At 38.7% G+C, this 144,179-nt stretch overlaps 5 protein-coding genes across 5 annotated transcripts; 2 read left to right on the forward strand and 3 right to left on the reverse strand.

Annotated features, from left to right (window-relative positions):
- Positions 1-5,859: 5,859 nt before the first annotated feature.
- On the forward strand, positions 5,860-10,950 carry LOC135463438 (uncharacterized; the record flags this gene model as incomplete). The annotated part of the gene is made up of 4 exons (XM_064740701.1): positions 5,860-6,133; positions 6,439-6,647; positions 7,300-7,657; positions 9,255-10,950. Coding segments are annotated over 4 exons (1,083 nt in total), but the record flags the coding sequence as incomplete, so codon positions are not given.
- A 9,036-nt stretch (positions 10,951-19,986) lies between these two features.
- LOC135481837 (isobutyryl-CoA dehydrogenase, mitochondrial-like) lies at positions 19,987-32,353 on the reverse strand. The gene is made up of 11 exons (XM_064761562.1): positions 32,228-32,353; positions 30,202-30,302; positions 29,264-29,433; positions 27,759-27,868; positions 26,927-27,003; positions 25,648-25,785; positions 24,555-24,690; positions 23,948-24,045; positions 22,558-22,710; positions 21,378-21,480; positions 19,987-21,131 (listed from the first exon to the last, which is right to left on the reverse strand). Exons 1-11 carry the CDS (start codon positions 32,340-32,342, stop codon positions 21,079-21,081), a joined length of 1,254 nt encoding a protein of 417 aa, XP_064617632.1. The 5' UTR covers positions 32,343-32,353; the 3' UTR covers positions 19,987-21,078.
- Positions 32,354-42,137: 9,784 nt separating this feature from the next.
- LOC135462144 (uncharacterized) lies at positions 42,138-44,326 on the reverse strand. Its single transcript, XM_064739515.1, has 3 exons — positions 44,218-44,326; positions 43,334-43,425; positions 42,138-42,870 (listed from the first exon to the last, which is right to left on the reverse strand). The coding sequence occupies exons 1-3, from the start codon at positions 44,272-44,274 to the stop codon at positions 42,642-42,644; spliced, it is 378 nt and encodes a 125-aa protein (XP_064595585.1). The 5' UTR covers positions 44,275-44,326; the 3' UTR covers positions 42,138-42,641.
- A 25-nt stretch (positions 44,327-44,351) lies between these two features.
- LOC135463449 (leucine-rich repeat-containing protein 74B-like) lies at positions 44,352-51,748 on the reverse strand. Its single transcript, XM_064740712.1, has 10 exons — positions 51,586-51,748; positions 48,995-49,176; positions 48,070-48,177; positions 47,588-47,681; positions 47,302-47,351; positions 46,925-47,006; positions 46,315-46,400; positions 45,746-45,940; positions 45,374-45,466; positions 44,352-44,372 (listed from the first exon to the last, which is right to left on the reverse strand). The coding sequence occupies exons 1-10, from the start codon at positions 51,746-51,748 to the stop codon at positions 44,352-44,354; spliced, it is 1,074 nt and encodes a 357-aa protein (XP_064596782.1).
- A 6,107-nt stretch (positions 51,749-57,855) lies between these two features.
- On the forward strand, positions 57,856-98,240 carry LOC135478692 (alpha-mannosidase 2C1-like). The gene is made up of 30 exons (XM_064758643.1): positions 57,856-57,968; positions 59,219-59,344; positions 60,056-60,179; positions 60,646-60,713; positions 61,571-61,745; positions 62,793-62,887; positions 63,347-63,438; positions 64,382-64,488; positions 65,048-65,158; positions 66,615-66,707; positions 67,107-67,223; positions 67,625-67,720; positions 68,698-68,789; positions 71,867-71,920; positions 73,353-73,479; positions 75,383-75,565; positions 76,327-76,357; positions 77,096-77,157; positions 78,302-78,458; positions 79,913-79,992; positions 80,840-80,931; positions 82,176-82,280; positions 83,866-83,935; positions 86,846-86,932; positions 87,257-87,400; positions 88,007-88,116; positions 88,966-89,045; positions 89,224-89,378; positions 92,105-92,208; positions 97,533-98,240. The coding sequence occupies exons 1-30, from the start codon at positions 57,865-57,867 to the stop codon at positions 97,651-97,653; spliced, it is 3,162 nt and encodes a 1,053-aa protein (XP_064614713.1). The 5' UTR covers positions 57,856-57,864; the 3' UTR covers positions 97,654-98,240.
- Positions 98,241-144,179: the final 45,939 nt, after the last annotated feature.

Here is a 144,179-nt window from a genome sequence, read left to right on the forward strand (position 1 = left end):
TGAATTAAACGGAATGGACAGTAAATAAACGCCCGTGGAAAGGTACAATACTAACCTACTGATTTAAAGTCACAGCCAAACAAGCCAGAGCTGGGTTCGAACCTGTGACCTCATTGCCCAGGGGACGATCGGCTGTGGAACTTGGTATGTATAGTGCACACTCCTGGAGTCATTAAACCTATTAGGAATCTTGATGCTTTTAAAACAATCTCTGATTTTAACTTAGCCACTCTAAACAACACGGTTTATTGATACTTTGAATGGGGCGTTCCAATTCCAAAGTAAGATGTGGAAAGTCAGTTCTAGAATTCATCGGGTTGAGCACTTGATTATAGGCGTTTCCTGATACTTTATTCTCATGCACGCCTTGGGAGAGTCTTAACCGCCTTAGTAAACACCACGGGCGAAATCTTATATCGTTAAGTACGTTGCAAAGAAGAGTTTTAACAGTGTCTTCAAGGGAATGTCAAACTGTGAATTTCTCCTTCTTTTTGCCACTCTTGGCCCACTCTTTTTTTATGGATTGTGCTAAATAGTCCATGAAGGGGTAGAAATATTGTGTGTCTCTTACTCATTCTAGTCTCCGGGTACATACGTATTCCACCTCACCGTCTGGCAGTTTTTTGTAGATCAATATACGTAAATACGGGAGCGTGCCACGAGTACCTTTCTGCAGAAATATAATGAGAGCCAAGCCGATTAGTCTCAAATTAGCGGCTTCGCGGCCACTCATAGCCAATAGACGAAAACCAGTGACAAGCTATCCATCAATAGGACCTGGCATTTAAACCGTATAGGAATTGGTAAGCAAAGTATAAAGAGAGACCAAAAAAAGTCCAGTTGAGAATGTATGGACTGCGGGTGGAAAACAGTGGTTTGGTACATTTGCTCTTTTTATGGCGCGAAGTTGCTATGTGGCTGCAAAACACTATTGATCTTCACTACAATGAGGTGCATGTTCCTCTCCCGGCGCAATGGCAACTCGGGCCAAAGCCAGACTGACCACTGTCCTCTTGCAATACCTGAGTATTGTGTTACCAGCTTGCCCACAAATCCTCATTGCAAAGGTGGGAGTGAACAATAGACTACACAGTTTGGACCCGAGTTACTCTAGGCGGGGAATATTTCCCATTCAGCAGATCAAACATGTTGGCACGAGTTAACGGTTGGAAGTCCGGGGCCCAGTTGTTCAAATTGTTTTAGCACTTAAGCAGAAAAAAAATACTGGTATTAAAATTGAAGCCTGACTTAACTTTTTATAAACTTTTGAAAAACTGGCCCCAGAAGCATATATGCACGCAACTTAGCTTTACAAATACTACATTTTTGTCACCGTGATACTAGAATGCTCCCCACTTTGACTATTGATAAATGATGCTTGACAGCTTTGTATAATACTAGATAGCATTAAGTGTAAAGCCTTCCCCAGAAACGACCACCTTCAGAGACTGGGCTCCTATGTGGCAGACAATAACGTGATAAGTTTTTCGCTGTTACATGCTAATTAACAGGTAATGGTAAAATTGATTTCGTCAAATAAATTCTTATGCTGATGCATAAACAATTACACAGACGAATAATCAGCCGTGGTTTTATCCTCGTTAATTGAAAACCATACGGTGTAACGGTTTCTCATCACTCATTGGCCTTCCATTACTGCTGATTAAAAAGCAATAAGCAAGACGAATTGCTCTGGGCTGCTGCCGTCATTATGCCTGAACTATGACATATCGTTGGCGGATAAAAAAATTGCTCAATACGGACTCACGTACTCTGGTTGATTTGACTGCTAAACAAACATGACTATTGCTGCTGCGGTAATGCGTCGACACAGACTTCTTCAACTGGGCACTCAGAATATTGATCTGTTAACTTTTCCCGAAAGTCTGTTGTCTGAGTGATTTTAGAATGTATACTGCAATTACACCAGATTATTTTGTAAAATGTAACACATATATTCTATTCATTTAACATAAAGATTCTAATGCACTCACAGGATATTATGTTGAATATGACACTGTGTTATATTATAGTAAGAGAATCACTCGGACAATAGTGTGCGTGTGCAAATGCATGGAACACAGGGAACACCATGCTTGATGCATTGGCTATAGTGCAATCCTGACCAGTTTCCATGCAGTCACCAAGGGTCTGGAAACAAGTAGTTTGCTATAAACCCCTCGTTAGAGTTCTATAAATCACCAGTCTACTTGAGATAGCCTACTGGCCTCGTTGATCAGGTCAGGGTGACCTAAGCTTCTGTTGCAGGTACAAATTTGCTTTTTTTGACATATTATCTTGCTAAACGTCGGTGATTATACATTATGAGAACTGTTTAAAATCTGGGGCATGTTAATATATGTGGAAGGAAGTACAATGTATTTTACCACGTCGAAGAAAAACATTAGCTGATGTATATGTCACACTATCATTGATTGTCCAAGAAACTATTTTGTATAAAATTTCCTATAACTTTTTCAACAGTATAAAATACTGTAATAAATTGTGGCCAATAACATTGTATTTTTACCACTTAACACTTCTAGGCATCTAGGAATGCACTAGCCGAATGGACCATGTTTATCTGTTTCAAGGATACGGGTGTGGCGTCATTGATTCCTGCTAGATCCCAACCGACCCAGTCTCAGTCTTATGCTTTAGAGGCATTTTACCATGTTTGAAAATTCTAAAAAAATAAGAAACATATAAATTGAACTCTTTTCCTGGTCATTATTTAATAGATTTTCATCTGACATCTAATTCATCTTTGTGCGATTTGTTTTGGCCTTGCTTGTTGCTTGTCACACTTACTACAGTCTTAATAACGATACAAAACACAGGGACAGTAGCCTACATAATCCGTTAACCCTGTTGTTAACCCTAACAGACTGACCAATGTGTCAATCAGTTTTATCGTATATTTAGAAAAACGCTAAAGCTCCCCGATTCGAAGAAAGTAGACTTTCCAACAACACAAACCCAGACCTCATATTTTACTAGCGAAATCGCATTGTTCAGACAACGTTGTTAAAACAACTTCTAATCTCCTTAATACGAAAAAACACTCACATTACTTTCTAAACTAACCTCAAATCTCAGTATTCTCGTTTTCCCTCAGCACGAAATATATGCTATTATAAGTTTTTAACTAAATTTCTTTGAACCGTTTCATTTCTATTTTTGTAATGAAAAACGATTGGCTCTGGCGCTCTTAGTGTTTGTGTAAGTATGAATCTTTTCAAATAGTTGCTGTTTAAACATTCCAACGTGGACAGCACTAGCACGTTGCAATTTTAGCCCGACTACTTTCAGTCTTCGTGAACTGGATGAAAACGGAAAGCTTCCATGTAATTTCGAAAGTGTGGAACAATGAAAAGTGCTTTTTGTCCAACTGACTGTCAGTTCTGAGCAGAGGCTCTGTTTCTGGGAAAAACGGTCGATTTATTTCATGACTTGCCCTCGATAATTCCTGTGAGTGTCCTTAGGGCTGAAATGTCGGCCTCTTTAAATTATTAAGTACGGACTTGACGTCAGATCATTTTGAGAAAAATGTGAAAGGATCAGTATGAGAGAGTCTCCGGATTCAGTTCGCTTCCACCAAGGGAAAAGAAAAACACTCCAAGACATAGCTCTTAATCAAAAGGAAAAAATCAACTGTTACACGTCCTTATATTCACCTTTCTTAGGAAATCCTTTAGGGAGATCTTTTTGCATGGACATAGAAGCCCCAAACGTTATACCCTTTTATCTTTACCTTTGACAAGTTGCATTTTTTGTGCATGTACACTCGGAAATCGATGGCGTTATTCACAGAAACTGCACTGTAACAGCACAGTGCCGTGTGTGTGTGTTCAGCTTGACACCGGCGTGATTTGGCGCGAGGAATGTTCCATTGAAAGGTTTTGTTGGACCGAATCACGCACAACTTGATTGAAAAGTGTAAAATAAACCCAGTGTTCTACTGGTATGAATTTGGTAAACACTTACACACAGCTGCTGATAAAAGTGCACTGTACACTCAATGTTCCAACAATATTTGATGATAAAAGTGCATTATATACGCAATGTGGCACTAACATGAATGTGCTAAAAATCTGTACAGGGCTGCTAAGTGTATCGTGCACTCAGTGTCCCACTGGTATGAACTTGATGATAAAAGTGTATCGTAAACTCAGTGCTGCAGTGGCATGAATTTGCTGTACATTTTTACAGAGCTGCTGAAAAAAGTATAATGCAATATTCCAGCATTCTGGTCATGACGGTCAGTTAGAAACATCAATCTTTTACTGTCTATATTATCAAATGGTCTTGCAAATTTCCTGTTTTATTCCCTAGTTGTTCATCGCTGCACTGCACTGTTGGAATACCTAGTTGTCCCAGCTGAAAATGTAATTTGGAAAGTCTGTTTCTCAGCACATATTATTTATTCTTTAAATTTTACGAAGTACAGCTTATTTTATCATTTCGTTAAGTACATCGAGACTTAGGTATCCGATTTTACTCACTTGTTGAAATCATGGACATGTAAATTATTGCGTCTTGTGTGAAGAAATCCTGGGAGCAGGAACGGCATACTGAGTGTGTTTTATTGGTTGTTAAATAATCCATTAAGCGGGTGTCGTATTTCTTTCATTCTCGGTCTTTCACTCCCTCTGGCGACGCCTATGGATCAATAAGCGTAAATGTAGAAGTGTAAATGTCACAGCATTATCACCATTGTACCGATTAGTCTCAGGTTTGCAGGCACAAGGCCAATAACGGGAAAAACGTATTTGTATTTAAAATTGTTCCAGGCTTCCTGGAACAAATTGTCGTATCACTAGAAGAAACAGCTTTAAAAGCCTTCAGAAAAAAGGGAGAAAGAACCTGAATTACGTCTTACGAGAGTTTCCGGAAATACCAGTGCGTGAGACAATGCGAGTTAAACAACTATTTTGACTGAATGTGAAACAGTTTCAAAAGCGCTTTTGTCAAATGCATGCAGGAGCTTTTAAGAACGTAAAACCTGTAAGCTTTAAACATATACCGTATAAACTCCGATAACGACATTTAATAACGAAGTATTAACTAAAGATAACTTTTCTTTCAAGTTGTGATTTGCTATTAAGCCAAATGGCGAAAATTTCGTCAGTTAAATAACATCACTTTCCATTAAAACATCGTCTTGTGTGGACCTCACTTTTATACCTGGTCATTGGATTCGGGTACTGAGACTTCCCGCTTCTATAAACCTGACTACCGTGAATCAAAATTCCTTAAGAACTTATAAGCACATGTTTTTGTGAAGCATTTTGTGAAAATTCTCTTAGCAACATTATATATGTTGTTACTCCTGTGGCTTTCTTCTCACTTTGCATGGCATATGGCCTCAGATCCCTTTTAATTTTCCATGAGCGACAATGTTAATGTTTAGTACTGTAACTCACTCCCCCTACACTCTGTGGCCAATAAGTTTTGGTGCATACCTGGCCAAGCCATTGAGAAAGCAACCATAAAAAAATCTGACGTAGGTTGACCGTCAAAGCCTGGACCTTGCTATGCCAGCAGCTGGGAGGAGTGTTTGGCAACGCCAAGGGAACATCACTCGCAGCCTCATCACCACCAGTCTCAACGTTCATCATTTAAGCTCATCCTGAACATTTTCTATCATTTTGCTACCAAGCATGCACCTGTGCACCAGAAATGGCTGACTGGTACCGAAAAAAGATTTTACACCCTAAAATACCAAGGTGCTAGGTGGTTATTGATTTCTGTAGCTTATATATATGATTGTTTATATCTTTTTCCAGGTGTTTGCTGGCCCTGATTGGAGCTTACACGCTTGTCTCATGGAGCGCCGAGGTGTTCTTCTCTCGGGACTCTGACACATGCATGTCCGAAACTCCAGACACGTGTCCTTGGAAACACGTGTTCTCCGACATCTCCAATCGTCTTCAGATGCTGGAAATGGCGTTCAAAGAGCAGGTCATCGCTCGAGAAGTTATGGAGAAAGAAGTACTGAATCAGTCTGACGTGAATGGAATGCTGGTGGAGAAGCTCTCTGCCATTCTCCGCAAACTGGACTCTCTTCACGAACAGTACCGAATTATGAGAATGTCGCTGACTTCAGTAGAGAACAGGGTCCAAAGTGATGGTAAATACCAGGGAAATATCACAACAAAAACGCAGCAAAAGATCAAAAACTAATCATTTAGCGATTCGTTAAACACTATATAAAGTCTATCACAAAGAATTAACGTTGATATGTATTGTTCGAGGGGGTTCGTTGATGATTCAGTCAAAAAATAAAGCTAAGACCTCTCCAATTTCTATATTATCAGTGATGCGTATGAAAAGTATGGCTACATTTCAGGAAAATGGAATCGAAACATCGCTAATCCTTGTAACAACTTCTTCTTCTATAGTTCTCAAGACATCTATTCTCCTCTCTTTTTGCAGAGGTGATGGGTGCGGGGATGGTACTGGTGATCGTTTTCGAACTCCTGCTTATCCTCGTTCCTCAGAAGTATCTCTCTGCTTTGTACCTCCGACCGGTTAGGGCCGGGGTCGTTGAGAAGACCACACTGGAAAGAGAACCTCGTCCGGCTGTAGCAACAGGCTGTACTAACGGAGCCACCCTTGTGAACAGCAATAACACTCAGACTAAAGTACCTACTAACCCTAATAACGTGTACCTTATCATATAATTACATGTAGTTTCAACATCACACCGAAATGTTTCGCCTTTCATGAAATAATTTCAGAAATGTCCCGTTCTCTCCCTTCCTACCACACATTTCTCATACCTTCTAGGTCTGGAATAAACTTTTATTGTTTCAGTTTTTTAACATACTATTATTGTCTTTTGTCACCAGTTTTATGATTGTCTGACGATTGCCATAGTAATCCGAACAGTCTTTGGGGTAGTAAGTTACAAGCCTTTTATGGACGTTGTGTTTATTTTGGTTTTAACACCAGATGTTACAGGAAGACCCCTTGCATAAAGCCTAGCCATAATCCCCATTCCACAGGAATAATTGTTTGAACTATGACAGTGTGCATGGATTTTTAAAGAGGTTCTTTATTGTTTACTGGAATCCAATTTTGAGACATTGTTTAAAATTTATTCTTTATTGTCTGTAAGACATTTTGTCTTACAGCATGTTATATTTTCTTTTATTTCTTACATTTCGTAAGTTGAAATAACAAGACTTCCTGTCAGGCTGGGATGATTTGCATACAGACATTTCTATAAACTCACAGTAGTTGAAGCCATCCGATTTCTATCTTCATGTCTGAAATATTCTCTGCTTCTTTCAGAATGGGGTGTTGTCGTATTCTCCTAAACACGGGGTCTCCTTGAAGAACGAGATCTGTATCGTGGTCCTAAACAAGGACAACGGTTTCCTGGTGCAGACACTCACGGACACTTTACTCCGCGGACTCGATGGCGTCAGAGTGGCCATCAAACCACACATTTTGATTCAGAGCCAGGACGAGGTTCGCTGTCTCCCTCGGGTCAAGCTCTTCATGGTTTTTGTCGACTGTGACAAAGGAGGCACATCGACGTCCAGCCTCCTGGGACCTGGATCAGGGTCCCCTGCCTCGGGAAGCCGTCCCAGCGCTGCCGGTGTGGAGCTTACCGTATCGACTATAAGATATGTCCAGTCAATCACAGGTGAGACCGGTTTGCTTTGGTTATATTTTGGTGACTTAAGGTAAGTTTCAACGTTATTTTTGCAATGTTTTCCTGTCGCGAGCAGGACAGGAAACGACATATTAATGGTGCTCCCTCACTGGAATGCCATGCCAAAAGAAAGCGTAAATAGTGTACATGTACTGACATTTGTCTGGCTTGCCAGGAAAGAAAATTGCCAGTTATTAAGTTTAGGATATCAAACTTACACAATACTGAATTCCAGGACTCCTGTGTACAAGACTGGCTCCAGGGATAGTATATTTCTGCATAGTTCTTCGGTGGGTTGTGGTAAACGTTTTTGGGGAATTGGCCTTCTGATTATTAAACTGGAACGTCTATATTGGTGGGCTCCGCCGTTGGATTGCAGCCAGGTTGCAGCCAGGCTTGGTAGGTACATCCGAGGTCGTTATTAGAATGTTTCCGTCATATGAAAAAGGCCTTAGTAACATCTGAAGTCAAGTAATACAACCAAACACTTTGTAGAATTTGATACTGGAAGATGCATAACGAAGCAATTAAGGATTGGTGTTGAAGAACCTGGTACTCCAGACCAGTGTCATGGCGTTCGTAATATGTGGCGCCAGTAGAATTCTTGGAAATCTTTCCTGTACGTGTGATATCGCGATTTTTGAAAAGCGTCATAATAATGCATACTTGATGACATCTGACGCACAAGGACGTAACCACGAGAAAAGGGGCGTTCAAACCAAATCAAACATAAAACCAAAATCAGTCTTCATTCTTCCTTTGTCTGTCAGTTGATTATATACGCTTGATTAATCGAAACTTTACTTGCACTTCATATTGCATAAACAAAAGGATTAATCATTTTCCATCAATGTTTATTTATTTTATTAGAATTGTTGAACCCAGTACTTAAGAACGTTTCACTTATACGACGGCAGTGTGATTTATAGGTAAAGAAATCCAGAGTGTCCTTAATAAAACATCCCCTTTCGGGAGATACTTAACAAACCCCGTGACTTAAAACGCCAGGCCAATAAACGTGTGTTTGAATCGAACCTGTAACCGGACTGAGTCGGCCTATCGGCTGCGGTGGAAACACAGCTTTGAAGACTAGACATAACATCGATGGCACAGGCAATTCTGTGAATCTTTAATTAGACGCCTCTTGCTACAAGTCAAAAAATACTCTTCCAAAAATATTTTTAATACATTTATCCCGGAAAACACATGTTTAATTTAGGTTAGTATTCAAATTAACGATATCATGCTGTTCAATGAAATGTGTTCATCGTTGGCTTTTGTCACACTGAGACAACCTCTCCGACCTCGTTCAATTAAGATCCGATGGTGAATCTGTGTAATCTGTTCAAGTAATTTTTTGAGAGGCCTACACCTCTTTTTTTTTCTTTCTCTCTCTTTTTCTTGATTAAACAGCAGCATGCTAAAGGCTGTGTCCATATTGACAAGTCATACATAATGCAATTCCAAATTCATCTAGGAACTAATCTCCATTGAACGTGAGAAGACGCACCAATGGAGTTTTATTTTTCATTGTTTCCACTTTTTAACTTAATCTGTGCAAATACCTTTTTTTCCGTCCTATTTTCAGGTCAGTTAATCATCACATTTACCAACGATGAAGGCTCGCGTCGCCTTACGGCCAACGCTATGTATAATTCGAATCTGAAACCCGTGCATTCCCACGAGATTTTACGAGACTTTGCTGCTAAGGGACGTCTGTTCACGATGTACAGGGATATGACGTCACATCAAATTAGTCACATGAGGAAGTTGATAATGACAGCTCTTAGTTTCAGAACTGGGCTTGTTCCAAGCAGGGAAGACAGATGAAGCAGTGTATGTGTAATTAATTGGTTTTGAATCCCTGAAGAAAAGCTCACCGTGATCGTGGCTTCCAAGTATTTGCTTTGGCGATTTTGATGTGTGTCTATGCCTACCGTGAACGTTGTAAGCTAATGTGTGTCCAAAGTTAGACAGTGTCTCCACTTTTTCTTTTGGCGACGAAGGTTGGCCTTGCAAAGCTGCGGGTATTAACGCGTGTGACTGAGGAAATGAAGTTTTTGCAGATTTAAATGACGCAAGTCAGTATTGCGTGTCTAACGTATTTATCTTGTTAGGGTTTATAGTACGGCCTGTAATACAGCGTGAGACGGCTGTATTTCACATAGAACGGAGGCAGGGTTCCATCAAGATAATACATCAGATCCGGCCATCAAAATGTAACCTCGTTCCTTTTTTTTAAGTGTAGAGATGTTTTCCATAATACCATTTCCTCTCCGTAGGCATCGTAAGCAAATCGGAAAATATCCACGAGCACTTGAAGGGTTTGTGCCGTGTATAAAAAAATCGACTTCGCCAGGACCATCGCCAGACATGGAGGCAAACAGCTGGAGGTTCTTGTTTGGATCAACACTGTGCATGCTCTTATTCTTAATGTCGGACTTCACAGCTTGTTGCAAAATGAAGCTGTTGGAATATTTTTCAAGACCAGATGGATTTATGCAGCGGTTTATGATTTATGTTTAATTTTTACGAGAAATAAACTTCTGCTTTCAAATCACTTTCCAAAGTCGATTCAAATGACCAAAAGTTGGCCTGCTGGTGTAATTAGCATAGCGTGTTGACTTCCCAAAAGACTGGCACTGGAGAGTACGTACAAAATTCACATTTTAACCACGTTTACTGACTATTTATTCAGACACTGTATTATTTCATTACTTTCTAAATATATGTATCAGAATAAGTTCTACATCCGTACAACGAAATGTCCAATGGCATAACACTCTTTTATTATATACAGTAAAAAACCGTTAGACATAAATTTTATCCTAGAGCTTTGGTTCTTAAAAGAACCTTCAGTCTTATTTATTTATCTAACTTCTTCCTGAGGAAATTTTGTTTAAAGAGACAGATTGATATATGTCCATTGTATTCTGTCTTCAAAAAAAGTGATTGAAGTAATTAGATTGCTTTCAAATCTGATTGTTTTAAGCAGTACATCTGCTGGCTTAATGAGAAAAGCACTAATTTATCCGCTTAACAGGTTTTCTTAAGATGTTAATGTTAACAAGTGCTTTGTTTTTTCCCTTGAGATATGCTATTGAAAGGCAATTATTTTGTCAGGGAAAGTTGCTATATAGAGAACACAGCGAAATCAAACTGAAATGTCAAGAAACGCCATATGGAAATAAATGTCATGAGTTGTTGAAAAAAAAATTGGTGAAAATGTGACAGTGTAATAGTGTTTGTTTGGTACTGTTTTTGTTTTATCTTTGTTAATATACCTGGAGCTCAGTATGCTTCTTTCTAATCTCAAACCCATATGATTTACTTGTTTTGGATGCTTGGAGTTTTAACTTCGATTCAGTATTGCTACATCTGCAAGTACTTCACAAGGGCGCCTGATGATGCCAAACTGGAACATCGTGTTGAAGATCATACGTGACATCCAAGCACACACACACACACACACCAACCCCCAATCACCAACACACGCATCCACCCCACCGCGATATCGCAATGTCCCAGTCACAATGTATCTTGACATTGGGCCGATCAAGGACAAGTATCAAGAATGCGGATTTTACCGTTATTATGAAGTGACGCTGATGTGAAGTAGACATTAAGCAGAATTTGAAAAGATCCAGGCCTAAAATTCAGGACGACATTAGGAATTACCATACTGTACTGTTATCATAAATTATTTAAAAAATATCACTAAATGGGGCCGGGTAAGGTTGGTTGATAAAGCTCATAACATAATATGTTTTCAATTTGGGTATACAGGTATGTAAAAATATCAGTGTTTTAGCCTTAATTAAGAAGCTTTGGAAAAAGCCGCTTGCTGTACTTGCCTAATGTGATAAATTTTCGAGATTTTTAAAACAGAAAGATTAATGCGGTAGGTTGGATGGGTGAGCTTGACAGAGTGCGCCATAAACCTAAAGATAATGCGGCTTTAGTTATTTTACTTAAAGGCTAACTGGTGCCAGTCTTACAAATTGCTCCATAAATGTCGTTTGAGATACCTTTCTAACTGACATATATGGCGTTATAGGCAATTTGAACCTTGGATTATCACTAAAACAATTCTACAGTATCTGACATTCACAATACACAGGAATTATTTGCACTCGTTAAAGTAACGGTAAAGTAAAAATGCCCTGAAAATGTTCGCAGTACTCGGTTGATCAACGGCGAATGAATACTTTACGTGGTTGGGAGAACATATAATCAATGTGGCCGAGTAGGACACATAGATCTATAACGATCTGAAGTGACAGACATTAAAGCACGAAAATCCACAAGGCCCTGGTGAATGAGAAATCAACCGTTATTTAAACATGTCGAAAGGTCAGCGCTGACAGAAAACTTGTGGAAACAAACGGCACATTGTACATGGAGGCGATGATTAAGGGTTAAGGTAGCGACTACAGAAAACCTATCACCAAGGTCACGCATAGATGACAAGGGCGGGGGGTCCTTTCTCATGTCCATTGGTCAATTAGAGATTCTTATCACTGGTTACAGAATACAGCATTCAGGTTCCTACTATTAGTGGCTCTGGAATGTCTATCCATTATGCATGGGTATCGGCAAATGACGACAACATTCCGATAGAAAATTTAGAGTTGGAGTTATCCTTGAGAATTCGATCCACAGACTCAATGTACACATGGCCTTCGCTGGCTAAGCGCTGGATCTCGGCGACTCGCCAGTTCGACTGCCACTTTAAATTAGGTGGTTTGTAAGGTACACGAGCCTGACAAAGGTCAGTATGTTACACCGAGCAATCTGGGTGCCTCTGTTACATAAGTGGACAGTTCTTGAGTATTCGGGTTAAACACTATGTGATCAATCAGTTGATTAAATAAATAAATAAATGTGTACACCGATGTAAGTCCAGGGATGTAGATAAGAACGAGCCTGACAAAACACAGTCGCCGGGAGGTTAAATAGTCTACCTTACAAGCTGTAGTCCGTTCCCTAGTCGTGATATGCCGATTTAAGGCGTTGAGATGTTCTTATGCTGTCTGTGAATACGCGTTATACGCCTACTTGTATACCTGGTGCACGGATTGTGATTGAGGGAGGCGTCATGTCTGGGGTCTTCAATAGGCCGAGACTCTAGATATCACGAGGCTGAGATTTGAGCAGCTTTACACTAACATGATGCATATGACCGAAATGATGCTGAAGGTCAAGTTAACCCCTTAGCAAAGGAGCAAATACATTCGCCATAAACACTGCTTGACAATTCGCTGCAAAGTGAGAAAGGTAGGAATCTATGCGTCGAAACACTCATATGCCAGCCTTTTCTATATGGCTAAAAGAATGATTTAACTCAGGCACATTTAACACTTAGTTAATAATTTTTTTATAATTTTTTTCTTGTTTAGTTTGCCCCTAACGCTGTTAAAAGAATTATATGTCGACAGCTGTCATGCTTAAAGGTGGAGTAAATCAGGGTAGCCACAGTAAGCCACTGCCCTTCGCCAGGCACCTGACAAGTTCCCTTAATAAATAAATCTACATCAGAACCTGAGTTCACTTTAGTTTCCTCCCCTACTTTCTACAGTAATATTTAAACAAATTTGCGACACCAAACGTCGAACTCTGGATCTTTAATGTGTTAAAGCAATGGACATTTACATCTTCATACTCTGTATTAAACCTAGGCCTATATTCCATGGTATATTTCTCAAACTATAGTGTATATCATGCGTGATGTACACAGTCAAGATTAAAGCCGTCCTTTCGAATTAGCCTGCCGGGCTTGATTGATCACTTATGCAAACAGATTTGGGAATTGAATAATAGCATTTGTCTGAGCTGACACTGTCTGCTCTTTGGGAACAAAAACGGTCTTACCACTGCAGAGAACCAAGATTGATTTGTGCATATTGACAGGTCACGTCTTTTTATTTGACAATGACAGATCGATCATACAGCTAAGTCACGTAAGGGAAAGTGAACAACAGAACTACGGTTTTCCTGCCCTGTATGATTTCGACCTCTTGAAGCGTGTTGCGTTTATAGTAAAAAAAAAAAGATGGAGCAGATTTATTTTTTTTTTGCCGTTCAAATTTAAACACTTATCGTCTTTATAGTTAAGCATTTTTTTGTTTAAACGCTCTTTGTATTTCCGCATTTATTTACTCGCAAGATACATTAAAAATAATCTGTCAATTTTTATCCGAAAATTTGTTGTTATTTTTGAGTGATGCTAGAGTGAGTCTGCTATAACATAACACTGTGTCATACTAGTATTCAACACAATACCCTATTTATCTAATACTGTCTTTAGTTTGAATTAACAGAATATGTGTACTGTATTTCACGGAATAATCTGCCACAGTAACAAAATAAATTCTAGCATCACTCCAACAAAAGACTTTCTGTTAAAATTAACCGATTCACTTTTTGAGAGACCTAAGTAATCGATATCTCCAAACCAAACAACAGTTCAAAACCGAGACACATGTAACGTATCTTATTCCATTTTTTGTAACAGTCAGCATCCAGGTTAAATAAATGTACGCCTTGGTGTTCAACTGTTCAAGTAAATGTATAACCTTCACTTCAGCTGAGAACATTGATCATTGCATTCAGAAAATTGAGAGCATTTGATCAGTCCATTTGAACATAGATCATGGCATTGAGAACATTGATCGTGCATTTAGAACATTGATCAGCGCATTTGGAACATTGAGAACATTAATCAGTCAATTTAGAACATTGAGAACATTGATCAGTGTATTTAGAACATTGAGAATACTGTTATGTTGCATTTGGAACATTGAGATTGATCGGTGCCCTAGTCCGCTGATTGGCCATCTGAAATCCCATCTCATTCTTACTTCATCCGGGACTGTTGTGGCTGACCTACTCCAAAACAATCCAATTCTTAAAAGATCCACACCATCAGAATATTGGGTAGAGGTAACCGAGCAAAACAGGGAGAAAACACTTTGTCATTATGTGGTGCCAGACATTAAAAGGGTGTTATAGCCAATATTGAACCATGTATGTCATGAGAGCCTCCTTCTAGGAAACAACATTGCTGTGCCGATCGGTCAGCGCGAGTGACGCTTTATATAAATAAGCCAACAAGAACCCTTTCTCCAGGATAACGAAGCTGCCATGGGCTTTGGTCAGGTTTACTATTAAGGCTTAAGTAAGTATATAAATGAAAATGTTTTTATCTCTAAACTGTTTTGAATTGACTAAGGCTGACTTCTATGAAAGCTTCCAAGTCCTGTGCTGAAAAGAAGTGACAAAGTATGTCATATTACAACGTAAATAATAAAAAAAAACTGGAGCGAGATCCGATCAACTTTATGTGTAGGTAATTTGACGTTGTCTTTCAAGAAAACGACAGGGTTTTCACAGTTGTGTGCAGATTATACAGTCAAAGTAGAAATAGAAATTGTTTGGGGTTATAATTTATTAGTTTCCTTGTGGATAAACATGAATATGTGAATATGATAACAACTGATATATGATTACTACCAGCTTTGTTTCCCAACAGCGAATGATCATTCCTGGCGTCTTGAAGACCTAGATAGCCAATCCCTAGAGTTAAATCCTCTGTGTTTTTTCTCTCTAGACGATTACATGTGACAGTGTGGATTCCTTATCGTTGTCAGCCATTCAGGCCTCAATTTGAATCTGTCACGAAGAACGTATTTAGGATCACCCCAAACGCTCATCTCTGGAGTGGACTCTGCGAGATAAGCTCCAGACTGTCAGTTTACGTAGCCAAATAGCAGCATCACTGGACAGCTCGTCAGTTACGTTTACCGCTTCTTAGTAGATTCCAGGGCTGTCGTCAGATAACTGTCTTTCTGTTAAGTTTAATTTCTCAGTCATGTACAGGGAAATTTTGGATGGAGTTCATTGACGAGGAGATATACATGTGTGGCATGACGTTATTAGATTTTCGGAGTTCATTGACGAGGAGATATACACGTGTGGCATGACGTTATTTAAAAACACAGTACGAAATAATATGATCCTGTGGACCTCGTCGGAGGACTGCTTAAAACTTGAGGGACCCAGCTTTGCGTATGGTAGTATAATATAAAATGAACTGCGAACAATTATGTGGCGCCTTCCTCGAGGCAAATGTCCCTTCACAAACCCTGCAAAGTAATCTTTGTAAATCTAAGTAAATTGGCAAAAAGTATTTTCGTCTTCCATGTACGGATAGCTACGTTTTAAAGAAGAGACTGGATTCATTTAACAAAAGCATGCAGCTAATGTTAGACGCAGATAACTACCATGACAGCTGTGTTATATTTATTTGTTTAACCACATCCTCAAGAATATTTCTCTTATACCAAGACGGTGATCTCCGTGGCCGAGTAATTAGGGTGCTACCACAGCGGAAGCCAATCAATGCAGTCGCTTTGAGTTCAAGTCCAACCCATGTTGGCTTTCTCCCTGGTCATGCATGGGAAGGTCTTCCAACGTCCTGCAAGATGGCCACGGGCTTCTCCCGCGCCCAGCTCTGTTTCGTCCCGCCATAATTCTGATCGCTGTCGTAAAGAGTAAAACACCAATCAAATAAATAAATAAATAAATAAATAAATAATGGAGGCCGGCGAAATATCCTTGAGTACGTCGTAAAACACCAAACATGTGAAGATATCATGGCGGTCGATCAGGTTTACTATGTTCAGATCCAGCAATCCACCTGCAATCACTAATCTGAAATGGCAATCGAACCACCTCGAATTGCATTCAAACACACAACCTCATTAACTGAAAACCGATTGTTTGGGAACTACGCTTATACAAATTTACAAATGAGTCAGAGGGATACGTTTTTTTTCTCTAGTTCATTACTTCTAGCCCAGATTCTTGATGTAACTTGTCGAACTGCACGAAAGTCTTTGTAGTATGAAAGAAGCGGTGATGTATATATATATATATATATATATATATATATATATATATATATATATATATATATATATATATATATATATATATATATATATATATATATATATATATGATCTCTAAACTCTTGGTGCCACGCTTCTAACAATCTATAGAGCCTACACGTAAATACATTATCGGCATGGTTTGCCAGCTGTGACGCTCTGAAAACTTGGCAGCCTTGACTAAAATTGTACCAAAACGGTCCTTTGAAATCCAATATGTCTTCTTCTCTACTGAGAAAACCGGTAGCTTATTATAGAAAAACACATAATGTTTTCGCAAGTGCCAAATATCAGTTTCTGTGAGATAAAATCCTGTGCTGATGATTTGATTTTTATTGATGCTAGCGAACAAAGACAACAAGGACAGTCAGTATGGAAATTGTTGAGCCAGATGTCCTATGGCTTTAGAGTAGAGTTGTATTGCACAAATTCAGTTCCATTCCACATAGCTTTAGAGTCCCTATAGATTTAATACTGTGACTTGGCCAAACCATTGTTTATTTAAAACAGTCGAATATCTGACATTTTCTGAGATCTACCGTGAGAAACAGCATATCGAATCATACGACCTGACTGACTGATACCGAGTAATCTGCAGAATTGTGCGATCAACGTACCATACATTTGGTCTGGTAGACGTTACGTTAAAACTCTGGGCACGAGGGAAGGTCTGCCAGCAATCTGCGGATGGTAGTGGGTTTCCCTCGGGCTCTGCCCGGTTTCCTCCTGCCATCATGCTGGCCGCCGTCGTATAAGTGAAATATCCTTGAGTGCGGCGTAAAACACCAATCAAATAAATCAATCAATCAAATAATACAACTCTGTAGGACACTTCCTGGCTGGATGAACTACTAATGGATTTCTAACGGTAAAGGCAGGAGGTTTTCTCATCTAATGAATTGCTATTAACAACACTGCATTTGCCACACTGTGCGGCCAACCGCCACACTGTCATCGCTGCTCTGGTTTTATCCTCTAAACCTTGTTTCCAAAGATTCTATACGAGATTAGTGAGTATGAGAAGGCGACCCTATGTGTACAGGTGTTTTTATTATACGGCAGGAAGACTTGTGCATAACAAATGAATTAATACACAGATATCAATGGCGTATATGTTACGGTTTTGTGCAGGAGATATTATTCACTGTTCTTGCCAAGGCATTTGCAAACATTAACAACCAACAAAATAGAACTAGACACTCACACACACACAATTATTTAGTATAAGTTCATATTCCCAAATCCGATGATTTAATCCGGTCGTTAAATCTTTGATGGCATTCATTATCTACATATAACAATTAAGGAGGGAATCTCTGTATGTAGGCTATGTATTTTTTCGATTTCCTCCATCACCGTTCATCCAATCGACTTTTACGCTTGCCTGGTGAATTGTTGATGACCCAAGGAGGGGCTGCTCATATAAATTAGGCGATGATGACGGTGCAAATCTTTACAAGCATGCTTTTCGTAGTTGTCGATAGAATTCTAAGCAAAGTTTACACCGTGTGACAGATATGAATAACAAAGGCCACTGAATTAGTATATTAAGGTCCAATTAACGAGATATATATGTATAAAGCACACCATTACGCCGTGGGCGGTTCGCGCGTCCTTCTGAACGAAACAATCTGGAGTCCGGGATTGCTGCGTAAACTGTCCAATGTACTAGACTGTGGGATCACGGAAAGGCGTCTGCCAAACGTTCCTCTGGGATGGAATCCTTCTTTTGCCTTCCTCAACCCTTCCTCCTTTTCCTGCTGAGGTAAAACATAATTATTACACCGTATAGCTGGAGTTGATTGACACACCTCCGTTTTGGAATACATCCTTCCAGTCATTGGCGTTAACTTTGCTTGTGCAGGATTGGGATATCTTTTAGACAAGGACTGTCTTAGCCGCGGGCTATGCTCAGAAAACACCGGTACTGGAATCGTAACTTCGCGAGAACTCTCAGGGACTCTGCCAATATGTGCCCGTTTTTCGAGCCGCAAAAGATCGGCTTTGCTGGTCTGTATCTTTATCAGGCTCTTCCTGAATTTCTCCAACCTGTCCAGCATTTCCACCCTCTCCCGTTTGAGCCTCACGAGGTCTAGGTGTTGCATAAAGTCGATGTGTTTCTTTGTGTTACGTAGCCTCACCTCGGCACATCTATTGGCACGTTCTGCAGCGCTGACGGCGATGGCGTTGTACGCTTTTCCCCGCACGGCCACCATGGCTTGGTTGTGGACGTCTGATATGGCATTTTGGTGAGGAAATGTGCTAGGCGTACGCTGTCGCGGATTTTCCTGCTTGCGACTTACCTTGTACATGTCCACCTTATCCATTGCAAAATACACTGGACATGGAAGACAAAGAATTCCTCCACAATCCTTCGAATGCAAAATGTGTATGCCTTGTCTTCCACTCTCTGCATTTCCATACCTTATGTGGTCCCCAATGTCATTGTTTATTGGATCCATGACAATTGGCTAACTGGTATATACTAAGTAAGAGTGTCTGCCCAGTCTGACACCACGCGTGCGCCACCGAAACACATATATACAAGCGAAAGACAAACGTGTGACCAGCAACAACCCAGAACTATTCATACGCCCTTCCAGACTTCACAGTTTGTACGCTCCTGAATTAACCACGTCGCCAAAATGACAAGCCTGACTCTCGCTAATACTGTCAGGAAACTCATAATGTGTGAAGAGCGATCACTTCCCAACTTAAGTGTGACAACCAAGCTGTCAAAAGTATCCTTGAAAATGTTTATAATGATCAAGTTGCTTTATAAACGAATAACTTTCTCGTTTTGACTCGTACTGCACCAACCAGAGCCTTTTCAGTGGAGCAAGCGGCAGATGGATTTAAACACGTGGCTTGAGTGTTTTTATCTATTTGATTGTTGTTTAACAGTACACTCAAGAATTTTTCACTTATTATACGATTGCATTTATTGTGGGAAAAAATAAAAGTGGTCTTTAACGAATGTTAGATGACGCAAACGTCCACACGATCAGCTTATCGTGACCAAGGCCCCACGAACAGTGAAGGCGGAAACATACAAATTCCCTCTCCAATGCCAGGTTTGAACCCTCACCTTGTGTGCCCCGTTGATTTCAACCTAACCTTTAGCACGCCACCATGTAGTTAAATTATTTCCCTATAACCATTTAATCTTATCAGATCACACAGTGCAGGATAGGAAACACTTTGAAGACTGTTTGTAGCAATCTTAGGAAAATTTATAATTCACGCTGTTAGCAAACTAAGCATCAGTTTTGTATACTTTAGCCCCTTTCATTTATGTTTAACTACACCCATTGCATCTGTCTTCCACATCAGTTTCAAAAAAAAGACCAGAGATACGGATATAGGGATTCATTTGTAATGATATGTTTATTTCTTTTAAAGAGTCTGTACAATATCTAAATTTTATTAAAAAGACATAGAAAGGGCAATAATTCCAAGGATACTTCAAAATACATGTATTGTCTGACAAATTAGCAATGTTCACAGACTGTCATCTCCAGAAGGGGTCTCTCACCAATGTGAGTTCAGGTCCAGCTTCCTCTCCAGTCGTACATGGGATGCTCTGCTTTCCCCAGGTCTCTGTTCAGTTTCTGCTCACCACAATGCTGACTGTGGCCTTATAGATGTACATCTAAGAAAAAAATTCTTAAGGCATAAAACACCAATCAAATAAATAACCTCCAGATGAAAAAATTACAACCTGATATATGTGTAAACAGACAATAACATGTACATAAGAATTCACAAAAGGTTTTCAGACCAATCTAAATGAACAGAGGTAATACTAGATTACCTGCACATCTTCAAATGTATACCTTTTTTGATAATCATATGCCCTGTATTTTGCCACATGCACGTATTACATGTATATACACTTGAAGTATGACATTTTATAAAAGTTTTATTCAATGTCACAATTTTACTTTTCAACTTTTACTTTTTCTGTCATGGCACAATAATCCAAACCTATGAGCTATTTCGTACACAAAATATGTTTCTCACACCTCTTTTTGGATTGAGGTCATCTGTCATTTTATAACAAATAAACAAATACAGTTTTCACTCATAACTACAAGTAAATGTACATGAACAAAGTAACACTTGGATGGACGAAATCTACATAATTTTTCACAATTGTCCACAATGCATGTACACCTTATCATCGGTTTTTATCAACAAACAACTAAACTTCACATTCAACAATTCTCTAGCTTTAAGTCTCTGAACTGGTAGTCCTTGATGAGTATTAAAAGTTTGCTTCAGCTCAGATCATTTCCTACGATTATTTCACATAAATAAAATTACACGTGTGTAACTTTTTTCCAATTCCTGGCTTCAGCTGTTGTTTCTATGATTTACATTATTTAAACATCTCATTTGACCTCTGAGGTTGAATGTACCCTGAGAGTAAAGTCCACAGAACACTGAACTCATCAGAGCTCATTCCATCAGCAGATTTCTCGACACCAACAACCTCATCATCTCATTAGTACCTGTAATTAAAATAAACTTAAATAATTCTTCCTCAGCATTAAAATGCTCAATGGCTTTCACATTCACAAAAATATTCACGTTTCAACGGCATCCACAATTAACAAGGACAACAACATGCAACAACAACATCAAGAACAATACCAATGCCGTCCTCCTGTAGATCTGCTTGTTGCAGCTAAAAATGTAACAGTACCAGTGTTTAGTAATAATGTAGTTGAGAACAGCTCAGAAAATTGAGCACAAACCTTCAAGAATCTGATGTACACGTGAATCCCTCATATATTGTTGTACTGGATAGTCCTTCAGGTAGCCATAGCCTCCGTGTAGCTGTATGGCATCGTTACAGATCTGTAAATCCAAATATAGAACTCTGAGATGGCAGAACCCCGCAGGCAAGTCTGTTACCACAGAAACCATGAAAATAATGAAATTTTATTAGGAAACAAACCTTACAGTGGCAGAACTATGTTTAAAATAAAGGGGAACTCATAAAACTCCTTCCCACATGTATCAAGACTGTCCAAATCTGTGAACTCATTTGTTCTTTCCTTTATTGCCTCAAAATTACCCGTGTACATGAGCTCAAGAAACATATATAAAGTACAAATGCACTGCAATGACACAGAAGAAAAGAATGCGTTCTAATGTCATTTGGTCCATCTAAGTATCTTGTCCTCCTGTCTCTCACACCAGCCTTTTTTTTTTTGGCAAAACACGTCTTTAACAAGTGCTGCATAACAGTTGCACAAGACCCATGTGGAACAGGCCCACAGCAGCTATACATGTAGGTACAGGTACCTGTGAAACGTACACTGCGGCCCACATAGTGACATCTGTTTTGTACTAAAAATTTACACCTTTCTGTGGGATGAATAGGACAGGTTTGCTTGAGGAGGAAAGGAGAAGCCCTTTGTCAAGCAACTCTACTAAACAAATCTCCTAACGTAATGCTGCAGCCCAAACAGCCGCAACTTGCACTTCTATCAAAGAAATATATACGTACCTTTAAGTTGTACCCTTACGGGCTCTATCAAACAGGAGACTATATATCCGTGTACATTAGAACTTCAAGGTAAACAACAATAGTTTGAGCATGTTCTGAAGTTAGTTGGTCTTACCTTTGCTAATGTAAATTCAAAATGTCTACGAATCAGTAAATAAAATAACTTACTTTTTTATGTTGGCCATTGGCCATGCTGAAAGCCAAGTGTGGGTGTATGTATATATATGTATTTTCTCCCGGGCTCTGTTTCCTCACACCATAATGCTGACCACCGTTGTACAAGTGAAATATTCTTGAGTATGGCATAAAACTTCAATCAAATAAATAAATAAAAATGTATTTCAAACATTTGCTGTTTACCATATAAATCAAATATATATCAAATATATGTTTATTAAAGTACATGTACATAACAAACAGACCTTGAAGCAATTATCTGTGGCAAACAGCTTAGCCATGGAGCAGAGCGCTACACAATCAGGTGACCTGTTGTCCAAGGCTGACGCTGCCTTCCTCACCAGTAATCTGGAGGCCACAAGCAAGGTCGCCATCTCTGCCAGGCGGAACTGCAGATACTGCACATGAAAAAACAATACTGCATGTAAATAGAATACCAGACAGAACAGTAAATACTGCACGCAAAAAACAATACCAGACAGAATTGTAAATACTGTACGTAAAAAGAATACCAGATAGAACTGTAAATACTGTGTGCAAAAAGAATACCAGATAGAACTGTAAATACTGTATGTAAAAAGAATACCAGATAGAACTGCAAATACTGTGTGCAAAAAGAATACCAGATAGAACTGTAAATACTGTATGTAAAAAGAATACCAGATAGAACTGTAAATACTGTGTGTAAAAAGAATACCAGATAGAACTGTAAATACTGTGCGCAAAAAAAATACCAGATAGAACTGTAAATACTGTGTGCAAAAAGAATACCAGATAGAACAGTAAATACTGTATGTAAAAAGAATACCAGATAGAACTGTAAATACTGTACACAAAAAGAATACCAGATAGAACTGTAAATACTGTACATAAAAAGAATACCAGACAGAACCGTAAATACTGTGTGCAAAAAGAATACCAGATAGAATTGTAAATACTGTGTACAAAAAGAATACCAGATAGAACTGTAAATACTGTGCGCAAACAGAATACCAGATAGAACTGTAAATACTGTGCGCAAAAAGAATACCACATCGAACTGTAAATACTGTATGTAAAAAGAATACCAGACAGAACTGTAAATACTGTACGCAAAAAGATTATGGGGAATCACCAGTTTTGCCTGTCTCGCTTAGCCAATCATGTGAGATTATTTGCCATTATTGTTACCTGATTGGTTCTTCTGGGATCCACATGTGTTTCCACTTACATGTAAACGACCTAATGTTTGGCATACATTAAAGCTTAAGAAAACCTGACTCCAACTCAACTTTTGTGTAAGTTTTTTTTGTGTAACTCAAACACTTGTGTATGCAAAATAACGACACAAGACGTTGTGTGTATGCTAGTGAAGATGGTGGTTAGTTTTATAGGTGGAAGAAACATGAAAGGTCCCGGGGTGAATCATCTACCTTTGGTTATTTACTGACAAACATTGTAATGTGTGACATACATGTACAAACATGTTCACAATTTTGGAAAACAACTGGTCTTCAATGAATGTTGCACTGCACAAATGACCACATTAGTGTTGTTTGCCATAGAAGCAGGAACCCCAAAATTCCCTGTCCAAGGCAGGATTTGAACTCACTCCTTGTTGTTCCTGACCACAGAATTCAAGAGTAAATTACTTACCTGAAATTTGTCCAAGGTCTGCCCAAATTGTGACCTAACTTTAAGATGGTCCCGAGCCATTGTTAAACTAGCATGGGCTGCTCCTAGAGAACTGGATGCTATCAACAAAAACAGAGGGGCAAATCACTTCACATATTTGTACAAAACTCTATAGGATTGCAAAATCTACATTGCTTTAGGTTTCATGAGCCTACAGTAATTCTTCAACCTTTTCACATGTTTACATCATGTTTATTTAAGCATATTCTGAGGGTATTATTAAGTGCAGACTGCTACAAATATACTTATTGTGAAGCCCTGAAACTGACCAACCCAACCAATGTAGTTTTACAATAGTTGTCTCCCTTCATTGTGATCGGATTTCATAGAGTGTTATCTCCTATGAATCTTCGGATACACATTTAAGAAAAGAGGTGAATGATTTCATACAGTCTGGAGCTATGAAATTCCGTCTTTGCATTCTATGCTATATTTTAAGGTATAAGTAAAATTAATAACTGTAAGACACAATATCCAAAACAAATGAGTTATGGCCAAGATTAGGTTTCTTTATTTAGAATGACACAGTACAATTTTACAATGTGTATAATTCTCAAACTGCACTCACCTACACTTAGTCTCCCTCCATTCAACCCCTCCATGGCAATATTAAACCCCTGGCCTTCAGAACCAATCAGATTCTTAGCGGGAACTTCACAATCCTCAAAAATAACAGCTCTCGTAGGCTGAGAATTCCAGCCAACCTGCAACATGGCAAATATAACGAGAACTGGTTTTATAGCTGCGGTCATAATGTAGTATACTGCTAAAATGAAAAACAGTAATGAAATACAAACGGTAGGATGTGGTCTATTAGTTTCTCATTAGTTTATTCAGGGCCAATGAAGTTTCTTTGTCCAGTGAATTTTTTGTAAATTTCCGAATATATCCCAGCATCTTTTTTAATATGGTCATTTTCACCAAGAGAACCTTTGAGATGTTGAGAAAAAGTGAAAATGTTATCAACTAAAGAATGAAAATCACCAGTTTTGTATTTATTTCATTGTAATTAAATACCTTTTTCAAGAATTTTTTACTTCGTAGATGGATAGAATGGCAGTTTATTGTTTAGAAAGGCGAATGACCCCAGAGTTGAACAACCAACCTTTGATAAGTCACTGACAAACTTTCCCACGTGAGGTACAGATTTGCATACCATATTGAAGGACGACAATTTGTCTTTAACCATGTCAAAGAACAGAAGGCTGCACTTAGCCCCACAAGCATCCTCAATCACTTATTGTGACAAGCGCATATTAACACCAGTCAATTTACTCCAATGATCACAGCTAAATCTTTACGCCTTCGGGGGCCTCCGTGGGCATCCGTAGCTTAGTTGGTTAGCACGCTGGCGCAGCGTAATGACCCAGGAGCCTCTCACCAATGCAGTCGCTCAGAGTTCAAGTCCAGCTCATGCTGGTTTCCTCTCCAGCCGTAAGTGGGGAGGTCTGGTTGTGGGTTTCCTCCCACCATAATGCTGGCCGCTGTTGTATAAGTGAAATATTCTCGAGTACAGCATAAAACACCAAAGAAATAAATAAATAAATTTACGCCTTCAAACATGTGCTTTAATACTCAGAGCTTTCAGTAATGTGCTTGCAACATTACAAGAACATCTTAGTATTTTTAATAAATCTATGAAATTCTTGTATTGAGATAACCTTTTTCTCTTTTTTGCCAAAGGCTAAGCCTGGACTGCCTTTCTCTACTGCAATACAGGAGATTCCCTTGGCACCAGGCTGCCCTGTCCTACACATGACCACATACAGGTTAGACTCTCCTCCACCACTGATAAATGCCTGCAACACCAAACAATACCATATCACAAAAATACATCGTAAACACTACAATATAAAAATGAATTGAATTCCATGAATGTCCTCGTATTCTTTGGAATGAATGTACTATGATGAACACTGTAGTCCTGTTTTAGATATAACTGTGCCTTGTAAGTTCTTCACAGGTCATTCAGGTTGATCACTACAGGCACATATGCCTACATGTACTCCAATGCAGACAGTATTAAGTCTACATTTACATTTACACAAAGCACATTTCTCATAATCTGGTGTGTATGTGCATACTAAACTTTACACAGAAGTGTGTGTTATACAGAGAAGACAAAAAATGATATAACCCCAGTTATTTAGGATGAGGGTTGGAAACAGACCAAAGTGGCCAGGCATTTTTTCTGATGTGCCTGGTAACTCTATAAATCAACTTTAATCAGGAAATCAAACGCGAGCAATTAGAGCAACCAGAAACAAGCTGCGGCATCACTTGTCCCTTGTACATATGATTACAAGGCAAAATAGGCTGAAATAAGCAAAAACAGTGAGTCCTCTGGTTAAAAAAATGACTCACACATGATTGGTTAAAACTGATAACAATTTGGCACTTTTGACTGCCTCAATGTGTTTGATTTTGCTTAGTTTAACAGCAAATCTCTGATGTCCAACATCACCAAAATAAAAAAGTTACGTCTCCTGTGAGATGTTTTACCAATACATACAGTACATACATTTAATCTAGAGTTGTCTTTTCCTTTTAAAGCAAGTTTTACCTGATATATGAAACACAAGAAGTGAACTGTGGTGCAAGAACAAAGTTTAAACATCGATCAGTCATGTCAACACACAGGCACAGCTGTACCTGTACGTGTATGTTACATGTATGTGCATAAAAACCTACATATGCCATGCAAAGGCTGTTGAACAATAAAAGAATGACAAAACCTTTTAGTTTTAACCTCCACATGAATAAACAAACATGTTCAAGATTTTAATACATGCAGCAATCTTTGTGCATGAAATTTAAAAAAAAAATGCTCATATGCACAGACAAAAGGAAACTTTTCATACAACAAAGTTGATCACAAGAGACTACATGTATAAGTATTTCTTAAATTGTGCATTTTTGTGCCATTTATAGAGAGATTACCTTTGATCCATTGAGTATATAATGATCTCCCTTCCTGACAGCTGAGGTACTTAAGGATGCTGCATCACTGCCTGAACCTGCCATGGGTTAAAGGGTGCATGAATCACTTGGTTTTTTGTTTAATTCCTAATATGGACATTCCTAACATATATTGTACATAAGTGCAAAAAAGCTTCTCTGCTTTCTTCTTAGGGTGTAAAAATCGCTTTAAACTACAGTTGTTTTTTTTTTTTACAGAAAATATAAGGAGTCTGAATGTCTGGAGCCTTGCTGGTAGTAACTTCATCAATGGCGTCATTTACAACAATTTCTGACCAATGACAAAAAATATGCATAAAACACAGGGGATATTTTATTTATTTATTAGATTGGTGTTGACTAAATACTCCAAAATATTCCACTTATATGAAGGCAGCCAGCATTATGTTGCGAAGATATCGGACAGAGACAAAGGGGAGCTACAGGTTGCTATATGGCCTTCCCCCATGCCACCAGAGGAGGGCATATAAAGACTGATAAAGATATGCCTCAACATGAAATTGCTCTGGCTTTATTCATTTCCCTTAAAATAATACAAAGTAACTCTTCTTGTATCCTTTCAATATGCTATTAATACAAACTCTAGTAACTTGGAACATTGCTAAATGTTACATTTCTTCATATACCAAAACTGCATAGAAGAAAGGACAATTAAAATTGCATTAAAATGACTTCGGCAATGAAATGTTCATTCATAAATGATAGTTCTCAAAAATCCATTTCTTGATCTGGCATGACACATTTCTTGAGTGTCAAATGACAAGAGATGAGGAGTGACTGACATAATTCTTACCTGGCTCTGTTAGACAATAAGATGCAAAGTACTCCATTGAAGCCAACTTGGGTATCCATTCTTGTTTTTGTTCTTCGTTGCCATACTGATTTATCATCCAAGCACACATACTATCAAAAGAATTCAACACAGATTTTGGTTTTAACCAAGTTTAGTTCTTAAAAGTACAGGATACTGCACTGATTATTAGACTTGCAGATTTAGACCCACAACAAGAAATGAAAATTAAATTGACTCATAGTACGACTGATTGCGTTTAACGTTGTACTAAAAATGTGACACTGACAAGATGGCAGGTCATTTTCATAGGTGGATGAAACTAGCCAGCCCTGGGTATATCACCAGCCTTGCGTAAGTAACTGGTGAACTTTTTCTGCTGATTTTAACCTAAAAAGGGAGCTTTCTGTGGATGGCAAGTATATGTTCGTGTAATTTCAAGTTCAACCACCTAAATGGTCCTAAAGAGTGTTCACCACATTACGACATTGGAATTGAACCCACATCCAGCTGAATATCGTCAACCACTTTATACTGTCACCAATACCCCATAGGCAACGAAAAAGGAAGGAATGAGGCGAGTGGGTTAATCTACAAAGATCCAGTCCAAGTCCGGGTTTGAACCCACACCTGTGTCCAAGCGTTTGAAAGGCCTTTAACCACTAGGCCACGACCTGCTTCCCTGTGTGATTGAAAGACAAGTATCTTATGCTGCCTCAGCCCACTGCCAATGTCAGGCTCAAGTATTCTACATGCCTTGTTTGTCCTAAATCAGACAAAACACATTGAACAACAGTCATGTAGGGTACAGATTATTCTCGAATAGTGCAGACAATGTCAAATGTGTCTGCTGAGTAGATTATCTCCCTTTGTTGGGCTTGTGAATACAATGGTCGCACCGCTGAAACAATTCACCTATACACAGATCTTCTGCACTGAATTAATCTGTGTTTGCAGGATAAATTCATTACATGGTTACTTATTTATAGGACACGAAAATATATGGTGTCAATAATCCTCATACTGGGCTTTACTGACACCATATATTTGCATATCCTATCAATAACCATGTAACTAATAGTATAATGAGCAATGGTATGCTTGATCATACTTCTATAATGGGGGCCTCTGTGGCCTAGTGGTTCATGTGCTAGCGCAGCGTAATGACCCAGGAGCCTCTCACTAATATGGTCACCCTGGTTCAAGTCCAGCTCATGCTGGCTTCCTCTCCTGTCATAGGTGGGAATGTCTTCCAGTAACCTGTGGACGATTATGGGTTACCCCGGAGCTCTGCCCGGTTTCCTCTCACCATAATACTGGCCGCCGTCGTATAAACGAAATATTCTTGGGTGCAGAGTAAAACACCAATAAAATAAATATGTAAATACTTGTCTACACTGATATAAGACTGATCTTACTTGTGAATGGTGATATAAGACTGTTCTCATTTGTGAATGATGATATAAGACTGATCTTACTTGTGAATGGTGATACAAGACTGTTCTTACTTGTGAATGGTGATATAAGCCGTTGTGCTGGTACAGCCTTGGGCCAGAGCCTCAAATATAATGGAGGAGTCCAGCCTAGTGAGTCCTGACCCACCATACTTCTCATCACAGACCACAGCACCAAAGCCCAGCGCTGCTGCCTTCCTCATCGCCTCCACTGGAAACTCTTCCTGTCAGCACAAACACCCGTGTGGTGAGCAATTCTAACTAGATGAGGAGTTGCATGTTGCTTGTTGGGGTTAACTATACCTACCCAATCAAAACCCACACTACTCAAAGATAATATTTTAGCATTTTAGTTTTTCAGTTTTTTTTTCCCCATTTACATTTTCCATTTGAAGCTTGCTGCAGTTAGGAATAATCCTGGGTTCTGACAAGTTTCCTCCCACCATACTGCTGGCCACTGCTGAAACATTCTTAAGTAAGGTGTATAAAAACACCAATCATATAAATAAATCAATCCAGTCAGGAAATTATTCAACAAAAACATATCAGCATTAAAAAACTTGAAAATTAATTTGTAGGCTAAATGAGGTATTAATTCTTTTGTAAATAATTTTTATACAAGTTTTCTCATGTAATACCAATAAAATCCATTCTTCAGAATAAACAAAAAAAAAAAAAAAATAGACGAAAACCTGAAGACCAAAATCAATTCAGCAGATTACCAAAAACAACTGTTTTAGTTTGACTTTGCCACTGTGGATATCAAGCAACACTTAAGCCCTAGCTTAAGCAACTTAGCCTGACTAATCACCAAATCAACATTAGCCTTCTAAAAGCATCAATGTCTCTAATGCCATAAATAAAATTAAATATTAACTTCAAACAAGAGCTAAAGTCAGAGAATTCTTTGTGTATGGTTCATACATGTATGTGCCATCAAAATTATTGTTACTAAGTCAACAAGTCACTGTAGAACTGATATACATATACACCTCTTGATCCCATTTTGCCATATTTGGGAAGAATTCATTCTGGGCAAATGTGTAAGCCAGTTCTTGTATCTGTCTCTGGTCATCGGTCAAGCCAGATGAAGCTGAAATCAGACAAATTCAAACTGGAATAAATTTCGCAACTGAAGATGCATTAAATTACTCTTAACAAACTGTAGAAACTAGAAAATGGTCTGATGTTCCACCATTCCATCGCATGTTTATTTACATTGGGTTAAATGTCACATTATTTCGGTTTTATAATATGCCTCCTCACCTGGGAGCACACCAATGATGCTATGCCTGCAGCCAAGACAATGTTAAACATGTCCCCGGCAAAACACCCAGTCACAACACAATGACATACGGTCCAACCAGTTTTTATAAGCTGAGAAGATTGCAAAGTTTATTCATCTGATTGGTGTTTAACACTTCACTCCAGAATGTTTCACTCATACTGCAGCAGTCAGGTTTATGGGTAAAGGAAACCAGAATGCTTAGAGAAAAAAAAATTATTATCTAATTATTGCCCTTCTCAAGGTGTCCAAAAAATCTTCTTACTTATGCAAAATTTAAAAGCCTGTATACTTGCACATGACCTGACATGGAATTGAATGCAGTTTCTCTCGCTTATGAGGTAAATGTAAACCACTCAGTGAAATAACAGGAAGTTTCTTACACCTATATGGGCAAAGAGATGAAGGAACTGGGTAACAAGAATTTATTCTGAATACATGCTATTGTACAGAAAAGAGCTCAGACATTAAGTTTGGAAAAATTTTGTTCAGCCAAGGCTGGCCTCAAACCCATGTTAGAGCGAGCTCCCTTTAAAAACCTGGTACTGTTACCTGCCCTTGTCAAAGAAATAAGTGATCAATGTCATGCTTGTGTTAAGTCAACAGACATGAAGATAAGGAAAAAAAGTGTCTGCAAACATCAGACTGAGTTTTAAATGGAGCTTGCTATCATGTTGTACTGGAGCCATAGTGACTGAATAGTCCAGGTGGCTACTTCAACTCCTTTATACTGAGATGGAAGGTACCTTAGCCACAGGGGCAACCAATGGTAAACCATACACAGATTCACACCATGTCTGATAAGTCTTTCTCAACAATTGCTGCGGTCGAAAACTGGTGTCAACTTTGGCAGGTATATTTCATTCAATAAGGAAATACGAGACCCAAATTCACCTCCCAGTCATCACTAAAGCAGCAGCCATTTTGCCTTCCCCACAGTTATGGGTGTTGAAAAACTTATCCTTCCTACGTGGGGTGTTAAAGCAGAAAAGACATGAATAATGGACGCCTTGTTTACAAATGGTTTGCCATTTCAAGGATACAGGGCTGGTGTTCCATTATCAAATGGAATGTAACTGAAATGTTGTGTGTGCAGGGGAGCTAAGCGGTAAGAGTCAAAGTAAGAGTCATGTTTTGGACTGCTGCCATTGTTTACAAAGGATTTATCAGACATGGTGTGAATCGGTACACGGTTTACCATTGGTTGCTCCTCAGGCTATGATAACTGCCAGCCCGGTATAAAGAGAGGAGTTGACGTAGTCACCTGGGGCTGTTGGCTGAACAGAATCTGGTGAAACGTATCTTCAGAGCAATTTCGGATCCCCTGTCTATAATGTCAGGAAATGTTAACAATCCACTGTTTCAAATCAGAATTAGGGAACATAAAAAGTCACATTTCCCAGTACCACCAATAGAAATAAACAATAAGATAACACACTACCCATGCGTCTCAAGCAGTGCTTTGGCAGCAGTGGTGACTCGACAAGTGTTTTTTCTAATAAAATATCATGTTGACAAAACAGTATCGGATATAAAAATGTTTTGGGTGAGGGTGGGAAAGAGGTCCACTCTCCATGAACCTTCTGAGTGTTTAGCACCGTTGCTGTTAGTGGTTTGAAAGTGTGTCTCGGAATCTGGGCATCACATAAAGGCAGACAGCTGATTTGGTTGCCTTGCCCAGGTGGTGATTTTCCAAATGCAAAGAAATAATGGGGCATACGAATGATACATACGATTGATGCAGCTTGCTGCAGAAAAGCATCTCCTCACAGACCACGTAACAGGTTGCTTCAGTGACTTGTACCGAACATGATGGGCTGCCCGAACAGCGAGGTTGAAAACAGACATCTTAATGTCAAACGAACGTTTCTTACCTCCAAACATTAGAGACTTCCTCTTCGGACTCCTCGAACGTGTAAGCCTACCTTTTTGTTCAGCTCTCGGTAGGCCTACTACACAGCCTTATAGGCCTACCCCGTCCCAGGTGAAACAATGTTGCAAATCTGAGCTGATGGCATATCCTTGGGATTTGGTTTATCATATTTTCTTATGAGTTAATCAACTCATCGACAAAGGAAGAAGCAATCGGTCAGTTAGCCCTGGATGATAACGCGATGCCGCTAGTAGGGTAGGGCGGGGCAAGAAGCCCAGGCGAGGCAAAAAGCCCACCCCACATTTGGAAGTAATGACGTCATCCTCCAGCCCGCGAACTGCTCAGGTCAAGTGAGGTCGTCAAGGCTGAAAGTCTCATGGAGCGGCAGGTTTGAAGGCGGCGTAGTTTTCCTTCGTCACGGTGAGTGTGAAAATTGACACATTTTTTGTAAAAACATAGCATGATATATTACGAGATACAGACTGAAGGAAAAGTCCAATTAACAAGACACTTGGTGTGCAATAAACCCTTGTAATTATGCTTCGTACGCAGCTGCTCCACAGCAAGAAATATCTGACTGGCCTTGCGCAATTGAAAAAAATGTTGAACCACGTCGCTGGGGCAAAACGCCCATGCGTGTCTGGGGCTAAAACGCCCACTGTGTGCGTTTTACCCCAGTGCATGTGCGTTTTGCCCCATCAACAGTATTCCCAGTTTAATAAGTTTTTAACGTTAGCGCAAATAATATGTGTAGTAAATACCAGTAGTTTGTAATGTATAACCACTACCTAGGGATATACATCTATGTACATATTTACAAATTTCTAAGGTTGGATGACATTTGTGATAAAACGGGGCAGCTAGTTTGCGAGGATTGGTAAAAAAGCCTAAACTGTTTTGAATTTGATGAAATGGTATCAAAGGCATCTTTTCCGTCTAATAAAATCTATCTATGGTATACGTGTATATATATAACATATATTTTGGGATGTGTGATACGGCTTATAATGGGAAAATATTTTCTCACGCTTGTTTCAGATTTCACTATGGTGAGGAAATACAAACGTAAATCCACTAGGGGACAATACGGGAACCAACAACTTACTTTGGCTTTGAAGCAGTGAAAGGGGGTATGCCACTCCTGCGAGCGTCGAAGGAATTTGATATTCCCCGTAGGACCATAAGACGCCACAGGGATCGACTGGTGGCCAATCCGGGTGTTTCACGTCTTGGTAGACATCGTGTTATCCTCACAGAAAATCTCGAGAAAGAATTAAATGACCACATTCAGTATATGGAAAAGTCTCTCTACGGACTGACCACACAAGACGTTAGAAGACTCGCCTACGAGCTGGCTGAGGCAGTTGGATTGCAACACCCATTCAGTCATGATCGCAAAATGGCTGGGAAGGACTGGCTTTCAGGATTTCTCACTCGCCATCAAAATTTGAGCATTAGAGAACCTCAAGGAACTAATCTCTCCAGGGCGGTTGGGTTCAACAGTTTTTCGGTGTGTACAAGGAGTTGCTTCAATCTGAGGAATTTACACCTGCCCGTGTTTGGAATATGGATGAGACTGGGATAACAAGCGTACATAAGCCAGGGAAAATTCTTGCCACCAAGGGCGTGAAACAGGTGAGCCGGATGACAAGTGGAGAGCGTGGCAAGACGGTGACTGTGATTTGTGGAATGAATGCTGCAGGCATGTATGTACCCCCTATGCTTATTTTCCCCCGAAAGAGGATGGTCGATGCGTTGATGGCCGGCACACCTCCGCAAGCAGTCGGTTATGCAAGCCCAAATGGGTGGACTGACGCAGAACTTTTTCTCAGGTGGTTGGAGCATTTTGTGAACTTTACAAATGCTTCAAAAGATGTTAAGCAAATAATTATTCTTGATGGTCACCACAGTCACAAAACACTGGCGGCAGTTACCTACGCACGGGAGCATGGCTTGCATCTTCTAACTCTGCCACCCCACAGTACACACAAGATGCAGCCGTTAGACAGGACGTACTTCAAATCCCTCAAGAGTGGGTATAATGCAGCATGTGACTCGTGGATGGTTGCCAACCCTGGGAAGCGAATTTCATTCTTCGAAATGGCTGCTATATTTGGCAAGGCTTACCTGAAGTCGGCAACACCTGAAAAGGCTGTTGGGGGGTTCGCATGTTGCGGAATATGGCCTTTTGATGAGAACATATTTCCAGATAGTGAGTTCGCCGCAGCTGCAGTGACAGATGAATCTGAACCCCAGAGAGAGACAGCTAATGGACAGGATACACCCATTACAGAATTGACAGGGACTGTCCGTTCTACCGAAAAACAGCCGAGCGCGGCCATCGGCGAGGAAGAAACTTCTGGTTCTTCGAGTGAAGAAGCTACACAGTTACCACCACCATCTGTACCAGGCCCCAGCACTCAAGATGTACCTGGTAATTAACCTCTATGACAGCGTATTTTGTACTAAGTGTGTAGGCCTGCTAAATGACTGTGTTTTGCAACATACAGGGAGTCTTCTATTCTAAACTATACTTAATTTGTCTGGTACATATTGTTGAAAGTTATATTGTTGTCTTGAGAGTGAATGGGCGCCTTTGTTTATTTCAGGCTCAACAGCACTGCAGAACTTAATTCGAAGCTTGTCACCGACTCCAAAGCTAGCAACCTCGCGAGCAAGGAAGAGGAAAGCTGAAGGTGCGGCACTGTTAACCTCATCTCCGTACAAGGCAATGCTGGAAGAGAAACAATCTTCAAAAGATGGCAAGGGTAAGAGGGGTAGGAGAGCTGCCGTCAATAGCTCAGGAAAGAAGAATGGCAAGGGAAATGTGAAGGGAAAAGGGACTGTGGAAAAGACAAAGGACGCCTGTGAAGACAGCAGCGACGAAGACGAAGTATGGCCTTGTTTGATTTGTGGGGAGCCTTTCTCCAATTCCAAATCAAGGGAAATTTGGGTGAGGTGTGTAACATGTCTGCAATGTGCACATGAAGAATGTACAAACGGGGAAAAGGTGTTTTTATGTCCGAACTGTGAATCTGACCAGGATTCAGAAGATTCAAGTGATTAAACGAGATTCAGCCAATTTAACCAGAATGTTTTCAGTCGATTCAACAAGTTTTTGGGGTTTTTTTGGATGAACTGAATGTATTTTTTGTTTTGTCATTACAAGACCGCCATTAGATACAATTTCCTGTAATGCCTGAGGATTTCTGAATAAAGCAAAAATACTGGTATTGTATCCGACAAGAGTGGTATGCTTATGATGAATGATTATTCCAGTCTGGGGTGTTGAAGGGTAAAACGCCCACCGTGGGCATTTTGCCCCAGCTTGTGGGCGTTTTTGCCTCAACACCTGAGGCAAAACGCCCACTTTGTGTTGATAATGTTCAGGTCTCTATACCGCCTAAAGAAAGGCTATTACCTATATGCCATTGGGCACGTACAGGACACGCTATAGGCTATCTCTGTGTGGAATGGTTTTTCATTTAGCAGAGATGTTGTGGATACAGAGCCATTTGCGCTTAGGGTGTGCGTCTTGCCCCACCCTACCCTAACCTTGTCATCCAGGGTTATCGGTCAGTCATGCACCTTCTTTTAGATTAGGCCCACGTGTCTTCACTTGTGTACCAGTCCATGTATAGTCTATGTCTGGAGATAAATACTAAATGTACACTTTGTGTTACCTGGAAAGGTCTGCCAGCTACGGGTTTAGCCAGGGCACTGTCTGGTTTTATCCAACCGCAGGTCACCCACCGAATTTCACACTTTCACCAGAGCGCTTTCTAAATCAAATTTATACTGACTCTTTTTGTAAATGCACCATCGAACTGGGATATGACAGCGCTATGATGGCGCCAAAAGGCGATCCTCACTGCATGGCTCGCTACCACTCAGACTCTCAAGCTCTTTTCGTTTAACCAGTGACGTCGCGTGTTCGAGTCCAGCTCTCGCCTTTTCTGCTGTATGCGGCCTTGAGTCAGGACTGATGTGTGGCATGAAACGGGGTGAAGGGCAGTGGCTTGTTCCGGTTGTCCCATCCCGGCGGGAGACACCAATCAAATACTGGTCTATAAATAATTTCATTCCAAATAAGCCTAAATAGAAACATATCTGCATGTAGCTTGTTGTTGGCATTATATGACATTGCCAAGCCCCTGTCAAGATTCTCCCTTTGGGTCTCTTCAATATTTATTTATTTACTTATTTGACTGGTGGTTTTCGCCATTCTGCAGGTTGCTGGCTGACCACCCCAAGTTCGGCTAGAGTGGAAGCTAGTATGAGCTGGAATTGACTCACGGCGATCTCACTGGTCATTGGCTCCTGTCATTGCGCCGCGCTGCTTCGCTAACCACCTTGTAGACGGAGGCCCCTGCTGTAATATTTAATACAATGCACTGACTATATCAGCATACAGGCCTACAAATGTATGTGCATGTATGCTGTTGGGATGTAAGTGAATTTCAGAGGTGGGCTGAGCTGTTATTGTTTGAAATGCACTGTGCCGATACTTTCCGTTTATGTATATTTACATGTTTCATATTTCATGTTTTGAAAAAAAAATGTAGATTCAATAACTGATTTAGATCGATAAAGATTTCAGCTGTTAGTAAAACTCCACCAAACTCTATATTTGTAATAGGAATCCTCTGTCTGTGTTTTACAAGTGTCTGTAAATTGTTACACCTTGGCCCTGTTGGCTGCTGATTTTCATAATCATAGGGACAGCTAGATTTCAGAAAGCCATTTTTTAATACTAAATTAAGCAAAACAAAATATTTAAAACTGGATGCTCAAACATAGACGAAATTATACCATCACAACGTATAATTTCATCGATTTGATGCACACAGTATAGGCTGTTAAAGAGTTTAATTTGGATTAAGATTTTAGGCTGAAGCCCGAAATCGCTTTGAGAAACAGACTACTGTGAAGTATTACAGATTTGGAAAATAATATCAAATACAAACCATAGTGTGAACTGGTACTCTTACACTTACTGCAGCTTTCAAAGCGCAATTATCTTATGCATACACACACATATATATATATAATACCTGGGATGTGTTTTCAAGGCAAAATCGGTTTGATCTCTTATATTATCTGCATGCATTATTTTTCTCAAAGGCTATGACGATCCAAGATTGAAATGGGCTCATGGGCCGAATGGGTTAAGCCTATCCACTATCACATGTACATGTACGTGTAGTGTCGTCACGCGTAAAATATTTAAAAGACAACATCGTTCATTTTACTGTAATCGTTAGCAGCAGGAGCTTTATATGTCTAGTTGCCATAGTTCTTAATATATGGAACAACGTCCGCCTATATTAATTCTAGATGTGTTGATCATTCCTGGCTTTGATATGGCATTCTATAGGTAAATTGATACCGTAGAAGACCATGTACTCATGTACTGCGAGAGCAAATTGTCAATTCAACTTTGACCCAAATCACCTTGATGCGGGAAAAGGTTTTGACCGTTAGACTTTTGTCAAAGGCGGAAATTATACAGTTTAATGAATGAAACCAACTTCATTGCTTGCATTTTGTATATAATGATGCAATGATTTGAAAGACACTCACAAGAACATTGTAACTAAGAGCTATTTAGTGAATTCATCTGATAGTTGTATGTACCAGTACACTTGCGGTGTGGTGAGTCAGTATGGCACTCGCTTGGTAGTACACGAAACAGAGCTTTGGGTATTGGTTCTTCAATAATACTTTAATTGTCATGACCTGTGACGTTTATTTTTTGTAAATGATGCCCAAAAGAAAGAACTGCCGTGTTCGTAAACTACACATTAGGTAACGTACACCTTTGTCCTTGTTTGCAAAAACGTGTTCGCTTTAAACTACTAAAGCTATACAAGCTGTGCACAAAGTTGGGCTTACAAGTGATAAAGGAAAACACATCCACATTAGGTCGTTCTAGGTGTGAATTAATAGGCCATAACGCCACATTGGCAATATTTCAGCCATATGATGGTGAAGCTCGCTCTTGGGCCAATCGTCAGAGTTCCATGACGTCATAGACGACCTCCTATGACCTCCAAATAAAAAGTAATGTACTTGCGAATATACATTTATCTAAGTTTAGATGCCATACACTCACATGAAATTTGATCGTGATGTTATACATGTATATGCCCCCTCGGTTATTAATCTTTTCACATTTTAGCTGTAATATTTACTCTGTCCATAATCAGTTATTAGACCCACGTCAGTACATAAAATATAGCAACGGTTATCGTTTACTGCATGCGAATAGCTCCCATTCCACTGCCTAAAGAATTCTTAATTATCCTTCACCATGGACTATATGCCCATATCAGGTCTCAAAGGTAAAGAGAGTGTAGTAGGCCACATGTGACCATCCATGTTGCGGACGTGTGTCCATATATATCAAGTTTTTTTCCATCAGGCAAAGGCCAGCCACGTACAATACATCGATGAAGCTATCTTGGATTTCAGACAAAACCGGTTTTCCTTCACAACTGTGCAGCTGTAGGATGCTGATAATCACGGTTTATTGGCATTTTTCGTTCCAGTTTGGGAAACCAGTAATTACATTACATATGAGGCCTATCGTGCACATGAACTGTTTTCATACTGTAGAATCCCACATTGGGCGATGGATTGCAGTACCAGGCTGGTCATAATCTAGTAAAGAGCCGTGTAATCTTCGCTAACCAATACAGTACCATTGGCTAACCATACCTTCAAAACTAGACGTCTTAACACTTCACTGGGTTAGCGCTCATCATATTAAGAGAGTCCAGTACTGGACCCCGCTTCAGTAAACCGTGACCAACCAGCAGTCATGTCTGGGGTCCTCGTCACGATGTTTGAGTGAGGCAACACTTAATTAGGCAAATAATTATGTTGGCTCTGGGTCAGGAATTTTATACAATTAAGGAGATGTCGTAGGAGTATGTAGATCGAGACGTTTCACCAAAAGCCAGAATTATGGATGGATTAACGGAAGTGCCTAGAGTAAACCGACCTTCGAGAAATACATGACAAATATTCCAACAACGCCGCAGCCAACCCAACCGGAGCTGGATGCAACGCCATTGACTATTGACTGAAAGGCTGAAGGCGAGAATTGCACTTTGTGTGAGCCTGCATGCAAAGAAAACCCTTTTAGAACAAAGCGTTGAAGATTCAAATGCACAAATATATTCACATCTTGAGACTTAGGTAACAAATGTCACTCCAACCTGGACACTGACCATTCTACAGTTATATGTGGACTTTTTCAGCTCTTAGGGTCCTAAGCATTTGGACAAAATAAGCACATATACATCTAGAATAATTACACGTGCCGTGGATATATATTCTGTGCCTAACAAAACGTGAACATAGTAACAAGAATATTGATTTCAGTTCAACACAGCATCTGTATAAAATACGTTTTTTTGTTTAGTGCCATTATATCTACATGTATATAGCGCTCGACACATGGATATATAACGGTCCCAGAACCGACACCAGACAATACTCTAAAGAAGAAAACTTGATATCGACATCAATATCATTCACAAAAAATCTTTTTTTTTACCATCAAGTAATTTTTAAACAAGCGCATGTTCGCAGTAGCTGAGACATCTCGCAAATGGTCAATGGCATCTAGAATTCAGGCCTTCCGTTATGTGAATGCATGACCCATGTTAAGAGCTGATGTACAAAATCTACCTGAAGGACCCGCCGACCAAGCGCCTTGAAGAGCGCGCAGATTAACGATTTGCATGCAATATTATTCAAATTTAAATATGGTTTGTAGCTCAGAAAAATTTAATATACGTTGTCATAAGTGAAATCCTACGTACTCATAGCTATTTATCATGTTCTACGATATCCTCGTTATTTTCTTTGCCATTGTCCTCGCTGTCGTCAGCGTTATCCTTGTCGTCATTATCATTACTGTTACTGAAAATGTCATCATTTTTATCACTCTCGCAGTCATCAGCCACATTGCTATCCAAAGATTCACCAGTGGGATCAATTTCTGCTGCTGTCATCTCATTGTCATTACCGTCGAGTGCTTCCGTAATGACACTTGGTGCTTTGGTTACAGTCGTGGATCCGACTGGACTTGTACGAGAAACTTCTGTTGGGGAATGTTGACTTGCGTTAATGGAATGGAGTATCGAAGATGAGAAAACACCATTTAACAGGCTGGGCAGGGTGCTCTTTTCTATGGGCTGACTGTGGTTGATGTCAGTATTCTCGGTGGTTGACGGGATATTGATGTGAACCTGGGCATAACAACAAGAACAAAATTCAACACATCTTATTTTACAAATGTAGAAACTATTTTGGTGTCCAGATGGGTTTTATAGTAAAATAAAAGCAGACCTGATCCATACAGCTATAATGATAAACGGAAAGTGAAGTCTTGGTTGATAACATGCCCTATATACGCCTGGCTTACGTCTTAGAACTTCCTCAGAATTCTAGTGACGCCCAACACTGCTTTCTAAATTTAAAGGTTTCCCACTGCAATTTAATGGAGTACTGCATTTGATCAGCTCGATAATATTGAAATGGAGACCTAAACATTGCAAGTTTAATGGATGTTTTCATTGTCATCAATAAGAAGTTTCTATCGCTCTGTTTATGTCAACTGTTAAATTTTGTCGGAAAAACTGTACAGATCATGTCGTTCTTATGAGACCTTCAGCATTTTCTTGAAACCAAGTTAGTCCATTGAGAAGACTTTTTTTGAACCCCTTCTTACAGAAGCTTCGTGTACACTCTTTTCCTCCAAACAAATAACAAAGTCCTAAGATCATAACAGTACGTGTTTGGCTTATAGAATGATGTATACTTTTTCATGGAGACTGGTTCACTCTCCATTCGACATTTGTCTTACCACAGCATTTACCAAAGTCGCCAAAAATGATATTCCCAAGATAGCCGAGGACAGAGCTGTTATATTGTTAGCTGACACCACAGATAGGAAGTTCAGAAATGGTATTGCTATTAGCCACCTGGGTTTAATATTTATTTTCTTATTTGATTGGTGTTTTACGCCGTACTCAGGAATATTTTATATGGTGGGAGGAAAACAGTCAGAGCCTGCGAGAAACCCACGACCCTCCGCATATTGCTGACAGACTTTAATTCCCACCCACTTGTAGTGGACTTTAACCTAGAGACGGCATTGGTGAGAGGCTCCTGGCGTGCTATCCACCTCGGTCATGGAGGCAGCTTTAATTTATACATATAGATATATGTACTCACCTTGTCAAAACAGTAACAAGCATCACTGAGTTCTTCATCCTGACTAAATATGTCCATACGACAGACTGGGAATGATTTCAGGCAAATAAAGAACCTCTTGCACATGAAGTCTTTGTTGCACTGAACGCCACACGTCAGTACACAGTCCATCAACGAGTCACTCAACTCGATAAGCTGGGCATTCGGTAACATTGAACTTTTAACTCCACGACATTGGCGAAATTCCTGCTGTCTGGTTACAACGCCCTGTGCTGCTAATCCGACACCTCCGGATATCGTGATAATCCCGACAAACACGACGGCAAATGACTTCATTTTATTGCAGACCCATCACGAGTTTACAACCAAAAGAATCACAGCTACTCAGCCACAGTGACATGTTCGACAACCTCAATCTTCATGGATCCGTATACATCAAGATAATTGTTGGCAAAAAGCTTAAGTGTTTGTTAATAATGTAAGGAAATCAATAACGGCTGATGGCGTTCTGACGGCGGACGTACCTGACATATTGGGAAACAAGACATTCTAAAATTGGAAGTTGGCTCAAATTACGACGCATGTTTGTTTTAATGGGTAACTAGGTTGTAATGCAATGTCCGCACCTTTCTGTGCATGGAGAAGAAAACATCGAGATGTTCCATAAGAAAAACCCTTTAATTTTGACTTATTTTACTTGAGCACAGTTCATTTTCTAAGAGCAATTTTACGAATAGATAAGAATGAATTTGTATAACAGGTAGTATGTGATTGTGGTCTTTCGCATAGATGAAGTCCAGTCCAAATCATCAAAGTTAATTACTGTACATCTGGCTTATAAGTTTTAATTACAATAACAATATAAGCGCCTATAACATTGTAGTTACAATCAACTGATCACCAAGGCTTTGTGATTACTATGTAACCTTTGCTCATTCATCGACTTGCAGCCTTAAGTGTTCCATGCTGTTCTGGGATCGACAACCGTACTCGCAATTAAATAATGCCATTTACAGAAATGTTTAAATGTCGTTTGCGAAATGTCATCAGTCAGTTGTCTTAACATCAGCGGTAGCTTTATTTAATTTAGGTAATGTCTTCCTCGAATTCTTCTTCCGTTTTGAGTGTGCTTCAGTTCTTGACTGGATGTTTGCTAAGCGTAAATGCTGCCATCTTTCATTTCTCGCAAGTTCTGTACAGCGCTTAACCTCAGCACACTGAGGTTTCTTAGACCTCTGCCGCAAGATGTGATCAGCCATTGATCTCACTAATTTTCTATAAAAAAGGACAAAGAGCAGTTAATTTTTACCCAAAGAGCAACCTGACATGGCTCTTCATAAGACTGAAAAGATAAACGACTTGGATGAGGATTAAATTTACACTGACACGCATGTATCATTCATGAATCATTTATTGTAGCACTGAAAATTGTTGACCGCTTTTATTGACATGACTCCGTCGTAATTTCTCACTTTACATGTTCTTTGGTTGGTTGTACTGAAAACTATTTTGGAAGTTGATCAGCCGACTATTGATCTTTAACATCTACATTATGCTTAATGATTGCTTATCACCCTGAGATATATCTTGACAAAAGACGTCGTTTAAGAACCCGAATGAACAAGACACTTTGAGAAGAGTTTATTTTATATTTGTAAAAAAAAATTGTTTGCATTTATTAAAACTACCTTTAATTTAAATCTGTATATATTATGTAAAGATACATGTAAATACTCACGGATAAGTCACGGTTGATTTATCTTCACCTAATCCGGCTATGGCTTTCGTCAGCTTTCTGATCTCGCGTTCATACAAAGGTAGACCAAACCTCTGAAAAAAAAATCACAGTATATAAAAAATCACTGTATGCCAACTGACTATACCACAACTGTCTATACAGCCCTGTGTCTTCTGTTTAAATCGTTTACTTGATGAATGATCGATTTTTTACGCCGTTAGTAAGAATATTTCGCTTATACGACGCCGGGTAGCATCATGGTGATAGGAAACATAGTCTACAGGAACCCCACGACCATCTGCAGGCTGACTCTTCCAGAGAGAGTTTCCTGAATTAAAAAAAATCCTCAAAATTTACTGAGCGTCAAGGATACTTGTTCTAATCTACTAATGTGTGCTATTGGAATAGCCTATCTATAAAATATTCTAAAAAATTACACTTAAGTGGCCAGCCCCTTGCAGCAAGGTTTAATAACCACTGCCAATGCACACAGGCAAATAAATATGTAACTATATACCTTTCTGATGAGAATTAAATAAGTGGCTATAGCTGCAAAATTGTTAGATTTAGTTGAACACTTTATTTAATTATACATTTGTGTCGATTTTAAACCTACAGCAACTTGAAAGACACACCAGGGTTCTTAACTGACATATACAATCAATAATCAATCAACTTATAGTAAAATACTTGAAATACGTGGGAAGTTCTGTCAGCAACCTGCGGATGGTCGTAATGAGTTTCCCCAGGGCTCCGTTCGGTTTCCTCCCACAATAATGCTGACCGTCATTGTATATGTAAACTATTCTTCAGTACGAAGTAAAACTCCAATCAAATAAATCAGTAAATAAAAAATATGTTTCAAAGTATAATAAATAATATACCTTGAGTCTACTGGCGAATACTTCATCTGTCATGTGTAACAATACAGACTTGTCCATGCTTCGGAACAGCTCCAGCAACCGAATTTGTTTCTGACGGAGGAACTCGAGGACAATCTGCATAGGATGCTTTCTTGCTATGTCAGATCCACCTGCAACTGTAATCAAAGAAATGCCGAAGATTACCACGGAGATACTTTAAGAAGTGGGCCCCTGATGAGTTAAAAATATAGACTAGGAAGTCGAAAATTCCTTGCGTAGAGACTATAGGCTCACCTGTAACTGTATAGTCATAGAATCGCTGAAGTGATCAGGGATACACTTTACGAAATGGGTTCATGATTAGATAACAAATTAGACAACCTGAATTTTGTTACATCTATCATCAATAATTCAGCAATAATTACCTAGGTATTCAATTCGAAAATTCCTTGCTTCAAGACAATATACGTCCCTATAGTTTTCCGTTCCAACTCACCCGTTCCAAGAACTTGACGTCCTAAGTAATCATGACTGTTCACTATAGTTCCATGGATGAACTGGAAGGGACGCGTCCGTTGAATGGCAGTGCCGAGCATTGGAAATTCGGCTACAACTGGGACGCCCTATAGAGGGAAGAGCAGAAAAGCCGTAAATAATATTGTTTCACCGTAGGAATGTGGACAGGAAATAAGAAAAAGGATATTAATATTGTGTTACAACAAGAAAAATGACTTGTGTATATACCTATCGCTTTATCCGGGAAAAATCCTTTTATTACTTGGGAAACAATGTTGCAACAAAATAAATCGACGCATCGATGTATTAATTTTAGTTTGCAAGGTGCCAAGATTGTCCGATTAGCTACAAAAGGATGTATTAGATGTAATCAGATAAAACTACAAGGACAAAACTTGCGAAACGTGACTAGCATTAATTTTCTTCGTATTTTGATGTGTCTCAAATAGCAAAGAGAACTAAAACTGGCATGCTATTCAGTGTAATTCGGTTATATTTTCAGTCAAATTTTAGGGCGTTTTTCACATTTCTTACTTTTAGGGATAATATTGTCCCCTGTAGTTGTACCCAGTGGCTGTATGTGACACCTTAAATAAATATGAACGTGAGTGATCATACACCTCAATGCTTTCAAAATTAACATTAGACTGTCACACTGTACCGTTATGTCCAACAACTCAAGTGAACACGTGTCTTCTCCAATGCCTTCCAGGAGAGTCATGGACCCCGTGGTGGTCAAAGGATTACCCCCTAGCTAAAAACAAAGAAATACATCCATAAACAAATGAAGAAAAAAATAATAAACTTCTAACTTGATAAATCCATCTGCGTCAATAATTGAACTTTTAAAATCTCTTTAACTATGTGCATGTTAGGTATTCAAGAAATTATGCTCACAATTCTAAGGGCCGCTCAGCCCAATTATTGTAACAGGGCATACAATCTTTAATCTCATTAGGTATACATGTATTTATGGTTGTTTTATATCCTAATAATTAATAGGAAATAAATTAAATTTCAGCAATACTCTTACCTTTAACACTTTCAAGACGTCGTTGTTTCGGATGCCCCAGGCCAGACTTTGCGTGTTTTGCCACATAATTCTCGTATTGCTCATATCTATGTACTCCAGGGTCCGGTTTTTACGGAGCAGTTTAGACAATGAGGCTCCCCCATCATATCCTATGCCATTCCAGGATAAATCCAACAGTTTCAGGCATGTGTTGTTCTGAAGTTTCCATGGAATTTGATTCAAGAATACAATAATTTCTCTCCTTGAAAAGACATATTTGTAGTGCTGAAGCTAGAAATTGCATTTCTCAAACTCCTTTAGGTACAGTGATTAAATGGATATGTTGTCCCATTAGATTAGAACTAACAATGTGAGGAAAGATACATTTTGTATTCCTGCTACAATTAAATGCGTAGATGCCCCTAATATGACGACATTTAGGGTATGTGAAGAATTGCATGGACCTTCTAGAAAGAAATATATACGAAATACAATTATGGGTCTACTTTATACACTACAAAAGACAAAGCGGTTTATCGGATCATGGGTAATGGGCTCTGTAATTAGAATTTCATAAATAACGCCAGCACCTGTAGTCCAGCAAAGAGACGGACAGCAGCTTGCCCAGTAAAACTGTTCCAGCTTAGATCCAGGTGTTCCAAACTGTTGTTCCCACCTACAGTAAAAAAGGGAATAGAAATATAACACCAATATCGATTTAAGGTGAAACATAACACAATTATAAGGATTCAAATAAAAAACGGATAATAAATCGAACAAGATTTAATGTAATCGTAATATGTGTGATGCCAGGAAAGGGTAAAATGTATAACTATTAAGCAAATATGCTGCTCAGCTTAATCAGTCTAGCTTGAGATTGCGTGTTGTGACATCATAGGGAGCATGGATGAGGGGGGTAATTGCAGAGGTTAGAAACAAAAATGAAAGATGTGAAGCTTTATTCCTTATACATTATGGCTACGTGTGCACACCAGCTTTATTCATTATACATTATGGCTACGTGTGCACACCAGCTTTATTCATTATACATTAGGGCTACGTGTGCACATCAGCTTTATTCATTATACATTATGGCTACGTGTGCACACCAGCTTTATTCATTATACATTAGGGCTACGTGTGCACATGTATATATTTATACCCAAGATGACCATGGTCAAAACAAGATGGATATCTTACTCAAAGCTTTTCCAAGCTCAACTGCCGACTTCTGTCTCATGCAGTTGTAATTGGCGTGTAAGCGGAGGATGGAGTCGTTCTCCTGTGAAAAGAAGAGTATTGTACATGGCTGGCAATACACACGTATCTCTGTTCCTGAATGCAAGTGGACATGATTGCATACAATCTCGCTTTGATCACATTTACAAGATGCATAGATTTGTAGGAAAAGCAACTTGTACAGGAAATAAGGTTTCTGTGGAAGGGGACTGAGAATGCTGGAAAATGTGCAGCTCTACAAGACCTTAAATTTAGACCTTCTTCACAAACCCATAACTCACTATTATAAACTGTGGCCTTTTACAAACATTGGCTGCAGTGAAAAAGATCATACTTACCGTCAATAAAGTTGATAATGCTTTGCCAAAATTATCTGTGAGTTTATTTCCTAAATGAATAAAAAATCAAAATGTCTAATTCGGGAGGTCAAAAACATTTAAACTGTTTGAAAGGCCTTGGTGTTGTTGGGTAGTTAAAGTTCCGTCTTTTTTATTCGGATGTTAGTCGGGAATAAGGCTGGAAAAACTTGACCTCAATGCCAAAGGAAACAGGCAAACAAAGAAAGCAATAGTCGAAACGACCTTATTCTCCTATGCAGTTTTCTGCATCTTACAACAGCCATACCTGATATGTTGAGATATGAAACAGTGGTGTTGTGACAAAGTGTGTTGGCGATAGCTTCAATGCCGTTGTCTCCAACGTGGTTATTGGCAATGTTCTGTGCAGAACACAATAAAATAACATGAAAGCTGCACGAGAATCAGGAGATCAGATTGTAAATTAACTTAACAGTTTGAAAATTAACATCTTAGATATACATGTATATAGGAGGTGGTAACATATCAGCCTGGAAGAGAGTAATAATGATCAAATACCTACCACTTTTTTTTTTTAAAAAAAAGCTAGATTAAGAATTTTGGATTTTCATTTACCATATCTTATATTTACCTCATGCACGTTGAATGTTGAGAGTGAATCGGCAAGTAGATCCAATGTTAAAGAAATATATATATAATCGAAGATTAATGACTGAATTTATCCACAAGTTTGTTAACGTAATTCATCTACTCTGACCCAGAATGAAGTTATTGTAACATAGAAATTACCAAATGTCTGATCACAAAATTTTCTCTTAGCGCTTCTGCTAAATACAGTGCCCCCTCGTGTCCAATGTCTGTGTCTTCTAGATCAAGGACGGTGACAATTTCATTACACTATAAGTAAAGAAATATCTAATTATTCAGAGCAGCTGTCGCATGGGTATTCCAAATTCCTGTTGTATCAGGTATATATATAACATACTGGTCAAGGACCTGGATTATATAAAACATAGATTTACTTATAAAGTTATTTCACCAAGCTGACAGGACGGTACATGCATTGACGTGTACCCAGAACTAGGTTTTAGCTATCACACCTTCAATTAACATTTCGTTAAGTTTCTTTAATTTTTGGCTCAGAAGTATGTTTATATAGCTATAATAAATGCAGTTGGATACCAACGCGTTGCTGAAAATAGATCTGCCTAAAATAGTTGCATTTTCAGAGGCAAATAAAGATCACAAAATAAAAAATTACTTTTGATGCTGAAACTTACATTTTCCCAGCAAAAATATCACAAAACCTTAAAACACCTTTCTGAGAAGAATGGAACTCTCAGAATCAGAAAGAAATGATCAACTTAGTCATGGGCGAAATTTTAAGTCCAATAAAGTGTTTATATCCAACTTCAACCATATGTCCATTACATGAGTATTGTTTGCAGCAGAATTATATTTCCCATCTATAACAAAGTCACTACTTAACGGTATTGACAAATTTAAAGCCTATCCACATGTGGTCTCAAAGACATGGATACCGGTTGTATTCCATATGTTGATTGGTGCGGGAACAACTTCTCATTATACCTCATCGACTTCTTTATGCTTTAAGCGTTTAAATGATCGATAGTGCTACAACTGTATCACCGTCTTTGTACTAATACAGAATTTCGTCCTGTTATGTAATTATCATCAATCACAAGCAATTTACGATCAAAGCCATGCAGAGTGGTTTCATGGCCTGGCTGCCGATCGATCGGTACCGCAGGACGAGCGTCGGCTGTGACAACCCTGTCACTATGGCAGAGTGTGGTGTCTGGTCATACTCCACGCAGCCCAACTCGTACACATTACGGCTGGGCTGTCTGGGTTTGACTGCAGCTGCGCAGTTCCCTGAAAAAAAAAACAAAGAGCATGGTGAAACTTTACTTAACACGTGCATATTAGGACATACTTACATGCCAAATACATGCCGATAACAAGAAACAACTTCATTCATTAACATTCGCATTCGTTATTGATGTATATGTTCCAGTCGCGACGACACACAAGGTGCAGGTTCAATCCTGGCCTTGAAATTTTTTAATTCCGCCACTCTCAATGTTCGTGGGTCCTTGATGACAATAAGTGGTCAACGACGGTCGATGACCGCGTGCGTAGTTTAACATTTATGTAGTCTCACTTGTACTTCACCAATATAGTGTGCATATCTGTACCTATAGGAAAGTTCTCCTGTGACTCACCAAAACTAAGTGGTTTACACTCTTTGGTATGACCCGACCCGGGTTTGATCCCGGGGTCTCTCGATTTCCCGGGATCCACCGACTTCTAACAATTAGGCCATTAAAGTGGTCCACAAAATCATGAGTATATGGCGTTAAATACATGTACATTGTAGCAATGAAATGAGGTTATATGTGTATATTCCAGAAACACGGGAACTGAACACCATGATAGATGATAAGTAAGCCTACCGGTATTACTTTTTAAAACCAGTTTGTGTTAGGCCTACCTTAAGCCCTGAATGCTTCACCGAAGTCTTCATTCATCTAAGACAATAACTATAATTGGCGCTGCATGTAACAGGCAGACTTCCCTATTAACATTATGTTTAATACCAGTCCCGGTCCTGGACTGAATAGGTCTATCTATCCTCTTTTTTCTCATGCATGATGGCAACACTGATATGGTTCATTGAGTGTCACGATAACGGTACTCGATTAGGTGCCATACATCTCTGGTGTCGCAAAAATGACGTTTCAAGGTCATTTGGTCAGAATGAGGCTAATGCATATGTTACACACTGACAACCCACAAACAATCTGTTTACCTATTTTAACCTCAACCGAGAAGAAAAGGACAAAGGATCGATTTATTTATTTCATTGGTGTTTTACGCCTCAAGGATATTTTCACGACTGCCTGCATTATGGTGGGAGGAAACCGGATAGGGCTCGGGAGAAACCGGGGTTCCATCCGCAGGTTTGCTGACAGACCTTTACACGTACGACCGTAGTGGAAGCCAGCATGAGCGGGACTTGAACTCACAGCGACCGCATTGGTACGAGTCTCCAAAGTCATTGTACTCTAATAGCATGCTCACCACATGGCTACAGATTGCCTGACAGAGAATTTATGTAATGAATATAATGATACAGGTTACAGATGTTATTATCTGATTCTTGTTTAAACAAAGTGCTTAACTGAGCAGTACACCGTGTTTGACAGTCAAATTTATGGTGGCGGGAAAGCGGAGTGTTCGAAGTAAGATATATAATGTTAATAAGTGGAACTGACTTTTGTCGATTGTCGATTTGTCGATTTGAACATCAGGTAATGTTGGCGAAATCCAAATTTCTAAAGCACAGATACCTGTTTATATATTAGCCGTGGAATATTGTTTATATGGTTCTGTCTGGTCAGTTATTTGTTAAAGTTGAGAAACTATATAAATCTGGTCTGGAGAGGCGTATATTACGTTGATCCAACGCTGTAACTTAATTCACCAAAAGTCTTCAACAGTGTCAAAAAATGCAGGTATACCAAACACAAATGCTCGATACAGTTAATGGAAGGGGTATTTGCAATCCAAAGCCTGCCAAAATCATTTTTTTGTGAATTTTGTACATATTGTTTAAATGGCGCTAGCTAAATAAGTATACAGTTCACTAAGAGTAATAAATAGAGAAGGCATACACTAGCCCAGTCAAAAGTGGACTACATGTATAGTTTACCTAGATGAAAGAGCAAAATCACAGTCTTTCATTGATATTTTTCTAGCACGGGTTTCCGTGTGTTATAGAATGTGTGAACCTTAATCTACCGTTATCTCTTAGAGAAGGACGCTGTATAGATGAACATAAATAGTCGCTCTTACCTCCTATCGAAGCATCTCTCTCCGCTTTGTCCTATGGTAAAAGCTACACGCACACACACACACACACACACACACACACACACACACACACACACACACACACACACACATATATATATATATATAATTGTTGGTTTGACACATTTTGCCCTGTGTCGTTCAACATCGATGTAAGGTTAATCGTCAGTCCTACAGTAACATGCACATTAAGTATGAATCATTTGTACCGAGCTAACCGTTTTCAACTTTTTAATGTATTTGACCAAGTGTTTTCAGAGATAGATTGATCGTGGGTTTCCATAGGGCTCTGCCCGGTTTCCTCCCACCATAATGCTGGCCGCCGTCGTTTAAGTGAAATATCTGGCGTAAAACACCAATTAAACGAACAAACCAGAGAAAGGTAGGTGTATGGTTACATATACTTACGTTTAGTGACAACCTTAGGTAAATCCAAGTCCGTGTCGTATTCATCGCTGCTCGAGACCGGATGTTTTACGGAATCGTGCAAGTAACCCAATGTATCATCGCCAACGTATTTGCCATTTCCGTCGGAATATTCTTTGGCACCAGTCGGTAGATTTTCGGACATAATTCCTGTCCGATAGCAGGCAAAACTATATCCTCCCAGCGGGAAATTGGGTGACGGCTCATAGAGTCATGTGTGTGAGTATAGAAACAGACTGGCGTGTTTGCTTCACACCTAAAAACGATCTTCTATATGCATATCTTCAAAGCCTTGCCGGGCGCATAAAATCAATTTTTGTGTTCATTCCAGCGCTTTAACGCAAAGCAAATATCAAAAAGTAGAAAATCCATAGTCGTTTTAGTGAACATCCACCAGGCATTGTATAATCCTTTACAGGTAAACTTTAACCTTTGTTTCTCGCCATTGTTTAGAGGACAGAAGTGTGATATGGCCACGCAAGCTGATACATCGATGGGTAACAAACCACGAAGGACCGATGGTCTATATATTTACTCAAAAAACGGTAACATTTCGCGCGCTTGATTACAGGTACATGGCATGAAATATTGGTGTCAAGCTATCCTGTGCCATCTATCAACTAAGCATAAATAAATGTAAAATGATACTGCAGACAGAAAATATTTATGATAATTTTATAAACTATGCACGAAATTGTTTTCAAAATATCCGTTTATAATGACACCGTGTGAATATCCAAAGGCCTATATACGTGTACATGTGTGTGCCAAAGCCGACACTGCTGTATGTATACACTCCGTTTGTCTTTACCAGCACCCTGGTTAGTATTGATTTATTGATGGTATTTAGTGGGCGTTGCCTCAATTCAATTCACGTCAGTGTAAAAGGGAACAGATTTGTCCCATTTATATATTTCCGATCTAAATTAATCCGCGCCATTAACGTCGACATTGCTGTCCTTCTTGGTCTAACCATGGCGAAGGTGTTTTTATTCCAGCCCACAATAAGCCCTACACTATAACCAGGTCGCTCGTTGAAATATAATTTCTCCACAACATGGCTGATGTATGCCTATGTAGCGTATACCCTTAGCAATTTTTCAGTATTATGAGCCATTAGGTTTGTGTACATATTCTGTGTCTTCCTGTGGCAGGGCGCGCCAAAGTGCTGCTGCCACTGAAGTATCATACTGAAGACACCAGACACGACACCTCACACATTACACTGACACCGGGTCAACCTGTCCTGCTTCCTTGCTCTAACCTCTCCGTGGTGAGCGACAAGCGAGGCAGCGACAAGTATCATTTCAAAGCCTTTGGTATGATTCGACCCGAAGTCTCCCGACTTCGAAGCCAACTCCCAACCTCTAACCATGAGACCACTGAAGCGGTGCGACATAACGTTAAGACATGCATAATTATTTCTTCCTTTAAATCCAGCCTCACTGTGGGGTGCGCACAAACTTAGCATTTTGCCTGTTATTTACCTCTGTGCAATGCCAATCACTGAGATTCTCTAAACTTACATTTTATTTGATATATTTGATTTAGACCTATTTATTTCATTGGTATTTTTATGCCATACTCAAGAATATTTCACTTACACGACGGTGGCCAGCATTATGGTGGGAGGTAACTGGGCAGAGCTTTGGGGAAACCTACGACAATCCGCAAGTTGCTTGAACTCACAGCGACCGCATTGGTTAAAGACTCCTGTATGGGCCATTGCGCCGCACTGGCGGGCTAACCCCCTCGACCATGGAGACGCCTCATGCTGGTCTATGTCATATGTGGGAAAGTTCGTCAGAAGCTTCCCAAAGTTCGGTAGTTTACGCCGGGCACTCTGGTATCCTCCACCAATAAAAATGGCCGTCATCAAGCAGCCAAGCAACAATCGAATACATAAATAATAAATAAACATGCAGGAAATGGTTCCTTCACTTAAGCTAACTTGTCGAAACTTGTCAATTTGCCAACCCATAAACATTGAACAATTTACCAATACATGATTTATATGATGCATTCGAATTCAGTTTATTCTCGTATGATGGGACTTCTCCTGTGTCATTTTCTCCGCCCACAGACGGATGCTGTAATACTATTATATATTCTTGCGTATATGGAGTATAAATACACCCATGAAATAAATAAATAAAATCACAAACCACTACCATCCTTGACGAATACACAGTGCTTACATCTAAACGTGATGTCGGGCCTCCGTGGCTCAGTCGGTTAGCGCGCTAGCGCAGCGTAATGACCCAGGAGCCTCTCACCAATGCAGTCGCTGTGAGTTCAAGTCCAGCTCATGCTGGCTTCCTCCCCGGTCGTAAGTGGGAAGGTACGTCAGCAACCTGCGGATGGTCGTGGGTTTACCCCGGGCTGTGCCCAGTTTCCTCCCACCATAATGTTGGCCTCCGTCGTATAAGTGAAATATTCTTGAGTACGGCGTAAAACATCAATCAAATAAATAAATGATTAAACGTGATGCCTTGTCCCCCTTATGGTTTACAAGCCGTGGACTTCATGTTAAGCTGTTTAACCGTAACCGAATTCAAGTAGTATGGCGATTATAGCTGGTCTGCGACATGATTTTTAAGTGTCACACGCTGCACATGCAGGAAGCTGTAATTATTGATCCATTTTCTGGGCTAATTCTCATCACGTATATTTTCACTGCATGAACACAGCAAAACAAACACAGAATTTGAGCATGTACCAAATGTGAATGTGACATTTTGAAACATCACGCTTTTAACTCTTCTACTCGGGATAGCATCAGTGTTAGCTCATGCAAGATTTCTGATGTTAAACTCGAAGATCTGGGGCTTTGGAAAAACATTATACTGATTAGATCGGTGACCATTCTCTTGTGTATGCCTAATGCTACGTGTACGAGATAGAACTGTCAATTTTCACTCTTTTGTGTATGGTTTGTCTGTTTGTTGAGCTCTCTAACAAATTTGTGGGCTTTTGTGTGGTTATTTTGTGAGGTGAATCAGTATAAACCTTTTATAAACATTCATAGTAAGTAACTGTAAGCCGATAAATACACAGCTATGACTTGTAACAGGAACATTATATCGACAACACATATATAATGCTCTTTGTTGTGACTGAAAAGAAATCTGGTTAATAGTATTTTCATTTTTTTATTGCAGAAGATCGAGGTAGAAATAAAACAATTCTGCTAACAGTACATCACAATAACCTTCTAGAGTGCTGGCCCTGTATATTGTACATGTGCGTACTGTATACAGTGTAGACTACATGTATACCCCTCCAAATCATCTCACTGTACAGCAATAGCATTCTCTTCCAGCATATATATATATATATATATATATATATATATATATATATATATATATATATATATATATATATATATATATATCTATATATATATATATATATATATATATATATGTATATATATATATATATGCGTGTGTGTACTGTACAATGGGTCAGGGATACAAAAGATATAATGCCCTACTATCGAGATAACATTAGTTCTTTTTTGTGTTTTTGTTTACTTTAAAATCGTCGCAACTTTTAGGCCTACTGGTCTGTTTTAACTATACAGGCTTGTATAAACGTAGATACATGTAGGTTGCTCTACATTTTGTCTTGAGGCCTATGGGAGGTCACGCTCTTTTTTTTATTTGACTATTTACTCAGTTTTTTGAGATTCTAGAAGTTCTACACATAACGTTGGTATATATCATTATCAAGTGGAAAACTTCTGGGAGTGGACCTTATTTATAATCGCCAAAACATTAGGTCACGGGTGGGATTAATATAGACGATCATGCGGCTTTGCTTTGCGTGATACCGCCTTAGATTGCGTCCATGTCAGCGTATATTAAGTGTACGTGCATCTGGTATACGTATGTCATTGTATTATACACATAGAGAAGGAGAGAAACAAACAGCTAGTCGTCGTTGGTACAGCAGTGCATGCATACGAAAATAGACCACATATCAGGAGACGTAGGCCTACAGTACCACGCAGGTAACAACTTGTATATGCCCACATGTACTACTATGAACTTGAAGGCCTAAACAGTGCAAATCAGAGGGCGTATTCTACCTGTGGTGGCCTGCTGTAACACATGGGCTTATTTCACACATATTACCGTATAATATATATATATATATATATATATATATATATATATATATATATATATTCCGGTAAATATTTGTGTAAAGTTTGATTTATTTATTTGATGGGTGTTTTACGCCCTACCCGTAAAATCTTCTTATATTTTACTCAAACGAAGATCATCAGCATTATGGGTGGGGGGGGGGGGGGAGATGGGGCAGACACCATCCACAGGTCTCTGCACAATCTCCCACGTGCGACAGGGGTAAAGTCGGACATATAGACTAGCTTATAATCATAATGTAAACTGAATTCATGTATCTGTACACATTTGACGTTTAGGTAAGACTGCTAACATCATTATATACTTCTTTAGACTCATAGTTGTAGGTGGGTTCAATAGTAATAATGTAGTGAAGGCATCACCACGCAAATGTAAAAGGGTTTCACAAGCTTTCGATCAACATACCGGGATAATATCAAGTGACTACCCACATTTACGTGATGATGCCTTGACCTCATTATTACTGACATCTTTATAGTTGGGGTGGTGTTAATGTAAACAGCGCCCTTAAGTAAATTTAATCAGCAGTTAATTGCAAATACATGTATATCTAAGCATAATTTGTTGAAGTCGACTTCACTAAGACTTACACAGTTAATGTTGCAGGAGTAGCCCTATCTGTCAGTTTATTATGGAAACTGAAATAAAAACTGGACCCACTATATGCGCTAGACCACTAGCTACATATATATTGGATGCCCACGAGTGTGAAAGTTCGTCAGTAACTGGCCAAAGGTCGGTGGTCATAACCATTGGCACCCTGCTTTGCTCCACCCGTTACACAGCTATTACATAAACGAAAATGCTTGATTGTGGCAACAAATCATTTATACTACCCTATACATTTATTTCACCAAGCTCCTGCTGACCTGGCTAAATTTGGCACATATAGGGGCCTAGGCCTACTTTGCACAATATACGTGCGCTTTTGTGAATCCATCTCATAGGATATATAAAAAAGCATGTATGTCAGATATTTTATTTTATGATATTCCTGTTTAAAAACTAAAACTACAAATTCAATACTTATTCTTTCCAACTGCAAGTTTGAAAACGACAGGAGCTTCTCTTTTTACACAACCGGTCCGAAGATCCCTTTGGGATGTGAGGTGTAGGGTGTGAGATTTAGATAACGGGTTATCTCCCCTTGGTAAACGACACCCACTGGGAACCGGCAGGGCTTACAAAATCCATCTTCATAGATTTGGTGTGACATGCTATATTAAGTATACATGTCGTTCTAACCTCTCCATAGCACGGGTAGTGATTAACCGATGAGTTCTGAGACAGGACACAAGCCACATGTAGGCCTTTCATGTGTTGCACTGGACCGGCACTGCTGCAATTCGCCTAGGGCGCTGCAGCCGGCTCAGTGCATCCAGTGTCATACGTGTACTTCACGTTTCGGTCTTGATATTCAAAGGCTGCTCTTAATATAAACGGTCACCTATTGCCACTGATAAGCACATATATTGTGCAATACTCGAATGACGAAAGGCGCCAATCACTATATGTCTGGAGGTGCGGTTTTTCACTTTCGCTTTAAACAGATCGACACAGAATGGTTTCCTGTCACTAATTTACATGTAGGCCTACTGACGACAAAAACGTCCCAGTTATAGATTTGGTTTGATCTAAGCTGTCGTGCTCACTACCATCATTATTCCCCTACTGCTCACTTAAAGTTGAGAGAAACATTGTGTAAACGAATCAGTCTATAAGATCTTTTAATTCAACTAAATAAAACGTTGAGGTCTATTTTAACAATTTCTGATATTTGTATATTTGCAGGTAAATATCAGAAATTGTTGAAATTGACGACAACGTTTAATTTAATCGAACTAAAGATCTTTAAGATGGAGTTTTTAAGGTACACTTTCCATGGCGATAAGCAGAATATGTTAATTGTTGCCAAATCAGGCAAATTTGTGAAGGTTACATTATACTGGCATCCATCAAATCGAACATAGGGAGGATTGTTTTGTGCAAGTGACTCGAGCTTTCTGAGGGATGCTAACGAACTAATATTGTTGCTTGTTCTACTCAGGGTGTAGATCTACTTGATGAGAATTCGTGAACAATCAAGATGGACCATGTTGTGCTTAAAAACAGAAGAACAACATTAGAGAGATGTGAGAAGTTTATATCTGATGAATTGTCTTTCTTCAGTGATGTGAGCCTGTACTGGAAGTAAGTATTAAACAAACAAATATAATATCTCTACCAAGACAGGTCAGTGAGGTTTGTTGGCTTGTTTGTTGGTGTTTTTTTGTTTTGTTTTTAAACTTTCTTCACTGAAACACAACACTCAACAGAGTAAAGAAAGTTGATTTTTAATAAAGCAAAGTATTACCTGGCACATGTCAGGGATTAATATAACAGTGTCTTTTGTATTGATTAGTCACAGGTATTACATACTGAATATGGCTGTAGGCCTACATCCTCATAACCGGCTAAACATGTATGCTGAACAATGAAACATACAAAAAATAGCTCTAATGAATGGAAAAAAAAAGAAAAGAAAAAAAAAAGCACTATTTAATAAAGGCCAAAATTGAAATCATATCTGAAGAACTACAGTACAGTGATTAATTTCTCTGTGTCTCAATCTGTGATGTTCTGTATTAGGAAGGACTGGCTCCAAACTGCGGATGGTCATAGGTTTCCTGTGGGCTCTGCCTGGTTTCCTCCCAACATAGTGCTGGCTACTGCCGTATAAGTGAAATATTCTTGAGCACAGGGTAAAACACCAATCAAATAAAATGAGTTACTGGCCAGTAATTAGTATATCAATATACATTTATATTATTTTTGTCTTTTCTAGGCACTGAAAAGGAAACATTTTTTTTTTGGTAATTAAAATCCTAATTAACTATAATGTTATCAAGTGTTTACCTAGATAATGGTTTCTGAAATTGTCTCATGAATAAATCTAGAGGTACCTGTACATGATCCTGTAGTAAACTAATAGAATTCAGATCTGAGTAAATTTGTTTGTACATATAGCTTACAAAGAAAACTTCTTTGAAAAAGTCGATATGAAAAAGGTAAATTTTTTCTGTGAAGAAATCTGTGGTATTCATTCAATAACTTTACCAAGATTTTTTCTAAAGAAATGCTTAAAAGGCTGTATTGATGAAATCCACATCTTACCTGTTCAGATTTGTCTGCACTGAATGTGAAATCAGAAGGAACTAAACTGTCAGAAGCTTTGTGAATACTTACCAGGGATTGTAAGAAATTCAGTATTCAATCAATGTGTATTAATGGTCCACAAATTAATTGTGTTGTATTACCAGATACCAGGCTTCAGTCCTTTTGTAGGGCAGTTTTGGTTGAACATATAACTTGCAGAACCAAAGACACATGCACATATGTTGGATAACCAATTATTTACATGAAGTTGTACATTGTAGACTATTGTACTTCGCTTTATTCAGAATCTACCCAGAGAAGTCCCCACTGAAGTCACTCACACATTATTCAGCTCCTGGGAGAATCACCTATGATGAGGCCCTCAAAGGGGTTTACAAGCCTGCGAAAGTCGGCGAGTCTTTTGGCCCAGCGTATGTATATAGTGTATTTATAAACATACAAGTGGAGTGGAACTGTGAAAATCGTTCCCTTGATATACCACAATCCTGTCAACATCATCCGTTTTATACGAGACATTTTTTTTATTCTTTTAAAATACCTGCAATCCAACCTTGATATGCCCAAACCAGGGAACTTTGAACGCTGGCCAAACGGAACACAGAGGCGAAACTTGGTCTCAGTGTCTGCGGAGCGTGGGTCCCCTCTTTCTAAACCATCTAAATAATAATCCAAGAAACAAATTAGGCTCAAAGTTTCTCTCCCACATCTTCTTCTTGATGCTAAGAATTTGTTTAGTATACCTTCTTGCTTTTTTGGCATTTCATTCCAATTTTCTGTTAAAGTTTGACCGTTACCTGTCAGGTGTTCATACTCCTCTGACACTGAGGGAGGGTGTTGGTTCAATCCCAGTATCAGGAAGATATTTTTTTTAGATTTTGTTGACGTGATCTAGGTTACATATGGAATTTGATGGAGATCATTCCATCAATCTGCCAAAATGTCAAACACAGTTATATCCAGCAGGTTGAGAGAGCTGATAAGTGACTACCCAAAGGCCAGTTATTTAGTTTGGACTGAACCAATTATTAAATCTTGACGTCATTGTTTATTCTTGACATTAAAGTCTAATCAAATAAATCAATAAACAAATTAAACAAGCAAACTGTGTTTCTGTTTTCCAGTTGGTCAACACACTGGTTCAGGGTGCAGATAGAAATCCCGGCTAAATGGGAAGGGAAGGAGGTGCACCTATTGTGGAACAGTCACTCTGAGGCTCTAGTCTGGCAGAAGAGCAAAGCTGTAGCGGTATGTCATTGCTGCAATTGTTATAAATATAACAGACCGCAGTCATGACTCATAAGGTATTTGTGCACTGATAAGCAATTTACAGTGCAGTGTAATTTTTGCTTTTAAGAATGGCCGCGGACATTTCTCAGCAGATTTGTCGACCTGAAGTGGATCGGGACGAATATTTTCCTGTATGTGCATCCATGAGAGTATAAATTTATTCAATATAAAAACTCTATTTTGATTATACGTGAACAGTCAAAACAAAAAACTAAAGTTTCATGAAGAGCATCTCTAAAGCATTTTGTGAACCTTTAAAATGGTCTTAATTGGCCTGTGTGTTTTGGGTGTTAAACCTTTTCGTTCACATTTGATTCTTTAACTTGGCAGGTGCCTTTTTTGCCAAAGCTAATTGTCTCACAGAAATAATGTTGCTTGTCATATGAAAGAGTACTATTCCATACTGGACATTTGCTCTTATCAGGGTTTGAGCGGTGACAAAGATCGGATCAGCTTCACACTCACCAAACATCTCAAGGCCAAGGAGAGAAGGTAAGAAGGACTACTTAACAGTTTTGTGAGCCCAAAGTGTTTTCGAAAGTAGATGTTTTAATCAAGACAGAGCCAGTCAGGGCCTTCCAGAAAACACTAAATATATATGCTCAAGACTCATAGTTGTACCTGGGTTCAGTAGTAATACTAATACTAGTTGAGGCATCACCATATACACGTAAAATGTATCACAGTGTAAATGTAAAATGTATCACAGGCTGTTGATTGACATGGCCGGATCATTATCAGGTGAAGCCTTTTACATTTACCTCAACTTCATTATTATTGAAGCACTAATTGTTAGGATTATGTAATGGTGGAAGGACTTACTCGCTCTGGGATTTGTACTCTGATCTCCATATCTGAAAACCTGCTCTCTACAAACTTAGCGAAATCTCCTAGCTACTGCTGAAAAACATTTCCCTTTAATGCTCTCCTCCCCCATAAAATATTCCTTCTCTAAAGACCCACCTAGCGCAGCTCAATGACCCAGCAGTCTCTTACCAATGCGGTCACTATGAGTTCAAATCCAACTCATGCTGGCTTCCTCTCCGATTGGATGTCAGACGGCCTGAAAGCAACCTGTGGACGGGTTTCCACCAGGCTTTTCTTGGTTTCATCTCACCATAATGCCGGAGGCTGTTGTATAAGTGTAATGTATAAAGCGAGTACAGTGGAAAACAGTAAACAGAGAAAATGAAATCTAAAGACACACCCATGTTCCAATGCATCTTAGTCCACATCCTAGAACCAGTTTGGGTATGTCACTGACTGTGAAACAAATCAGCATGACTTTCCATTGTTTTGTACTTTTGTACTATCTTTTTCGATATTGATCCCTTTTCTCTGTTTTTCAGTCATGAGTTGTACATTGAGATGGCATGTAACACTCTGTTTGGGGCAGGGGACAGTCTAATAGGACCCCCTGACCCTAAGAAACACTTCACCCTGTCCCAGGCTGAGATCGCAGTCAGAGATAACCAGGCCTTCCAACTCTACCTGGACTTTGAGATTATCATTGGCATGGCCAAGGCAAGATTTATTTACCCCATATATACAGGGCACTTGTGTTCTTGTTTAGTCTTAGGGAAATGTTATAATGTGTGAACATTAAAACTGAATATCACTATAGGTGTAATGGGGTGGTACATGTGACCATTGATGCATCTGTGGAGAGAGGGTCAGAAGTTAAAGTTTCATGTGCGAGAGCTGACGTATTGTAATTCTTCAACATTTTTACATGATTGCAAGGTGTTTATTGCGGCATGTTCTGAAGGCTTTATTCTGTGTTAACAGATAATGTTATACTTTTTGGGAAGCCCTGAAACTGGTTAATCCTACCAATGAAGTTTTGTCTCCGCAATCAGATTAAAAATGTGCACTGAGATTTGCTTTTTCATATGTGAAAAGGCTGATGAATTAATGTAATAGGTGCTGTCTTGTAGAGTGTTCTACTGTACTTAGATTTACGGGTGTCCATGCTGCAGTCAGATTTGGATACCTTTGGCGCCCTGTTATAAAGTTTTATTTACTCCACATATATTGTAATAAAATGAACAACAAGTATCACATAAAAAGCTGTAGTTTCTAATTAGATAGTTGGAGATTATTTGGCTGAATTTTTGTACATGTAATGCTGAATCACTCCAGTTTTACAGGTTTTGTGAGGAAGTTGATCAGGTGTTTGGCAAGAAAGAGTTGTCTCCCCCTGATTCCACACTTCCATTCGCCATTAAACTTGACTGTAGCCATTTCATGAGGCGAATTTTATATAAATATAATACATATATTTATATAATTTATTTTATATAAATATAAACTAAATCTGACTTAGCTTCTATTCCGACTCACTGATTTACAGCGACTTCAGTGGCTTAAACACTTGTAGTATCTTATTCTCCAATGTGATTAGGTCTGTCAGCAACCTGCAGATGATCATGGGTTCCCCCGGACTCTGCCCAGTTTCCTCCCACCATAGTGCTGGCTGGTGTTGCATAAGAGAAATATTCTTGAGTACGGTGTAAGACACCAATCAAATAAATAAGTAAATAAACCCAATGTGTTTGTTTTGGTTGACAGCATTTAGGAGAGAACAACGAGCGAGGTAATGAAGCCATGCTGACAGCCAACAGAATGGTGAATCAGGTGGTGGCTAACGGAGGCTCGTATGAGAAGTAAGTACAATGAACTTGGCAGTTTTATGGTGTTTTGCATTCGTGGAATGAATAAGCCTATTATTTAAGGGAATGTCTGTATTCATGCACGTACAGCTGTGGTGAGTTCAAGTCCGGCTAATGTTGGCGAGTAGGACACAAAACATCAATCAAATGAATAAATAAATAAATCCAGCTCATGCTGGCTTCCTTTCCTGTCGTACATATATATGGGATGGTCAGCCAGCGATCTGTGGATGGTTGTGGGTTTCCTTTCCTCCAACCATACTAATGCTGGTCGCTGTCATATAGGTAAAATATTCTTTAATAAAGTACAGTGTAAAACTCCAATCAAAGAAATAAATAAATAGATATATGTTCACGTATATAAGTTGAACTTTCTGCATGTTGTCTCAGTAAACAATATTTCTAAATGGATATTTTCATTTCATATTGTCAATTTTTTATAAAATTTTCCAGTGCTTTGAAAATTAGCAAGGCTTTTCTGACCCAGAAAAATGGAGAGAGTCAACATGTGGTGTATGCCGTGGGACATTGTCACATTGATACTGGTATGGTTAGTTCAGTATATTACATGTAGCTTCAGTGTTTGTCAGCAGTGTGATACAAGCTGCAGCAAACATTGTGTGTGGCGGCTAGAATTTTGATAAGGAGATGGCAGGGAAAGTAAAACTGCGTAAGGAACATTCAAGAATTTATTTATGCACTTTGCTGAAGGCCATCTTAAATATGTCAAGCTAGAGTGCATGCATAAAGTGAGCCACAATGGTCTTCAGCAAAGCCTTCAAAGCTGTTGTTTTCTCCCTCTATATTGTTTTCTGTTGCTTCTACAATCAATTTTTGCATGTCATGGTGTGATACCTACCATGTGTCTTGTAGAGTCACAAGAGAACACAAGAGAATGAAAGTTTGCGTACTTGATAGTTGTGAAGAAATATTGCATGTATTATTGGGTGGATATTATAAAAATCTAAGTGACTGCTTCCCATCACAAGAAAAAAATTTGATTATTTTTTCAGGAAAAAATGTTTCTCCAATCCCTGTAAATGAGGTAAAAAAATCACAAAGACTACTTACTATAGATCATTTGGAACTGCCAAACACTGGGTTGCTGTATGTGGCTGGATTATCAGATTCCTGTGCCTTTTCCTTAAATAGTTGCCAGCATCAGTGTGCAGAAATGTAGTTTTATAGATAATGTGGTTTTAATCTATGAAGAACTTGAATCATTCCAGTATTAAATGAGTAAACAACTGATAACTAAAATTAATTTTTTTCCCCCGCTTCTTTTTAGTAAGTGTGCATGAGTGCATTTTCTTGTACGTTTTCTTCCAGTAAAGTGTGCTAAGTGGTACATGTAAGTCTACCAAGGCTTGGTGTACACGAGGCGTATAGTTGAGGAAAGACATCTTCTACCTCTTTATTACATAAAGTATTCATATACTTGCAAATGCCATACTAAGCTATGTGCATTTCGTCTTATTCTTCACACAGCATGGCTGTGGCCATATGCTGAGACAATACGGAAGTGTGCCCGTAGCTGGTCTACAACACTTACACTGATGAAGGAGTACCCAGACTTCATATTTGCATGTTCTCAGGTAAGCTTCATGTATGCCTGCATGGAAAACATAACCATAAACTATGATATTTATGGATCTTCAGTAGTTATTTTATTCTGTTGGATAAACAGTATTGATTGGGTTGGGTAATATTACGCCTTCACAAAAAGTAGGCTTTTAATGTCAAGACAGAATAAATTCTCCAAAATATGTATATTCGTCGTCATGTGGAAATGTTGAAAATTTACAATATGCTGTACATGTTACTTATTTTGGTTGCACGACAAAAACTTGACAGGCATTTGTGCATGTAGTGTTTTTTGAACCTATGGGTAGTAAATAAAGAATGGGGTGTGCCGAGGCTCTAGCAAAAGAAGCAAGTTTTGTAGCTCCTGGAACAGTATTGCCTCTTACTTACTTAAACAACACCACAGGTGATTATGAATAACAATAAATGTAGCTGGCATTGTTTAACAAGTAGCTAGAAAACTCTGCTGTTTCATTGGTTACATTGTTTATTTTCCCTTTTAGAGGACTGGCATTCCCCACACACGTACAGTATTATGCATGCAAACACACTGTATGGTTTGGTTTGCAGGCACAGCAGTATGAGTGGGTGAAGGAGCACTACCCTGGACTATACACTGAAATCAGCAAGATGGTAAAGACTGGCAGGTTCTTGCCTGTGGGAGGGTGCTGGGTGGAGATGGTAAGCTCATTTATACGGTGTACATATGTGAAATAGTGATAGAAATAGCTGAATAATAATCGTTATCTAGTGTCTTCCATCCATTTAAGGAAAAGGTGGAGAGGCTTGAATTGCTGATGCTGTCGAGAGTTGCCTCCCCTGAATTGATATGTTTACCAAGACACTCACATACACCGCAATTTTAACTTACTCAGATTTACTGAGATTGAGCTGCTCAGTTAATTGTGCTCAGTTTGATTCATTTATTGATTTATTTGATTGGAGGTTTATGACGTACTCAAGAATATATCACTTATATGTAATTCACCAGCATTATGGTGGGAGGAAACCAGGCAGAGCCTTGGGGAAAATTGTACTCTATTTAATAAAAACATGTATATGCACTTAGATGTAATCAGACATTCGTTTGCGTATTTGCACATGATATCATGTCTGCTGAAATTGCTCATGACCAAAATCTCCAAGGATAGAAATGACAGTAGCTGGCAACCTTTTTTTTTTTCAAATGTAACCTAGAAACTACAAAGACACAAGGGTTGTTTTTAAGAAGACTTAAATGTTAACCCTGTTCTGGAAACAAATTTCTGTGTGGATGATGGGGAACAACTTGCGTTTTTCTTTTAAGCAGGCATAATAGATCACAGCTCAAAACAAATTGCGGATGGCTCAAGTGTGCACCATCTTTGCGGAGTTATCTCTCCTTGATGAAATGCCATCCATTTCCATTTCATTTTATGGGCTATTAAGAAGCTTGAAACAGTGAGAAAAAATATTGACTGTGACATGCGTATAATTGGTCATTGAAATGTTGTTATTTTTGTTTCTAATTTTCTTCAAGCATGCTTATTATTTTCAGGTATTAGTTAACCACGATAAGGTCTAGAGGAACTGTTATGTTATGTTAAAGCCAAAGGAGAAGAAAACTTAAAAACATGACACTATAGGCTGAAAAGAGCACATTTTTTCTATCTGGTGGTGCCTGCTGCATAATTTTGCAATTTTTCCTCGCCGTACACGTAAAGCCTGAAAACAGCAAAGCTGGAATAAATCGCTAAGTCCATGGCGTCATCCATCTTTATCACTCTGTAATTTATGCGAGGGGTGTGTTGGCTCTAAGTCAATGAGAGTCGTTAAAACTGCTTGTTCGTGTAAACTTGGAACCTATGTCCAACATTCCAGCTTCCCAATCATCAAGCTGTTCACTGCCTCCTGGGAAGAAGAGTTCTACCGGTAATGTACGAACTGCACTTTGGCGGTTTCTCCTCCTAACAAAGAAGACTTTCAGACTAGTTGATTTTGGCGCTGACTTTTTTTATAATTTATCAATTTGAGGTACATATTAGAATTTTTTTATGGCATGCACTTGTAAGGAAATACATACTCTTTTCAATGGTATTTGATTGATATTTAAATTTCCTTCTCCTTTAAAGTACATTTTCTCCCATGTATATCTCAGGATGGGAACATGCCAAGTGGAGAGGCCTTTGTCAGACAATTCCTGTATGGTCAGAGATACTTTCAGCAGGAGTTTAACTTCAGGTGTAAAGAGGTAAGCAATTAGCTATTTTCTGGGAAATATGTGAAACTGATTTCCAGGAAATTTAGTAAGTTAAATAAGGACATATATCCCTGGAGCACGTTGGGACTGTTTGTGCTTGAATATGAAGTTGTTTTAGGAGAATGTCTGAATATTAATGAGCAAAATTTAAAAAACCTTTATAAGCCTTAGAATTCTTTAGTATAGATTCTACTTCAGTTATTAGTTTATAAATCAAAAAATGATTGATTTCTGGTTTGTTGTTATGATGTCATTTGTCAAAACACTGATAATAAGCCATGCACTGCTGCTGAATTCTTAAGGTCTGTTGAAGGTATTGTAGAATTATAGTTTGATTTACCCTTAGTAGTTATGTCTAAAATACCCATAATATTGCATTTTTGTCCACAGTTCTGGTTACCAGACACATTTGGTTATTCCGGTCAGTTACCTCAGATCATGAAGTTATTCGGACTGGATAGATTCCTTACCCAGAAAATCAGCTGGAACCTCATCAACAAATTCCCAGTAAGAAAAAAATTGAAATTCAGTTAACATTAGTTTGCTTCAGAGTCATTTGATCTTAAGACTTCGTCAAATATACATGTAGATTAGAATGGCTTCCTGAGAACTTTTGATGTTGGTTGTTTGCTTTCATATTAATTGTATATCTGGTAATGGAAGGTATGATGAATGTGCTGGTGTTAGCTCCAGCTGTAGCCTCTCATCACTGAAGTGATGAAGATTTATTTGTTACTGGTTCGAAGATTTGGAGCTGCCTGATGTTCCTGGCATATTGAATTTAGCTGGGTTTCAATAAAATTTAATCAGTGCGTAAGAAAAAAATGATAAGAGCAAGTTGATGAAGTCAGTCTGATGAAATATTGCTATAAAACAAAACATCATGTGCAGCCATAACCTGTTTTCAGCACAACACGTTTTGGTGGGAGGGTATAGACGGCAGTCGTGTACTAACTCACTTCCCCCCAGGGGACTGTTATACCATGAAGGCACAGGTGGAAGAGGTAGGCCTAAACACAAGGGCTCTAACAGCTCTCGTCTTATACAGCCGAGTCCTATGTGGATGCTGCATGACTCAGTACATATCAGCATGTTAACTCATGTCATCCTCATTTCCATCTTGATTATGCATGTAATATCATTATATTCAGCATATACAGCACATTTACATCATGTAATATCATTATATTCAGCATATACAGGACATGTACATCTTGAAATATCATTATATTCAGCATATACAGCACATGTACATCTTGTAATATCATTATATTCAGCATATACAGCACATGTACATCATGTAATATCATTATATTCAGCATATATAGCACATGTACATCTTGTAATATCATTATATTCAGCATATACAGCACATGTACATCTTGTAATATCATTATATTCAGCATATACAGCACATGTACATCTTGTAATATTCACATGTGGATGTTCGATTGTATTTCCTTTTGTAGTGGCATAACAAATTGTTAAATGTATGCTTTAGAACCAGAATGTTCAGCTTTCTTTCTAACAAGGTAGGCCAACGACCGTACAATATGTCGGTTTTACCGACTACAGAATACATGTAGGAACATCCGGAGCATAAGTTTGACTGAGCGCCCCAAGTACTTTAGTGCGATTTCGCCTACTGCCGGGTTAAAGCACAGTGATGGAGTAGGGCTAGGCTTGTATAAGACTAGACATAGAATTGTGCTAGTCATTGGGGTGTATCAGTATACAATATAGAATGATATATTCTTCTGCTTTTTTTTTTTATTAAATTATTGTTTTCAAATCAGAAAATAGTGTAGTATTAAAGCAGTGTACAATGTACATGTGGTTCCAGTGAAATGTTTTGCAAATTATTGAAGTTTCAATAGCTTTTTTTTCCGAACCATTCTTCTGTTTTTTGTTTGTTTTGTTGTTTAAATGATTGTTTTTCCACTTCTAACTCTTCCACTTCTAACTCTTCCACTATGTTTAGATTCTGAAAACGCGGGATAACCATGGCGACAAAGGACGCAGTGCTAAGACCATGTTTCTGTTTGGTCATGGAGATGGAGGTCAAGGACCCTCGTGAGTTTCACTGGTTTTCTCTCCTGGATTCTTGTCTCATATGGTTGCTTTTGCATTTTTTGCTTTTGAGAAAAAAGGAAACATGTTACTCAATAGACCATGTTAAGTTTACTGGTTTGGCTGCAGCATTTTTACCTGGAGGTTTTTCAGGTATCTGGCAAAGGTGATGTTGACCAGGTTCTCTAGGTCGGGTATCTGGCAAAGGTGATGTTGACCAGGTTCTCTAGGTCGGGTACCTGACAAAGGTGATGTTGACCAGGTTCTCTAGGTCGGGTATCTGGCAAAAGTGATGTTGACCAGGTTCTCTAGGTCGGGTGTCTGGCAAAGGTGATGTTGACCAGGTTCTCTAGGTTGGGTATCTGGCAAAGGTGATGTTGACCGGGTTCTCTAGGTCGGGTATCTGGCAAAGGTGATGTTGACCAGGTTCTCTAGGTCGGGTATCTGGCAAAGGTGATGTTGACCAGGTTCTCTAGGTCGGGTGTCTGGCAAAGGTGATGTTGACCAGGTTCTCTAGGTCGTGTATCTGTCAAAGGTGATGTTGACCAGGTTCTCTAGGTTGGGTATCTGGCAGAGGTGATGTTGACCAGGTTCTCTAGTTTGGGTATCTGGCAAAGGTGATGTTGACCAGGTTCTCTAGGTCGGGTGTCTGACAAAGGTGATGTTGACCAGGTTCTCTAGGTCGGGTATCTGGCAAAGGTGATGTTGACCAGGTTCTCTAGATTGGGTATCTGGCAAAGGTGATGTTGACCAAGCTCTCTGGGTCAGGTATCTGGCAACACTGATGTTGACCAGTTTCTCTAGGTCGGGTATCTGGCAAAGGTGATGTTGACCAGGTTCTCTAGGTCGGGTACCTGGCAAAGATGATGTTGACCAGGTTCTCTTGGTCGCATACCTGGCAAAGGTGATGTTGACCAGGTTCTCTAGGTCTGGTCTGTGGCAAAGGTGATGTTGACCAGGTTCTCTAGGTTGGGTATCTGGCAAAGGTGATGTTGACCAGGTTCTCTAGGTCGGGTATCTGGCAAAGGTGATGTTGACCAGGTTCTCTAGGTCCAGTATCTGTCAAAGGTGATGTTGACCAGGTTCTCTAGGTTGGGTATCTGGCAAAAGTGATGTTGACCAGGTTCTCTAGGTCGTGTATCTGTCAAAGGTGATGTTGACCAGGTTCTCTAGGTTGGGTATCTGGCAAAGGTGATGTTGACCAGGTTCTCTAGGTCGGGTATCTGGCAAAGGTGATGTTGACCAGGTTCTCTAGGTCGGGTGTCTGACAAAAGTGATGTTGACCAGGTTCTCTAGGTCGGGTATCTGGCAAAGGTGATGTTGACCAGGTTCTCTAGATTGGGTATCTGGCAAAGGTGATGTTGACCAAGCTCTCTGGGTCAGGTATCTGGCAACACTGATGTTGACCAGTTTCTCTAGGTCGGGTATCTGGCAAAGGTGATGTTGACCAGGTTCTCTAGGTCGGGTACCTGGCAAAGATGATGTTGACCAGGTTCTCTTGGTCGCATACCTGGCAAAGGTGATGTTGACCAGGTTCTCTTGGTCGCATACCTGGCAAAGGTGATGTTGACCAGGTTCTCTATGTTGGGTATCTGGCAAAGGTGATGTTGACCAGGTTCTCTAGGTCGGTATCTGGCAAAGGTGATGTTGACCAGGTTCTCTAGGTCCAGTATCTGTCAAAGGTGATGTTGACCAGGTTCTCTAGGTTGGGTCTCAGGCAAAGGTGATGTTGACCTGGTTCTCTAGGTGGGATATCTGGCTAAGGTGATGCTGACCAGGTTCACTAGGTCAGGTCTGTGGCAAAGGTGATGTTGACCAGGTTCTCTAGGTTGGGTCTATGGCAAAGGTGGTGTTGACCAGGTTCTCAAGGTTGGGTATTTGGCAAAGATGATGTTCTCCAGGTTCTCTAGGTCGGGCCTGTGGCAAAGGTGATGTTGGCCAGGTTCTCTAGATCAGGTACCTGGCAAAGGTGATGTTGACCAGGTTCTCTAGGCCGGGTATCTGGCAAAGGTGATGTTGGCCAGGTTCTCTGGGGTGGATATGTGGCAAAGGTGATGTTGACCAGGTTCTCTAGATTGGGTATCTGGCAAAGGTGATGTTGACCAGGTTCTCTAGGTCGTGTATCTGGCAAAGGTGATGTTGACCAGGTTTTCTAGGTCGGGTACCTGGCAAAGGTGATGTTGACCAGGTTCTCTAAGATGGATATGTGGCAAAGGTGATGTTGACCAGGTTCTCTAGATTGGGTATCTGGCAAAGGTGATGTTGACCAGGTTCTCTAGTTTGGGTATCTGGCAAAGGTGATGTTGACCAGGTTCTCTAGGTTTCCTTCAAGTATTAACTTGAACACAACATATAAGTGAAAATTATTTGAATATAGTGTTAAAACTCAATGAATCAAATAAATAAATAAATAAATCTTGGTACTGTATAACGTTGCTTTTTTTTACCTCTGCACTATTTCTGATAACCATTTTGACCACTGCTGTTAGATATGTCTACATGTGCATGTTGACGTGACATGAATGAATCGAATTCATCTTTCTTCATAAAATGGATGTTGAAATTGTTTGACGACAATGTTGTCAGTATCTGAAAGTATTAGAAATTATGCGATAATGCGTGAACAGGGTGGTGCATCTACATGTATTCATTTACCAGTGTCTCCACAATATACATGTATCTGGTTTCAATTTTCTATGTTTACTGGGATGTACTAGTACACAACTAGAAGCAGTGCAGTCTGGTTTTACCTGTAATACTGTATTTCACCAGGGACAAATATAACTGTTATATTACTTCAAAATGTCACTTAAACTTTTGTATGCAAAGATCAACTTGCACATTAAGGCCATAAAATGAAACTTTTGATGTCAAAACTTAATTTTTTCTGATAAAAAATTAATCTAACCACACGGAAGTTCTTTATATAAGACAGAGGGATTTTAATAGTCAGAATAAAAGCAAAATATGACACACGAAAAATGCTAGGCTTAGGGGAAAGACAGTATTTGTCAATGTGCATGTATAAACCGCCCTGCCAATATCAGGATTTCTGCATCCCTAACATTATGCATTTTCAGAGAGGAGATGCTGGAAAGATTGATCAAGATGAAGGATGTGGATGGTACGCCAAAGTAAGTTGTGAACACATTTAATTGATTAGATGTGTAATTGTGAGTCACTAGCTAAATCTGTGGTACATATATAAACTGTATTAACAGAATATATCTCCGTATGGCTCAGTTCAAGAGATGTCAGTTCTGACATTAAGGTTTTAAAAGTGGATAAAGTTTTTTCTGTTTATAATATAAGAGTGGAGGAAACTGACAGTGCACGGAGTAAACCATCCAACTTTTGACAAGTTACTGACAACTTTGTGCAAGGCAGAATTAGCTGTGTCAATCAGACTTCCAGGGGGCCATTGTGCCCAGGGGGCCACTGTGCCCTCGTGATTAGGGTACTAATGCAGCACAGTGACTCAAGCTTCTCACCAATGCAGTTGTTGTGAGTTCAGGCACAAGTCATTCTGGTTTTTCCTGCAATACATGGGAAGGTCTGCCAGCAACCTGTGGATGATTGTGGGTTTCCAAGGGCTCTGCTTGGTTTTCTCCCTCCATAATGCCTTATGCTGTCGTATAAGTGAAATATTACTGAGTGCAGCGTAAAACAAACCTACGTGTACATGTTCACTTGTGGTGTATCATGCTAATGCCAGTCAATTTAATAAATCATTAAGTAAATCATACATGCTAATTTGAGTGAGGCTTTGAGATATCTGGATGGGGCTTAATTGTCATGACAGTTGAGATACATGTATTTGTCTGGGAATTGTCAGATTGTAAACACAGCAGATGGATGTGGAATTTCTTGAAATTCTGTTGCTTCCATTGTTCTTGAAGTTTTGAAATCAGTTTGTGATCCATGGCCCATGTGAGATTTGTTTGAGGTCGAAGCCTTTCGCCATTTTGGCATTCCTCATTGTGCTCGCACATGAGGTGAAAATCTGTGCATCTTGTGTGGGACAATTCACCAGCTGTTCTCCAAACACACCTGACAGTGTTAGTTTTCTCTAAGCGTTCCATTTTCTTCAAATCAAGTGACATGTTCCTGAGTAGGTGGCATTATTAGTAACACCATTAGTGACAGGATATGGAAATATATGGTGTCAGTAACACCTATATTGGGCGAGGCATCTGCCGAGGAGTGGGTTGAGCCCCAAATGAGGGTGACTGACACCATATATTTCATAATTCCCCATCAAACAAAATAATGTTCTTTTCATGGGACAGCATTGGTCATGTGGGGGATATGTATATTCCTGTATCCTGCAGGCACTGTTATCCGTGTCTTCTGACTAGGTTATCTCCCATTGTCCTGTTGGTCACATCTCTGAACCCATTTGCCCATACCTCGGTCTTGCGCTGAATAACCATGTTATTGCTGTATAACAAATTTATACTGCAAGAGACTTTTGCAGGATAAATTCATTACATGGTTACTCATTGACAGGATATGGAAATAAATCAGTCAAGCAGTCATTCACTCACTCCATTTCCTTTGTTGCAGAGTCAAACTAGGCTCCCCAGATGAGTATTTCTCTGCAGTGGAGGCCAGTGACCTTCAGAACCTGTGTACCTGGACAGGTGAACTCTACCTAGAGATGCACAATGGTACTTACACCTCACAGGCTCAGGTAATATGTCTTTCTAGACTGACTCAGTTCATGCCCGTAGCCCTACACCTTGATAGGGGACAGAAGTTAGAACCAGATTCATTTTTGGTTTATCAAATATTGAATATCATGCTTGCAGCACTGTGGGTGGAGTGTTGACTTCCAAACTCAGGTCACTTTAGTTGTTGATGTTGCAAAGGGCTTGTGAGACATTTGGCATGGCCCGCATGTTTTCACCAGGTTCTGCTTAATTTCTGTCACAATTTGATGGACATGATTACTGTTACACAAGTCATTATATGTAGTCTTGTTGAGTAAAACATACAACACCAGTCAAATAAATAAATATTTATAGTTATGTTTGATAATAATAATAATAACAACAAGTGCAGTCACTGTGAGCTCATGCTGGCTTCCTCTCCGGCTTTAAGTGGAAAGGTCTGCAGCAATGTGCAAAAGGTCTTCGGTTTTGTATGTTTTGTTTTTTAACATATACCTATGCATGTAACCTGCTTGATACAAAGCCCCCTGATATTTTTTCGTATCACCATCCTCTGAACATTTTCCCTGGGAAAGCCCTGTGGTCCTTGATGAGGATATCCATGCTGTGCTGACCTTAAATGAACATGTGATTTATTCTCCCTAAAAACTAATATAATTTTTTCTACACTGTCCACATGCCAACATAATGGGCAAAAAGGTTATATTTAAATATTGTCGTCATTTTTTTGTGTCGTATGCTTCGTAATTTTTGGCCTCAAGTAACATTTCACAGTGCTGATAACTGTCGATGTCAAACTATATGACTGCCCTGTAGAGGCGTACAAAGTCTACGAGGTCCACAGGCCACCAAAAATGTGAACAGCTGACAGTCCATTTTACCTCGGCACAAAGAAAAGCTTGCAGTAATGTATGATAGAAATGCCAATCAATGGGAGAGCACACCCTAAAATCAATTATGAAAACCATGGCAAAACGATTGAACTTACCTGGCCGTTTGATAGACCACAGTGCCCGCAAAACAACATGTAACCGTCTCCTTCATGCTGGCGTAGCTCCCACGACTATTATGCAACTGACTGGCCACAAAAATGTTGCAAGTATAAGTAATTACGCTGTTGCTTCTCATGGTATGCAGGAAAAGATGAGCCACATCATTTCAAATGCCCCAGTCAGACAGCCTTCCGCTGCAAGCGTAACTCTTCCTCCCCAACCCAATACATCCACAGAAATTGATGCAGCTGTCCCGTCATCTTCTACAGTGCAGAATGATCTGTTTGTTCCACAGAAGTTCACACACAATATTAACCATACCACTAGAACATGTACAACTGCGGGTATTTTCCAGGGTGCTTCCTTCTCAAATTGCACGTTCCACCTCAATTTCTGCCATGGATCAGCTGCCCATTAACTTTGTTGACAAACTCTTTCAAGAACTTACAGAGACTTCAGTAAATTTAAGGAACTTCCAGTCATCCACATGTAATTAAATCACTTTTTCACTTCTAAAATTGGTGGTAAAATTGACGTGATTTTTTTTTAGCACACTTTACAGCTGCTATACTAAACTTCAAAATGCCACTTGTCAGGTCTGAGATGATGTTTATATAAACCTTACATTTCTTGCAATCAGATAGCATCTGTGTTTTGAAAAGCCAGCCATACTTACTTGATGTTGTATAAATAATATTTCCACCATTTTTCCAGTCTTCATTTTATTGTATTTTCCTTGTTTATTTTCTTTTTTTTTTTTCTTTAGCCCAATGTTTCTGTCTTTTGTGGTGGTCAACTGTTTTGAAATATGCTGTATTTAGAACGAAATCCATGTGCGCGTAATAGTTTGTGAGCGTCGAGCTAAAACAGCAATCAAATAAAAAGAAATAAACCCTGTAATAAAGTGATGTCTTAAAACTTCTTTTTCCAGACCAAGTATTACAACAGAAAGTGTGAGTTCTGGCTGCACGATGTGGAGACTATGGCCTCTATCGCTGTGATTCTGGCTGTGCAGAAAAGTTATGAGTACCCGTCTGCAGAACTCCTGAGACTCTGGAAGCTCCTCTTACTGAATCAGTTCCATGATGTCCTGCCAGGCTCTTCTATTGCTGAGGTACACATACTGAGTTGTCTTTTTTGCTGAAGACTTCCAGCGATTTGAAATAGGGATTTAAAGTTTTAAATTTAAGCTGTTATCCAGCAGTGCTGCCAGGGTCGTTTGCTATTAATGTTTTACCATTCTAGTAGCCTGATGTCTATAAAGTTCATGATGATGGGAAAAAAATTGGCAGGAATTTCCTGGATTTGAACCATAGGCAGCAAGACACAATGTCCATTGGGGCTTATGGGAAGACCAGTAAAAAGAAAACAAACATTACTCTCAGATAGCAGTGCTGGGCTACATGTACACTGTTGCGGATAGCAAAGTATGCTCTGCATAAAGTGTATGCTGAATAGTAAAAATAAGAATGAAAAAAATGTGTGAAAAAAATGGAAAGGAATGTACTGAATTTGAAACCTAGACTGCTAATCATTGAAGACTAGCATAGAAATTAGGCAGCTTTGATCATCTGCTGATAGCTGAGAACAAAAGACAGAAGCAGTACATTGTTGCTTCAAGACTGAAACACTTACTGCTATCAGTAGACATCATTAATGTTGCTATACTTCTCAAGTTTATTTATTTACTGCTTACCTGTAAGAACATGAAATCTGCATATGTGTATGTAACATACAAAAGAGTATTGATATAGAAAAACAAGTTTAATCTACAGTTAACTTTATAAAATATTATTATATCTTGAGCTGATGATTCTAAATTTTATCTCCTTCAATCTTTCTACAAGTGTATTTTTTTCTTCCTCCTTGCAATAGGTTTATGAGGATGCAGTCAGGTATTACAAAGGTTAGTTCTGGTTTCTTGCAGTGTGCAAATTATTGGTATTTAAATACGAATGAAGGTATATAACTCCTTGGAATTTTGAGATGGAGTTACTTCCCTTTAGATGCTTCTGTCGCCACCAATTTATTTCTGCAGTAATGCTGAGCTGCAGATTGCTTACACTTATTCAACTTTTTACTACAGATAAATGAACAGAATCCAAATGTATTTTATCAGCCCTTGTTTCAACCTTTTTGTATGCATGTGTGTACGTATGCTTTAACTACGTATGCTGAGTTTAACGTCATACGAAATAATTTTTCAGTCATATGACGAGGAGTCATCAGGTGTGTGTACATATTGTGAGTCTTGTGTGTGGCAGTGTGAGTCCATGCCGCCAGGGTGTTGTTGCCACTGAAGTATCATGCCGAAGACACCAGACATGACACCCCACCCAGTCACATTATACTGACACCAGGTCAACCAGTTATGTTTCCTTGCTCTAACCTCCCATGCTGAGAGCCAAGCAGCAAGTTTGGTATGACCGACCCAGGTTTGATCCCAGGCCCTACCCACTTTGTGGCCTTTTTGTATTATAAAGTTATTTTAAGAAATACAATATGTGCATACATATTAAATAGTTCTCAAGAAGTTAATCTATAATTTCTGCATATGAAGAAACAGATGTTTTGAATTGCAAGAATCTATTCCTCCAATATGCTATTGTTTTCTTAACATACATTACACTTTGTACTTGAGCAGATATTGAAGAGTCGTCCCATAACCTTATGTCAGAAGCAATTGCTGCACTGTCTAAAAGCAAGGTAAGTAATTTTTGTCATCAGCTTTCATCACTGACTTCATGTGGATAGTCATGAGTTTCTCTCATACGTCTGCCTGGTTTCCTCCCACGATAATGCAGGCTGCCGTTGTGTAAGTGAAATATTCTTGAGAACCAATCAAATGGCACAAATAAATCTAAAATTTCAGTGGGTGCTCATCATTTGGATATTAAAAAGAGAAAATTTTTGTTGATAAGTAGATGTCAGTACCCTCTAAAGGTTTGGTGTCATGACTGTGTGACAAATTTGGGTTCTGCTATCTGGGTCATTTCTAACACGTCAAAGGAAGCAGCCATAGATGCGCCTGGCGCAACATCTGCGGAACCATATGGATGACATACATCTACAATAATGTAGACAATGTTAATGTGACATGGTGCGGTAATAGCTTTGTAAAGCATCCATGGGCAGACACAACCATGCATACAATACATTGTAAGACTGAAGAGGTATTGAAATCTGTATTTACCCTATTGTAATTTGTCAGGTAATTTTAACTGTAAATCTTCAACCTTTTCAGCGTATAATGCAGTTTTTACAATGGAATTTATGCATATAATTATTATGAAAATGATGGTAAAATAATTCGTTTGTGTTACTAATGATGCAAGCTTCAGAAATCCGTGCATATTATTTCTAGGCCCTACCCCTAGGTCTTTCAGAATGTTTTAAAATTAATACTGGTCACAGATACAATTGAGAAGAATTAGGGTACATGCAAACTGACGTCATGCTGGGATGGAATATGTATATATATATATATATATATATATATATATATATATATGTATACATGTAGTTGCTCTGCAGCTATTTTAATGTTGTTCTCAAAAGGCACCGTATGAAGCAATTCCTTGCATAATGATTTAACTATACCAGCAAATATTTGCATCAATAAATTTACAACTAAATGCACTGTGTGATGATGGCCGATATATGTGGGTTTTACTTACACCTTAAAGGTGTATATTTAGATCTGCTAACATGTAGGTTGAACTGTACATGTATGCATCTCAGCATTTCTTTCTTTTATGATAAATTTGATTGTTAAAAATTTCTTCAAATATACCATCTATTTTATTTTTACATATAATTATTTTGCAATGTGCATATGGTTTGTCGACAGGGTGAAGAAGCTAGAGTTGTGTTTAACACGCAGGGATGGGAGAGGCGTGAGGTGATCACACTGCCCTCTGGTGAGATGCCTACCTCCCCTGCAAAGAAGAAAGCCAGACGTGAGACCCCTAATGTAGTGCAGACAGACTGTAATGGCAATACCATAGGTAATGGCACAAACTGGTCTCAAGTCATCAACTTGCAGTAGTTTAGAGGAGGAATAACAGACATTTCTTTCATGCTTAAAGTTTCTGTTTTATAGAAGCCAGATCAATTGTGGCTTCTTCCAGCGACCTGCGGATGGTCGTGGGTTTCCCCCGGGCTCTGCCTGGCTTCCTCCGACCATATTGCTGGCCACCATTGTATAAGTGAAATATTCTTGAGTACGGCATAAAACACCAATCAAATAAATAAATAAATAAATCAGTTGTTGCTTGTTTAGTCTTTTATGTTGCCTTGTCACTCAGAAAAGAAAAAGAAAAGGAAAAAGAAAACCGTTGTCATTTGGACAAAATTATATCTAGCCTCTTTAATGAAAAGTTTTTCCATGACCAAATGGTTCCAAACTGACAGAATAATGAAAGGCTGGCAGATTTGTGATGTGTACGGTCCAAAATGAGGACACTACTGGCTTAAGCAATTTTAACTAATGGTTTCTGAGGGATGTTTTCTATCCCATGGCTGCTGAGGTGGCAGAATTTCCCAATCTTGCTCCCGCGTGTATAGGTGCAGCTTTAAGTCATGAGGTACACACCTGACAAAGGGTGGGGTTATGTGCTCAGCTACAGCTCTGACTGTCATCATTTGATGCTTTTAAATGGAGTAAATGAATAATAGTAAGGCTGTGTTTTGTCCAGACAGTTGCCCGCCTTAAATAGTCGTAGCTACAGCCATCTTGTAGACATCCATGTTGATAATAATGTTTAGTTGATATGTATTGACCATGATTGCATTTTATCCCAGTTGAAAACACTGATCCTGGTGAGGGTGGAGGCAAGAGTTTGAGGGCCGAATGGAGTGGTTTGTTACTGTGTGGTTAAGATTTTATAGTGACAATAATTGATGGATCACCACTTATCTGCCTCCAAAGTGATGTGCTCATTAGTATGTCACTTGTGATAAAGTTTGTCAGTAACTGGCCAGCCAAAGGTTAATGGGTTAGCCTAGGGATGTGGTGACCTCCATTCATGAAAACGACCACAACCGTGTGAACGAAAAACTCGAAAAAACAAAGCAAAAATTCAGGAACATAATGAAAGCGGGTTTGGATTTTTTGGTTCTATCAAAAGCGTTGTTTTTGTCATGATTTTCCTATTACATGTATGAAAATATTCATTTACTTATAACTCCTTACATGTACAGTACCGAGGCCTCCATGGCTTAGGTCTTGTAGCTTGTTAGCGCACCAAAATGACTCAGGAGCCTGTCACCAATGTCATTGCTGTGAGTTCAAGTCCACCTCATGTTGGCTTTCTTTCCAGTCATACCTAGACTTTTTCTAACCATAATGCGGGCTGCCAACGTGTAAGTGAAATATTATATATGACATATAGCTCCAGTCAAATGAATAGATAAATTTTATGTTCCTCTGTCATTCCTGTGTGATAATCTGCGTTTGTAGTATTGGTGTCTGCTCCCAGCTGCGGACTGGCCCCCGTACAGCCCTGTACACCTGTTAATCCTGCCAGTGCGTCCAAACAGGTTAGAGCACAGGAGGAATGCAATGTACATGTATATTAAAGTCTGTTTCTAAAGACAGAATCTGCTTTTTTGGATACCGGTACTTGAACTTGCTTGGAAATGTGACAGTAACCCACTGTACAGGCCTAGCAAGCATGGTGTAGATTCCAAGGTGAATACTATCGTCCTTAATGTTTAGTCTCAACGTATAAAAGTAACTTTCAGTCATTATGCATAAGAACATAAGTGCATAGACTGAGGGTCCATGACTTGGTACCTTTAAATGCTATGAAATTTGACTCCCCTTGAAACTTGCTCAGCAGGTGTAGAAAGTTCTATTTATATTTGATCTGTGCCAAGCCAGCAAACATAAAATAATACATGAACAGGACTGGAACATTGGCTGTGGCGATTGTCCTGGAACATTGACTGTGGTGACTGTCCTGGAACATTGACTGTGGTGATTGTCCTGGAGCATTGGTTGTGGTGATTGTCCTGGAACATTGGCTGTGGTGATTGTCCTGGAACATTGGTTGTGGTGATTGACAGATTAGCTGGATGGACCATGCTTACATGAACATGAACAAACATTACTGTGTTACTATGACATAAATTATGAGGAATTGAACCTTTGCAGATGTACATAAACAAATGTTCCATTTGCCAAGAAATGCTGTCAAAGTTATGAGCAAACTAGTATTGCTCTGATAATGCAAATCCCTCACATTGCATCAACTGTAAATTTTAGCAATAAGTATTTTAGACTAATCTAGATGTTGCTCATATAGCATGTACATGCATGTCATACTTCATACTTTAATGTATTATGACCTCTTTAGTAAGTGTTCTGTGCCATTGGTGTTCACAGGCTGGTGGTTTCTGCCTTAAGAATGGCCTAGTTGAAGCTCTCATCAACAAAAGCGGTCACATCACAGAGTTGTATGTAAGAGGATCAAAAAGGTGAGATGACAAACTTTCAAGCCATAAACTCCAATCAAGGATGGTGCAGATGGTAGTGGGTTGCACCTGCCTTGGTTTTCTTTCATCATAATGTTGGCTACCATCATATAAATGAAGCATTCTTGAGTACAAAGTGTAAAACATCAATGAAATAAAATAAATGAATGAACTCAATCTTAAAGTTTTAATACACTCAGAAACAGTGACAAATTTAATAATTGTCCATACTAAAATTTAGGTACTCATTCAAAATGTATATTAAATTAATACTTGTGCTATTAATTAAGTCATCACTTACGAACATATCCTTCCCAGCCGTACGTGTGAAGGTCTGCCAGCAACCTGCTGATGGTCGTGGGTTGCCCCCGGGCTCTGCCTGGTTTCCTCCCACCATAATGCTGGCCGCCGTCTTATAAGTCAAATATTCTTGAGCACGGTGTAAAACACCAATCAAATAAATAAATAAATAGAGGACCTCTGTGGGCGAGGTGGCTAGCATGCCAGCACAGTGCAATGACCCAGGAGCCTCTCACCAATAAGGTCCCGAGTTCAAGTCCGGCTCATGCCGGCTTCTTCTCCAGTCATACATTGAAAGGTCTGCCAGCAACCTCTGAATAGTTGTATGTTTCCCCTGGTTTCTGCTCAGTTTCCTTCCACGATAATTCTTGTCAGCGTCATGTACGTGAAATATTCTTGAGTATGGCGTAAAACACCAAGCGCACAAATAACATCTGCCTTCCACTTTGGTCATGTGTGGAAATGTCTACCAACAACTTGCAGATGGTTGTGGGTTTACCCCTCTCTCTGCTTGGTTTTCTTTCCATTTTGGAGTATAGCATAAAACACCAATGAAACTATAATAAATAAATATATTTATATTTAAATATGTATTATATTTTCATTTATGGTATGATATCAGTGGCTGAGAGATCAAGGATTATCACTGCATCATCAGGCAAGGCTGTAAACTAACAGATTTTTGTACATAATCAGGTTTCCTCCATTTGGATTGTCAGTTTGAATGATTGTAAATTTTTTCCAAGGGAGAGTTCTCTCCAAACACATGTCTAACTCCTATCTTAGAAAGGAAATACATCTTATCCTGTCAGTAACAAAACAAGAAATACCTATCAAAGAAATCCACTGTTTTATATACTTACCTAACCCTACAGTTAATCAACCAATGGTTGTACAGTCTTAACCAAGTAGACAGTTATTGGTATTTACGGTTGTGTTGGTGACAGGAATGCACTAAGCGCTGACCACCCAGGGAATGTGTTTGTGATTTATGATGACGTTCCCCTGTTCTGGGATGCGTGGGATGTGATGCACTATCACCTAGAGACCAGGTTAGTTGGCAGCAGTTTTAATTAACGCTGGTGTACTTTCCCTTCTTATACATGTACTTGTCACCACCATCTTCTGTCAACATTTAGATGTATTATTCCTTCAAACTGAGGTACTATCTTATGAGGACATTGTGAAGCTTACATCTATTTTTGAAGCTTAGTTTTCAGGAGGTTAAATTCTAAGTCATGATGGATTTGACATGGGTTGAGTGAAATGAATGCTTATGAGTATTAATGATTACTGCCAATTGAGGAGTATTTTGTGGCGAAAATCTACTCCTTTTCAAGTGACGCACTTTGCTTGATTCTGATTGATTAATTGATTTACATTATAGGGCCGCTTAAAGAGTTTTTCATGATTAATGTCTTATCAAGAAAGCTTAGGCACCGGTATGTGTTGGCATCAAAAGTATCATGTGAATATCTTTTATGTGATTCTGAATGTGCATTTTTACATTCCAGACCTGAATAATGTGTGAAATACAGTAACATATCAGATATTGAAGGAAATGATAGAAAGATGAATAATACACATTTAGATTTGAAAGTCTATTTGGCTGAATCTATTTGGCAGTTCAGCAAGATTATTACAAAAAATTTTCATGAAATGTTACTACATGTACATACTATTGACAGGAATGGCTGATTTGCTAAATGACTGTATACAAGTTTATTCACAAATTCCCAGTTAAATGATATTAGGTCGATTTCTCAGTGAACTTGTACTTTATATGTGCTTGCATACTATGCTGTTGTTTAAAACAGCCTGATCAAACGCAGGCCTACTTTACTGTTAGAAATTCGGTTAAATGTTTCTAATTAAGAGGCTTACATCTGCCAGTGAAAGTTCCCCTCAGTCTTCCTCCCACTGCTATATGTCCATGTTTAGAGGTGTCTGTACGGAAGTGGGTACCAGTCAGCCACTAGGGTAGCTAATGAACCATCAGACCTTACATCCTGCTACTAAACTCCCAGAGGACATCACCATCACTGACTTGATCTCCCTCACCCCTGAGGAAGTATCAGCGAGAAGGTCAGGTAGATGGGGGAGAGGGTGATTGGAGGTGTGACCCCAGAGTGTGTTCATTTACATGTATGCAAAGTCTGGTTTCTCCATCCAAAAATCTGACTGATGGGGTTTAGGTGAAAAATTCTTGAGCAGAGCATTAAACACTAGTGAGACAAAATATGTGTGTTAACAGCTATATGTACAAATGTACATATTCATGCACTCATACATGAAGTTTTTCTCATTGGCTGGTCTTATTTCCTGAAAACATTTGTACAAAATCTTCCATATTCATAAATTATATGTCTATATTTAGATTTATTTATCAATTTATGGAATAATTAAACACTGCATGTTTTACATTTTTGTTTAATCAATGAATTTATGAGTATTAAACATTATATATTATCAGGTGTCATTAATATATTATATTTGAAAAATTTAGATCTATGTGTAACTGTAGCAGCTTCTTCAGTGCTGATGTATGTTTTGATATAAAGACGTATAAGACTTTGAAAACAGACATTTGTAGCAGTTGCTTTGTGTATTGTTTTACTGATCCTTGTTTTTCTGCAGAAAAGCTGTGGACAAGCTGGTGAAGCCCGCTACTGTTGTGGAGTCTGGACCTTTACGGGCAGCATTGCAGGTTTGGGACTGCTTCGTTTATTTGTAACGTAGTAAGAGTATATCCCCTGAACAAGCGTTTACACGAATCTGTTATGTTGTTCATCTGTTTAGCTCACCTTATGAAGTAAGGAGAGGTAATGCGAGAGAGGGATCAGATGCTGTCGGTGACGATGTCCAGTTTGGTTAAAGTTTTTGGCCAAACATAGGGTCTCAGTGGCCACCGATAGTTCACAGATAGCCAATCATCGGTAGCGATTTGCATATTAACATCATACATCAACATTTACCTCATAGCTCAACATTTTGCTCAGCTATTCATAGGGCTGCAATTGCCTCCCATAATACATGGAATGCCAAATGGAGTTCCTGATTTGCATGTCAAAGACCTCTGTGGTAAATGAAGTTGGGCACTAACTCGTCTCAGTTTTTTTACCACCACAATGATTTATGACTGCATAACATGAAGTCAATGCTCTGCAATCCTTATCCATATGTTAAACAGTCCTAGGTGTTACAATATAATAATTTTGGTCTTTCTTGTTGATTTAATGACTAGATCGTAGTACCATATTATTAAAGGATATTGTCTGTGTATGACAGTGTCATTCATTCTACTTTTTGGGGGTTAGAGGCCAATATTTGAATGTATCACGTGACTTGAACATTGAAGGAGAAGAAAACATAAAAATGATGCCCAAAATCAGATGAAAGAGCATCAAAACTTATTTGCAAATATGATCTTTAATATTTTGGGGGGATTTTTTTTTTCTAGAGAAAAGGGCATTTGAAAATATTTTTGTATGGTGGGCGTTCAGACCAACTTTTGGTATTGATCATTGTTACATAATAATGTTCTAAATAAGGATGTGATGAGCGTCTAATAAATTAATTTGAATGTAAATTTGTTTATTAAATCGAAACGTATGCATTTAAGGTAATTTATGATAATATTTGTGAACGTATTAAAAGTATAAATATGTTCCAAATTGAGGTTTAACACATTTGTTACCTGAAAAGAACAAATTTTAGTTCAAAAATATTTATTAAACCTGTGTTACATCCTCATTTATGACATTATTGAAAAAAGACTATAAATGCCAAAAGGTGGTCTACGATACAAAAATTATTTTCAAGTGTATTTTTCTCTTTAAGGAAAAATCAGAAAAAATATTGAAGACCACATTTAGGAATAACTTTTCGCACTCTTTCGTCTGAACTTTGTCATTTTTATGTTTTCTCCACCTGTAAGCAGTTTTATGAACTGCTCAATGAGGGGAGCTACCAGTATTCTCAGAATGCCTTCTTATATCATGCTTCAGTAAACATGAATGACATATGTAATTTGGGTCTTTCTCTTTGTCCATTTGCCTGTCTGTACCACTTTGTTTTAATATTTAACACTCTAGCTCTTAATATTCTTCGATTTTAATAAAAGTTTGTGCACAGGTTGATATTGTGGAACCTCGGTTCATGATTGAAAACCAACCACTTCTGTGCTGGTGGTTGGTTTCTATGACTTAATAGCTGCAGATAAAGTCCAATTGTTATACAAGTAGCCTTGTTAGTTTTCTAGTGCAGCACAGTGACTCGGCAGCCTCTTACCAATGTGGTCACTCTGCCCTTACCCTTATAAGTTGTACTAAAGGTACACTTGAGGTACATCTCATGTGTACCATTGGGGTGTAACATATCTGAACTGAGGTATGTCTGAGGTATACTTGAGGTGTATCTGAGGTGTATCGAAGGTGTATCTGAGGTACTGCCAATTATGCAAATTAGTACCTCAAGTACACCTATAGTACACTTTTTGAAATTTAGTGCTACTCCTTTTCTGTGCCTTTTAAAACTGTTGATGTGGCCAAACATGTCACTAATTCTGTCCCACAAAGCAACAGTCAGTGCATAATTGGGTTGTTTTCCCACAGCCTGGAATATTATGCACCTTGTTCAGGGCAGCCATCTTGGAATAATCAGGGGCAAATATACCCATACTCTGTGATTGGTCAATATCTGCACGCTGGATCGTAAATCATTATGGAGTGAGCGGGGGTTATATTTATTCCGTAAACATTTTTCTTTTGCACAAAAAGATTTGTAATTTTGCACTCACCATTTTGTCAGAAGTAAAATGTAAAATGTAAATGAGTTTTAAAACTTTAAAAAAGTGACTGAGATACATGACTGCTAAATTATAATCAAAAGCTTTCAAAGTTTCTAAGGTGTACCTCAGGTACATCATTCATTTTTTTTAACTTTCAAAGTTTCTGAGTTGTACCTGAGGCACATCTTCTAAGTGTTGAAGTTCCTGAGGTACAGTACATCTGAGGTATAGGCATATGGCTGGTGTGTACTTGAGGTACAGTACAGCTCATCTATACCTCACACTAAGGTGTACATGAGGTACATGCATTCTTGTATAAGTTGCATATTGAATGAATTGGTTGATTATTGTGGGTGCAATATCTGCAATGACTGCCCGTTTTATAAAAACTATCCGTTTTTATAAAATTTTGGGGTGTAGATTCATGCTGTGCCCCCGTACATTCAAATTCCAAAACCAGCGTCATCTGTGCATCAGGTTTACATACATGTACTTAGCATGAAAATTCATGGAAAAGTTTTGGAATCTTTATAGCAGTGTGATTTAAATTCTCTGAATATGCTTGTTACGTGTGACTTCAAGTAATTGACACCATTAAGCTAGGTTTTAAGTTCTCTGGAAACGGAACACATGTAAAGTTGCTTGTGTTTCAGTCATCTTAAGTCTCTGGAGGAATGGGGTCAGTCCCATTCTTGGTCAAAGCATGTTCAACATTCCCTTTTTCATTGTTCTGTGGTCTTTGTAGCAAGAATTGGTCAGTAGTGCTCTATGACAGAAAGTTGTTTTACTGTAGGAAAGTTTTCTTTGATTGCTTTGTTATTGTTATAGGTATCCTGGAAAATTAGTGATAAAAGTTCCATCAAACAGACTATTTCTCTGGATGCTGATTGCCCATTTGTCAAGTTTGAAACGCAGGTGAGCAGCTTGTATGTACATATGCATAAGCACTGTTAGCAAGTACTTGTATTTTAATGCATTTTCCTTTCTTTTGCATGAAAATTATTTTCAGCAGTATTAACAATTACCTTTGCTGGAAATTTAATACACACCTGTGTATGTAATTACCACTCAATTTGTGTTTTTTAGCTTTGCTTTTAATTAATCAAATCTTGGATAATAAATTAAAATTAAAAGAAAGTTTGCTGATGGTTTTGTTGGTTTTCACTAAATAATATTAAAGAATGTTTTTTTAGGTAAACTTGCTTAAACTCATTGACTTTGTTATTTACATCCCTGAAGGTTGAATGGCATGAAAGTCACAAGTTCCTCAAAGTGGAATTCCCGACCTCTGTGAAATGTGACAACGCCACCTATGATATCCAGTTTGGTCACTTACAACGTCCTACACACAACAACACTTCCTGGGACATGGCAAAGTTTGAGGTGAGGCTTACATTGTTTTTTGTACAGTTTTTGTCCATTTATGGCTTGGGAGTAACATTAAATCTATTCATTTTCATCAATTTTCTTTTGAAATAACAAGTTAACGCAGTTCACTTTTTCAAATGTATGTTTTTTAAAATGAATGAAAAAGCCAAAGAAAAGCTTTCTTATGATTATATTCCCAACATCTCATTGAAAGAACTCTCCATATTTGCTCGAGGGAAAGTTCCGTTCTACATGTATTAGTTTACAGCGCATTCGGATTTGAGTTTAGTCTTCTATCAGCTGTTAAGCTTTACAGGCTTCATAACAAAATAACTGATAACTAATGACTGATGTAATCATCTTTGCTCTGACTGGATAATTCTAACATATACATGTCCCTGCATTACTTGCACCAGTTTTTCGGTCAGGAAAGGTACGTTAGGTACAAATAGGAACTGTGTAAACACACCAGTGAAAGCTTTTTGGATAAAGTCGGTTTGATATTCTTGAATCTTAACTAATTCGAAGGAAAACACATACAAGATGAATTCCAGTGGATGAAGATAGTGAATTACAGAATCTCACACCCATTTAGATTATTTGTATTGCAATATTTCTCAGGTATGTAGCCACAAATGGGCAGATCTTTCTGAGTACGACTTTGGCGTGTCCATCCTTAACGACAGCAAGTACGGCTTCTCCACAGCCCGCAATGTGATGAGACTGTCTCTGTAAGTCTTCTGGCCTCTTAATTATCACCTTGTTAAAGATGAGTCTATTATTTGTTGGCGTCATATTTTCTTGTTTCCCTTTGTATAGTCCGGGTGTGCGTGCACCGTAAGGTTGGTTAATCACATTCGCCTGTGCTTGAATGTGGGGCACGTCTCTATTGTATTGAGGAATGGTTTGGTAGCAGCAGTTAGAGTCTGCTAATGGGTCTCTAAATAGCCTTGATGTAAATCAGAACTACTATATGTGGATTTTAAAATAGATACAGTTAACGGTAACTGTCTGGATGAGCTTGGTTTATTTTTCAAACTGACACTTATCGTTAAGCCTCTGTCTGTGTACCTCATTAATGTGAGCAGTATATGGAATACCACAAGGTTTAGAACAGATGGGCTGGAAATGATTCTTTTCCACCTGTGTACTTGTTCACCAATGAAAATGTACCACTTGTGGAGTTGGCATAACCAGCTGTCATCCATGAGCACATCCTCATGTGTGCATGTCACATGTCACCGTGAACTCTGTCTTGAACAGTTTGGTGCAGAGAATCTACAGGTACATTCTTGTATATCAATTCATTCTGTTGTCTCTAGTGCTTACATATAAATTAACTTTTTAGCGTGGGTGCCAAAACAAATTATTTTATTTCTTTGTTTGCATGCCGATACATAAATTCACTTTTTTCTCTGCCATCATAGACATAAATTCATTCTTTTTCTGTATGCCCTCACATAGATTCACACTTCTGTCTTCATAGCAAAATTTTTGAGTGCAGAATTTTATACCGGTCAAATAAACGAATAAATAAATAGTGAAAATGGCAACCTATACACCCCTATCTCTGTTTTCAGATTGAAGGCCCCTAAGGCTCCAGATGCTGATGCAGACATGGGCACTCAGAGATTTACATATGCTGTCATGCCGCATACTGGTAAAACCTTTATTCCAACTGTTTTTTTTTTGTGATGGATGTATTTTACTGTATCCCTTTTAAGAATTAGTTATTAAGTCTACAATCATGATCCTGTACTTTATGCATCCTTGGATCCTAAACCAATGTAAATGTGAGTGATCAAACCTTAAGCTTTTATTAACATTTTTAATTACAGGTAGTTTCCAGTCAGCAGGTGTGATTCAGCAGAGCTATAACCTGAATTGTCCTCTAACTCAAGGGCTTATTCACTCTGGGGACAGTGTCCTGACTCACCCAGGGGCCTTCTTCAAGATAGATACACAACAGGTTGTCCTGGACACCATCAAGAGGGTAAGTTCTTCACACTAGACAGACAAAATGCAGTTCTGAACACCATCAAGAGGGTAAGTTTTTCACACTAGACAGACAAAACGCAGTTCTGAACACCATCAAGAGGGTAAGTTCTTCACACTAGACAGACAAAATGTGGTTCTGAACACCATGAAGAGGATAAGTTCTTCACACTAGACAGACAAAATGCAGTTCTGAACACCATCAAGAGGGTAAGTTTTTCACACTAGACAGACAAAACGCGGTTCTGAACACCATCAAGAGGGTAAGTTCTGAACACTAGATAGACAAAATGCAGTTCTGAACACCATCAAGAGGGTAAGTTTTTCACACTAGACAGACAAAATGCAGTTCTGAACACCATCAAGAGAATAAGTTTTTCACACTAGACAGACAAAATGTGGTTCTGGACAGCATCAAGAGGGTAAGTTCTTCACACTAGACAGATAAAATGCAGTTCTGAAGACCATCAAGAGGATAAGTTTTTCACACTAGACAGACAAAATGCAGTTCTGGACACCATCAAGAAGGTAAGTTCTGAACACTAGATAGACAAAATGCAGTTCTGAACCCCATCAAGCAGGTAAGTTCTGAACACTAGACAGACAAAATGTGGTTCTGGACACCATCAAGAGGGTAAGTTTTTCACACTAGACAGACAAAATGTGGTTCTGGACACCATCAGGAGGGTAAGTTTTTCACACTAGACAGACAAAATGTGGTTCTGGACACCATCGAGAGGGTAAGTTTTTCACAATAGACAGACAAAATGTGGTTCTGGACACCATCAGGAGGGTAAGTTTTTCACACTAGACAGACAAAATGCAGTTCTGGACACCATCAGGAGGGTAAGTTTTTCACACTAGACAGACAAAATGCAGTTCTGGACACCATCAAGAGGATAAGTTCTTCACACTAGACAGACAAAATGCAGTTCTGGACAGCATCAAGAGGATAAGTTTTTCACACTAGACAGACAAAATGCAGTTCTGGACACCATCAAGAGGGTAAGTTTTTCACACTAGACAGACAAAATGCAGTTCTGGACAGCATCAAGGGGATAAGTTTTTCACACTAGACAGACAAAATGTGGTTCTGGACAGCATCAAGAGGATAAGTTTTTCACACTAGACAGACAAAATGTGGTTCTGTACACCATCAAGAGGGTAAGTTCTTCACACTAGACAGACAAAATGCAGTTCTGAACACCATCAAGAGGATAAGTTCTTCACAATAGACAGACAAAATGTGGTTCTGGACACCATCAAGAGGGTAAGTTCTTCACACTAGACAGATAAAATGCAGTTCTGAAGACCATCAAGAGGATAAGTTTTTCACACTAGACAGACAAAATGTGGTTCTGGACACCATCAAGAGGGTAAGTTCTGAACACTAGATAGACAAAATGCAGTTCTGAACACCATCAAGAGGGTAAGTTCTTCACACTAGACAGACAAAATGCAGTTCTGGACACCATCAAGAGGGTAAGTTTTTCACACTAGACAGACAAAATGTGGTTCTGGACACCATCAAGAGGGTAAGTTTTTCACACTAGACAGACAAAATGCAGTTCTGAACACCATCAAGAGGATAAGTTTTTCACACTAGACAGACAAAATGTGGTTCTGGACAGCATCAAGAGGGTAAGTTCTGAACACTAGATAGACAAAATGCAGTTCTGAACACCATCAAGAGGGTAAGTTCTTCACACTAGACAGACAAAATGCAGTTCTGGACACCATCAAGAGGGTAAGTTTTTCACACTAGACAGACAAAATGTGGTTCTGGACAGCATCAAGAGGGTAAGTTCTGAACACTAGATAGACAAAATGCAGTTCTGAACACCATCAAGATGGTAAGTTTTTCACACTAGACAGACAAAATGCAGTTCTGAACACCATCAAGAGGATAAGTTTTTCACACTAGACAGACAAAATGCAGTTCTGGACAGCATCAAGAGGGTAAGTTCTTCACACTAGACAGATAAAATGCAGTTCTGAAGACCATCAAGAGGATAAGTTTTTCACACTAGACAGACAAAATGCAGTTCTGGACACCATCAAGAAGGTAAGTTCTGAACACTAGATAGACAAAATGCAGTTCTGAACACCATCAAGAGGGTAAGTTCTTCACACTAGACAGACAAAATGCAGTTCTGGACACCATCAAGAGGGTAAGTTTTTCACACTAGACAGACAAAATGCAGTTCTGAACACCATCAAGAGGGTAAGTTCTTCACACTAGACAGACAAAATGTGGTTCTGGACAGCATCAAGAGGATAAGTTGTTCACACCAAACAGAAGTGACCACATACAGGCTCTTGTCAACAGTTCATATTAATGATTAAGAAGTAGCAAATTACATGCCCTAGCACCATGGTGTAAGCAAAATTACGTGAAAAGAATGTATTAGGTGTCACTAGAAGTAGTCAAAATGCTGTATTGTCATCACATTTTAATAATATACAAACTCAAATTAAAGCAAGGATGCAAGTAACAAATTTTGCCGTGGATAAAAGTTCTTTGCAATGGCCTGCCCATGGCAACAAAACAGCATGGAACTTGTCAATAAAGACTTGTTATGGTGAGTTTTGAAGACCAAAAATGTCTGGAGGAACATGAAATAATACTTTGGTATCCATCTCTCCTTATCTTGGGATATTTCAGTGGCATGAGTTATAGTCATTGAATCAGTCATTTGAGCAGTCGAATGTTTTCTTTTTCAGGCTGAAGACAATGAGAAAGCTTTGGTACTGAGGATGTTTGAAGCATTTGGTGGAACGACAACTGCAACTCTTCATACTAACCTACCAGTGAAAGAAGTCACTAGGTAAACTTATATTGTATGTGTTGAATACAAACCATTCTACATGTCACCAAGAGGTGAGCCTCTAGCCACCATGTGGTTTGATTCTGGTGCACCTTTGCCTTTGGACAGTTATGAAATAATAACTGAATATATCTGTCGGCCAGTTCAGGTGAATGATGTAAGCAAGATTGCTTTGTGTGATTGTACATGATTTCATTGCGGGACAACGAAGCCCAAATGGCTGTAAAGTTTGAAAGTATTGTTGCCTGGCCCTTCAGCCAAAGCTTTGCATATAATTGAGCATAGTTTCATGCCCAAAAAAGAAAAGGTTGTGGCTTAAGCCTGTGATTTTGTACCATAGGCATAAATAGCCAATGTGAATTGTTTGTCTCATGTATGACACGTGGTATGCTTGCATATAAAGGATATGTGTTTGAGACACACAAGTAGCCTGTTTATAGTGTGTTACAATCCTCTTGAAATCTAGTTGGTAGGGTACACAAAAAATCTGTGATGCTATATTTCAGACAGTGTAGTGCATTTCATATCTTTCATGTTTTAAAGTTTAGAATATGTTTTTTCGTGTCTTATCACTGCGTTTTTTTTATTAAAAAGGCGACATGCTTGTATGTGCGTGTACAATTGGAAGTTCGATATACATTATTGTGTATTTCGAATTCAAGTTTTGCATATAATAACAGGGTGAAAGAGGTGATACATTTCCTTGTGGATCATATACAATAACATATTTTTATGACCTCTTGCAAATGCAAAGAATGCTTCTGGAAAGGCACCTATCCATCGGTATGTGCAAGTACTGAAGACAGTTAAGTTACATATAAGTGCTTAACATATATTTTTTTATTTTGTTGAGGGAATCTTAATTGCTGAACTTTCAAAGAGTGAATGAGAATACATCAACTGATGGGCCGTTCTGGGGAGAAACGCTAGAAAAATAGAAGACTTTAACATCCATAAATAAAATAGTTTTTAGAAATGATCCACTAATCTATAACGCAGCAGCTTGGTCATTAATTTTTGCGAAGAGTCCTTTTGACTTCCAGTGTTTACCATTGTCCAGGATAAGTTGATGGCCAAGCTGGCAAGCTGTCAGGATTCGCAATGGACCACTGGAGGTTCCTGCAGCCTTCAAAAAATAGCTAATCCTGTAATTTAGATACACCGCATCAACCATTGATTTTGCTGACACTTGCAGAACGCTGCTTGAAGTCCAGTCCCATAAAGTGAGATTATTTTCGTGTTACTGGTGACAGTAAAAGATGCAGGCATTCCGTCAGTTCATGTGTGGAAGAGTTAATGAATGCCTCTGGTAAATAAACCTAAGGAAGAATCATCAACCACCACTTGTTCACTTTCGAATCCCCGTCTTTAAATCTGCTGGTTCTGTTTTTGTTTTTTTGATAAGCTTTCCCTTCTATCCACTTGATATATTTGCCCCCGCTATCTAACCAAAATCTCTTTTATAAGGCTTAGACGTTTACCAGGCCTGTGTTCTGTAATTTTTTTGTGTGTGTCTGTATGTATAGTTCATGATACTGATTAATGATCACTGATGCATCATGGGATTTATGATGAAAGAAAAAAATGTTAAAGCATGAAGACGAAGGGATTGTGTTCACGGATAGCTTTTTTGCTAGCTTTAAACACAGTCGTCTTTCTTATTCTGATGTCTGTGGCCTGTGCTCTATGTAGCTTGACTTGTGTGGATGGATTAAACGGTCACGTGACCTTTGGACAGGCTTAGAACTTTTTACACAGTTGCTGGGATTATTTTTACATGTACGGTAATTTCTCAAAGTTTTTTTGCCACCATAAAGATACAGTTTCATGTTCACTTTTTACTGTAGCAAAAGTTTCTTTTTGACTTTAATCGTAATTGTGAAGAAAGCATTAAATGTTTTTTAAAAAAAATATGAAGGCTGTTTTTGGAGAACTTTGTCGAACTTTCATATGCACAGCAGTTTTTGTTCCGTAAATAAGGAAACCGCTTGGTGTCCTATTCAAGATCGACAAATTCTTATAGACAATTCTCCATACGTGTGAAAGTTCTAGGAAATTGATCTCTTAACCAATGAGGTGATCGTTTCCAGTTTGAACATATAATAATTGGATTCAAACCAGCAACCAGTAGAGTTAATCAAAACCCAAACATTCTAATAGTGTAGCGATTTTCATCAAATGCGCAGTTTCTACATTTCTTTGATATGGACCATGTGCAGTTTCCATATTGTGATTGGATTCAAACCACCAACCAGTGGAATTAAACAAGCCCAAACATGTTAATAGTCTGGCGATTTTCATCAAATGCGCAGGTGCTACATTTCTTTGATATGGACCATGTTCGGTTTCCATTTGGAGACCATATACATGCAAGTTTTTTGCATTTCAGTCTATAATTAAAATTTCTGGTGTTCATGATCATGCTGGTTAGGTTTTTCCCTATTATCAACTTGCCAACGTAGATTGTGTAGCGGATATAGCTTCTTTTTTATCTGTCCGTCTAGCAAGTAGTTCCAAAGTAGTTTGCAACTGGCCTCATCTAACAGACTGTCTTGACTATGGGGACAGAATCAGTTGCTTTATTCATATTTGCTAACGGCAAACATGAGTTTTAATTCGACACATCTTCCTGCTTTTCCTAATTGTTCTACTATATTTTACCTATGCGTAGTGGGAGACAGGCATCTATGAATAGAAATTTCATAAAGAATGCAGGAATCATCGACATTGGAGTATGTAGTTGGGGGATGATATAAAGCCAGTATGATGTGCTTCCCGTCGTGTACGTCTGGCAACGCTGGTGTACAATGTTTAGTAAATATTCTTTGATTAATATCCTTATTCGCCTACTTGTATAAGTTATGCCAACAAATGGAACATTTCGGAACAAATACTACATATACCTTTATAAGCTGCAGCAAGTATTTTCATGATCTACTCTCTATTTTTTTTAATTGGTCGGGCAAGTTTGGGGGATTGTATCTTTTTGACAAGAGCCATTCACTTCACGTGGATCTTGAGTGCAGAACAAGGACTTCTAGCGGGATGTCGCAACTGTTGTGAATTTACGAGTTTCTCCTTTTGTTATTCCATTAACATAAACTGCACTTACGTGTGCTTGTAAATAATTTAGCCCATATATAGTACATGCCAAGCTCCTGTCCCAACCTTGGTAAAGCCTGTGGGCATGTATTAGAACACAACATGTGTTTTTGCCAGAGAACATTAAGGGGTTCATCACTAAGGATTGCGTTTGCTGTTGTCAAGCTTCAGCTTAATGGATCGACAAACTGTCATTAAAGGCATTCAGTCACAAAGTGACTTCCGTCTTTTAAAAAAAGGAGCTAATCTTGTAATTTAGATACAGCGCACTGGTCATTGATTTTTCTGAGGACTGTAAAGCCGTGCTTTAAATTCCCTCCTATAAAGTGAGGTTATTTTCGTGTTACTGGTGATAGTTAAAGATCCAGACTTCCGGTTCGGCCAGGCTGTTGGCTGCAGTCTAAAGGGTTCGAAGCTATTTACAGTATCTCTCATCAGATATCACGTATCACTGTTATTCCATCAGTCATTTAGATCGCATATATTTTGCATGTTTTTACATATTTTAAACAATAGACCTCAAACGGCTGCAGCTTTAAATGGTCAACTATATGTAGCGGTACAGTTTGAAATCGGATTAGTTGGATAACTATATGAAATTGCCTTTAAAAAATCAAAGTACCGCACGTGTGTAAAGGCTTGTGGTTTACTGTGGGCTGCATATGTATGATATTGAGAAATCTGTCATTCATATATATGTATATGAGATTATGTGCTACATGTAGAATGTGTCCATGCTGCTGACTTATTTGACTGAACTCTTGTTACTGTCATGGCCCTTGAATGATAAAGTTCTTAACGATGATGTTCCAAAATTCTACATGTACCGGTATTTTTGTCTGGTGGCCAATGGTCTTCCGTCTGAATTGCACTGTCAGTTTCTCGCACATATTCTTAATTTGTTGGGTTGCAGTAAGACTATTTTTTTTAAATAAACATTTGAAATACCTGTTAAAACACAGAAATGTTTGTTTCACGGCAATTTAGGATAAGGTGTGTAGCTGCATTCGTTTTCGTTATTGTCGGCCATGAGCAGTGGAAAAACTTTAAGTATGTGAACATGCATACTCTCTCTCTCTCTCTCTCTTTCTCTATCTCTCTCTCTCTCTCTCTCTCTCTCTCGATAGATAGATATAGCATGTGATTCTCATTATATTTTTTTTGAATACACACTGTTGTGATAACCTTTCTTAGGATTTACTTTGTGTTTCCCTCACCCACGTCAATCCAACGAAGTAGGCATCTTGTGCGATTAACTCCGACGCCATGGCAACGTGTCACTGTAGCAGTGGGTTTTGTAGCCGGCTGCAGAATTCATTTATTAAAAGTTTCTTGAATGTGTCGAAAATCTTCAAGCTGGATGCCTTATTCAATAAACAAAAACGTAGCTTACCATGTTCAAATCACTCAGAAAACTCAGAGGAGAGGGGGGCATCGGCTGTTGGACAACGAGGTCCCTTTTTCGATAACAAACTGCATGTATGTAGCTCTGTAGGAGAAACCCAGGAAAGGTACATAGTTCGTGATCGTAAATCGTTAACAGACTGACGAATATGAAAATCAGTTCATATTTTATTCCGAAAATCATCTGGTTAGAAATAATATATATAAAAACAGACGTTAGTACAGCACAGCCCTAACTGCGTATTTCATTAGGCTAAAGGCATCCTCCAGTACTTTTGACGCGGACTGAAGTTTTGCATGTGTTTATGATTTGAGTAAATTTTTTTCCCATTTGATTCTTTGATTCTTTTTCACATTTTGGTATTTTGATGTGTGTTAGAATTCTTCTTAATGTGCGGTACTGTACGCATCTAAATTGGCTGGCAACAAGGAGACACCGGGGTGATATCACCGAAATCATTTGGCAATTGGTGACATTAAAACGTAATATCCAAAACTAGAACTAATTTGGGTGGATTGTGTGAATGTGTAAATATGTGAAAGAAGGACTGTAATTACTGAAGTATTAATCTCTGATGGTAACCTCTCTTGTGGCTTCGTACAATTAAGGCGTCCTTCTAGCTGCATCAAACCGTTCTTTGGCAACTGAAGCAGTCCAGTTGCAGGGGGTTCAGCTTTTAATTCGTGTAAGGATGTTTGCCATGTACCTGGTAAAGTTTTGTTTTACAACATAGACCGGGTGTTAGTTAAACAGTCTTAATTATGGTGTTTAAACTCTATCCAGACAAGTAAATAAGCGTATGTTGTTTGTCTTTCAGATGTGATGGATATGAAGAGGCCATGACTGATGAAGAGAATGATATCCTTCAAGTCTCTGGCAATACTGCCACGATAACATTTTCTCCATTCCAGATCATTAGTCTTATGCTCAAGTTTTAAGAGCTTTCTTGTCCAGATTGGATATATAAGAAAGTAATAAGAAGTGCACTAAGTACTTACTACTGTTATTTTGTCACTAGAAATTGGTTTTGTACCACGGAAATAAAAAATGTACTACATACATGTACACTTACTTCTCATTCGGGGTTTAACACTTATTTGAAATTTAAAAGAAAAAAAAAATTCTGATCCAAACAGATAGATGAGCGAACAGAAAGTTATACCTCTATGACTAAATTCGTGACAACATCTGGCTGTTCTGACAATATATTTATATTATGTTGAAGGGAAGTGGTTTTATGATAGTATTTTTTTATCAAGATGAACTCATATTTTGTCCGGCGAAGTTTTATGGATATTCAGCCTTGCTACTGATGTGTATTTTTGGAAATTTACTGACTTCGCGATTCTTTTGACTAAAACAGAATGTGTTTTATAAGTTTAATTGGATATATTTCAAGTCATCTTTACCGTGGTATTTGTCAGTCTAGCGTGTTTAGGGACGTTACCTTTTATGTATGCATTAACATCAGCTTAATGCATTTCAATGCTAATCTTACAAGCGCTTCTTAAAAATTTTAGTGAATAGTTTGTATTTTATATATGTTTTTATAAATATATTTACAAGAGATATTTGTTGTGATCACACATAATCCAGCATGAGTATAGTATGATCACCATTACAGTACGGTGCCTTAAGTCCAGTATATTATCTTTACAAGCAGATGTTTTGTTTTCAGTGTAACTTTACATTTTTAATGCTTGTAGTTTACGGTTCCTGTTCGTATACGTATGTCACATGTAATTTTGACTGTAGGTTGTGCAAAGTAGGCAACAACGATAAAGTACATGTACGGTTTGCAAACATAGACATGCAGCAAAGTCGATACCAGACTTATTTTCCATTGTAAACGTGCTATTAGTTTTTCAAAAAAATTCAGTAATCAACCAGTATTCTTTAACTTTATTGTGTTAATATTCAGATATTGTTGTTTCATCGGGACAAGGTTATTGAAAATCTTCATCATGGGTTGAAATATAAGAAAATACTGTATTTTTCATGCGTTGGTCATATTGAATAATGTACAAGAAGATTTTTAAACAGATATGAATGTTATTGTTTGTGTATATATGTAGTGGTTTATGGTTTATCTGACCTTTTGGTTTTATTAACTGTCGTCTTTAACCACAATGTGCATCGCTGCTGATAACAGAAATAAGGAGTCATGAAACTTTCTTCCTTGTCAGATTTGTGAGGAACTGTTAAATATACTTACTGTTTCAACTAGTTGCGAAAGACTTGGTGGCCTCCTTGATATCAGAGACTTATATTTCTTACAAGACCTTTCCTATTATGCGCCTCTGGTAGACTGTGCAATATAATGATCCAGTGAGCATACGTTTTATATTGTACATTGACTTGATGCTTATAGTTTTTGCGGCGGTCATCTTTTGTGAAATACCGTTATTATGGGGTCCAAACTGATTTTGAAGAAAGAGAAATTTTGGCGTATATTGATATAACGAGGAATGAAATTTGTTGGCTTTGATTTTCCTTCGCTTTCAATTTTTCGATCAGTGCGTACGCTTGTCGGGCTCTCGGGCCGAATGTTTGTCTTGGTTGAGAAGGTAAACCCGGGACTACTCGTTATTATTTCTTCCCGTCCGTCCCACTGGCCGATCGCAGGATCTAGAAAGCTTAGTGACGGTAACGATCACTTTGTAACTGATCTTTATCTGCCGAGCCTTCCCTAACGTTTGATGGATGACTTGTGGCGGCTCTAATCGACGTGTGTTGGTGTCGTCGTGTCGCCAGCGTTCCCCTGACATGACTTTAACCGCTGACAGTCTGTGATGAACTCCACAAGCTGAACATGGAGCTCAGACGATGATTTCCGCCGCGGATTCACATCCTTGATGCACTGCGACTTGCTAGGCTCTATTGGGATCAATTAGCTTTAGGGAGAACCTTTAATCTTGTTAATTGGAAACTGTTGCTTTGATCGTTGTAGCCACAAACCGTCGATGTTGTGACAGGAAAGGCTTGCAGTTTCCTTTTCTGCATTTGTGTCTGTATTATTACAAATTCAAATGTCCATTTCCCTGAATATTTCCTTTAAATGAGTGAATTTGTGTTGATTGATTGAAGAATGTCTTTGGAAACCGTTTCGTTGCTTCACAGCAGCAGTTCAATTGATGCTTTCATTGACTACTTGATTTCTCCATATGTAATTTGTCGTAGATGTATTTTACACGTATGTTTCTGCCAGTTTCTGTCCCTGTGTACATCTATTTGACAACTCGGTTTTTCTTATCACATATAAAAAAGCATGTGTTGATGAAGAAGCTTTTAACATAAATCGTGTCAATTGAATTGATTACCTATTTCCACATATGTTGCTGTCCTATATTCACCGTGATGTCGCCTGAAGTTGTTTTGATCACAGATCCAGATATTGCGCGAATTACAATTGACATACCGCACTTCTTGGGCCATTTCCTCATTATTCCGTTCCTCATAAACAGATGCAATTTGTGTTATGTTCACTTCTTTGTCTTCAGATGTTAAAGAAACTTGCGAAAATCGATTTGTGTGGCGGCGGAGGGCGTAGAAGTAATCCACGGTACTCACTCTATTCAATTTGTTGTGGGAAGCCCTGATTGTCGGCTCTTCAGCGGCGTTAACGTATTGTGTGGTCTCTGATAGACTCAACAGTTCTATTTATCACATCCAAACAATGCGATGGTTTATTAAACTGAATATCGTAGTTAGTGAAACCATTTTTCTTTCTTTCCGACAGGAATTTATACAAACGACAGAACACACTACTCATACATTCAAATATTTCCAAGGCTCCGAAGGAAGCATGGATTGAAGTAACACTTTGCCGTAATATTTTATATATATCCATGATCGTGTCGAAATCAAATGAACACTTTTTAGGTTCAAGTAAAACAGTGTGATAATATTACAACATTACAACAGATTTGCCCACGCTTTCCCCTTCCGTCATAACAGCCCAGCAGACATTAGATGTGTCTTATATTTGTTTTGAGGCAAGAAATAACTCCCAATCATGTAACCGTATTTAACCTCACCTCATGTGGTGTGCATCTTTGTCAGCGTAACCTTACACAGGAAACGTTGTGGGGGAGATTCTCTTTCGCTCATGTCCTTTAATGATTAATTGTGTTCCGTAGTATTTTATTTCGGTCACTTCAATTACCCCGTTTTCTATTTCCGTCTTCACGTGTGATGGAACAACCATTCCTCACTGAGTAGGTGGCGATAAGACCATTTTTGGCGTATAATACGCTCCAAAACACATCGACAGGGAGCTTAAATACACCCCCCTCCCCCGTTTTCTTGGTGTTGCAGGTGTGTAGGTCTGTAGAGTTTCTGGTGTCTTACACGTAGACTTATACAATCTACTTATTCTAATTTACTTGAATATTGAATTTATCACTCAAGTTTTTTTCATCGATATACATGGAAAAAGGCTGGAGATATTCACTAAGGAAGCAGAGTTTATGGAAATGTCTCTAATCGAATAAATAGGCTAAATGCGTAAATTATAGACGCAAGGAGAAAAACAATGACGTCAAAAACTTTATGTGCTTTGTACTATCACCAGACACGAACGTACTGACTGAAAATTTCACACGAACGCCGCAATCGTAGGCCAAATTTTCCACAGCATTCTCTGTGTTCACTCATATGCCTATTCGCTTGGAGCAGATCCGTATAAAGGATGTAGAAATCGGAAGAGACATATGCGTACCAGCCTTAACATAAGGTACCGGTAGATGATAAATCACCTATCAACATTACCTATTCCATTGTCCTTATGTTAATGTTCTAACCGGTGCATTTTAGAAATTAATGACGTAAAAAAGCATTGTAATGTGGTCAGCGTATATAAAATATCATTGTATTGTACCAAATCGGGGAATTGTATATGAAGAATGATGAAAGTGTGTCTAAATATAGATTAAATGTGTTTCCATGATCAAATAAATATGATTTATTTATGAAATAATTTGGTTGAGATTTTGCGGCTGACATGTACCAAAGAGTATTTCACTTATAAGACGGTAGGAGAACCTTTTCCAGGTAGCTTGAACTTACAACCTACTTGTTTATGGTCCTGAATCAGAACAACCCAAAATGACCCTGCCAGTACATATTGTGTCCTTGTGCCATTCTCAATGTCTTATCCTTAACATGAACACGTACCAGGTGTTTGCCTGTCCCTTACGTAAGCATATTTGAACTTACATCTGTTAAGGAGGTTATGTTTTAGCTGGCATTTATTTGTTTGTTAACAGCTACACGGAAACAAGTTATGGTGGAAATTTGTGCACAGGTAGGCTTTGGACCAAAGAAAAATCCACTAAATTTTCGTCATGATCCGGATCAGGTGTCACTTGAATACCTTATAGGAAAAGTAAACCTCATTTTTTGCCTGGAATAATCTCGAGTGCAAGTGAACGAACCCGCATAACCACGAAATGAAAGTGCATTCCATGTTGTATCCTTTCATATAATGTAGAAAGAATATCATTTCAGCAAACACCGTACACCTTTCTACAGGCGGTAATTTTAAAATTTGGTACATACTTAGAGTGATATCTCTGTTCAAAGATTCTTTGTTATCAAAGTGGCTTTTGTTAGGCTTCTAACAAAAACTCTTATAGCTTTTCCCTGCGCCTTGTCCAGCATTCCAACTCATGACTGGACAGGATATCACAGCGTGATAAGTCTAGCGGTGCTTTATACTGGCAACGGGGAGATGTTTGTACAAACCTTCTCAACACAGGGTCAACCAAGCTTCCTTTCCAGATGCTGCGTTTGGCTCTCTGTGCTCGCAAAAGTAACAGGAGTTCTTTTGTTTACGTGAAATGGTCAGCGCGGTTAGAACACATATAACGTGGGGATTATGATTATGGGAAAATGGAAACTTGCAGGTTTTCGCAAGATGTCCTAACAAACACGGAAAAGTATTATGTGGTCGGAACCCTGGGGCCGAATTTCTAATGACATCTGTGTGGTGTCCTCTATACAGCCGAGCCTGATACAGCGAGAAGCCCGATAAGTGCAGATGTAATGTTTACCTGCATTGCATGACTCGTCTAATTTCTTGATGCCATATTAATCTTATATTTCAGCCTCATATCGTATAATAACAGCTGTTTACAAAATTGCCTCAATAAGGGTTACTCGGATTCTCAGAAAACAAATTTGTTTCTCTATAGATCTTTGATGTGAAGCTTACATAACTTCGATTATATTCTCGACAATTTCAGGCATTAATACCTTTCCCAAAAGCATGCCGAAGTTTTCTGTTTTTGTATTTATGCGTCTTTTCTGTTCACAAAAGCATATAATTACAAAAGACATCTTATCTACTGCTAAACATGAAGACATTTATCGAGCTTGACATTCTCGTGACATTCCTTGAATACAGCCTACAAAGGGAAATTCGTACATATACATGTAGAAAACATAACATTCTTTGTTGACAATTTTCTCTTTTGTTTTCTAGTATTGGCTTAGAAAGAATTCTATCGTTCCAGGCCGTTGCGTAGCGGGTGACTTGATTTTGGTTTACTTTGTTCGTTTGGAATTTGCACTATAGTCTGTTTGTTTTAACCAGCTGTCTGTATATATCTATCTGTAAAATCAGCTTTACTCGCTACCAAAATTGCCTCTCGGTAGTGACACATAACGCCACAAGCTCTACACATTGATATGTTGGACGCCTATATTATCACAAACCAAATGCAGTTCGAATAGTTTTTCTAATTCTTAATGTAAGGAGTTGTTCTTCCGCACGGTGTAAAGACTTTAAGCTGACAAATATCGGTCTTGTTGAAGTCCCCTGTTACGTAGCTTTTTTAGTATGTATTTTGTCAAAATCACGTTGTGTTTAGCTGCATCAGTTACCAGTGGTAAAATCATCAGCGTAATGAATTTGGTAAACGTGCCTGAAATGTAGTTTTGTGACGCTGCATCAAATCAACTGCAGATTTTATACCTCCTCTAATTTCATGTCTTTTAATCTTTAACATTCTTCTCAGCACCTTTTCGGTTTCTTCACGATTTCAATTTTTCAAACGTCCATCAGGCATTAGCTAGCTGGAATGATGCACTCATTTAGAATCGGCACTTCGTTATTTTCCAAACGTTGTGAAGCAGTAATGAAATTAATGATAAGTTTACAGAAGCCTGTTTATGTGCATACATTCAGTTATGGTTTCTTAAACTTCTCCGATCAGCATCTGATCCATTATTCATAGGAATCTAACGAAGGGAAACTATATTGGGTAACAGTAAAAGAAGTTTTACACGGTCCATAAAGAATTAATAACCAACTAATTGTCTCACTGAACACTGAAAATACTACTTTATTACATTTTAATAGTTCCCTTTCTTAACCATTTTTAAACAAACTGACAAATAACTCTGTTACTGAACGTTTTCTGGGAAAGTCACTTTGCCAAACTTGAACCGGCATCGCCCTCTACAATGGCGCGACTTGATTCTGCAACAAGCGACTGTCTGGAGAGGTGGAAGAGAGACGTTTCTGCTTTTCATTCATGGTGTGTATACCTAATTTCATGTAGTTTGAAGGGAAAACCTAACTTCTAGAATCAGCATGTAACTGTCAATAAAGTTGTGGGAAACTATCGTTAAACATCTCTTTACAAATATCGAGGCGAAACAACAACAACGCCAGCACGAAGACTCGTAGTCCTAGCTAGACTAATCCACACATCGAGTAAACCTGCTTCTGCAAATGAATTCCCTAGCATTCAGAACTGTTCAGAGCCTAGGCGTATTGCTAGGAATGTGGGAAACTATGTAGATAAATTCATTTATTTCAATAGTTTGGTTATTTTACATACATGTTACAGCTACTGAAAAATGAAATGAATAGGGACAGTGCTGAACGTTGAAATGTACAGCTTTAGGCCCAGATAAATTCTGACACTTATATCTTCCAATATACTTGTACTTCATATCATTGTGCTGTTATGTCTCTCGGGGAATATTGGAGGTGTGTTCTCAAATTTTCTTCGGTGTTTTACAGATTTTCCAAGACTTCCAGTTTGGTGTAAAATATTGTTGCTGTACTATCATAGGGGGCCTACTTCCAAAAACATGCGGTCTATACAGGGACCACAACTGGAAATACTGATGGTAAGGGTTGACCTCTTTTCATACGTGTAAGCTTAATAATTTCAATCCTACCCTTTGTTTTTTTTTCTTTCTTCTTTTTTTTTTTTTGCAAAAGTCAGCATATTAACTTTTGATTTTTTGCTGAAATGAAAAACTTTTTACATCAGTGAAAAACATGAGTTATTCATATATAATTGTAAGCAGTGCTATTTGCAGAAAGAATCTGCAGTGCAGGTAGTGTTTTATCACTTCCTGATAAAATCTATGAGTATACAAATGAATCAGTACTTTTTTAGCCATGTCGCACTTTTATTTTCCAGCCAAGCCAACTGATAAGTGACATCACCGGAAAGGTCCAGGTTCACATACAATCACCCTTTCGCTACTCTTGGACTTCTAACCCCATGGTTTCGTCCTCCACGCTATTTGGACAGCTTCTCTTCAGTGCCGTCACAGCAATTCGTGAAGTTCTGGACTAACTCTTCAACTTTGAATTTGCATTTAAGGTGACAAAACTTTCTTGAATTTGAGTCCTCTACATGTTTCTTCGAACAGCCTTAGTCAGGGATATGAATGTACGTCTTTCAAAGTAAATAAGAGGTACAGGATGTGAAAGCTTGTAGCAACCTTTCTTGCAGCAAGGCGATAGATAAGTCGTTTATTACACGGAAAAGAAGCAGTGGGTTAACAGATGAAGTTGTCCTTTGGTTGTGTTGCTGGTTAATGAGCATGCAGTCTGTTCCCAGCTACGGAGCAGGATGGTACTGGTTGTGGAGCAATGGCTCTATAGCAGTGTGATTAGGGACCAGTGCATTACTGCCTATAGATGAGAATGTTACAGCTCAGTGTGTGAACGTTAACAAATCCACTGGGCAAATTAGTATGATTCATTCACAAATTACGTTAATTGTTTAGTTCTGTGTAGTTAAATTAAATAGAGTAGCTTCTTAGGTAGTATGTTTGAATTTAGCAAATTTCTTTGCTATAGTAATAAACTGTTTTGTTGAATTAGCAGATTACTGTATATAATTTCTACAGAGCGGTTTTTAATCTGACAAACTAGTTTGTTAAAAATTTACATAGTAGTTTGCTAAATTAACATTACTTTGTTAAATGGATTAACGAAGTCAACTTTGTTAAAATTAATTTAACAAAGTACTTTGTTAAAAACTTTGTTAATAGTAATGGAGTACTTTTTTCAGCGACATTGTGTAATTTTCTCTCTTTGAAATTTCCATTCAGTTGACACATTGCGAAAATCCTTACATTCGTGGTGTTTGTGGACTGCAGTTTGCATCGGCATTGTTTGTCTTTCCTTTTTTTTTCATCTTTCAGCAAGCTCAGTTTTCGGACACTTCAAAACTTAAGATCTTTCTAGCGTTCATGAAGTGTTATTTTTGGACCCACTTTCATACTCCTCAGAGTGTTTTATTTTCTGTCCAGACATCAGAAATGTTTTGAAATGTTTCAGCGATGTTTGGACCGACTTTTCATAATTCTCTGTGCGGGAAGAGCCATCAACATTACTGTCCAGTGCCACTTGTACGTCATCGTGCCCTCATTTAACGAGTGGATTACCCGCAAGGTTTAGGTGTACTGCATGGACACCTCAACAAATTGTGAATAGGTCTCTAGGGACACTTGTCCCTGGAATCAATGTCGAGGGCTCTGGATTAGCAGCCTTGTTATGTAAATGACGGAAATAGGGTGACTGAAAAAGGAGATTTGTTGACGAAGACAAGATATAGGAGTTAATTAAACTATCATCGATCAGTGTATTATAAGTAGTCCTGATGGGGCAATTTGATATATATCTTACCTGCTTTCATCAAAGGAAGCTTTCGTTCATTTTACAGGTGTTTGAAAGAATAAATTTGGTTGGACACATACTATTGGCAGGTGTTTGTGTATCGAACATTACAAAGCAGTTTGAGCAGGGGATCATAACTGTTGACATCGGATGTTCATTTTGGCATGCTATAAAAACAGCTGTCCACTAATCCTGAAAACATGGACACATACTATTGGTATAGATATGTATATACCGATCAAAGTAAAGACGGTTTTTAGACTAGTAACGAGAAGATCTAACTTTCTTCCAGCAAGGTAGGTTTTGTACCAGAGGGAACAGCCTCTTAACGCGTAATATGTGAACGTGAGAGGTGGTTGTAAAGCAGTATGAGACCAATGATGTGTATCTAGGACCTATCCATGTAGGCCTACACTGCATGTCATCAGTGTACAACATTCTCTTCAGTAGTATTTGGATTTTGCCGTCAAGGTAAACAAATGTACCCTTTATTGTCTTTTGTGATTATTGCAGTACATAAAGGCCTTTATTGAGGCTAGGATAACGTCCACGAAGATCTCTATCATGCTTAAATAGAAAAGTGCTTTTCTCTAGTCAGCGAGAGGGGAGGTGTACAATTTCCCTAACCTTTCTATACAGGCTCACATATTCGGTTTATCGAATGACGCAGACGCAATATAATCAATGCCAGCACCACAGCGATGTGTCTATAGTACTTATTTGTCTACATCGTTCACCATCCACATCGAGTTTTTATCAGATCAGATGACTCCGCTCTTTGGGCATGCCATGTTGTACGAACACATTTTGGCTGCCAGATCTCGGTAAAATGCAGTTTTGTATAGGCAATCATCAGAGATAGTAAACTTACTACAACACTTATGAAATTATACGGACCGTGATTTTCATTTCCAAAGAAGCGTGGACGAGTAATGCATGACCAAGGCGTGGGTAACAAATACCATAGACACAGTAAGCAACCACGTGATCACTCGTTCGGACAACGTTGGAGACGCAAAGTGCTATGTACACCATCATCTAACACTAGTCATTTTAGCCATTTTCTGGCACTATTAACTCGGATCAAAATTTCACGGACGTATAATTTTCATTCAATTCCTTCTTGAATGCTTGAGGACAGCTGCTTTGGCCATTCATAAGAAATGCAGGAATCGAGATGCACTGTACGTGTACTCTGAAAGTAGGGGTCCATGATTAAGGTTTGAACATATGTTTGATATCAGTTGGAGCTAACCGTCAATAAGTTTTGTCAGGTTCCCGATGTAATGCAGCCATTTCCTTGGAAAGAATTTTGTTTACTACAACAACGAACATGCTACTCTTAATACTCTGTCGTATTAACGTAAGAAACTAAACTAACTATGTCTAAACAAGTGAGAAAATAAAGAATGGGAAGACATGATAACGTTAAGACATATAGACTTACATCAAGATTACTCATGAGTATTGAAAATGAAGAAAAAATGGTTTATACTGTTTTAAATTTAGACGGATCCAACCAGATTGGTGAATTAAGGGAGGTTATCCATATAAACTGGATTTGTGTGGATACTGGATAAACCGGATGTGTTTTGTATGATAGCATATTGCTATCAGAATGAATTAACTGATATCTAGAGAGCCTAGTGTCTGACGAAGTTTATAGGTTTGTGGCGATATGTATTTTCGAAAAAATGACTGAAGTGTGCAATAATGGTTCAGTACAAAAGTGAAAGCATTTTGATTGTGTTTTGTACGGTTAATTTTATAAGTATCATGTCGTCTGTATTGGTGATTTCAATGATCAACCGTTATTCTATGGATTTTTGTGCTAATGTAATCTTTGGCTTTGTCGTGGTAATATTCAGACGCTGAGTTAGCCGGGTTTGATTACTAAAACCATCCAAAATGATTTAAAATGTACGAAAATAAATTTTTATTTGGTCACTCCCTATGTAAAATTAGCCATATTGAAATGGAAAGATTGGAAACAGATATCAACAGTATTTCTTGCTCATGTATTAGTGGTTTTGTCAGTTATTTCAAGGTGTTTTTATCTGTCACCGTCCGCTTTATGCAGAGTATGTAGTAACGATCAGTTGAAAAAGTAAAGAGGAAAGTGTCTTCTCAGTTGTTCAGAACGAGATGTTGCATGCAGATGTGAGTAATTTTTGAGACAGCTGGTGGTTGTTGCGTGAGATACGCTATTATGATATCAAAGACTTCTATGTTTGTAACATTGCCCGGATGCTTATATTTTCTTGCAAGATTATAGTGTTTAATGGAATACCGTTATGTGATCTAAGCAGATTTTGGATGACGCGGGATTCTAATCTCTATCGCACATGTATCCGACAATGAGTGAGGTTTGTTGTGATTTCCTTTGGCTCTCATTTAGCGTTCAGTGCATACCGTTTTCGGTCCCTCGGGCCGAACGTGTGTCTTGGTTGAGAAGGTAAACCCGGGACTTCCCGTTATTATCCCTTCCTGTCCGTCTTACTGGCCGATAGTAGCGTCTTGACAACTTAGTGACGGTAACGACCACTTTGCAACTGACCTTTATCTGCCGAGCCTTCCCTAACGTTTGATGGATGACTTGTGCTGGCTCTAATCGACGTGTGTTGGTGTCGTCGTGTCGCCAGCGTTCCCCTGATGTGACATTAACCTCTGACAGTCTGTGATGAACTCCACAAGCTGAACATGAAGCTCAGACGATGATTTCCGCCGCGGATTCACATCCTTGATACACTGCGACTTGCCATGCTCTATTGGTTTCAATTATCTTTGAAGAGAATGTTTAATCTTGTCAACAATCAAAACTGTTGCTTTGATAATTGTCACCACAAACGGTCAAATGTGGGACTGGAAAGAGTTGCTATCTCTGCACTTCTGCATGTGGGTCAGTTTTAATACAAATTCCCTGCAATTTCCACGTCTGTTGCTATCCTATAGTCAGACTGGTGTTGCCTTAAGTTTTGACCCTGGAACACATTGCGCGCATTACAATTGACTCGTCGCACATCTTGAGCTATAACCTTATTGTTACTTTCATCATAAATAGATTCTTTTATGTTCTGCTCACTCCTTTGTCTCTAGATGTTAAGGAAACTTGCTCAAATCGATTTGTGTCATGACAGAGGACTGGAACGTAATCCACGTTACTCATTCTTCTGAATTTGTTCTGGCAGGCCATAATTGTCGGCGCTTTAGCGGCGTTAACATATTGTGCGGTCTCTGATAAAATCATCTGCTCTATTTACCACATCTAAACAATGTGATTGTTTCCTTCTTTCAATCTAGAATTTATACAGACGTCAGAACACTTTACATTGTCAAACACTCCCAAAGCTCCAAGGCTCCAAGGCTCCAAGGCAAGCATACACTGAAATTATAGCACTATTCTGAATATATACATGACGACGTTGAATGAATGAATGATTATGGCTTAACGCCACATCGGCAATATTTCTGCCATATCGTGGCGAGACTGCGTTCATAATCTCTTTATAAATCTAAAAACCCTTCGACTACGTTGAAATTAAATGAAGGGTTTTTAGATTTATAAAGAGATTATGATAGCATAACGGATTTGCTCACGCTTGAATATTTGAGTGTTTACTATAATAATGTAAAAGATGACATGCGCGGTAAGTTTCCCCTTCCGTCATCACTGCTCAGTACACATTAGATTCGTGACGCTGTTGATGTTTTATATGTAGCAGTATGAGGCAGAAAATAACCTCCAATCATGTAAACGTATTTATTCTCACCTTCCGTGGTATGCATCTGTTAAGGTGACCTTAGACGAGAGGCATTGCGGGGGCGGTTAACAGCAATTTGCCGCTGTCTTTCTTTCAAATGTTTTAATAATTAATTGTTTTCCTTAGTACTGTATTTGGCCACTTAAATAGCCCCGTTTTCTGTTTCCGCCTATCTTCTCAACTGATTCAGCAGCCATTCTGCACTGAGTGGATGACGATAACACCGCCATTTTTTGAAGTATAGCACGCTCCAAAACGCACTGGCAGATAAATTAACCACACGACTACGCCGTATTCTTGGCGCTACTTGTGTGTAGCTCTGTAGAGTTTCTGACTTCGTCTTTTCTCGACATTATAAGCAAAGCAGCCTGGTGATTCGTTAGTTTCCTAGTGAGAGACATCCTGTTTAAATGAGAAGCCTCATAGGTCCCCATGGGCACTGTACTACTAGATGAACGCCCCTGAATAGCAAATTCACTTGTTATTGAATCAACAGAAACATGGCCCACACAGTGGGCAACCGTAGACCTATTCAAGCTAATTATTCTCATTTACTTGAATATTTAATTTACCACATTCACACATTTAGGAAGAAAATTGGAGATAGTCACACCGGAAGCAGAGTTTATGTTTATGGAAACATCTGTAATAAAGTAAAAGGTTAAACGAGTAATGTATGGATGCACGGAGAAAATCATTGACGTCAGAAACTTGAAATTTGTAACCTTTGTGAAATCAGACACGAACATACTGGCCGAAAGTTCACACGAACCTTTTATTCGTTGGTCAAGCCGTAAGTGATTTCATGTCATATCCCCTCTGTAGCATGACTTACATTGATTTGCAGCAGATGCACCCAGCAATACGTGCCGTCCACAGGGCCCTTTGTGTTCACTGATATCTAATTATTTATTTCATTGAAGTTTTACGTCGTACTCATAAGAATATTGCACTTCAACGACGGTGGTCAGCATTGCGATGATGATTAACATGTCTACTCGCTTGGAGAAGATCCGTATAAATGAGATAGAAGAGCCACATGCGTACCAGTCCTAACATAAGGTATCGGTAGCTGATATATCATGTCAGCAATAACATTTTCATTGTGCATGTTTTAGTGTTTGAGCTGGTGTATTATAAACATTGTTAACGTAAATATCAATAGTGATCTGGTCTGCGTATTTAAGATATCATTCTGTTATATTGGAATCCGCTTCGGGAGCGGTAGATCCAGGGTCAATCCTGGGTCGGCTCACACCTAAGACTTTAAAAGAGGAAGTTGTAACTTCCTCGCTTGGAGTTTAGTATATAGGAGATAGTTTAACGACTGGTTGACCCGTATCAGTATACTGGCTGGGGAGGAGCGGCTTGCTTACCTTCGGTAAGTCGTCTCAATAAAGCAGCACTAGATAAAAGAGCGGAGGAAATCCGTTCTGCAACAAGGAGGCACATTACATGCACACTAAGGATTCTTTCGTCGTCATATGTCGTCAAATTCTTAAGTACGACATTAAACCTCAAGCACTCACTCTCTGTTATACCAGAACAGGAATGTGTATATGAAGAATTTTGTTTAGTTCAAATTTTTTGCCATGATAAAATACGTGAGATTTAGCTGTTTGATATTTTGTTTATGATTTTACATTCCGAAAGAGTATTTTACTTATACGACATTAGGAACACCTTCGGCCAGTTGACAAACGTTGAGGAAAAGCCACTGGAGCAGGATTTGAACTTAAACTTACAGCCTGATTGGCTATGGCCCTGTTGTCTGAATAACTGCACTAGCGACAAACCAAAAATCCTTCGGCCACAACAAACTCCGTCTTTGTGTTCCTCTTATTGTCTTATCTTCAATATGAACGATTGGAACGCCTTCAACTATCTGACAAACTCTTGAGGAAAATCCACATGAGCTGGACTTGAACTTACAGCCTTATTGGTTATGGCCCTGCTCTGGGCAACTGTACCAGCCACAAACCAAATAAAAAAATAATAAAATGATCAGACGTATCCACAGCTGTTTTAATATAAGTTTGGTACTTCCTTATAAAGTCATGTCTCTGCTCCCAGAATCTCGGTTGTAAAATTGCATCGAACAAAAGCCCTTTTAGTTTTTCTCTGTAGGCCTACTAAGTTACGGATTCCGGCCTTATCTTACACGCTACTACAACGTGATGAGTCTGGCGGTGTTTTACACTGGTGACAAAGTGGTTTCTGTACAACACCTCTCCACACAGGGTCAACCATTCTTCCATCTCGGGCGCCATGGTCGGTTCTCTCTGCTCGAAAAATTAACAGGAGTTCCTTTGTTTATGTGAAATGGTCAGCGCGGTGAGAAGACATATAGCGTGTAGATTATGATATTGTGGGAAAATGGAGACTTGTAGGCTTTTGCAAGATGTCCTAACAGACACGAAAATGTATTATGTGGCTGGAACCCTGCGGTCGAGTTTCTAATGACCTCCGCGGGAAGCGTGATACGTGTAGCACCTAATTTTTACCTGCATGGAAGTCTTTGTTGAAATTTCTTGAAACCATATTAATCTTACATTTGAGGTTTATATCTTGCAATTCCCTGAAAACAGTAGGGTTTCTGTATAGGATCCTCTATCACATCACGTGAAGCTAATGTAAACCTCGCTATCTCTATAACTAAAGGCGTACAATTTAGAGGGTAAAACCAGAGGAACAACGACAGTCTGATATCTGACAAATGCTCACACGTAACAAGTGAAATATGGCATGTTGCCATTTTACCCCAGTTAGGGTTTTATTCTAGCTGTTCATGTAATGTACATTCTTAGGCAGTAGAAATTCCCATGCACCCTAGCACTATCACTTATGCAGAATTTGGTAAAAAATACATTGACGTTAATTGCAACATAACTTTCCGTTACGTTTACCAAACAACATCTCATCTACTGTTAGAGTTTTTAAACGTCTTCCTTGTATACCGCAGATGCTGATGGAATTCTCACATATACATGGACAACAAGGCCTTCTCTCTTCTCTGGCGATGACCTAGAAACATTTGTTTCGTTTTAGAGTGGTTTGATTCACAGTTCATCATCAACCTAATCAATTTATTTATGGTGATCCGTGATGTTAGATTGCGGCATTGTTTAAATCTAATGGAGAATTTACGTTGGTTCAGATTTCCTCTGTTTTAATCTTTATAATTTCTCCTCAACTCTAATGTTTTCTTCATGATTTTAATGTTGTAAACATTGATCATTTATGTAGTTTTGTGTAAGGATTCGCAAATTTTGAATCCGCTCTTCATTATTTACCCAAACATTTTATACCCTATTAACGTGCTTACTTTCAGTTATGTCTTCTGCCATTTGAGTTTCTATTTCTTTACTCAGCATCCATTTCTCAACAGGAAGGTAACGAACGGAAACTATATTGCGTAACAGCTGAACGGATTTTACAGGGTCCAGGCAACCTTAATAGCCAACTAATTGTCTAATAGAAGGTGCGTGGTACTTTATAACTTTATCTCGTAGAATGTTTCATCCAAATCAGGAATGACCGATTTCTTTCAGCAAACTGTAGTTTCGTACACACTTCTTATCTCAAAATGGTCCAGATTTCAGAGGATGCAATTTGTCGACTCACGTTTATACTCCTCAGAGTGTTTATTTTCTGTCCAGGTTTCACCTTCTGCAATGCTTGTATCCACTTCCGTGCTACTGTCAGAGGGAGCACCGACCACTTTAGAGCCCAGTGCCACTTGTTGATACTGTACGTCATTGTTCCAGAATCTAAGCAGAGTAGATAATCCGCAAGGTTGGGGCGTACTGAATGAACACCCCAGCAGATCGTCATTAGGTCTCCAGTGACATTTGTCCCTATTTGTCCGTGGAACCAAAGGCGATGAGTTTTGGTTAAATAGCCTTGTTTGTTAATGACAATCCCCGTACCGGATTAATCATAGGGGATACGGCGACGGGAAGAGGAGGGCTGTTGAAGAAATAAAGAGATTCGAGTTAATTAACTACCAACTGTCACTGTTTTCTACGTAAATGTAGTGTTGATGCATCAGCTCGATGTAAGTCTTACCTGGATCAAAAGAATAATTACTTCATTTTGCAACTTTTTGAAAGCTTAGGTTTGGCTGAAAACAAACTAATGATAGATGTGGATGTATGTGTGTCGAAAATAAACACGCGGTTACTGCTGGGAATCAAAGTTTTTGGTATTGGGTGTTCATTGGCATACTATAAAAACAATTGCTCATTAATCCTAAATACGTGAAGACAAATTATTAGTACCTGCATATACCAATATAAGATAAACAGGCTTTTGGAACTGGTAATTCGAATATCGGACGTTATTTTTATAACACTATTTTGTTTGGAAATAACCCGTTCAAAGTACATATACTACATGAATGTACTACTGTTCTGAATAGAGGCACAAGCGATGACATTTCCTTCATTCCACTGCAAGTGTGCGCCTTACGGAATTGTTCCTTACATTTTTTTGAGTTGTTGATGATTACTGGCAGATCGATCTGACGAAGATCCACAAAGACCAGTCATGAAAAGCCTAAATAATGATGCCATAATTACAATGACTACTTTTAAACCAGATGGATGCCAGCTACACTCACAGCAGTTCTCCAAAACGTGGTGATAATACTGATGACTGGCGATGAGTGGTAATATCGTCGTTGCTACTGAAATAGTCTGCCTGCTGAAACTGACCTAAAAATAGATAGGTTGAGTCTTATGCGAGGCGGGTTTGGTCGGGTTCATAGCCTATTAGAAACGGGTTTTGGATAGATTGCCTTACACTCTGCAAGCTGCATATCCTGGAAATACTAAACCATTTATTGTGTTTTATCAATGTTGTAGGAAACAAACGCCTTAATAGAAACGATGCTTTCTAAGATATATAAATAGAACAGCGCAGCTCTGTAGTGAGGGTGATCAAACTTCTCTAACCTGTTTATCGTGGTGTGCTTTGGAATCTAATGGGTTTAGGTACACGTATTTAGGTTATCGAATGAAGCAGACCTAGTTCTATATGAATTGTGATCAATACCAGTAGAACAGCTATGCCGCTAAAGTATTTTCCTGTCCACATCGTTTGGCATCCACATCGAGGTTAAATGACTCCGCTCTTAGGGCAAAGTGTACCGTGTGAAAACATTCTGAGGTTCAGATCTTTGTGCAATGCAGATTTTTATAGGCTTTCAGCTCAGCTGGTAAAATTACTTCCACGGTTGTCACATTTTTTCGAACCGTGACTACCATTTCTGAAGAAGTTTGGACGACTGGTGTATGGCCAAGACACAGACAACAGATATCCTTTAAGCAACCACGTGGTCACTCGTTGGGACAACGTCCGAGACGCAAAGTGTTTTAGATATCATCATCTAACGCTGATCATTACGGACGTTTTCTTAGTAGACTACCCGTCCTGTACTAATAGTGCCAAGCAAAATGTTCCTGGGAGTAAACTTCATTCAATGTCTCTTTGAATTCCACATATAGCTCTTGAGAACAGCTTCTTTGGCCATTGATAAGAAATGCATTAATCGTTATGTACTGTACATATACCTTGAAAGTGCATGTAGCAGTTCATGGATGAAGTTTGAACAGATATTAGATGCTGGTATCATTATCAAGTTATGTTACATGACGCGGACTGGTATTGTTAACAGTTAATTCCGAAATTCTTTGGCAATGAGACACCAACCGCACGTATACGTCAGAAAGTGTATCGGGCTCTCGAAGTAATGCTGTGTGTCCCTCGAGACCAAGTTTTGTTTACCACAACAACGAATCTGAATCCGCCCTATTTCTATTTTCTTGTATACATTTACGTAACATACTAATACTGTAACTAAATAAATGAGCAAAATTAGTAATAAGTTAATAAATGTTAGGAACTGTGATTGACATATCATTCCTAGTGAAAATCAAATACATTTTTTTTGTTTCAACGTTCCATTTTTCGCGATAAAAAGTCAAATGTGATCTATAATACATGTACTACATGGAAAGGAAGAATGACCGACATGTTGTCACAAACTGCTATGCATTCGCATTTTAAAAATGCAGCCCACGTTTAAGCACAAGAAGTGCATTATCCCAAACATTATCATAAACAACAAAAACTAAATATGTGTGCAATTAAACTTTTTTATCAGCGGTTTAGTCAAACTTTCCCATGCACGGGCAAGTTATGCTGCCAAACATAACACGCTGTTAAATTGCTCTGAAAATCGTTTGTCTTCCAAGAAATTATTACTCCGTTATCAATTATCATTGATATGAAGGTTAGCGTTTAACTGAATTATCTGTGAAGTATATAAACTTGTGTCTGCTAGATATCCCAACTGACATTGGCGTCAAGCGGAAACCTAACGTGATCAACCAAACGCTATATCATTTTGCGCAACTCACAGAGACGGACGTTGTGTGAAAAGTGGCTATATAGACGATTTATCACATTTTCTCGCAAGGTCGCCATAAAGTATGATATAAGAGGGCATTAGTGTCGCCGAACGTTTAGCGCAGGTTTGTATAATACCGGGAACAAAATTCCAGTCAGGTTTTTGCTATCCCGTAAAATCATTTCCACTGAGATATTGCTCGTAATAAAACACATGTTTAACTTCACGTAGAGCAATTAATTTCGACAATGATAAATGACCTGGTGTTACGGCACATCTGTTTCTCCTTTCCGCTGTGGAACCATTTCACTAATAACACAGCTAAGTTTTCACTCCATTTGACGATATTACCTAACACACACGAATCACATTTTTATGACTTGCTTTCAAAATAATTTATCGCCTTTCACGGCCATTTATATGCAGTGGATAAGGCTAAATTTATGTGGGAATTGACCTTGACACTGACCTTGCGCTAATACTAACACGGCTGCAATCCCATGGCAGCTGCACTTGTTTCCATGTGTAGAATTCGGTTTCCTAATTCTAACATGTCGGAACATAAATATTATCTGCATTCTTGACATGTATAGCGAACCTAATGTTAACCCTTACAATCTGGAATCCCGGGAATTGATGCTTTGCAGGCACACAGACTGTGCCTTGCGACAATCTCAGTTATGGCTGCATTTGTTAGTACGAATACGTACAATGTGCTGACCTACACACGCCGCAATCTCAGCGGCGGCTACATTTGTTAGCACGAATACGTACAATGTACTAACCCATACACGCCGCAATCCCAATCGCAGCTACATTTGTTAACACAAATACGTACAATGTGCTAACCCAGACACGCCGCAATCTTAGCGGCAGCTACATTTGTTAGCACAAATACGTACAATGTGCTAACCCAGACATGCCGCAATCTCAGCGGCAGCTACATTTGTTAGCATGCTCTTGATACTTGATTCTAACCCTTACATAGAGCAATCTCACTGGTTTTTCTTAGCACACATGGGTACTTTGCCTTATCTCTAACATGACGAAAACTGAACGGCTGCTACATTTGTTGTCAGACGTTTTGCTCTATGTTTTATTCTTAGTAGTGTTTTTCATTTTTCTGACTATGGTTTAACCCATGCTCAAGACTTTTCCACTTCTATTACGGCGTTCAGGTGAATGGGTAGAGGTAAAATTAGTGTCTGGACTAAACTACCAAGATACCTCCTGGCAAAGCCTAAAGAGTCGAACGCTTGATGTGAAGACTTGACATCACTGGTGGAGGATCTGACAGTCCAGTTTCTCAGATGAGATTTCTGAACACTGATCTGTAATCTTACATTCAAACTGAAAGTCGGCCTTGTCGTCCGTCTGAGTTGCACGCCATGAAACGGGTTTCAGTAATTCCTTAAGTGTTTATGACTTCATATCACATAAGTTGTATGGGAGCAATAAATACCTATTTATTTATTTATTTATTTATTTATTTGATTGGTGTTTTACGCCGTACTCAAGAATATTTCACTTATACGACGGCGGCCAGCATTATGGTGGGTGGAAACCGGGCACAGCCCGGGGGAAACCCACGACCATCCGCAGGTTGCTGGCAGACCTTCCCACGTACGGCCGGAGAGGAAGCCAGCATGAGTTGGACTTGAACTCACAGCGACCGCACTGAGCCACGGAGGCCCCCTCAATAAATACCTAAACTATACAGTTAACACAATTGGATCTGTAGCATTGAAGGCACCCGCACGTTGTCAATGTCTGATTGTTTCGTGAGTTTCACAATTCTCCTGCAAGTTAATATTGAAATTGTGTGAAGAATTTCTGGCGCTCTGTTTTAGGATTGTGTCTAATTCCGCGTAACCCGGGGATAGGGCCTGTGTATTCATCTTGCTGAATAATATCGCCACGTTGGATACATGAATAGTTGTAATCAGAGCGCATCTTAGATCCATATTTTGATTAATAATTACTTATAAACTAGCATGATGCATGGTTTGGAGGCTGGTTTCAGTCATTCGCCTAGAACATTCCTTCCGCCTTTCCAACAACGAGTGACTTTATACGTTTATATACTTTCATAGTTCTTTGGTAGTTTGTTAGTCTGGTCTGTAAGAATTTAACAGATATTTAACAGAATAAATTAACAAAACTATCATGACCAGGAAGATATTTGGTTCTGGGACGATCAGTGGAGTCATACTTAGTATTTAAAACAAAGACCAAAACGACTGCAGTTATGTAAATATGATGTACTTTTCCTCGCGTATTACAACTTTGAATTTTGCTGGAGCTTGATTTTTTAATTTTTTATTTTATTTTGAATCTCGAAACAACACAGAAAATCCAAAGGATCAAGGTTTGCAGTTCTCCCCCATCTCAAGCGCCCCTCCATTATCAAGCTTTCTTAATCTACATCTCCGTAGTATCCCCACCAATGGCCTACACGTGCGTTGCTTTGAACATGGCGCTGTGACTAACACGCTGTGACTTTGACAAGGAACTCACTTTAGCTCATGTCTTTTCTCAACCTCTCATAAACCATGGAGCTAGGGGCTGTGTAATGTCCAACCATTTAAGCAATTGCATAAACAGTTAACATAAAACCGTAACTGAGGTGAACTGACAGGAGACCGGGTTTCACCTGTTAAATGTGACCATTATCGAACTACATGTATCGCATTGTGGCCGCTGCTTTGGGTATACTCTCTATTCTGTAGTCTTTTATATATAACCTAGGCTCAGCCATTTGTAACCTCTTCCCAATACGAGACGATGGTTTTGTGGCAAATTTGTTCTCAGTTTGTATTGATTTCTTATGTATCCTAGTTTGTCTGTAATGTTCATTAAGACACCGCAAAGGTCATTTGCTTCTATCCTGTCAAGTCCCTACCCTTTCTTGGAATGTTTGTCTAGTCATGACTTGCTTTTCTCCAGAGATCTTCATGTCCAAGCTTGATGTTTTGTGTCTGTCCAGCGCTAGCCTTAAGCTAGACGTTTTGACCTTCATTGGAACTGACCGGTCACAATGCACTGTTCCCATTATGCACTGCGGCACCACAACAACCCATCCCTTAACCTACATCCTACCCCACGCAGCCGCACGAGAGCTAACAGCAGATTAACACTGATAGAATATAAAGTAAAGTTACTGGTCCGATATAATGGTTACGTGACACTAAAATCGGACAGCGTAAACAGACGACCAATAATCCCATTGTCCCTATAACCGAAGGAGACAACACAAACGTGGGTTGATTAGTCGGGATGTCCCCAGGGAGCGCGTTGATGACTTACCCCACAAATACCTGTCACACAGTCCGCTAGTTGCTGGGACATCACGAGATGGTTAGCGTGTGGGAAGTCGTAAAGACCGAGTCTACTTCATCTCTTACGGAGACAAATGATTTCCATGTGCAAGATTGCCGTCACGTAACCGCAATGGACACATCAATAACGGACAAATGCGGAAGTTGTTTCGCTCACTGCCATTTTCAAAACGTATCGTTTTTAAATCTGTCTCCAATATCTTTTGTACCACTTGGTTATTGCGCAATCACTTGTGATAAATAATCAAGTAGCTTGTACTGGTTGGATATTTATTTCCTACATTGTTTTCCACTTTTTGATCCGATTATATGCTTTATTGGAATTTTTTTGGTCGATGTCCTTCTAAGATGTCTTCGTAAAGAAAATGATGACTCCTGGAACGTTAAAATGTGCCAATTTGTTTATTAATCTATCCTTTGTGTTGAAATACGATAATTTTAGAGTTTACATCGTCCATTCCAAAAAGCTGGTATTGATGGTATCAAGCTAAATGTATCATGAAAATGTAGAGCGTGATGTTTTGAACCATTAGGTTAAAGCAGAGGCCGGGGGAGTGCGGGGTAACGCCCGATCATCAGCAGGTTTCTGCCAGACCCTCCCACAAAATATGTATTATGATTTCAGGATGGAAAGCCACAGTTTTCCTACAGCAAAGTCAAGACGGGAGATGGCTAACGTGTTGGTATTCAGCTAAAGTTGAATTAAGATTGATCCTTAAGATTGATTTTTTTTTTGATTGGTGTTTTACGCCGTACTCAAGAATATTTCACTTATACGACGGCGGTCAGCATTATGGTGGGTGGAAACCGGGCAGAACCCGGGGGAAACCCACGACCATCCGCAGGTTGCTGACAGACCTTCTTCTTAAGACGAGTGCGTAACATTTAAATAATTTTGAATGTTCACAATGGACACAAACCAACATGTGACTTTCTACTGATATTGAAACATGTAATATGTTCTCATATTCTTAAAAAAAAAACATTATTCTTTTGAGGGAAAGATAACTGAAGTGATCTATGACACTTATCCATATAAATCAGTGATCGTCATTATCTAAGTTATTCAGCCTGCGGTTTATTTCAGTTGAAGACTACTCTGATCATGGACTTCTTCAGTGGCATATACAAGTTTGGAATGATATAATAAGGAAGCGATCCATAGGGATCTAAAACTTCTATTTATTCGTGGATGTACTGAACCCAGTTGTTCATCCGTTAGTCCTTTGACTGGATAACGATGTTATGTAGTTTTTACATGGAAACGTAATCTTCGAATAAATGAAAATTGAAGATCTGTTGGAATCTCTTCTCTACATAGTCTGAACATATTCCATATTGATTTGACTTTTCAAATAGTCCCATACAGGGCATTCCAGTTTTTTTGTACCCCAAATATCCGTTGATCAGATACCGCCAAATAATGCAACAGCTGAGGAAAGATATTTTCTCAGACGTCTTCTCAGATTCACATCTGTGCTAAGATTTATATATTACCTATACCATTTTGTAGATAAACATTTTCTTTTGTATTCCGCTGTGCTTAACCTACTTTTTGCGTGCCAGACTTTTTTTCAGATTTGCATGACTTTTTGAGAGCAAGGTGAGAATACACCTTTGTCGACATTTTTGTTCCGGGGTAATTCGTTGTAATATATTTGGTATATACCTATGATGTATTTACTTAGGTTTTACATGTATATTATTGCCACGTTGGACGTGTATTGTATATCAGTGTTAAATCTGTATTTCCAAGAGTGGACGTACCTCTCTGCTATTGATATCAAATGTTGTACATTTAATCGCTCAATGCGTTTTCCCCATGAGTACAATAAAAACACTCTTCTTTTTGAAGTCCAAAGCCACGTCATTGTAGATTGTGCTATTTGGCACAAAGCCCATAACGTAATAAGAACCAAATTACAATAGACCTGCCAAAGTCCAAACAATCTCTGTTTCGCACAAGCCGAGGTACAATGAGTACACCACTGATGTTAATACCCTCAAACGAACGAAAGCCAAAGGTGATAAATATTCTGATACAACTGCCCAATATAGAATGTATCAATGTCACACAGAATGCCTCATGGGTATTACGTAACATTGGTATACCCTGTATTGAGACTCACTATTGAGCTCTGTTCTTAAAGGACATTTAAAAACACGTTATGCACTTGAACAGTCGTTTACATTAATAAAAGTATAGGTTTTGTGTTAGAACGCAGATATCTATTTGGTAGCTGTCAGTAAGTCTAGTTTTACTTAGTGGGTTTGTTATTACGTCAACAGTAGTATTAGAAACAAAGATTCGATACAAACAGTTTAGAAGTAATGTTTTATGCATAAATTTTACCGCTATTTTATTCCCTAATCAGGAATGTTTTACTTATATGACAGTATTTATTAACCTCAATCTTTACCATGTAAATATATGCGAATGTAATATACTCCCATGGGGAGGTAATTCTGGTGGTAACATGAGAATGTGTTCTATGGAGGACTGATCTAAATAACTGAATTATGATCGACTCACACAAAATACAAAAATATGACAAGATAATTACGAGTACACGTGGTATAGCTGTATAATAAGAAACCATCAGGAGTTCATACACACCATCATTATACATCCTTAACAATTTTAAAACTTTTTGTGCTTTTTTTCCGGTTGAGAATGCCAGCAATGAGTTTAACGAATCAATAAAAATAATACTTGTGTGTGGCCTGATCTGTTCTAAATATTGCAAGGAGAATCAAAAAGATATTAGTTCAGAAGTAACGGAAATGTACAATTTTGCATCCCAAAGCTTCTCGGGTAGGTTACAAAGAAAGAAGACAGCACCTTGTTGGCCTCCTTCTTGGGTACTTGAAAAAAATTTCTAAGTAGTTGAAGCAAATGTGACCAGTTTCTATAAATCTACTCTATAAATCTACTCTATAAATCTGACGGCTTCGTAACAACTAAAGAACATGATTTTTAACACCGTCGATGACCAACATGATTGAAGACAATTTCATGTCGTCCAAAGTGATGTATCATTATATTTCTAGGGTTGCTCCATGTAGGATATGGAGTTTGTTTAAGGCCATCTAAACCTGACATTGTCTCTGTTGTATAATATGTCTAATGACGGCTTGATGATAAATGTTGGCTTGGACATAGTCAGCAGATTCTACGCGCAAATCTACGCAGGGTTACCGAATCGACGCTGATTGGCTGACATTAGAGATGGGTTTCCCTGGGCTAAACCTCGCTGCCTTGGTCACGCTGGAATAAATGTACCATACTTAAAGTTCAGCTAAGTCAGGGAATAGCCTGGATTTGCCTATCTCTCACAGCAGCCAATCAGAATGGATTCTGCACAACTTTAACGAAACGTATGAAAGTTTCCTTATCACCATGATCTGCCTCATTCACCGGATGGAAATATATATGTCTTTTAAGTAGATGCTATCTTGCTCATTCACACTTGAGTAGGGTAATAAACACCTTAAACATTTTAGTCATCGGATTAAAAACTGTTCACAGGAGTTATATTATATCCATTGATAAATCCATTGACAATAACAAGCACGTCAAAATTCTTATTCACCGGAGCGAGAGGGAAAATGCGACCATATATATGCTCTTGCATTAGACTTTACCTTATTCATTAAATCAGGGAGGCCCTGAAAATTCAATAAGTCAAGCATTATATCAAACGGTTCTGGCAGACGTCTGACACTCGTGACAGACGTAGGTCTTGTATTAACAACAATTTTTTTTACCACTCTGACATTTTTTCCTTTTCTATCCATCTTTGACGGTACAGGCCACAGAGTGCTTGCTTGGCGCCCCTATCTCATTTGGTGGCCCGCAATTCCCACTGTGTTGTCGCGTCCAGATCATAGAGGGTACAATTGGTGTAGAGAATTGGACACAATATCGGCATGTACAGTAGCGTGATATTGGCTCCGACTCGTTCACAGACGGACAATTAGTCGGAGAAAACGGTCTGTGTTGGTCAGGAGAATGTAATATGTTCTGCCTAAGGAAACAATTGGGCACAAAAGTGTTTGCAAAGAATAACCATTATTGCATGCGTTTGACTGCGCTGGAACTTCCTATAAATTGCTTTCATGGTCCGATGCATATGTCTTATCAAAAAAGTTACACTGGTATAAAAGTAAACCCGTGGGACCAAAGTCCCGCAATTTATTTGCCAATGAAACAAGTCTGGAGTAAGATCAAACTGGTCATATCAGCGAACCAGATGAATTGGAATATCTGGGTCTGATTTCATAAAGCAGGTTTTGAAAGGAGATGTAAATGCACGTTATCACGGCCTGAGTGTCTGAGTGAAGGAAAATAACCAGCCTGTCGTCTGACACTTTCTGTGAGTTTGTAGTCACCTTTTACGTTACTAGCAAAAAGATGATCAAACAACGCGATCAAACGGAGTGACTAAATTATCTGAATATGAGTAAGAATTAGGTATTTTTAAATATCCCTCACGAAAAGTCTGTGTTTAGAAACAAGTAACAATTTCGTACACGTTTGGCGGTTCGACTTACATGTACGTAAACGTCCCCCGAATCTACCACATTGCCAAATTAATATTGTTGACGACCATTCTGTACTGAGCAAGCGCAGTGAAACAAATGGTACTTGTTTTCTACTTGTGGTGAAAATGGTTGTACTCTTGTGTACCTTTCTTTCCTGATCGCAGTACTGTGGTAATACTTAAATGAATAAGACTGGGCCCTTCAAAACTTACCATCAGCGACACAGAGCGGATATGCTTATCCTATAATCGGGTGGGTTAATCTAAGTCTCCCTTGTGTTGTTTTTGATTTAGTTATCATAAGTTTTATGTAAAATGCTTTTGATCTTCTTATCCAGTTGACAATATCTCGCATCCTGTTGCTTGGCTAAGATAGTCAGTCATACATTCAAGTACCGAGCTATTAGCCGCTTTTGTCAATGATCAGTGGAGTAATTCTTAAATTGTGAGTATATATGTCTATTTGAAATATGATTATTAAACATTACTCGTCGAATTGTTTTGTAGTCTCGATTCAAAATGAAAAGACTCAAATGACCTGTAAGAGATTCAGGTCTATGACTGACGTCTGCACAAACAATGCCTCTCTAAAGAGATATCTATGCATCTTAGATACCCCGGACAACCTATGAGCCTGTGGATGTGTCGGTGGGCAGTGGGGATTGGAATCAAAACTTCAAATAAAAGTTTTGCGCGTATGTATCCAAACCACTCTCATGATATAACAGATTATTCTTGACTTTCGCTACCTTAACAACGAAATTTCAATCTTCTGTATTAAGAATTATCTCATGATCTTCGGTTGTCTCAAAACCAATATAAGCTCTTTGTGGTTTGTGTAAGAGCTCTGACGGAAGAGAAAGTGGATAAGACGATAAGATTTGTCTCTCAGATAAATGAATACATACATACATGGTTATCTGCTGATTCTTGCGTTAAAACAATCCCGAAGCGTGTGAGAGAAGAGATTTGGGAAGGTACATCTAGACAAGCCGATTAACTAGTCTATGCTTATACCTTTGACGGAAAGCTGAAGGGCTGTGGGCGATTTGTTGAAAAGCTTATCTTTGAATTGTTCGACACACGAAGTTTCAGTTCAGTCCCAGATTTCGAAAAGTTTCGAACTTCCATTGATTCCATTGTCCTGGCGGCTTAGTGGTGATAAGAAGGTTGAACGCCCTAGTATGACAAATATCAAAACGCTTTCCTGCCACATAGACTTGACGACAAAAGAGATAGTTGTAAATTGTAACAAGTTGTGACATTGTAAATTACTTTATTTGGATAGCATGCTATACCGAAGGGATTTGCATATTTCCTGTGCATATATTACCTTGTAATGTTTGTTAGATCAGGTTTCAGCCAACGTCACAGGTTATTACTGCAGGCACTAGTGTGTCTATACTATTCCATCACACGCCTTCACGACAAGTTTCTTAAGTTTTACAACAATTCTCTGGTAAGTAAAAATGGACAGAGTGTCCAAAATGTTTGGCACTTCGCCTCATAACTGTGTCTGATTCCGCTCAACCCCCATTGTCTCTAGTTTCTCTATGTGATGTAATGTGATCATGCATGATCACTTTTCGTCACGTTCTCTTCGAGTTAATTTTATTTTTCAAGTGCTATGTCTGCTAATACATCTGAGCCATCATTCAAAGTGATAGACACGCACAAAAAAGTATATCAACCATCAACAGTTACTTGCTTCCGCAATCACTCTTAAAGAACACTTCCATCGAATGTGTACATTGCGTTATTGGCTCGTAACATCATAGGACAGACTGTGATAAACTGAAGTAAACCATTGCAATACCAGCATCAAACGGAGGAGAACCAAAGAACAAAGACCACACTGTAACTAAAGTACAATAGCATATATATTGAGTGGACACAGTTAATACGTGCATTGTATAACATCGACTAGTCTATTAATCAACCAGTCTAATCGACCAGTTTTGTTAAGAACAGATTCTTTGATCATCTCTGTCAATAATCGTCTATATTTGCTATCGTCTGCTAGGTTCAGATGTCGATATTTGGTGGAGTAATTTTAAGTTAGTACAACCGGTTGTTAAGGTTAAACTAGGCAGGAATGAACAACCGCAATATTCTAAAACTTGGATGTAAATTAATCATCATAATGGTTTTTCTCTGCCGCGTTCTCCTACAGCGTAGCGGACCAACTACGCACTGAAATATATGTACAAGGGGCCTCCGTGGCTCAGTCGGTTAGAGCGCTAACGCAGCGTAATGACCCAGGAGCCTCTCACCAATGCGGTCGCTGTGAGTTCAAGTCCAGCTCATACTGGCTTCCTCTCCGGTCGTAAGTGGGAAGGTCTGTCAACAACCTGCGGATGGTCGTGAGTTTCCCCCGGGCTGTGCCCGGTTTCCACCCACCATAATGCTGGCCGCCGTCGTATAAGTGAAATATTCTTGAGTACGGCGTAAAACACCAATCAAAAAAAAAATATATATATATGTACATGCGTTGTAGTTGAAGACGTACCTGCAATGGTAAAGCATGGACTCATAAGGTATTAGTGAAATATCATGTATCATTTCACCATCACGCCCAACAGCAGAAGATATCTTGATTATAAAAGAGTGATTGCATTTTCCCCGTCTAACAACTGGAACTATGAAGTATAGCTGAAATTATAACACAATCAATGTGATAGGACGGTTGAGAATTTAGACTTCCGTTTGTGTTCATATAAACTGTGAGTCTTATACTGTTTTGTTTATACTCGATAATTGTGACACATCAGAGCTCCCTATAACTCCTCACATTAAGTCTTCCCCATTCAGCGAGAATATATGCAGAGAAGCAGGTCCTTATGTATATAACACGCTAACATTCTAGATGGGGGAATCGGAGGCTAACAATATACGCCTGAAACTTCAATAAATCCGCGATCATTTGACTGATTTGTAGCAGACCTCTTGACACCTGTGACAAAAGTAGGTCTGTTTTCATTCGGCTTTGTATATCCTTCTGACATTTTTCTTTTCGTCATCATGTCGCCTCTCTCTTCACGGGGTGTATGGGTTGAGTCGTCAATTTCATTTGTGCGCTGCTTATCCCGGAGTGTCTCTGGACAATTGAGGATAGAGAGTTGACCGCCTGTAAGGCTACTCAGAATTAGATACATTGGATACTGATCATGTTATAAATGTATATTTTCTTCACCCGAACGCCGTTTGTTCTGCAGCACAAAGTCAGGATAACGAAATTATTTTTATCTGACGAGATCTACTGGTGAACAAAACGATTGGAGAGACGTTTCCATAGAATGAGATTGGTCTGAAATGCTTATAATTTTAAGCCAATTTACCGTCGGAGACAAAAATGCACAAAACACGTTTTAAATAGAAATAATAATGTAAATAATATATGTGAATTCATATTACAACTTCACTTGATCTTATTCTCGCCCGTTCTTATTACATCCGTTTGTTGTTGCAACAAAAAGACCAATTGGATACCCAAAACTGTTTTTCTTATATTTTCACAGCCAGTTAGTTCAGTTCTGGGCCTACCTAAATCGATGTCTTGGCGATTCGTATACAATGAGGGTGAAATGCAGATGTCAATATCATTTCTCTTTACATGTACAGTATATAGTTAGTAGCAAGATATTCATAACAATCCTATTTCAATCTTTTCATAACTAATATTAAATATATTAAGTCAATATTTATATAATATATTAACTATATTATAAAATAGATAGCAGTCATATTCATACAAGTTTTGTTAAGGCACGGCATAGCCATTGATTTGTTCATATCACCTTTTTTGTCGCTTTGTTAATTTCATCTACTGATCAGCAGAATGAAATATATTTTACACATTAGATAGGGCCTGGAAAACGTAAGCCTATTTTCTTGTTATTCATTCCCGGTGATCAAATGTAAAACATACCAGGTCAGCCTAACCTCGGCGAGATTGATTAACGTGTAAGCCCCACAAGTCCACGCGTGTCTACTTTCGTGTTGAGACTGTCTTGGTTTACGACGAGACACAGGTCTCTGGTGTACACAGCTTGACATTATGCGCAATAAAATTAAATTCAACGTGGTCTCACTTGGATCTTCATGTATACAAAATGCTGAAACAATTTAATTTCTGTTTCCTGAGCTGTTAATAGAAACTATTTACCTACCTGGTTTCATTAAAAACCTGTCTGGCGATGACCTCCTGTCGGAGACAAATTGAAGCTCTAGGGGTTTAAAGAAAAGCTTCCACGCCATCCGAAACAAGCTAGACAATGAATAAATTAGAATATACACATAGGATATATTTTTTTGTCCCTTGCATTTCCTATACCACAAGCGACATCATAGAAAAAAACTGACTTGATCCCCAAAGCATATCTGATCCGATCGAATGTCTATCTTACTCAGTTTTCATGAAAGTCGTAAACAGATATTTCTGTGGTTTACAAAAAATTGTTTTCTGTTTATTGAGACAATAATCAGAGGAACATCGAATCAATCATTGACTTAAAATTCAGCTAAGATTTCTGGCATAAAAGCTGTTGTGAACTAGTTTGGGTAATAGTGAGATTTCCTGAAGATACGGTAATATATTTTATCCGAAAGTCACTTACGTTTGGTTCGTGTCACGTTGACCTCGCAGGGAGGCTCTGTTCTGCATTTTTATCCGATTCTGGAGATGTTTTTTTTGGGTTTTTATGGTACTCACACTGTAAGGCATATATAAATCATCTGGCTGCGATTTATCCTGATACACCTGCACATGGCAGTGTATTCCAGTTAGGTATACATATAAAAAAAGCCGTGCAAACACCGTTTAAAAATACTTATTACCTATCCTGTTTTAGTTTTTGAAGCATTTTAGTGTCTTCTTCTTTTTATGTATAAATACGAAGTAATCTAATCGATGTCCTTGAATATATAATATCTTTTTTAATATATGAGAAACCTTGCTATTATATGCAAACAATGGACAGTAAATGTACAGGAAAGTATGCAATTGTGTTATAAACAGTTTCTTTACAATTCTTTACTGACGAAAAAACCATGTCACCCAGCCTCCCAGTCCAGGTACCCGGAAGGAAAGGGAAGTCAGTAGGGCAACCGTGGTAAGGACAGAACCAATTAGCGGTGCCAGAAACGCACGGAAATTCAGAACGTGAAACGTGTGGATCATGCGTTAAACGCCCCGGAAAGCAGGTTGCATCACTTTCGTACTGTGAGATTTACACAAGTGCTTTACGTGTGAGAGTTTAGAATAGGAGAGAGTAATTTTTGCAACCCTAGTCATGCTATCGCAAAGGCGACCACTTCATCGAGAGAAAATACCAGCTGTTTGGGTTAAGTATGTCTGGCCACAAATGACCATCGCTTTAAACATTATTTCGTCCGTTTTACGACGATGTCTCTCTCTGTATGATGAGTTTGCCCTAAATTTCGATGAGAAAATGCTTGTTTAGCGGTACTCAGAGGTGATGAATATTACCTTTGGAGATGAGTAACAGATTTTTGCTGCCTTCCAAGAAACATAAAAACTAAATATTTTTCTGAAGAATAAACCCATCAGAATGAGGGAAGACCAGTAATTTAGCTAACTCGAAAATTTTTGGTGAATCACAGTATTAATGGTGCTGCTTCACTATATCATTAGTGTAAGACAACCCTTTTCTGATTTTATGGATGGTTTCTTTAAACACATGGTGGTCAATGACAGTGTCATGCAAGTCCGTCTCACCTGGATAGAAATTTTCATTGGTTGTTGGCTGATTAAAACTCTCCAGCTCTTAGCTAACACACACGTGTCTGCATGTAGTATGGATTACTTTTATCAAAATATTATCTTGCGTTGAATTAAATTAAATGCAAGATGGAATAACCGTTGAACACATTATGATTATAGAACTAATGTCTCTTCACGCTAGGAATCAAGATTACGTTGTTCATTCGGCATCGTCTCAAACAACTCCTTAATAGCTCGATGAAAATCCTCCCACGTAACATAAGGAGATTTTGGGGAGTGAGTTTAACAGATATTTATGTCTATGAGGTATGTCTCTTCAAGGGAATGTTAACAAGGAACATATATTTCACTGATTTATTAACACTGTGCTTTTTTTGAACGAAAGACGTATATCTGTCTGGTGTACTCTACCATAATGTCCTCTAACAAGTACATTTTTTCACTGTAATCATCATATACTTTCCTCATGTGACGTCAAATCAATAGTGGAAAAGACATAAATCAGTCTGAACGTTCTTTACGACGCTGTTGCCATGCTGAGATGTTTGTGGTTAGAAATTACTCCACCATTATCGGATTTACATGTACATGGATAGTAATTTTTCATCTGATATTACGTCTGGTAATATAACACATGGAAAAAATGACAAACGAAGCCTAACTGACATTATTCTTTTTGGCCAAACTTTGAAATACACGAAACAAAAAAAAAACAAAACAATTTAACCTAAATTTCTTCCTCCATAAAATGCCAAAACTGGTTTCATGTTAACGCCGACAACAGGAGTTGTTGAAGAGTGTAGGGGTAAAAGGGGGTGTGAGAAACAGAATGTCTCCTTTGACGAGGCTCATAGTGGTTTGTCCACAGAAGAAGGCTACACGCCTTGAGCAGTGAAGTTGTATGTTCCAATCCAGGTCTCGCTAGTTCGACGTGCGACTCTGAGCCTTTACGAGGTCGTTTGATTTTCTGGAGATCTGGCCCGATTTCCTCCCGCAGTATAATTGAGTTATTCTTGTATATAATTGAGATACGTTTGTATACTGCATCCACAGAAAAATCAAACAAAGCTGTATAAAATAAATGCCGTGGTTTTTTGTCTTCAAGTTCGACACTTGTTGTTTGAAGCCTCAATACACTAAACGCCTTTGCATTCCACAAATATGAAGCGTGGAGTCTATCCGGAATCTGTCATCTCTTCCCACGCGGACTCTATGACTGTCGTGACACAGCATTTTGTTGGCTAACACAGATGTCTTTTTTGCCGTGTGCAACATTTTCCTTGAAGTGAAACATGCAATCCAACCTGGTACAACAGATTACGTTGGATTAACTATACGTAAGCAAGAACAGGATAGCTGCCGTTCTTTTCGTAACATGTAACTATTTTTCAATTATAACACTAGCATCTCTGCTCTGGTTTGACTCTCCATTATGTAAGTCTTTGTTATAATTTGTTGAACATGAAATCGGTCATTTGCAATTTATTTATAAGTATATAGTATTGGCCTCTGAAGATGCCGATTTTACTTGATACACACAGACACAAGTGGGTATTCCCGCCTCACCCTTTCCGCTATAATTTGCTATATGTAGATGAAGTTAAATTCACTTATAACTTAAGCAATTGTGTTTCTGTGCACGAGTTAGGGCTAATATCGAGCTACCACACATACCCTTATAGTGCCTTGATCTCCGTAACCTGACAGATGATCAAATCTACCCTCAATGATCTTGACTCGGGAAATACCCTGGGAATAGTAGCGCACAAATGAAGAAGGCGTACTAAGTCTCTTGCTTTTGTCTGTACATCCCACCAGTCGTAACGGTACCTCAACTGTCATGAAAGCAAAAGTATGTCTGCTGCACACATACGTTTGTCAGAGGTGTCAAGACGGCTGCCTGAAAGGTTTCTGATAACACCAAGTTTATTGAGATATAAGTGTTTACTGTTATCGTCTGGTTCTGGGGTCGGATTTATTTATTCATTGGTTCATGTTTTACGCCGTACTCAAGAATATATCACTTATACTACGACGGTCGGCATTATGGTGGGAGGAAATCGGGCCAAGACCGTAAACATAATATTGTAGGCAACGATGGAGGAACGATATAACACAATCTTACGGCATTGAAATAAGCTGGCGAGTTCTGCTGAATTGATAAAAATTCATTTTAACCTTTTAACAGAATACATCTCTTGCAAAATATTATTATTGTCATATTTATGTATGACATTGTAAAAGATCGACACACTGATGTGTGCAATGTTTGTTAGTAGACTAATCTTATTAGAGGCTATGCCAAACGAAACGCGGCTGTCTTGAAATTAGCATAAATGCACCAAACATCTTAGAGACCAACTGGATCAATCAGGAAAGGAAAATTGTCAACGAGCCTGTTCTACTTGTGGCGAATATATAGATTTCTTTGATAAAAAACAAAAAAGGGAGAATCAAGGACAAAAATTAGTAGCATCTGTGCCCAACTGATACGTACACGTATTGCAAGCCAGTGACATGTTTTGCCGTCTAACCAGCCAAATTTCCTATGATTATGGAAATACTGTTACACAATTTTATTAAAGTACATTAGATAAAATAAATAGGCCTTCAAGTGGGCGATGAAGTGATGTCCGAAGGTACGTCGCCTTCACACAACAAGATTTGAGATTATAATTCATATTTATCCTGCCTGGACCTTTGTCCCAGAACGCGTGTCGAAATTGAGCTGACAAAACCTTTATTGTGTGTGAGGCCTGGATTAACGTGATCAAGAATACGTACACATGCATTTATTTTACGATTACTTTGTGCACCATTTATTTTAAAAACTGCAGGATGAGCTACAAAGGCTCAATAGTTCGGGTACACTATACACGCTATTTCTAACTAACTTAAACATCCAATAAACATATGTAAGTATTCTAGATTGAATCCCCGAGAAAAGTCTGAGCGTACTCTAATCGACATAAAGTTGCCTATGGCCAAAATAAACATTTCTTATATAAAGACGTGAACAAAAGAAACAATGGAAACACACACAAAAAGGAATAATGACATAAATGTTACATCGCATACAACTTGTTGGAAGGAATAACTCGATAGCACTGGTTCAATTTTTAAAGTGCATCCAAAAATGACATGTGTGTAAGAAGCTTGGGGCATTCTTGCTGATTTCTTTTAGAGTGTTAGATTTTACATCAATAAATGACACCATATGCTTCATTCACAACACTGGAGAAGCTACCCAGTTATAAATTTTAATGTGATGATGTTTCGACCCAAGATGTCTTCTACCCAACATCTTTGCTGTTACATGGTGATGGCCATGGCCATCAGCTGATGAAAATTGCATATGCTGAAATCATTTCATTAAGTATCTCCTTATGATAGGACGAAAGTGTGCATCAAAGAGTGCGCAGTGAATACAGATTTTATAAAGATATTAAGATCCGGAGAAGCGCTGGAGATGAACGACAGGTGTTTGGAGATTATGTAATACCCACCAAGATTCTTCACAGAATGTCTTCATAGTTCCTACTTAACACTTATAAAACGGCGCGTGCTATTTTTGGATTTTTCCGTTCGTTGAAGCTTTCATATCTGGTTTTACATCAACGCATTTTTCGTTATCATAGAGGCATTGGCTAATAACCAATTTACCCTGTTGTTTAGGCAGCACAAAAACAGCCCAGACACGGCTAATGCGGTTTTGTTGGAAGTGCCTTGAAACACAATGTGTAGCAGTTGAAGTTTTAAACAAACCTTTTGTCTCTGACTTTGATGGCGTCTGATTAATAAAAAAAATAATTGACATCGTAAGTGATTTGATTTTATAAATGTAAAGGGTTGCGCTATAAGATAGCAATCAAATCATCTGTCTGATCAAAGAGCCATGCTAAGTATGGGTTCAAGGCGCGAAATTCATTATCACTAGAGGGCATCTGGTGGGAAACTTAGGCAACCAAGGAAAGATAAAGCAGCTGGAAATGTAATCTGGTCCTGAAATCGCCTTGTTAAGATAGCCACTAGCCACCTTTTCATCAAAGACCATGAACATGTTATTCAGCACATAACTAGCTCATGTCGCCATTTGCTATGCTGCTAACTATACGGATCGAAAAGTGGCATGCTGTATATTTGATGGCCGAAGTACTTCGTTTCATACTCTGTTTCTTTCTAGCCTAACCCTTTTGGTTTCTGGTATAACATATCTGTACGTCATTTCAACAAAACTGATCACCATTTTTTATAATACCTATGGAAATATTCTCACCTGAAACCTCTAGCAGTTTCCCTTTCCACAGTGCAAAGGATGATTCTTGGGTTTCGTTGATTTTCGGTTTGTATCTATGCGTGAAAACAAACATTCGTATATCAGCCGTTTACCAATAATCACGTTCTAGGTCAATAATCGCAAGGTGAATTCCCCAAAACGACACATAACGCAAACCACCAAAGCACTAGGAAAGTATATAAAGTAGGAAAATAGGACGGAGTCATGCAAATACAGTCAGTAGTTTTCAATGATGTTGGAAAGGCGCAAGGTTTGTTCTAGGCAACTGTATGACATGGCGGAGTGTCTTTAACTTTCATTTGTAACTTTCACCACAATAACACTGTCACATTATTTAATTTTACATGCTCTTTTTGTGATAGCAGTTTAATGGTTAAATGTGACGACATGTGTTTATGGGGGGTAGTCCTCCACTTACTACAGGTGTTTATGACAAGTCGCCAATCGATTATAAGTCTTTGTGAGGTAAGCCTTCAAACTGTTAAAGATTTTTCATAAGTAAGATGTTATACGCTACACCTGTTTGTATGGTAAATCTTTTGCCTGGTAGCTGTGTTTCTCTTCTAATTCTTCTAACGGATTGTTTGGAGATACACCCCGTACTAGTTTTTAAAGTGTTTATGAGGTATGTCTTCCATTTGTTAGTGTCTTTGAAAAATCAATACACCGCTTCGAGGGATAAAAGGTTAAAGAGAAAGTAATTTGGAAAGAGATGCTGATTAGCTGATAGATGAATGAAATCATACCTTTTATAGATGTTACTCAAACCCCTGGGATTTTCGAACTGGAATACCTTTATTTTTGTTTCTCTGTGAATTTATGGATGTAATAAAACCTGTGCAAAGCCCTCCGATTTTAGGTGATCGATTCAAAGACTAAAAACACAATGACCGACAATCATTATCTTGTTCTCATATCATGTCGCAGACTGTATTTCTTTCTAGTTTAAATCTGCATCCTTATTTATCTCAGGTTGCGATTTCTAACTCTTAAGCGTGATTATTATTTGGCATGAACTCAAAACAGTGCTGTAACATTATATCGTCGACAAGCCACAATTTAGCTGTCATTACAGTAAAGCTGAATCCACAGTCCACCAGCATCCGTATATATTTTTGTGATATGTGATAAAGCCAAACAATTAAGCTCAGCCTTTAGCTTGTGCTGTTATCTGTGTTTGATTTTTATATGTTTATATCAGGCGTTTAACTGAGTATGGCACACTGAAGCAATGACTTCCCTTGTCACAGGGGAACTAAACAGAATGATGAGAATTTATTTGTTAAGCGAAAACTTGGCAGCGGGTCCTTATAGAAATGGCGCCAATGTGTTACGGGGCACAGTGATGACATAACTCTCGGTTTATTTATCATCCAGGGATTATATTACTCCATGTGAAGTCGAACCCGTGTTTTTATTACAGGCAATACATCCGTAAAAATGCTTCCATGTGCTCTCAAAAAAGTCGATTTGAATTGTTTGTTCAAATATTAATATCAGAGAAGCAAGTGGTAAACTCCCTGCCATCGATCTCGACTGATGTAATTTATTTTGGAGGCTATTAAAGGACAATAAAATCACCTGTATGCAGACAATGTGCATCTGCATACTTGTTTGTACAAAGTATGTTCTGTGGAGTGGGCTACCAATTTCTCCGAGCTTCTTTCTCCAAGGTCAATTTGCAGTACATAATACATATAGTAATACTGTTGTCTGGCCCAGCAATTTTGTGTCTACTTAGTTTGTGTGTGTGTATGTATTTGCATATGTTTTAATGAAAAGAGCTGTTTGTGTCTAGCGATTATTTAAATTAACATACAGGAAAGGAAACTGTTTTCAGGAGCGTAGAGGTCATTTTTTGGTTGTAAGACGCCCGATGACCGATTAAGACAATCAAAGTGCCTGAATTTTGAAGTATTACATTTTAATGGTATGAAAGATCTTACTTTGCCCAAGAGTAATCAACGGTGATCTTTAATGATTTCTTCACAGGAGATGACTTAATCTAGCCAGACATGATGTGCGGAAATGCCAGCCACATATGGCGGCTCCTACAAATTGTAGTGGCCTAGTTTTATACAAGTCATCATCACCACGTAGAAAATGCCAAGGAATCCTCTTGACCCTAAACTAAGGCGACTGTACAGACAGTGTGTTCCGATAAGACCTTGTCACAAGTGTCGCCATTTGAACTTGTAACTACAGGGCGAGGTTATCTGGACATTGATCGATTTAGACAGGTAAGCAATTCGCCGACATCTCAGTGGAATTAGCCGTGATCGTATTGCACAAACAAGGTGGTTAGGTTGACTAGTCAGAAGTCAGCCCTCTGATCTAAAATGGCAAAGACAGACTGAAGGTCAGATTTTTGATGAGCACATTGCTGCCCAATGGTCAAACGGTCAAAATGCCCAGTGGTCAAACGGCTTACTGATACATGTACACACATAGGCACCAAAGCTGTTCATGTCCTGGGGGTGTATATATGTTGGCACATTAGTTTCACTTTGACACATAAGACACTTTGCAAAAGTCAGTATGTTCTGTTCACAATCCATATCTGCAATTATAAGAGTAAATTTTCTCTGCATTCGTGAACTGTGCAATTTTCAAAGACCTAAATGGACAACTTTGCCATTCTCATGAAATCCATTCACGTAAGCATCTGTAGACAGCAGGAATAGAAACATTTATCCTATTGGCTAGTAGATAGTCATCAATTGGTCTTAGGAATATTTAGCCAGAACATCCATTTTGGTTGGTGTACGAATGTCTGTCTCCAGGCATAGATTTTCACATGAAGAAATCTAGAGAGCTCCCCGAATTATGGTCAAGCATCAGCTATAACAAGTAGTTTTGTATAATATTGCCTGGCTCAATGATATATTTTGACGGTATTTGGGGGGCAGTTCTATAATACACACCTCCGTAGCTCAGTTGGCTAGCCCGCTAGCGCAGCGTGATGACCCAGGAGCCTCTCCTCATTGCCGTCGCTATGAGTTCAAGTCCAGCTCATGCTGGCTTCCTCTCCGGCCGTACGTCGGGAGGTTTGCCAGCTACCTGCGGATGGCCGTGGGTTTCCCCCTGGCGCTGCCAATTTCCACCCACCATAATGCTGGCCGCCGTCGTATGAGAGAAATATTCTTGAGTAGGGCGTAAAACAACAATGAAATAAATATAATACACTATTGTTATTCAACATTATACTCATTATTCATCACAGTGCTGGCGTTTTTAGAGTTTTGCTGTTATGGTAACCAACAAAAAATGTCAAAAAAAAAAAGCATTGTAAAGTTGCCATTGTCTGCTCCATAAACATTACAGGTTAACTAGAGAGGTTTTATGATTTAGTTTTCTCAACTAAAGACAGCCTGAAGAATAATATGACTGAAGTGATGTTTTATATTTCATGCCATTCCAAGGAATAAACCTACATGAAGTACTATCCGCAACGTCCAGCGCACAATACACATGTTTGACCCGTGCTGAATTTTATAGGATTTTTTGTCGAACACGGTATCTGTGTTTTTTAATGCCATCCGATAAGGTCGTTTCTTTCCAAAGAACTGATCAGAAGTCTTGGATTGAAACATCGAGACTGGCATTTACAACCGAGTATTGTTTTATAAAGAAGTATTGCTACGTTTGTTTAATGCGGTATCTTGGGGGAAATTTATTGATGTCATAGCTCAGAGCTTTATTGTAGTTAGAAATGCTTACCAAAAAGCTTTAGATGCATTGAATATAACTTTACTACCAAGTACAAAATATGCCAATCCTTTATTCTCGTCTAACACTTTTCGAAATTCCATTTCTTTTTTAGTATTTCTCTTTGTCTTCTTTTTGTATATTCCTGTAGAAGAGAATGACTTTTAAAATCTCGCCATAGGCCTCATTTTTTCCCCGGGAAACATCCCTGAGCAACATCGATCTGCGAACATTCAGCACAGTTCTTAACAGAACTTTGATCTTCTACTCTTACGTATAATTATCAAAGGTGTGCTGTAAAAGTGTGTAAAGCGTCTTTATACTTTAGTATTTAGGTGTTGATATGGTAACCTTAGAGAATTGCGTACGTTATGAGCCATGAATTCATTCTCTTAGAGCTTCTTGTCTTTAAGTGCAACGTTCTCCCGATAGTACTACATCTTCTTATTTACGTTCATGACTAAATTTAAATTATGGAGCAACATGTAGGAATGTTTGTCACATTTATACAGTAACCACTTCCATAGTAGTCCTTACATATAATAATATTTCTATAACACTTGATAAACGTTGCCCTGCCTGCGTTGAAATGGATTTTCGTTCTTGCATGTTCCTTCCAAGGTTCCATAGTTTTTTGTTTATATAACCTATCAACATTATTTTTTTTATTTGTATCTCATAACTTTCATAAACAATAACTCCGTATAACTCCTGAGAAAAGTTTTCCCATTCAATGAACTAACAAAAAATGTGCTCAGAGCGATATCCATGCATAAGACGCTAACATTCTATATTAAGAGTCCCAAGCCAATAATAAACATGAAAAGAATTTAATAAATCTAGTAGCATTGGACCGATTCTTACCAGGCGTCTTGACATTTGTGATAAAAATAGGTCTGGTTTGTTGGAATTTATATACTCTCCTGACATTTTGCCTTATCGTCAGCATGTCGATTTGCTCCTGATGATGTGCCTGACTTGGATCGTCTATTTCTCTCCCAGACACCATTGCTTATGTTATAAGTATGTATTTATTTCACCTTGAACAATAAAAACTAAAGGAAAATATCACCATCAATTCATTTAAACTTTTAAACAAAACGCGTTTAAAAGAATGTATGGGTTAGACAATAAAGAATCAGTACATCAGAACTGAAATTAAAATCTCTCTTTCCTGTTTTTAACCGTTGTAAAGAGGCTATGCCGGAGATTTTGGGGAACACAATCTATGAGTGCAAATTCAAACGAATTTTTGCTATTGTTTTGGGGTATCTCAAATGATTTCCTTCTACAAAACGCAAATCTCGTCTTTACACGTGTTACCGTTCAAAATCGGTAATGAGCTTCAAAAAAACTATATAAAGCGGGTCGCATTACAAATTTTTCTCTCTTCAGAATCATTTAAACACTATAAATATTATCTCCACAAGTCAAAGTAACTCGAAGCAATAATTCGAGGTACCCCTTGCAAATACTGTACATACATTTGATCTGAGTAGAGGTTATGGATGCTCTAAGATACTAGGTCCTCTTGACCTCCACGTTTTAAACCAATCTATCAGACAAGTGAGCCACACTCGTACATTTTCCTATTCAAGCGGTTTTTGTTCACAACGAAATATAGTGTTCTGCGCGACTTGGTACTATGTACAAATTTGTTACAACAAATTTATTACGGGCACATTCACCGTCATCTATTTCATATGTAAATGTACACAAATTGTTAAAACAAATGAGTTTCTACTTCCTGAGCTGCTAAGAACCTGTCTGGCAATAACCCGCTGTAAGAGACAAATTGAAGCTATAAGGGTTTAAGGGAAGACCCTTCGCCAGCCGAAACAGGCTAGGCGGTTATTTCGAAAATATTTATCTTGCTCTGCTTGGAAGGTGAATAAATTAAAACACGAAAGTCCACAAGATTGATCATTCTTCTGCCGTGAAATTCCCACCGAATTAGATGGCATCACAGGAAAACGGACTTAATACCCAAAACATGTCTGATTCATTAAATCAAAATCGATATTTTTACTTAGTGTTTGTGAAGAAATGGCCACGAATTATTTTCTGTCCTTTTTTTTTTGAACATTAATGAAATGAGCAAGCAATCAATCATCCGTGTAAAAGTCCAGGTAAAATTCCAGATTTAACACGTGGTAAAATTGTGTGAACCGTGTTGGCGAATACAGGTATTTCTTAAAGACAAGATAACGTATAATTTTCTTCTAGCCATAACTGTCTGTGCCTCCCATAGGCCTGCCTGACTTGCAGTTCTGAGTTGTTCTACCCGTCATACACAGCACAACACATAAACACACACAGGATTTTGAACTGATGAGACATTCTTTTTCCAAAAGTTATCAGGGAGCATAAACCGTACGTCACGCCCTTTCTGGCTGTCACGTTGACCTCACAGAGCAAGGAGTTGAACGTGTCAGGATTAGATATTTCGTGTTATATCTGTAGCATACACTGGCCGTTACATATTTCAGTCTTGAAGCACTTTTGTACCAGTTAGGGTTTTGACGTAACTAACCTAATCTGCATGGTTTGAAGGCGTTCATCTCTCAGTAAAATAACGGGATTTACAGTACTATTTCTTGAAATAAGGAATACGGTGGAATGTGAGGAAGAAACATAGCTTCTTTCTGCTCCCGTTAGAACTGAACTCAAAGGAAAGACAACACTACCCTTAATGTATATGTGCATCAATAAACATCAATAATCCCACAGTCTGAAAAAATCTAGAATCCTCTTCATTTTCCTTTAAATATGTCCTCATATTGAGTATCTGAAAGGCTTTAGGATATTTTCCACACACACACACACACACACACACACACACACAGAGAGAGAGAGAGAGAGAGTTGTAAACCTTTGCCATCGCTTTACTTTTCATCGCTTGTCACATTTGTGTCTTCATTTTTGTCACGAGAAACCAATTTCATGGTAAACACAGAAAAAACAGCATTTTGTCCCCATCATGTCTTTTACAATTTACCCTGTGTGAGTGAAATTAAATGCATTAATTAAATGCAAGTTGGGGCCACTTTACCACACAGACCTTTAATGTTTTATTCTCCGTAACCTGTCATGCGATCAGATCTACCTTCACTGGTCTTTGACTCTGGGAATACCCTATGACTAGTAGCGCACAAATGAAGAAGACGTTCTCTTTTCGTCTGTACATCCCACGAGTGGCAACAAACACCGGGTGAGAATTCAATATGCTAACGATAACTAAAATGTCATGAAAGCAAATGTATGTCTGCTGACACATACATCTGTCACAGGTGTCAAGACGCTACCCTGAAATGTTTCCGATGACGCCAACTTTATTGAGCCTTAAGTGTTTACTGTTATCACCTGGTTTCTAGGCCTGTAAAGCTATGCCGGATTTATCTAAGACCGAAAATATACAAGTGCACAATGACTGCGAACTAGAACTACTATTTATTTATTTTTTTGATTGGTGTTTTACGCCGTACTCAAGAATATTTCACTTATACGACAGTGGCCAGCATTATGGTGGGAGGAAACCTAGAAATACTAGAGATATTTAGTAATATGCGCAGTGACTTATAAATGAACGGTAAGTACTAAATAGTTTATATTCATTTGACGTTTATCGTCATATGTGTCATTTGTATACCGTCATCCAATATGGACGTTCCACGTCAATAATCTCAATGTTAATTCCCAAAACAACGTCTAGCACAAACCCACAAAGAGCTAAGAATGTATGTAAAGTACGAAATTAGGGCGGAGTGATGCAAAGAGTAGCGGGCAACAGTTTTTCGATGATGTTGGAAAAGTAAAAGGTATGTTATAGGTAAATGAGTAATAGTTGAAATCAGTATTCAAGTCGGGTATCGTGTGAGTATATTCGTTGTCGATAATAAAGTATAGTTAGTATAGTTATAAGAATAGTTCACTTATACGTCGGCGGCCAGCATTATGGTGGGAGGAAACCAGGCAGAGCCCGGGGAAAACCCACGATCATCTGCAGGTTGCTGTCAGACCACGTGTTTTGTTTCAATGGCGTTTTGATTGCAACTGTTCATATATCCAATGTAAGGATCTTTTTCAAGATAACAAGTATAAAGCTCCTATCCCTGGGAGTCAGACAAAGTCGTAAAACAGAGTTCCAGAGATTCTTTTTACGTAAGTAGATATTTATTTACAAGACAATTATACTCATTGTAAAACTTAAGAAACATAGAGTGAAGGTGCTTGATGAAATAGCTTTGGCTCACTGGATTTTGCTAGTATAGCCTGGCATAAGTATAGTATATTTGAATATGATACTTGTTGAGGTGCCGTAAGGTCTGACTTACATTTGTATAAGAGTGCTATGTTATATTTCTTGTAGATGTGCACAACAGAAATGTTATAAGAGGGTGTCCATGCATGTTGGAAAATTATTGTTATAGCTCTACATGAAAATTATTGTTATAGCTCTACATGTGCTTCGACAGCTGTTATGTCCACTTGTCAGGAATGTGTGGGAACCAGGAGATAGTGGTCACTTTTTGGCTCCTTCTTTATAGCCTAATGACATATCTGGCCATAGCCATGAAGATATCAAAGACTAGGTTAATAAACAACTAGGGTCTCCCAACATGTAGTTGTGATCACTACTGTATCGTGCTTCCCACGTCACAATTGGCTTTCTGGCATGTTGTTCGGTTATATATAAGGCCAACTAATTGTGCCAACAGAGCAGAGAGGAGAGAGATGAGAAGAGAGGAGAGGAAAGAGATTATTGTCAATGTCCATTTACCGTTGATAATATAACCTCGGTCAGTCATAAACTATTACTTCTTTTGTCGTGAGTTACTTTGACCCCTCTTAAAGAATCCTAAGTTGGCTAAAAAGGCATGTCCCGAGGACCGTTAGCCCGCTTACAAAATGATAACATGTGACATTGAGTGATGCCGTCACATAACACACGTGATCTAACAAATGTTGAATGTGATATACGTACTCGCCATATCCAGGGCTCTTCGGTATAATTCTATACCGAACGATAATTTACAATTTCGTCTGACAAACATATGTCAAACATCTTGTATAACATGTTTTCAAAAATTGTTCATGGCAGTACAAAACCAAATCGGTATACTGGGTTGTGCAATGATTATCCGTAGACTTTTCTTACTTTCCGGCTAACCGACCATTTACCTGACAAGAACTTGAGTTGACTATAGTGCCTCTGTACAAAATATCCTTGGAATGCATTATGAAAAGAGCATATTAGGTTAAATGAAAAACAAATCATATGGATGTTACAGATATGGCACGCCATGACAGCTGTGGTCTTTAGATATGTTCGATAAGGAAACAAATGGTAAGTAACAAGAAAACAAATTAGTAGCAGCTTTTCTTGAGTATGTTGACCGGCCGAAGTATAGATCTACAGCGTTCGGCCAACAGCTTTTTTCTGTCTGACTTTATGGGAACTCCCTGATGCTACACTTTCGGGTCGACTCTCTGCATATACACATATGTCGTGAAAACAATTGATACCGTGTTTCGTAGGCAATTCCATCAAAATAGTTCTTGTTATGCATAAAAGATACTATCACTCTTTTAAGAAAGAACGCCGCGGACTTCATTAGGGAAGCGTGAAGCTTTGAAACTCATAACACACAATTCTTTGATGTCACACATCCATATGAGCACCTTCAAATACAAAGACGTTTCATACACTTTTGTGAAACATATTTTTCT

Source organism: Liolophura sinensis, chromosome 1, assembly GCF_032854445.1.
Source record: "Liolophura sinensis isolate JHLJ2023 chromosome 1, CUHK_Ljap_v2, whole genome shotgun sequence".
Taxonomy (NCBI): Eukaryota; Metazoa; Mollusca; class Polyplacophora; order Chitonida; family Chitonidae; genus Liolophura; species Liolophura sinensis.

Coding starts and splice junctions, on each gene's coding strand:
- LOC135462144 (XM_064739515.1), bottom strand. CDS start 44,274: ATGGACAAGTCTGTATTGTTACACATGACAGATGAAGTATTCGCCAGT. Junction 43,426..44,217: donor TATTCGCCAGTAGACTCAAG/GTATATTATTTA, acceptor TTTTTTTTTCAG/AGGTTTGGTCTACCTTTGTA. Junction 42,871..43,333: donor AAATCAACCGTGACTTATCC/GTGAGTATTTAC, acceptor CCTTTTTTATAG/AAAATTAGTGAGATCAATGG.
- LOC135478692 (XM_064758643.1), top strand. CDS start 57,865: ATGGACCATGTTGTGCTTAAAAACAGAAGAACAACATTAGAGAGATGT. Junction 68,790..71,866: donor GATGGAGGTCAAGGACCCTC/GTGAGTTTCACT, acceptor ATGCATTTTCAG/AGAGGAGATGCTGGAAAGAT. Junction 75,566..76,326: donor CAGGCTCTTCTATTGCTGAG/GTACACATACTG, acceptor TCCTTGCAATAG/GTTTATGAGGATGCAGTCAG.
- LOC135463449 (XM_064740712.1), bottom strand. CDS start 51,748: ATGTCCGAAAATCTACCGACTGGTGCCAAAGAATATTCCGACGGAAAT. Junction 45,467..45,745: donor ACGTCTTGAAAGTGTTAAAG/GTAAGAGTATTG, acceptor CTTTGTTTTTAG/CTAGGGGGTAATCCTTTGAC. Junction 44,373..45,373: donor TTGAGTTGTTGGACATAACG/GTACAGTGTGAC, acceptor CTTTGATTACAG/TTGCAGGTGGATCTGACATA.
- LOC135481837 (XM_064761562.1), bottom strand. CDS start 32,342: ATGTCTGTTTTCAACCTCGCTGTTCGGGCAGCCCATCATGTTCGGTAC. Junction 24,691..25,647: donor TTGGCAAAAAAGAGAAAAAG/GTTATCTCAATA, acceptor GCCATGTTGCAG/GTTGGCTGGAATTCTCAGCC. Junction 24,046..24,554: donor TGGAGGGAGACTAAGTGTAG/GTGAGTGCAGTT, acceptor TTTTGTTGATAG/CATCCAGTTCTCTAGGAGCA.